The sequence below is a fragment of the Crotalus tigris genome, unplaced genomic scaffold, assembly GCF_016545835.1.
Source record: "Crotalus tigris isolate CLP2741 ecotype Arizona unplaced genomic scaffold, ASM1654583v1 scf7180000019100.1392032, whole genome shotgun sequence".
Taxonomy (NCBI): Eukaryota; Metazoa; Chordata; class Lepidosauria; order Squamata; family Viperidae; genus Crotalus; species Crotalus tigris.
In genome coordinates, this window is record NW_024097375.1 from 1,210,689 (window position 1) to 1,354,867 (window position 144,179).

The 144,179-nt window shown below is 39.2% G+C and overlaps 1 protein-coding gene across 5 annotated transcripts; it reads left to right on the forward strand.

Annotated features, from left to right (window-relative positions):
- Positions 1–23,035: 23,035 nt before the first annotated feature.
- Positions 23,036–82,016, forward strand: PCGF3 (polycomb group ring finger 3). Of its 5 annotated transcripts, none has more exons than XM_039359695.1 (10): positions 23,036–23,649; positions 62,489–62,531; positions 68,434–68,551; positions 73,028–73,124; positions 73,432–73,487; positions 74,784–74,894; positions 77,108–77,196; positions 77,936–78,073; positions 81,185–81,265; positions 81,716–82,016. In XM_039359695.1, the coding sequence occupies exons 3-10, from the start codon at positions 68,443–68,445 to the stop codon at positions 81,761–81,763; spliced, it is 729 nt and encodes a 242-aa protein (XP_039215629.1). In that variant the 5' UTR covers positions 23,036–23,649; positions 62,489–62,531; positions 68,434–68,442; the 3' UTR covers positions 81,764–82,016. The 5 variants fall into 5 exon arrangements, with proteins under 5 accessions (XP_039215629.1, XP_039215624.1, XP_039215627.1 ...); XM_039359690.1 differs by lacking the exon at positions 23,036–23,649 and adding an exon at positions 23,981–24,205; XM_039359693.1 differs by lacking the exon at positions 23,036–23,649 and adding an exon at positions 24,339–25,022.
- The last annotated feature ends 62,163 nt before the right edge of the window (positions 82,017–144,179 follow it).

Sequence of the window (144,179 nt, forward strand, 5' to 3'; positions counted from 1 at the left end):
CTGATTTTAAAACTTAATTCAGCAGTAACTTCAGAGAGCTCATAATTGTTAACTTTCCTGTTTTAAAGCAATGATTTATTGAAATATCTTACATGGTAAGCCTATTTAAATAACAGAAATCTGGGCAGTTTATTAAAAAATACCAAAAACACAAAAACCACACAAACCAGGATAAAAATGACAAATAGCAATAAAGAGCAATATGTGACCTAGCTCACATTCATATCCTCCTCTGATGGGAATTTGCTCATCCAAAGTTTGCAGAAATATAGGGGTTTAAAGATCACCAGGAGTGGTATGTGTTTGTCTGTGTGTGTATGTGTCCAGACCAGCTGTATCTAATAGGAGATAATTTCAAAAGGCAGCTACATCAACTGAATATGTCCCTGTCTGGAGTCAATCAGGTGCCCTTGTTTCAAACAAAGTACTCAAAGATTGCTCCTTTCTATTACATCATTATCTCATATTATCTCATATATTAGTTGAGAATGATAAAGTATTTTTCCAATTAATTTCTATACTCCTCTTCTTCTGAGAGGAGCCCACGGAGATACAAAAAAGTAGGGGGAGTCTAGAATGAAACCATGGCAATAGAAAATTGCTTAAAAGCAGTAAGTACAAATAGTGCAAACTAAAAAGAAACAATATAAAAATAGACAATCTTTAAAGTACCTAGTTCTAGAGCAGATGTTACCCTCCAAAATGCCTGGGTAAACAAGCATGTCTTCATTTGGTTGTAAATGAAGATGCTGAACATCTTGACAAAAACTCTTAAGTAGGTAGTGACACTGAGAAAACCTTATTCCTGGCCTCTGTACCATGAACCAAACCTATTGTACAGGTAGTCCTCAATTTATGAGCACAACCGAGCCCAAAATTTCTGTTGCTAAGTGAGACAGTTGTTAAATTTTGACCCATTTATGACCTGTCTTGTCACAATTAAGTGAATCACTGCAATTAAGTTACTAACATGGAATCTGGCTTCCCTATCAACTTTGCTTGTCAGAAGGTCAGAACAGGTGATCACATGACCCCAGGACACTGCAACCATCATAAATATGAACCAGTTGCCAAGCATCTGAATTCCGATCATGTGACCATGGGGATCCTGCATTGATCTTAAGTATGAAAAATGGTCATAAGTAACTTCTTTTCAATGCCGTTGTAACTTTGAATGGTCACTAAATGAGTGATGGTAAGTCAAGGACTACCTGCAGTGTGGGAATAGACTGAAGTTGCCATATCTAAAGATGAAGCAGGCGTAGAAGCAGGGTGGTCAAAACCCAGGAATCTTGTCAAAAAGATCTCTTTGGGAGATAGATAAGAAGGAACCAGGTTGTTAAGGAAACAAAGGGGGGGGGGAAATGTCATCTGAACCAGACAAAGGAAGTTGGGTCTGAGCCCATGAAAAACCTCTCTCCAAAAACCTATCAACAGCTACCAGAGTTTATAATCAACCAGGCAAGATATCTACCACTCTTATGAATCATTAAAGCAAGGACTTGAGGGATAAAAGGGGTTCTGAGTCCCACAAACTCTTTGATCCACCATTGGATCCAAACTTGGTGGCTTCCATCCCTTTGGTTAGTGCCTGCCAGCCTAGGTGAGAAGAGTGCAGGTAAGTGTTAATGAATGTGTGTATGTGTGGCTGAGCAATTGAATGAGAAAGAGCAAATTATATTGCAACCAGTAATGTTTTGCTGTTATTTTAATTTTGTTGGGTCTCCATGTATTCTGAAGACCTCCAAGGTCCCTTCCAGCCCTGTGACTCTATGATTTTAAAGCAGTGGTTCTCAACCTTTTTAATGCTGCGACCCCCAACTGGTTGTAAGTCGAGGACTACTCAACTGGTCGTAAGTGGAGGACTACTCAACTGGTGCAGCACCGTTTGCAGAATGGGACTTTTGGCAGGCTCAGCAGGGCAGAGACAGCCTGGACAATTCCTATTGGCTTTTGAAAGCCAATAGAATTAGACTCTATTCAAGAGAGTCTATTCTATTGGCTTTCAAAAGCCAATAGAAAAAAAGGGAGTAGAACAGCTAAGGAAAAGGGGGAAAAAAATGGCAGACTGCGTTGTTTGGCGACCCCCGTGAAATGATCGTTCGACCCCAAATGGGGTCCCGACCCACAGGTTGAGAACCACTGTTTTAAAGAATGAGTTATACCTTAGTGTTGGGTTGAAACTGATTTGAGTGTGGCTGTTTTTCAGGGCTGTGTGTATGTGTGAGCATAAGATGAACCTTGTAGCACATGTAACACTATAAGAACCCACAAAGCCTCCAGAACAGACATGTCAAACTTGCAACGTCATGTGACGTCGCACAACGTATTGGAACTTTTTCGCCGTTGCCAGCAATGGGGTGGACGCGGCTCTGGTATGATGAAACCGGCCTGCAGGCTGGCAGTTTGACATCCTTGCTCTAGAACTAACTCTAATGAAGGCAGTTAGGGGAGGTGAACCTTTTAAGTAACTGCTCCCTCAGCCATTTAGACCTTTTATTGACCTATGGCGACACCATCACTTGATAGCATTTAGACAAGTGCAACACTTTAAGGCAGGGGTCTTCAAACTTGGTCCTTTTATGACTTGTGGACTTCAGCTTCCAGAATTTAAGGGCTGTTTGCATAGCATTTAGCATTTTAGAACCAAGCAGCTATGTTCCGAATTAGTCTTTCTGAACCTATTTATTTACTGCTTATATGTCACCTCAATTCCAGGGAATTCTGGGCAACACACAGCGAGAAAGAGAAATATTAAATTGTAAGGCATCACCATTAAATACAGAAAATGAACACATTCATTCAAAACCAATGGCTCATTCAAATAATCCTGTCTTCGCTTATTTAGGAAGCATTAATATCTTGAATGATGGCCCCATGTGAAGTACATTAGAGAATCTAATTGAAATTTATTGGGGCATAGATCACTGAAACTAGGCTGAGTAGGGAACGTGGTAGCTATACAAAACCAGGCAAGAAAATAAAATTTGCAGTTGATTAGTAGTTTCTAGAATATCCTCTACATCTTTGGGAAACTTCTTCAAGGATGACTGGCTCTTAATGTTATAATATAAACTCAGCTAGATCTGAGTTGATTTGTTTCCACAAGATAGGTCAAGGCTGTACTGTAGAAGTCTCTCTTTGTGAAGCACACAACAACAATAAAAGCTTGGGGAGGCTGTAGAAAATCGAAGAGAACTGGAACTCATAGTAGTATTAAGGTAGGAAAACTTTGGTGCCTTAAAATAAATACTACTTATATTGTCAGACAGCTGATAAGCAATGAATGAAATGCTGAGAGCTTATGATCAGTTCACCTAAATCTCGATCAGACTTATCTGAGGTGATTAACTACTTTGAATAGAATGGAGCAGAAGATTTAATTAGGCAGCAGAGACATATAAGAGCACACTTGTTCTTCTGGTGAATGTAATTCTTCTGTCTGCAAGATTTAATAATGTTCTGGGGTAATGGTAGTGTTGGCTAAGGATAGAGTGGCTATTTTTTGTATAGACATTGAATTTTAGTGGATTTGGCTTGTGAAAATGACGATCCCTGCTGAAGATCTTGTTTCTACTTCTGATCATCTCAAAGGTAAGAGCTTTGAAACATTGTTTTCTGGAAGCAGGTTATCTCGATTTTCCTAGAAAGATAGTAATAGTAATAGTAGTAAAGTTGGAAGGGACCTTGGAGGTCATCTAGTCCAACCCCCTGCTCGGGCAGGAAACCCTACACCATTTCGGACAAATGGCTGTCCAGTCTCTTCTTAAAAACTTCCAGTGTTGGAGCATTTACTGCTTCTGGAGGCAAGCTGTTCCACTGATTAATTGTTCTCACTGTCAGGAAGTTTCTCCTTAGTTCTAGGTTGCTTCTCTCCTTGATTAGTTTCCACCCGTTGCTTCTTGTCCTGCCTTCAGGTGCTTTGGAAAATAGCTTAATTCCCTCTTCTTTAGAGAAAGCTGATATTCCTAGAATTGAATCTAGATCAGGAGGCCCCATAAATGCTGAGGAATTGGAAGGTCTTCCAGAATTCAGCTTGGAAACTCCCCCCCCCCACAGCTGGTGTTTACACTGTAACATTGTTATAACCAATCTTTAGCCATGTTTCTTGGAAATAATACTTCAGGAAGGGTACAGCAAATTGACATCCCTTGAGGTCTCAAAGAACAACAATTCTTGGGGAGTCTAGACAGATGAAATTACTATTAAACTCTTTAAAATCTCTTGGGGAATCTGTATTATTGACCGGCTTCAATTAAGTTTGCATTAAAATTAAACAGGGAAAGCTTTCTCTTGGATTCCTGGAGAATAGGTGGGATATGAATCTAATAAGAAAAGTAATTGAGGATTAATGGTATTGTACGGGTGAGAGTTTTTATTGGAATTATAATAGAAAAAGACTGTTGATCTGTTGTATCTCATGCATTCTTTTTCTAGTGAAAAATCATTGTTGGTTAATGATAACACACACTCTCACAAACTAGCCAAACGTGCTATAGTCTAATATTGTGGAACTTTTGCCCATATGGTTTATGATTCGGTGTTGTGCAAGATTAGACAACTTGCTGTAGTTTTTAACTCATGTGGATATTGGCAACCTTGGCTGGGAGTGATCTGCCATGGGAGAAATTTGAAAGTCTTCCTGGCTGGGGAAATTTGCATGAATTTTTGGCCTAAGACCAGGTTTTTTTTTCCTTCCTGACTATTTATGGTTTCCTTTCTATTTACACATTCCTTTTTCATATAAGTCAGTGCTTCTCAATCTTTTTAATGCCGCGACCCCCAACATCTCCTGGACTACTCAACCGGTCGTAAGTTGAGGACTACTCAACTGGTGCAGCACCGTTTGCAGAATGGGACTTTTGGTGGGCTCAGCAGGGCAGAGACAGCCTGGACAATTCCTATTGGCTTTTGAAAGGCAATAGAATTAGATTCTATTCAAGAGAGTCTATTCTATTGGCTTTCAAAAGCCAATAGAATAAAAGAGAGTAGCACAGCTAAGGAAAAGGGGGGGAAAATGGCGGATTGTGTTGTTTGGCGACCCCCGTGAAATGGTCGTTCGACCCCAAATGGGGTCCCGACCTACAGGTTGAGAACCACTGATATAAGTAGACCAGAGAGCTAATGAGTTTACTTTCAACCTACCAGGAGCATTTGGTTAAGGTTCCTCAGGAGTAGGATTCAGGTCTCCACTGAGTTTATAAGTAAACACTTGTCTCTCCTGAAACCTGGTGTGACATCTATCAATCCTGTGATCCATCGCCACCATCCTATATCCCTATTACTTTTTGGCTGGTGCCATAAGATGCAAAAGCTTTAGGCACACAATGTGAGCCAGACTGTGGCTTATAATCTTGCCTGCCTCTTACTTAGTCTTACAATAGGCTAGATCAGTGGTGGCGAACCTTTTAGAGACCGAGTGCCCAAACTGCAACCCAAAACCCACTTATGTCTCACTGGGTGTCGGGTGGGTGTGGCCACTGAGTGGGCGTGGCCACCAAGCTGTCGGCTCGCTCACTCGCTCGCTGTCCACTGCGATTCGTGCTCGCTCTCAAGCTGTCTGCAGCAAATGCTGCTTCCGCAGAAAGTTGCTCTTTTTATAGCCTCTCACCTATTCCCAGACTGCGCATGTGTGGAGAGGAAGAGGGAGCAGCTCAGCCCAGCAATGGCTCGCATACCACCAGAGATGGCTCCGTGTGCTGCCTGTGGCACGTGTACGGGGCTAGATGGTAAAAAAAAAACCCTACACAGACTATGGCTACTTTATTTGAGTTGCAAAGACATATAGATATATCTCTTCATTGCCATCTAGTGGGCTAGAGGAAGCTGATATTCCTTGATGGACCTGTACTGATCCTTATGCAAGTCATTGAAATTTTAGAATCGGGACCAATTTGATCATGGCGCAGAGTTGATCTAATCCGTCCCCAGTTCGATTCAGGGATTTTGAGGCATGAGTTCAAAAGGTCTGTAAGACCTACTCCACAAGATAACTGGCTCTCCAAGCAAAAGTTTACCTTTCTGGGTTGCTTTTACCATAATTATTTCTACTTTTCAACCCAAATCCTGACTTGCAGCATGAAATCTAGCCCAGTCCATAGAAAACAAGACCTATGCAAATGCCTTACAGATCTTTCAGCAGTATCATCATTTTATTCCTCTCAGTTTTGCCTATTCCTTCCATCTTCCCCAATAGGCTTATTTTCCATAGCACTAATCCTTTTTGATGGCTTTTCAGGTAAGGCATACAGAATCAGGCAGAATCCATATAAAGTTTATACATTAAAAACTATGAATCATGCTTGGGTATGGCAGTTTTATTAATATAGCCTAAAATCAGATTAGCCTTTCTCCTCCTTTTCCTTCCTGCTTTAAACTCCTGTTTTTTGTTCAGGTTTTGGACAACTCCAATATGCTTTTTTTTTTGTATTTTCCCAAGCCAGGAATCTCCCACTCTGCATTTGGGGATTTGATTTTTGTGTAACTTCATGTTGAATTTTTCATTTATATTGAATTTCATGCTACTTATTTCATCCCACTCTCCTATTTTATGCAAACAATCTCTTCTCCATAGATATATTAGGGGTTCAAGCTGGATCAAGAGCATCTTGCACATGATAGAGGAGAGGCCCGTTCCTAACCCCACCGTTCTCAGTTCCTTAAAAAGAGGCGGACTCATAATTGCCATCAGGCCATCTCAAAATGCAGTGAACAAGGAGCAAAATAAATAAATAAATAAATAAATAAATAAATAAATAAATAAATAAATAAATAAATAAATAAATAAAAACTTTCCACTTCAAGCTGCAGCAGAGAGCAACAAATAATCAAAAGGAAAATAAAATTAACTCCTTGCACATATCCTAACTGAAATTAAGCTCTTTGCTACCATGTGTATTTCTCTAGTTATAGGCACTTAACATAATTATTTAAATTTTTACATCACACTTAAGTGATTCTGGCTGGTTAACAACATAATAAAACCACTTAAAAGACATGGATAAAAGCATAGATTAAAATTCTCCAAAACTGAAAACAAGTTAAAACTTACAAGTAAAAATAAAAATCAAAGTTAAACATTCAAATGGCTAAAAGGTCGACAAGGCAGCGGGAATGTCCTCAGGCCACCAGCCATCCCCAGGGTGGCATCATACTTTTAGACCCTTGCCAATTAGCATTTGGAGTGTGTGTCTAAGACAGTGCTTCTCAACGTTTGTGTGACGGCGACCCCCATCACACAAACGTTCTGCGCATGCGCGGCGCCGCGCGCATGGGGGCGGGGCCCCCATGCATGGTGTGCATGCACGATGCCGCCCCCATGTGCGATGCACATGCACGACGCCCCCATGCATGACACGTGTGCACGCCACCGCCCCCATGTGCGACACGCGTGCACAGCGCCACCCCCATGCACAGCGCGCATATGCGCGTGCACGGCGCCACGAAAAATGGCGGATCGCCACCTTTGGCGACCCCCGAAAAATGGTCGATCGACCCCAAATGGGGTCGCGACCCATAGGTTGAGAACCGCTGGTCTAAGAGGACGATGCAGCCCTGGGGGATGGCTGATGGCTTGAAAACCAAAAGACTGGGGGCTCGCCTCATCTCTGGTGATTAGATATTCCAAGGGGGGGGCAGCCAGCTGAGAAGGCCCTCTTGTTAGATCCTGAAACTTCTTTAGGTTATGCAGTATTCCTTCCTTGCTTGACCAGTGGGATAGTTTGATGTACAGGTAGTCCTTGACTGACAACCACAATTAAGCCCAACATTTCTGTTGCTAAGAAATTTATTGACTTAAGTTTTGCCAAAGTTTATAACTTTTCTTGCCACAGTTGTTAAGTGAATCATTGCAGTGCTTAAGATAGTAACAAGGGTTATTAAGTGAATCTGGCTTCCCCATTTGCTTGTCAGATAGTTGCAGAAGACGATCCCAGAAGGCACTGCAACCATCTGGAGAAAATAGACTTTAAACCAGAATTATTTTTGTTAGGAATAATAGGAGCTAATTATGAGAAAGATTGCAGATATCTAATATTGCACATATTAACGGCAGCAAGAATTCTATTTGCCGAACATTGGAAAAATGAAAATTTACCAGCTAAAGAAGTACTAATCAAGAAAATTCTAGAGTGTGCAGAAATGGATAGATTGACTTTAAAGATAAAAGAGAAAGAAGACTCAGTGTATTTTAGAACATGGGATAATTTCTATCAATGGCTAGAAAAACGAGTCAGAGAGAAAGGAATGTGATATGTAATTTTGAATATATATTAGTAAGAAGAAGGCTATTGAGTGAGGAATTAACATATTGTTTATGATAATTAATTATATCTATTATTGTTAGTTAAATACATGTACCCAGACATTATGCTGTTTGCTAAATATTGAAAATGTTATTTGGAAAAATCCCAATCCTAATTCCGACCCCACCTTACCCCTAATCCTATTAAAACTAATAAAATCTATACAAAAAAAGAGAAGGCACTGCAACCATCATAAATAAGAGTCAGTTGATAAGAATTTTAATTTTGATCATGTGACCTTGGGGATGCTGCCATGGTCATAAGTCTGAAAAATGGTCAACTCATTTTTTTTCAGTGCTGTTGTAACTAAATGAACTGTTGTAAGTCGAGGACTACCTGTAAATAGGGATGAGATGATTCCTCAGGTATCTTGGCCCCCATGCAATGAAGGGTTTTAAAGGTAATGGACAACACTTTGAATTGGACCTGGAAGCAAACTGGCGAAGCTCATGTAGTAGAGATGTTACATGGGCCATCTTGGGAGCGCCCAAAACCTATACTCAAAGCAATATATTGATTCCTGCAAGGATGAGTCAGGAAGGTGTGCAGCCATCTTAACAGGGATAGAGTCCAAAAGCTAGAAGACGCAGGGAGGCAGGAGTTCCAGCAAATGGAGAAAGATGTGTCCCATGAACTCCAGAGACGTTTATGAGATTTCTTGCGGTTACAAATACAATAGGGTTCAGCCAGAAATTCTTGAATGCAGCCAACACTGGGGAATTGCAGAAACCTGGAGTTGCTTTGGACCTACCGTTATATCCTTGTGAGAAATTGCTCTTAATGTCTCTTGATCTGGACTCCTTGTTTGGAAAATACACTCCCCCATGAATATATTTGTGTGGGGGAAAAAAGCTATATTGTGCCAAGTATTTTATTTTAAATGTATGTCCTTTAAATGTCTTAGTGTTTCCCAAACATCAGCCTGGGGAATAACGTTGACCTCCATCCCCAGCATAGGGTAATCTATATGTGGATTGCACCATAGTTATTTACTGAAATGTAAGGGAAAAAACAAATAGAAACACAGCTGCCTACAGTATATTGGATCTAATATCAAGGACAGACATTCTGTTGAGTTTTGGGATTCTGAAGAAAGGGTAACATCTCAAAAGGGATGTCCCATTCACAAAATAGTGTTGGGAAACTAGGAAGAAATACATCCTTTAAATCAGTGGCTCTTAACCTTTTTGAACGAATCGCCCCCTTGAGCCAATGAGAAAGTTGTCATCACCCCCCTCCCCCAACATAACCTCTCAATCACAACATAGGAAATAATTCTTCAATTTATCCAAACACTTTTTTTGTTTTCTTTAAAATTGTCATCAGGACATATCGATGCAAATAATTTATTTCCAGTCTTTTTCCCATATCTCAACTGTGTGAAAAAATTTTGGTGCCACCCGTCACTTTATTCCCAAACTTCGTGATACATGTATTTCATTATTATCTTATTTATTCAAGACACTTAAATGTAGTGACCACTGAAAACAAAATTGAATTGCAAGAAAGTGAAATGCCCGAAAAGAAAAACGGTAATATTTAATGATTGAATTATAAGTGAAATTTAAGATACAAAAAGAAATATAAAAAGAGCATAAGAACAAACCACAATGCAGGAACTAAGAATTTCAAGACAAAAACTCTGAAACTAAATTAAGATTCGAGGAAAGTATACTGCTCAAAAAAATAAAGGGAACACAAACGTATAGGATCTTATATGTTTGTGTTCCCTTTATTTTTTTGAGCAGTATATATATATAGTCACGCACACTGTAAAAAGGATTAAAAAGACACAAAGAAAATATAATATCGAACTGGAGTCACACTAAAAAAGTACAATACAAAATGTTTTACAGAGCCACTCAGCATGCGATGTTTTGAAAGAAGTGCTCCCCCCTCCATCAGATATACAGCGATTCACTGTACAAAAAAGTCTCAAAAGTGTCCCCAAAACTTCTCGCTCCATCGCCCCCATATCGCCCCCTTTTCGGTCCTTTGCCCCCATGTTGCCTCTTTTTGTTCTATCGCCCCCCTGAAAAATGAAATCGCCCCCTGGGGGGCAATATCACCCAGGTTAAGAACCACTGCTTTAAATAATCAAATGAATTACTATTTCTTGTAGCAGCAATTTCTTCTCTTCTTCTCTCCAGCCCTCAAAGCAAATTAATTTCTAATCATCTCCTACAAATAAATTTATTTTCTCATCTGCATGTACTAAATCAGCCTACACAAATATTTATTTTCCAAAAAAGTCTGTTTATGAAAAGCCTTATCTGAACCTTTCTTCTTCTTTCGCCTATCCACATTCCCATCTCTTCAGTTTTCTAACCTACCATAGAATGCCTCGATATTTACTTTTTAATGCCCTTTTTCAGCTAATCTTCTCAGTGTAAGAAAGCAGCAGTTCTGCTATTCTTTTGTGGTTGTTGCTCTTCTTGTCATAGTTTTGCAGTATCCCGCATCGTAGTTTTCTCCATAAAAAGCACCCAATTTGGGGGAATTTACTTGAAACATGGAGGTCTTGGGTGGTTGTAATTCAGCGAAGGGATTCTTGCATCATGGAACGCAGAGTGTTCATACCCACAGGACATATTTAAACCACTAAGTTCAAGTTTCTGTGAGACTTTCTCCAAAATTCTTCTGGGAAAAAAAAACAATAAAAAGGAAAATGTTTGCTTCTGTGCATGGCACTCCTTAAAAATTTCAAAATGCTTTCCCACTGGATAGTTCTATGTATTCTGCTAACCACCTGAACAAATTTAATTGTAGGTTGTTAACAGAAACTTGTCGGCATCCACATCAGTCGACGATTCCTGGAATACCTTGGGGGAAACCATGACAATGAAACTAGCATATCATTAATATTGATATGTTGGGTTAATCTCCTTTTTTTGTTTAGCAGAGAAAAGGAGAAAAGCAAAGAAAAATAGAAATCGGTGACTTTGCCAAGGACTGTAGCAAGCAAACAGTACAGCTTAGTGGTTTCCATTATCATATGGGTAAGTGCAAACTTTCTCAGCAGTTTCTTATTTTAATAATACTAAAAAATACCTGGGTGCATAACAAACTACGTAAGAATGTTTAGGCTGGAGAGCTAGGAAATGAATGGTTGCGTTTTAACTTGGCAGCTCTTAATATTCCCCTCTTGTGCAAATGCATAGATTCACCGTAGCTGAGTAATGGCCCGGAAATGTGAAGGAAAGTCTCTTTCACAATACAGTTTTGCAGCAAGGCTGAATTAAGCCATCAGTCAAGCCATTTCTTTAATTATAGTGGAAGCACTTCTGACCCTATTAGATAGTTACGTGTTAAACGTATATCCTGCCTTTCCTACAGGAGTTCAAAGCTGCATATACGGGTAGTCCTCGACTTACAACTGAGCCCAACATTTCTGTTGCTGAGACTTTTGTTAAGTGAACTTTGCCCCATTTTATGACCTTTCTTGCCACAGTTGTTAAGTGAATTGCTGCAGCTGTTCAGTTAGTGACCTGGTTGTTAAATGCATCTGGCTTCCCCATTGACTTTGCTTGTCAGAAGGTCACAGAAGGTGATCACATGACCTCCCTGGGACACTGCAACCGTCATAAATATGAACCGATTGCCAACCATTCGAATTTTGATCACCATGACTGCAAAGGTTGTAAAAGTGAAAAATGGTGATAAGTCACTTTTTTAAAAAGTGCCATTGTAACTTCGAAGAGTCATTAAATGAACCGTTGTAAGCCACGGACTACCTGTACAGCTCTCCTTTCTCCATTTTTTCCCCCACCAGAACAACCGAGACACCACAACAGGCTCAAACTCACCCAGGGAGTTAGCTATTTTTATGGTCTGGATGTAAACTAAGGGAGCTATTTAATCCGGGAGACTTGGATTCAAATCCTTCCCTTAAGCTATGAAGGCATAGGTTGCTTTTCTTCCTAATTTACCTTACCAAATTGGGAAGGCAGCAATGGAATGATATGTCTTCTCTTCAACCTTGTTGCTGTGCTTCTTCAGGATGGGGAGAGAATAACACAACCAAGAACGTCTCAAAGGCGGTTTGGTAATAAAACCATCTGACATGCTTTATTAATTATTAAGTTCAGAATTGGCAAACTCTAGGACTCAGCATCCAATCACCACTGCTCCTTCATTATTACTGAGTATAAATACAAATACAGTATTGCTTCCATAAGCTCCCTCCATCAGGGTCGAAAACATGAAGTATAGCTGCCTTTAGGGAAGGCTGATCCATTGATCAGTGTCTAGTGTTCCATTATCTTGTTGAAAAATACTCCTCTTGCAACACAATCTCTCTTTATGTGAGTTTCACAGACTTCAAAGCAGCATTTGATTCCATGTTCTGAGCAGGAAAAACTGAAGGCCTTGGTTGACCGACTTCTTCATTTAATACAGTGGTTCTCAACCTTTCTAATGCCGCAACCCCATAATACAGTTCCCCGTGTTGTGGTGACCCCCAACCACTTATACATCACCGGGTGCCAGGGGCGTGGCCAAAGAAAAGGGGAAAAAAATGGCGGACAGCCTTGTTTGGTGACCCCTGTGAAATGGTCATTCGACCCCAAATGGGGTCCCGACCCACAGGTTGAGAACCACTGATTTAACACATACAGTGCATTCAGAAAGTATTCAGACCCCCTTCACGTTTGTCAATTTTGTTACGCTGCAGCCTGATTCCACAGTTGTTGAAATTCATTTGTTTTCTCATTAATCTACACTCAGTACCCTATAATGGCAAAGTAAAAACAGAATTTTAGAAATGTCTGTAAATTTATTAAAAAGAAAAAGCTGAAATATCACATTGGCATTCGTATTCAGACCTTTCACTCAGTCGTTTGTTGAAGCACCTTTGGCAGCAATTACAGCCTTGAGTCTTTTTGGGTATGATGCAACAAATTGCACACATGGACTGGGGGATTTTCTGCCATTCTTCCTTGCAAATCCTCTCAAACACAATCAGGTTGGATGGCGATTGGCAGTTGTCAAGCATTTTCAGGTCAATAGTCTTCAAATCAGGGCTCTGGATGAGCCATTCTAGGACATTCACAGAGTTAGTCTTAAGCTATTCCTATGTTGTGTTGGCTATGTGCTTAGGATCATTGTCATGTTGGAAAGTGAACCTTTGGCCCAGTTTGAAGTCCTGAGCAGTATAGAAGAGGTTTTTCATTGAGGTTATCCCTATACTTTGCTCCATTCAGCTTTCTCTCAACCCTATCCAGTCTCTCAGTCCCTGCTGCTGAAAAACACCCCCACAGCATGATGCTGGTACCACGTTTCAGTGTTGGGATGGTATTGGGCAGGTGATGAGGGTGCCTGGTTTCCTCCAGACATAACATTTAGAATTGAGGCCAAACAGTTCAATCTTGGTTACATCAGACCAGAGAATCTTGTTCCTCACTGTCTGAGAGTCCTTCAGGTGCTTTTTTGCAAACTCCAACCAGGCCTTTATGCACTGAGGAGAAACTCCCATCTAGCCACTCTGCCATAAAGCCCACATCGGTGGATGGCTGTCCCATCTCCACACAGGATCTCTGGAGCTTAGTCAGAGTGACCATCGGATTCTTGGTCATCTCTCTTACTAAGGCCCTTCTCTCTCGATTGCTCAGTTTGACCAGGTGAGCAGCTCTTGGAAGAGCCTGGTTATGTCGAACTTCTTCCATTTGAGAATTATGAAGGCCACTGTGCTCTTAAGAACGTTCAGTGCAGCAGAAATTTTATTGTAGCATTCCCCAGATCTGTGCCTTGTAACAATCCTGTTTGTGAGCTCTGCAGGCAGTTTCTTTGACCTCATGGCTTTTGCTCTGCCACAGTATGCATTGTCAGTTGTGAGGCCTTCTATAGAGAGGTGTATGCCTTTCCAAATCATGTCCAATCACTTTAATTTACCACAGGCGGACTCCAATCAAGGTGTAGAAACATGTCAGCAATGATCAAGAAAAATGGGAGGCACCAAAGCTAAATTTCACGTGTGGTGGCAAAGGGTCTGAATACTCATGCCAATGTGATGTTTCAACTTTTTTCTTTTTAATAAATTTACAGACATTTCTAAAATTCTGTTTTCACTTCATCATTATGCGATACGTTGTGTAGATTAATGAGAAAAAAAATGAATTTCAACAATTGTAGAATCAGGCTTCAGCATAACAAAATTGACAAAAGTGAAGGGGGTCTGAATAATTTCTGAATGCACTGTATATTACATGAGGAGACCTAGGTTAAAGTAAGGTGTAACCACCAGTGTCACTGTTGGTTGCACAAACGCCCAGGGCTCCCAGGACAATTTTATACCTCCCTGCTGCTTTCAGATATCAATCCTTGGCAACACAATGTTGCCAGGTTCTGCACAGCAGCCCTTAAAATTTGTTGGATGGTGACCTGTGCCATAAACTAGACTTATGGGCATCTACTTCGCCATACTAGAGAGTTCTATAATTTGACATAGTCTTCCGCATATGTTCCTCTACATTCATCTAATGAACCTATTCTTTCCTTTAAATCAGGGACATCCAACCTTGGCAACTTTAAGATGAGAAAGGCATCAAGCAAGGTTGCATATTGGCCTCACTCTTATTCAATCTCTATTTCAAATCCTTGGTGGGCCATCTCCATAATGCAAACTTCCATTCTCCAAAACATGCTGGAAGATACATCTATATTCTACTCTACGCAGATGATGCAGCAATACTTTTAAGAATACCTATTGGTCTTAAAAGAGCACTGAGAGCAGTGGCACAGTCAAGCGCTGGGGAAACCAGCAGTTCAAATGTGTGTAAAGACTTATTGCAAACTTAAACTCTCTACAAGAATCTGACCAACTGGTGGTCAAGGGAAGTGCGCAAAAGATAAGAGAGGCATTCAAGGTGGGCTGGACTTGGATCTCTTGCAGGCACATAGGGACTCGTGACTTATGACACATTTGACTCGTCCCTCAGGCTCAGCCTGGTCATCTCCTACAGAAGACCATCTAGAGCTCAATTACAAAAAAAAAAACTAAAATTGTAGATGTGGAGCACTGATGGCCATAAGCCCGAGCAGGCATCCCATTTCAAATACCTGGGACCAGCCCTACACTCTGCCAAGAAGTAGGAAACCCTATGGAGACTATGTTGCTGAAAATGCACATAGGAGCTCATCTACTATGCTTACATTTCTTAAGACAAATTTATTTCTTTATTAAAATTTATAGACCGCCCCACTCCCGCAGGACTCCGGGCGGCTAACAATAAAAACACAATATAACTTAACGAAACAAACAATACAATACCTGCAGCACTCAAATTACTCAAAGTCAAGTTGATTAGCACAACTTCTATATAATGCCCAGCTTGACCCCTTCTCCAGTTTTGCACCATTACAACTTTTACATTCAAATCTCCAAACTTGTCAATTTTAAGACTTGATGGCTGGGAAATTCTGCAAGTTGAAGTCCACAGACCTTAAAATTGCCAAAGTTGAACACTCCTGTTTTAGATTCTTTCAGACTCTTGTCTTTAATCTATATTTTCTGTTTCATATCTTTTAGCTTGTCCTAATTATTTTAGATCTTCTATGCTGTTTCACTGACTGCATCCCACCCTCTGACTATAATAAAAATTTGTTTAAGTCATGGCAAAAGTATAGAACTGTTTTATGGTACAATTTCAGACATATCTAAATACCCTTGAGATCCCTGCAATGCTCACCAATTGAGAACTATTGGCTGTTCTTTGCACACATGGAATGAGATGAAGGAGTGAACAGGAAGAAGAATTGTGACCTAAGAGGAAGACCAATATATATATATATTTCAATCATATGCCGCTGGGAAGCTTGTATGAACACAAAGCACCAGGTCATGTTCAGAATCTACCTAGGGATTATTAAACGGGCAAGTATTCTGTTTAGTGGTTAAGAACATTTCAATTTGTACTGCCAAGATAAAAGAGGTCATTAAGAGGTGGTTAAAATGACTCTGAGAGTTTGAGGGAGTGAAAATGAATTTTGCATCGGGACCTATATGGACTCAGAAAGCAATGCTTTTGTCAGTTCTGCTCAAATACTTTAAGCAGACTGAAAAAAAAATGGTTAAACTGGAGGAATAAATACTCAAAAAATCTTTATTAAATTTACACATAACTCTCATATAGAGCATAGAATAATAGAATTGGATTTTTAGTCCAACCTCCTGCTCAAGCAGGAGATCCTATATCATTTCAGACAAATGGTTGTCCAGTTTCTTTTTGAAAGCCTTCAGTGATGGAGCACCCACAACTCCTGAAAGCAAGCTGTTCCACTGGTTAATTGTTCTCACCATAAGAAAATTTCTCCTTAGTTCTAGATTTTTCTCTTCTTAGTTAGTTTCCAATCATTGTTTCTCACCTTGCCTCCTGGTGTTTTGGAAAATAGGTTGACCCCCCCCACCTTCTTTGTGACAACCCCTCAAATATTGGAACATGTCCCCCTCAGTCCTTTTTTTCAAAAGAACACACACACACACACACTGATATATGTAGATATAGTGATATCTGTTGATGCTGGTATTAATTTTGCTGATTTTTTTTTTAAAAATATATCATTGGGCATACTTGTTAAGTTGAACAATGTACTGGAATGAAAATGATGCTATTTATCATAGTGGCTTCCACTTGAAAATTATTATTTGTCTGCCTTCTGTTCCTGACAAATTCCTGGTTCCAGCTATAGCAGGAATTGGATCCTTTTTCACACGGTTGAATATGGTCACACATATTTAGGCAGGGGAAAAAAAGATCTTCGCTGACATGAACAACTGACATTTTGGAGTAATTCTTATCTTAGAATAGTTAGTAATATATTTATATATTCATTTGATTTATATTCTGCCTTTTGTTCAGAAGCTCAAGACAGAATATATAGTCCTCCTTTTCTTCTGATATTACCTATAAAACCCTGTAAGTTAAGTTAGATTGATGCTGAGCGGTTGACCCAAAATCAAAAAGGGTTTTTTTGGTAGGAAGGACAAGGAAACCTGGCTTGAAACTTGGATTATTAACCAGTTAACAAGTAATGACGCTTTAAAACTTTAGACAATTTAAAAATATATATAATTTACCTAATAAGGCAATATGGGAAAATATACGACTAAAACACTTGCTATTTTAATTATTTGGCCCCAATGTCCACCTAATCTCTAAAATTTGTAAGATATTGACTATATGGAAAAAGGTTTTCATCAAGCGTAAATGGGGGCAATTTATTATAAGCTTAAATTAAAATATTTCCCAAGATAAATTTGGACAATATACAAGACACTGGGAATGGAGTTTCGGGAATTACATTAATTGATAGTTTCAGACTTTAAGGAAACATAGATGCGTTTTATATAATTTAAAAGCTTGGTTAGCTTAGCTAAACATTATCTCGGGGAATTTATTGGATCCCACAAAGAATGTTTTCAAAAAGATTGGCAGTCATCCATTCTGTGCTGCAGACGTATTCCATCTGAAAAAGTCTTAATGTGTATATTATGGACATGTCCACTGATAATTCCTTGCTGTTTATTTCTTGGAAGGAAATTAAGATTCCAAAATATTAATGCATTGTTAAACAATATCCCAAAATCTGGAATCTATTTATTATGAATAATGTTATATCAGACCTGGAACGGGGAGACAAATGATTGATTATGCACCCAAGAATGCTTGGGTTCCTGAGTCAAAAAGTTGGCTTCAGGAAATTTTTCAACTCTCAATTTTGAATTAACTTTATTCTGAAGAAGGACCAGCCAATATCCATTGTTTAAAATATGAATGGTCACTATCTTGCCATTAAGATAAAATTAAAAACTTGAAAATGTTACTATAAGTTTGAAAATTGAATGATGGTATTCTTATTAATTTTCCCTCTTTCCATTTTATTTGTTATTTTTATAATTTGTTTTCCTCTATGTTTTCTAATTTTCTCAGCTTTTTAAATTTAGAATTCCTTGCTGGCTGGGGGATTCTGGGAATTGAAGTCCACAAGTCTTAAAGACGCCAAGGTTGGACACCTCTCGTCTACATCATGGATGTCCAATCTTTTGGCTTGCTTGGGCTACACTGAGTGAAGAGGAATTGTCTTGGGCTGCATATAAAATATATAACCAAATTAATGTATATGAATCACATAATAATGTTACAAGTTTACAATCTTGTGAGGCTGCATTACTAGCTACCCAAGGCTGCATGGACCATAGGTTGGACATGCCCGGTCTACATCTATGTTTGTTAAAAAGAAAAAGAAGAGGACAGCTAACAGGAAGATGGATGGATTCAATTACATCAACAATGGGTGCCCCAATGGAAGCACTGAAAGGCCAGGTTGAGGAAAGATCATCAGGGAGAGAATTTATGTGGTTGCTATGATTCGACTCCTTTTTGATGGCAAATAACCAATATTTGTTGTTAATTAATACACAATATCTTTTAAGAAAATAATGCTTTAAAATATATTTTTTAAATGTTCTAGGTGATATTCTCTAGTTCAGAAGTCCCCAACCCCCAGTTTGTGGACGCGGCATGCCACCAACTGGTCCGCACAAACAAGCAAAGCCCCATCCGCGAGATGCAGGCAGTGCACAAAACCACGCACCTCCGCTCCGTGGAAAAATCTCTCTCCACGGAACTGGTCCCTGGTGCCCAAAAGGTTGGGACCTCTGCTCTAGTTCATATCTGGAGCCATAAGCCATAGTGTTCCTTACTGGAGATGGCAAAAGGGCTCTCAACTTTTCGGGCCAGAGAACATGCTTAGAATTTTGAGAATATGATACGGAGAGAGTGTTATAAAATTGTTCTAGGATGTGTGTGGCCAGTCACAAAACAATAATTTAATAGAAAATATATGTGAGGCTGTTTCCAGCATTCCTTCCATGTTTCTTAGGTGTTCTCTAGTGCAATGGATTATCTTTGGGTTCTTTTTTTCCTCGAGGAAATCTTGGTGTTCTGTTTGATAAGAAGTTATGTTTCTACTCTTTTTTTTTTTAACTAAAAGAAATATATATATTTTTAAATTAGATGGCTTAGGAAACGTAGGAAGCATCATGTGAAGTACAAGTAGTCCTCAACCTATGTCCACAATTGATCCCAAAATTTTTGTTGCTAAGTGAAACATTTATTAAGTGAATTTTGCCCCATTTTGCTATGGCTATTAAGTGAATCTTGCAGTTGTTAAATTAGTAACATGGTTGTTAAGTGAATCTGGCTTTCCATTCATTTTGCTTGTAAGAAGATTGCAAAAGGAGATCACATGATCCGGGGACATTGCAACCTTCGTAAATATGAACCAGTTGCCAAGTGTCTGAATTTTGATCACATAACCATGGAAATGCTACAACAGTTGTAAGTGTGAAGAACAATCACAAGTCACTTTTTTCAGTGCTGTTGTAACTTTGAACGGTCTCTAAATGAACTGTTGTTTAAATAGAGGACTATCTTTATTCCTAGATGCGTTAATACCCTGGTTGTATTATGATTGTCCTATTGCTACCGATTAGTATAATTTCACCATAACATGTTACAGTCATGAACTTTATTTATGTGCTACATGAAAGGGGAGCCCAATTTTAACTTGAATCTTTAAATATTTAGCTTTGCTCGATAACAGGGCTAAACTAAAATGAAATAAGAAAAATTACTGTTTACATCCCACATTGATTGATGGATTATTTGCTATCAAATCCAATGTTGACTTGAAACGACCACATAGATAGATTTTCTCCATGACAACATCCCACATCTATTTTTCTATGCCTATATCTTGTTTCCTCTTAGAAAAAACATGGCACTTTTAAAAAAACGAAACCTCCTGGGAACCATTGAGATGGATTAGAAGGAAGAAGGTTGGAAAGAATCCCACTTCGTGATCAAATTTGGTAAAGGGAAACATTACATCATGTAAACTTTCATTAAACATTCAAGGCATTTTTCAACCAGGTATTGTAGCAACTCATAATTTTATCATTATAGGTTGTTTTTACTACTGACTACACAACTGATATCCTCTCCTGTGGTTAATAGGTTGCTAAAACTAATTGGAGCAACTTGCTGCCATTTTTCAGAAAAAGAACCATAGTGTCACTTCTGTGGTTCTCAACTTCTAAAATGAGTTTAATATAGCTTACAAAAAATAAAGGCCAAATCTTAGTCCAACCAATTAGATTATCATTTGGTAGCCTGTATGCCTTGGGTTCCTCCTGAATCTTAAATGTGGCCCTCAGCCTCTGAAAGCTTGCCCTACTTGATATAAAGTAGTAGCCTATAGTGTGCAACACATTGGTTTTATTTCTCATTGCTGTTTCCACCTATACAGTATAATCAAATAATTGATTCTGCCCTTTTGCCAATTAGGCCCATCAGATGGTAGCCCATATGTCTCATTATTCCTGTTCAAAATTCTCTGTATCACGATACTAACATGCCTCTTCCTTTTGAACCATGGAAGACCTGCTCTCTAACAGTCCAGACATAGAGAGTAGACACTGTCCTGGACACAACAGAATGCCCCACCTCAAGATCAGCTCAACAGGCTACTACAAAGAGAAGGAAAAGAGATTCCCATCAACTTTGTCTTGACCCATGTGGCAAAATCACATCATTTATTGATCAATATAATAGACCGTGAAGCTCCTAATACACACAAAGCTGTTATTTCAGTATTCCTTAGTCAAAAATTTGGGATGGGTCCTCAACGATGTCTGTAAGAGCATGAAAGAGAAAGTGAAGAAGTCACACAGAAGTGCTCATGTCTCAAAAACTTTTCCCTATATGGTGATATGTGTGCATGCCTCATGCCAGGAGATATAGTGCAAATATGGGTGTGGGTAACTTTTTGCTGTGTTCCAGGCTAATTCTGAAAGATAAAAACTATCATGAGCATTTGATGAGTAGGAAAGAGGAAGATGTACCAGCTGTACTTGCTAACAAAGTTCATGTTTTTGGATTGGGGGGGGGAATAGTATGTTCTGCCACATCCAGTTGAACATGAAGTTGAGAAGGCCTGCTTTGGGGTGTTTATTACAGCTGTTTAGGGTTTTACATGTCATGCCCAATAGATGGATCCAAATGAGCAGGACTGTAAACGTAGCACTTATCTACAATTCTCTAAAGCAGCTCTACTTTTTCCTAGGATCATGCAGCAGCTCGTTTTAAAAGAGTTGGAGGAAGGTATTATGTTTGTATCCATATTCTGAAGCATCTTTCTGGAATCAGTTCCAAGGCACTGCCCAGGTCTAGTGTTGATGTCTAACATTCCACAATAATGTTCTTATGGGGCATTTAAACATAGGGTTTTTCCATATGGCCACTGCTTTCACTCCCCAGAAATACCATGCCTATATTTGCCCTCGTGATAGCTGACCTGGAATTGTTGAGAATCCCCCATAAGCCAAAAGGTTGGTCCTTCCAAACTACCCAATTAGATAAAAAGAGCACCCAACTAGTGCCTGTCCTATTCTGCATTGTGATTAGTGTTTGGGAATTTCTAAAAATTAGAGTATTTGTTCTGTGGGAAGGTGAAAAATCAAAACAGACCCATCCTTCTGCTCAGTTCCAGAGACGGATGAGATGCAGGCATGAAGCTATGGGCATGGATCATAAGGTGTGAGAAAGGACCCAAGAGCTCTCAACTGGGGTAAAGCAGGCTGTCTCAATGCTTTAGTATTTTGAAGGAAAATCAGATTTGCAGTGGTTTTTTTTTTATATATCACGATGAGCTTGAAACAAATCAGTTCAGCCGACCAGAGGGAAGATGATCACAGGGACACAGCCACTCTAGCAATGCTGCCAATGTTTCAAGACAAGTATTCACAAAAGTTGGATCTAGTTCCTGGGAGTCTTCTGAAATAAACTATTTTCTGCAGTGTGCTTTTCTCTGCATCATGAATTTTCTTCCTAATTTAGCGTAACTGTTGCCCTTTGTTAAGTTCCAACACAAACCAGAGATATAGTCCCATGCTTTAGACCAGGGATCCCCAACCTTGGCAACTTTAAGACCTGTGGACTTCAACTCCCAGAATTCCCCAGCCAGCCAGCCATGCTGCTTTAGAATTTTAATAGTTGAGTTGTAACTTGTGCGATTTCCATACAGATGTTGGCATTCTGAGACCCAGTGATGGGTTACATTATATTACATAGTTCACCACCACTTTGGAACCATTGGACTTTTGAGGATATGTTGCAGATGCTCTCACCAAAGGTTATTGGGAAGTTACAAAGCATTTATTTATTAGGAAGCAAGCTGATGAGAGTACTCTCTGAATCTCTCCTCTCAGACATTTATTACTTCTTACTTGCCCACCTACAAATGCCTCTAGAGACAATCAAGGTAACACCGGAATTAGTGCTTTTGCTTTAAAGCTTGCCAATTTCCTTTTTTTCCCTTTAAAAAAAAGTAAAATTAAAAAAAAAGTTTTTAAAGAGTCAGACTTTTAAAGAGTCAGATGTTGCAGTGACCCCAGCAGGCAGGAAAGGAGATATGTTAGGATACTATTAGAAATTCAAGCTATCTTCTATGTTCTTCATAATGATAGGATGGTTATCTAAGCATCCAAGAATAATTTTAATTTCTCTTCCTTGTGAAATTGTGATAGGGAAATTTCTTGAACCAGAGCCCTGTTAAACCATTAACACGACCACGCTGCTCAATCCTAGACCATTTTAGCTGTTCTGTATCTTTATCTGTGGGGAAGTTTCTCTGGGCTATTCCAGAGGTTTTTTTTTTTTTTTTTTTTGCCAGCACACAAGATTTTATTTAGTGGTACAATTAACTTTGCATAGTTGCTGTGTGAAACATCTACATGAGTCTTCACCAGGATTCATTTCTTTGGGGAAATACCTAGACAGTGCTCCTACAACGTAACAAAAAACTGTATCAATGAACAGACTGCCACCTTATTTAACACTTGGAGGGGTAATAAAAAATTGCATTCACCCTACATGGCATGCAATACCATGTAAAAACCTACCAAAACTTCAAACTTGATTTATCCAATCTTTTAACAGAGATTACATAAAGTAGCTTGGTTATGCATTTCTTATTGATCCTCCCCCCCCGCCCCTTGATGCCCTAAGGGGCTCATTCAAGAAGGCGGTGCTGCAAGTCCGGATTCACCCTGCTGCAAGGTGATCTGTTTGCTTTTGGGTTGCTGCTGCTGTTTTAATCAGCGCAAGCCAAGTACCTCAGCATGAGTGGTCAAGGAGAGGAAATACTCGGGGCGCCCAGCACACCGAGCCACCTGTAGGATAGACCAGATCGCCATCCCGCACAACCGGTGAGCGGCAGGGAGCAAGCCACGACCTGGCCCAGAAGTAGCAACCCGTTGTCATGGGAACGGAAGGTGTACGCGCACGAGGTGAGGGGTAGGGGTTCTTGCTCCCCGTTTCTTTCGGCGGACGCGGCTGCGGGCTGCCTTTGCTTTTCCCGCTTCTGCAAGGCTCGCCCCCTGCCAGTCCTTCCACTCGAGCTCTGCTGTTCCACCTCCCGCCACCCCCCCCTCCAGTTCTGCTTTGGGGGCCGCCGCCGAGGTCTGAAGGACTTGGCCGCTGCTGAACAGACCCAGCAGCGTTGGTGGTGGTTTGGGGGGGTGGGGGGTGGCGGCGCGCTCGGATTGGCCCGAGCGCGCATGCTCTCGGCGCCCCCGCTCGGGCGCGTTCGGCTCGGTTCGGCTATTTCCGCCTCTTTGTTGTACTAACTCCCGACCGGAATAATTTTTTTCCCCCTACTAACCTTCTTCTGGTTCTCGTTTTCGTTTGGTTTTTTTAAAAATCCTCCCCAGTCTCTTCGAGAGTCTAAAGGGGATCGGGCTCCCTCCCTCGTCATCCACCCGCGTGGCCGGCGCCGTCCTCGTTGCTGCTGCTGCCGCTTATTCTTCCTCCTCCTCCTCCTCTTCCTCCTCCTCCCCCAGCCAGGTCAGTGTCTTTCTCCTTTGGGCTGCCTCCTTGTTTCCCCCCCCCCTCCCTGTCTTCCTCCTCCTCCTCCTCCTCCTCTCCCGTCGGTCCAGACCTACCACGGAGGCCCCACAGGGGCGGGTTCCCTCCCGCCGTTGGGCCAAAGGAGTTGGTGGGTGGTGGAGGTCCTTGCCAGAGGAGCCCCCCCCACCTCTTGGGTGGCGACAGTGGGCGCCAGCCTCCCCCTTGGTCGAGAGGAGGGATTGGTGGGGGAGAGGAGAGCCTTGGGCCAGACTCCCTTCCCTCTCCCTCCCTCTCTGCCTTTGAGCCTGGGGTGTGGGGGGAAAATCCTAATTTGGGGAGGTGGATTTCAAGGGCACCTCTCTTAACTTTCTGGGACTGCAGCAAATACTTCCAGGGGGCGGGGTGGTCATTTCTCTGATTCAGAGTTGGAGACTTTTTTTGCCTTTTCCTTTTGGGTCTTTCCGGATAACTACACTGCTCTCTCCCCAGTCAACCTTAGCTGTCCTAATGTATTTTTAAAATCCTGCCCCTCTCCCCCAGGACTCCTCTTCCTCTCTCTTCTTCCCCCTTTCAGCATTGAAGTATTTGGCTTCTTTCTTGCAGAAGCCATGGGTTCCCCCCTTCATGCTCCAAAAAAGAAACTCGCCCTGCTCTGAAAAAAAAAACTACACTTAATGTTGTCTTCTTCCTCACCCCACCTTTCCGCCCCCAAATTATGGTGAGAAATAGTCTTGCTTGCTTTCATAGTAGTGACTAAGGGCTTGTTCACCATCAGTGCCGTACTTAAGTAGCAGTGCCCATTACCGCTCAACTGGTAAGCTTGCCCTACAAGTTTAGCTGTGTAAAAAAAAAAGAAGTGTGATTGGTTGTGTTTTATCCGATAGGACAAAAGCTCTGCTGTGGCACAATTTAAGGTTGTGGCATGGTTGTAAGTCTTGAGTTAATTTGCAGAACTCTTGATTCAATAGCAGCAGTAACTATTTTGTAGTTCGCCTGTATCGTGCCAATGTGGACTTTAAAAATGTTCATGGCCTCAGATGTCTGTCAACGTGAGTGTACTTGGTTTTGCTTCTGGGGGATGGCTGTACTAAAAATGGTAGATATACAGTATATTGGGTAATTCCGTAACAATATGATTTTCTTTTAAATAATGTGTTCTGAGTTTTAGACTTATGTGCTTCTTGTCATAAGAAGAAAGACACTTTTGTGGCTTCAAACTGAGTTCCTCCTGATTATGTTAAAATCGGTTGGCATTTAAGTTTTGTGTTGCTATGGTAATGTAATGGTTGGAATGGGTTAGTAAATATATAATCTTCATAACCAATTATGAGTTGCTGTAAATCTCACTCTGGAAAAAAATGTCTTAAGACTGTCTATACTGTAATAATCTAGTTTCAAAATTTTTACTATGTTTAACAAATGTAATCCTGCACAGAAAAAATTAATGTGAAACTAGTAAGAATTGGGTTTTTTCATATATATCAGGTGTGCCTAATTTTATACAGCATTGCAACTTATTCTTGAAGTTATTTTATACAGTACACACACACACACACACACACAAACACACACACACAGCATCCTTCTCCCCCTTTTCCTAACTCACATAATCTGATTATAGCTGTAGTATTCATTAAAATGCTAACATTCTCAGACAGGTTTTCTACTATCCTTATTTAAAAACTTTGCTTTGCTCCAAACTGTGGTGTTCTGTTTGACTAAGGTGTTTGTAGTATTGAAGATCTTATTAATAAACAAGACATTTTTACAAGCCTGTTTGTATAGTGGTTAAGGCATCAGGCTAGAAACTGGGAGACCAGTGAGTTTTAGTCCTGACATAGATATATACAAAGTCAGCAGGGTGACCTTGGGACAGTCACTTTTTCTCAGCCTGAGGAAGAAGACTGTGGCAAATCACTTCTGTAAAACCTTGCCAAGAAAACTGCAGGGAGTTGTCCAGGCAGTCTACAAGAATTGGACACAATTGAACAGGAGGAAAGGGGGGAAAGGGCACATCTTACTGGTCAAAAAAAAAAAAAGAAGCCTAATTTAAATATCCCAACTGTGTTATTTAATTGGAGCTTTATATATTAGATTTAAAAATGCATCTTCTACCCCATAATGCATGGACCTGTTGCATGTGTGCGGTTTATACACTGCATATATATTTTAGAAACTTGGACCTATAAAGTTCTGAAGTATAGTTTTCTAGAATCTGTCAGGTATATTGTTTAAATGAAATTAATATTGTGATAGTGGAAATGACCAAATTTTAAACTTTTCCCCCCTTTTCTTTATCAACTTTACTGTTAAGAAAGTTCCAAGGATTCCTCGGCATGTTTTAGGATACACAGTCAGTTAATGGAGCACATAGGGCAAGGCTATTGATCCATACAGCCCTGTGCAAACATGCTTTTTCACGAGGCAACTGGACTGTCTTGTTTTTCTTTGAAGACATTTCGCTTCTCATCCAATAAGCTTCTTCAACTCTGACTGGATGGTGGAGAATGGAAGGATTTATACTCTTTGCAGATAGCTGGTCATTTGCATTCTTTTAGAGAGTTGTTGAGGCCACCAGGAGGTTTATCTGTGTCATCAGGGTCACCTGAGTAGTGCGGATGAGTGTGGAGCCGTCTTGGAACTGCTGAAAGGACTGTGTTGTTAATTGGAGATAGATGATTGTATCCCTCCCTCTCTGTTGAGAGAGGGCTGTTCAGTTTTGACATAGATGGCCTCTTTGACCCCTCTTTCAAACCAACTGTTCTTTCTGTCCAAAATGTGGGCTTTGCTGTCTTTGAAAGAGTGGCCTTTGTCTTTTAAATGCAGATGGAAGCTGTCTGCAAGGAGTATAAACTCTTCCATTCCCCACCATCCAGTCAGCTGAAGAAGCTTCTTGAATGAGAAGTGAAAAGTCTTCAAAGAAAAAAAGAAAGTCCAGTTGCCTTGTGAAAAAGCACCTTTGGGACCTGGATGACCGTGAATCTCCATAGACAATACTCCTTTGAATATTCACATAACAATTGTGCTTTCCAGTTGGAGGTAGGGAATAATATGATCCATTTGTACTGGTGCTCTGATTGAATAATTTCTAATAAGCATGAAGAGCTTGTATGGTCTAATCTGTGGTATATTATCCAGTTGTGTGTACTTTTTTTATATAAAAGTTTTCTATTTTCTGTTCAGATTAAAAATAGCCTAATTTATTATTTAAGTCTTCTAAGGAAATATGTCTAACCAACCGCATTCCTGTCTTTTGCAGTTCTAGGCTAACCCTTCCCCATTATCTTAGGCATTTTAAGTATTTCAGTATTCTCAAGACTTTTATGAGTTTTTTTTTTAAATTTCTTGGCATGTGGAATTAACTTTTGTACCCTGCTAGTGGCTTAGGTTTTGTCTTTGCATTTTAGGCAATGTTGGATTTTGTTATTTTGCTATCATCATTTCAGTTATTGATATTGTATGTTAAATGGCAGAGAGTGTAGAGCACAGGTCTCAAACTCGATTGTGCCACATGACACATCACAACGTTTTTTGCCTTTACAGAGCTGGTGTGTGTGTGGCCTGCGCATGATGCATTTGGCCCGCGGGCCACCAGTTTGACACCCCTGGTCTAGAGAATTCTGTATTATAGGGCATGGAATACATCTGATAGACAACTACATACAATGTGAAAAACCTTCAGTATAATAGTATCATAATAATACATGGGTTAACTTCATGTTCAGCTATGTGAAGGTAAGCAGGGTGAGCTTCTATGAAGCTTCATGTTCTTTGTATAAATTTTTTATCTTCAAGGAAATAAATTACAAGTTTTGAGGTGCCTTTATTAGTCATCTCCAGTGTTACGCCAATGTGAAACACTCTACATACTGTTTTGGCATCCAGAACTGAAACTGAGGCAGTCCTAGTGAAATTCACTCTAGGTGAGGAAAGAAGGGAAGATCAGTCTTGTCATATTTTATTTATTTATTTATTATTATTATTTATGAGATTTATATACCGCTTTAAGTGCGAGCACTCTCTAAGCGGTGTACACCAGTAAGCACTGTATATATATTTACATTGCCCCCAACAATCTGAGTCCTCATTTTACCTACCTCGGAAGGATGGAAGGCTGAGTCAACCTTGAGCCGGTGAGATTTGAACCGCTGACCTGCTGAATACAGTCAGCTAAAGTGGCCTGCAGTACTGCATTCTAACTGCTGCGCCACCTCGGCTCATATTTCTCAGTTGAACTCCTGGTACAGCCACTAATAGTCATATTTCAGAAAGCAGCATATATTCTGATCTCTTTGACTCTGTGGTAGTCAAAAGGAAGGCAGGTTGTATAATAAATTCTTACTTCCCATTTACTTTTGTCATAGTTCATTTCTGAAAGGCATGAGCATGAAACTGATGTATACAAGTAGCCCTCAACTTATGACTTCAATTGAGCCCAAAATTTCTGTTGCTAATTAAAGCAGTTAAGTGAATTTTAACCTCATTTTATGACATTTTTGCCACAGCTGTTTAGTGAATCACTGCAGTTGTTAAGTAAATCATGTCATTAATCTGGCTTCCCCCGTAGACTTTGCTTGTCAGAAGCTATTTGGAAAGGTTACAAGTGGTGATCACGTTATCCCAGGACAGTGCATCTGTTATAAATACATGTCAGTTGCCAAGTGCCCGAATTTTGATCACGTGACCAAGGGCATGCTGCAGTGTTGTAAGTGTGAAAACCAGTCATAAGTCACTTTTTGGGGTGCCATTGTAACATTAAATGGTCACTAAACGAATGGTTGTTAAGTGGAGGACTACCTGTTCTATCTTAAAGAAAAACGTATTAATGTAATCTTGACCATTTTGTCACATCTTCATTGGCTCAATAGCTTCCTCCATAACTTAGCCAGCAGATAATGCTGGTTCTCTGCGTGAACCAGCATTATCTGCTGGCTTAGTTAAGAAAATGTATGTCAATAAATAGTTGTTCTTCAATATGAAAATTCTATTCTTGTTGCCTGAAAAACTTTTGGTTAAAGAATGCCCTATCCTTTTTTTTTCTACTGTCAAGGGGAAAAAAGCCTTATTTATTCCCTGTTTAAGCCCTAAACTTTAAAATGAGGAGCACAGGTTCTCTAGTAGTTACGCAGTTAAGAAAAATGAGTCAATGTTTTCTCAGATGCGCCTAGTACAAACAGGTTTGTGTGTGTTTGTGTTTGTGTATGTTTGTGTGTGTGTGAGAGAGAGAAGCTTTAAAGCACAGGAATTGGAATTTAGGGCAAAACCTTTACTATCACCTTTTTCACAATGTTATTTTCCCTGCAAAAGTATATCCCTTGTATTCCATCTCATCCAAAAAATGATCATCCTGTTCTGATGAACAGTTTGTACAGTTGATTAAAAAAAAAAGTGGTTAAACTTTTACTATCTGATCTTGAGCTGTAAATAACAGTGCAGGCAACATGTGAATGCTCGCACATAAATAAGAGCCGGTCACACGTTTTACAGAAGAAAATTGTGGAATGAGACGGGAAACCTGTGAAATTTGAAATTTCAAACTGTAGTCAATGACTTTTATTTTTTTAAAATGTTCCAGCATGTTTTAAAGTGAATCTGTGTATCCCACATAAATTGCACACTGTAGGAACAGATTTACAGAGGGTGTTGCTCCTACTCTGTAAGGTTGGTCTTCTTTTTTAGGGAAAGGTTTCAGGGAAAGTAGGTTAAGAACAGCATTCACGTTTTTGATGCAGGATTCTTCTGTATGGGTCTATATGGGTGATGGCATTCAGACACGTCTTCCCAAATAGCCTTCTGAAGCAGAACAGATGGAAATTCTACAGAACTGCTTTTAAAGTGTATTAGTTATTCTAAAATTCTCTCTTTATAGAAAGCCAGTTGAAGAAGGAAACTCTGCTGAACATTTGATTCCTAATAGCTAATTTTCCCTGGGAGCGTTCAGACATATATTTGTGTCACCTCTAGCATCAGTCCAGAAAAAGCAAATAATTTATGATGCTATAGCTTTTAAAAATTCCTTCCTACTTTTTTGACCAGTTGGGAATAAATTGTTATACTTTCTCTTACCCTCATTCTTCAAATGAGCTTAGGTGGGGAAAAAAACCAGCATTATTTTCCCTTGCATTCAGAGCCATTCATTCCTCAGTCTGTTGCAACTTTTTTTGTTTGTTCTTAACCCTGTCACAATATTATTTTATCTGTCACCATTTTGACAAGGAATTATGCTGTTCTCACAAATATGCTGTGAAGAAATAACTTTTTATTATCTCCTTAAATTTGACCTTCTGAATAAAAGTTGCTTTTACTACTTAAGGTTAAGATCAACAGCAACTGAAAATTGAATGGATTGCCCTCCCTCTCAAAAAAAACCCTCCACTCTGACAATTTTCTTGGAATTTCTTTACTTTTAAAAAAACTTAGCGGTTAAGAAAATCTCTATGCAGTGTCAGTATACTGAATGTATATCAATACACCGCCCAGACTGTCTAGTTCAGGGATAGGCAACCTTGGCTCTTTTATGACTCCTGGACTTCAACTCCCAGAACTCCTGAGCCAGGCATGCTTGTACAATAGAGATTGAGTAACATTAGTATGCATGGAAGAGAGCTGAACTTTGATTATGTTTTTCGAATGCCAGCCCAAATGTGCTGGGGCTGACCAATACCATCCACACAATTAACAGAAACTGCAGCTTATGGCACAAATGTGGTTAAATCTGGTAGTCTATATTTCTTTATTAAAATAGTTCTTTAAAAAGCGTCAATTGGCCAAATGTATGAAAGGTGATGATGCAGCCTATCAAAGATAGTGATTCAGAGTATAAGAAGAGTAAAGAGTAAAGACTACAAATTAACAAATGAAATGAAATGAAATACCTTGTGGAGTAAACTTGATAACTTCCTGCAAGTAAATAAAAGTGTAGATTTAAATGTGAGCAAATGGGCTAAAGTGTATGTCAGAAAGTATCATTTAGATCAGGGGTGTTAAACTCAATTTCATTGAGGGCTGCATCAGCATTGCGGTTGCCCTCGGGAGTGTGTGTGTGTGGCCAGGGTGGGTGCAGTTTACTGGGTGGGTGTGGATGGAGTGGGTGTGGCCTATTGGGTGGGCATGGCCAGCTCTACATCGTTCGCATCAAAGGTGCCTGTGGGGGCCTGGGCAATAGTGGGATAGATCTGAAGGTCTCTGCAGAAGGGGGTGGGACCATGTCAAGTGCCAAGGCATGGTCCACTGGAGGAGCCTCACTGTTCCTCTCAGGCCATGTGGGGGGGGGGGCTGGATGGTGGTGCGGGCTGTCTGGAGCCCTGGGCAGCAGAGGTCAAATGCCCAGTCTGGCCCTCGAGCACCCAAAGCATCAAGCCCAGCCCCACTTCTCCAAGGGGGCACTCAGCTGCACTTACCTCCTCCTCAAGGCTGCTGCTGCTACTGTGCTTGCTCTCCTTAGCCAGGTGGCTCATGATGGGTACAAGGGCAAAGTCAGAGTGAGGCCCATTCCCTCTCCATGGGAGGAGACCTCGCTTTGTATCCAAAGCTTCCTTAGCAATAGGATGGGAGACCCCAGGACAGGCCAGGAGGAGGGGGCAAGGAGATGGTGAAAGGGCAGCAGGGCAGGACTAAGGCAGGACTTCTCTCAAACTATCCCTCTCCTTTCCTTCTTTCTTTCCTTCCTAAGTACAGAGTGGTGGGAAAATATCTGAGATGGAGGGAGGGAGAAAAACAGGCAAGAAATGCAGCTGGGGAGGTGTCACCCTTTGTGAGGAATGAAGAAATGCACCATCGCCTGGAAGTGGCCAGCAAATGGCCCTCACCTACTTCACATATCTGGCTTGATGGGCTCTGGGGGAGGGGATGCCATGAGCAGCGTGAGAGTCAACGTTACCTGTGCAATGCCGCCCAGCCCCCAGCCTGCACGGTTTCGGCAGGCAGTGTGGCACTCTCCTCACAATACCGAGAGGTTGAGCCGGCCGGTGCAAAGCTCACCAGCTTTGCATCTTGCTGCTTGCTCAGGCTGGGGGCTAGGCAACATTGCACTTCTCATCAGATTCATACCACCCGGCTCAGTTCTTGGTGCTGTGAAGAGAGCGCCCCATTGCCTGCCAAAACCCCTCCCCTGGAGCCCATCAAGCCGGATATGTGAAGTAGGCGAGGGCCATTTGGTGGCCACTTCCAGGCAATGGTGTATCTCTTCATTCCTCACAAAGGGTGACACCTCCCCAGCATGCACTCGGGGGGTGGGGGTGGGGTGGGCCGATGCAGCAGGGGCTGGTTCCTTGCTGTTTCCAGACGGCCTTGTGGAGCTAATATTGAATGCATTTCAGCATAGATGGCCACCACAAAATTGTACATTGGCTCCTGGCAGCGGGGGCTGTTCCCTCACTGTTTCCAGGATGGCTTCACGGGCCACATGAAACCACTTCGCGGGCTGCATCTAGCCCCCGGGCCTTGTGTTTGACATGTCTGATTTAGATTGTTACAGATACATATGAAAGTACAAATTCAGAAGTTGGAGATGTTATACTTCGGTGACTGTTGGTGATAGAACTAGAGATAAGTTGTAGGAAAAATTAGGAAACATTCTGAATGAGGTGTAGGGAGGGAGAAAAATCTGTTAGATGGCATGAATGGATATATGGAAACAAAATGTGAGAGTACAATAAAAGGTACATGGTTATTCAGAGGCCCAAGAATGAATGAGAACTGTGACTGATAAGTAATGACTTACATCTATTTGTTTCAAATATGTGGCTTAAGCAGGAATGAATATGCATATAAAAGCATAATTAATTGATTGTTTATGATGAAAGACCTATAAAATTGTTGAAGGATGCAAATATCATGAGGCTTTGAATGTGGTGGGTTAGATAGCGGTAGCACTAAGAATGTATCTTGGAAAACAATACATGACCAGAAAATAAAAGAAGGGAAAGAAAGAAGCGTGGAAGTGCACATTTTCAGGAAGATAAATGATTAGTCCTTTAGGAAAAACTACTAGAAGATTAATCTCTAAACAAAGTGGATGTAAGGAAAAAGGTGAAATCCTGGAGCAAAATAAAAAGAATCTGAGTCAAGTGAGTCGAAATCAGATGGAGAAGGCATTTGTACAAGTACTCCGGTACCGAGTCATGAAGTACTTTAAAAATAAAAAGCAGCACTTGGAATTACACTTGGAAGCTCATAGGGGGAAAGTGCAGGGTCTGAAACTGAAGAGTAATGAGCCATGGCATGTTGGATCAGTTGAAGATTCTTAATCATCTCCAAGGGCAACCCATGTGGTATACATGATAATAGCTCAGATAGGGCATGCATTAGGGTTGCAAGGCCCTTTGGTTCCAGCTTGGTCCACAAGTAGCACACTGGGCAGAGTTGGGCAAAGATCTCCCTGGCCATGGCTTTCACCTATCCACTTGCTGGCTGTGGAATTCTGGCAGTTGAAGTCCACATGCCTTAAAATTGTCAAGGTTGAGAAACGCTGCACTAGTAGTAATCATGAATTTAAGAGGACCTCCAAGTTACAGCCCTGTTCTTTCAGGAACAGTGCTACCCGGAGACACTTCTTGAAACATTTAGGAATCAAAGTGAACAAATAGCAGCTTTGGTTTGCTTGGCTTTAACTTCAACCTGTTTTGTCCCATCCAGATATTATATAAGCTATATAGAAAGAAAGATAGTAATCAAAGAGAGCAAGAAAGAGTTAGGAATAAAAGAGGCAGAAAAAATGCCGAACAATTTAGATGGAAGCTTAACGTTGTTTTGGAAATCAATAAAGAACAAGTACAGTAAGTATATTTGTGTAGAATGCCTGATTAAAAATGAAATTTTATAATATACAAATGCTGGGAGAAAGGTTATGGTAATTTAAAGTCTGTTGCAAGGAATGAGTGAATATAAAAACAAAAATGATGGTTCACAAGCGCACTTTTTCCGCTGTTATATTTTTTATTTATTAAATTTATATGCCTGCCCAATTCATGGTGACTCAAGGCGGCTTGCAACATTAAAATTTCACAACTTAAGAAACCATACCCCCCCCCCTCACCCTGGCAACAGCAGGTACACAGTTACACCAGCCACTTAATCAGCTCTATATCCACCCGCGGTCCCCAGGGTTGCCGACAGAATCATCTCATCAGGGCCTTCCAAATCAAGTATCAGTGTGGGGGCCAATCTTATCTCCAAGGGAATTGATTTTCAAATGGAGGGGGCCACCACAGAGAAGGCTCTTTTCCTTGGTCCCACTACTAGATGTACTTCCTTAATAGATGGGAACATATCTTATCTTCCAGTTTTAATGAGCTGGCTAGATGTAACTAGAAAGAGGCAGTTCTTCAAATAGCCAGCAAGCAAGGCTATCTATATAACTTTGCAATTATACGCAAGTGATAACCAGTATGGAAGAAATAGTATTAGTTTGGTCACATGGAGAGTGATTAAGGATTAAATTGCAGAACAAATATATGAAGAAACAGCGAATGATTTAAGAGGAAGGGGAAAAATTAAAAAGTCATCCTTAAATAATGTTGATGAGATCCTCAAAAAGACAGAAAAAAAAGATTAAAGAAAAAGAGGCAAAATATGAAGCAGTGTCTGTCCATGGTAGAAGTAAAAATGATATGGAAGAATAAAAAGATACAAAAGTTTTAGCTAGCTTCTTTTTCTTATTTCTTCTTATTTCTTTAGATTGTCTGTTCTTACTTTTTTAAGATAGCTGAATGATAGGCATGTGTGGTATATACATAGAAGGCTCTTCAGTTCTTATAAATTAAGGTTTGTTAAATGTTCTGTTTAAATTAAATTTTAAGTAGATGATATTTATAGATACAAATTCAGCAAAGTAAACCTGTTTTTGTGTCCTCAGTATATTCAGAAATTAAGAATCACTTTAGATGTGGATAGATTAGTTATGTGGGAAATATTTCCAAAGAAAATACAATTTGCAGCTATTGATAATTGCATTGCAGATCCCGAATTGAAGAGGGTGTTGGATCAACTGTTTTTCAAAGTCCCTTACAATTTTTTGAATTTAAATTTATGTTGGGAATGTGCAAAAATGGAAAATATGTTTAGTTCCTAATCTGAAAGAAACACATTGTGTTTGGGGATATTATACTGAACTGTTCTAGGTTGGCTGAAGTTTGGCAGAATTGGAACTGACTTCACTGTTTCAACTAGAAAAAAAATAGAGAACTTATGGGAGAAGCCTAATGCATATTGTCAGTCTCTCCCTTCCTTCACCCACGAGCCAGGTCTTCCCTAGCACCTTTCCTACCTTTCCTTAGTCAAGGCTTTTCACTGCCTACAATTAGCTTCCTAAAACACTTGTGCTCCCAGAAACTCACTGTTTAATGCCCAGAACACTTAGCATATCCTTAAAATTTTTTTGTAGAAGGTGCAATGGGATCTATAAGAAAAGATACTGCAAAGTTACTTAGATGTGCAAGATTGGGTGTCACCTAGTACCTTGTACCGGTTTGCATGCCTAGAGCCAAAAGTGAAGTGGAAACTGCTGCCAAGACTGTAAAATAAGCAGACATAATTTACATCATGTGATATCTTGTATTGTCCAAAGACAGAAAGGATTCATAAGAAGCTAGCCTAAAGGCTTAACTGCAAATCTATTTTGTAATATATTGTTGTAGAATGATTACTGAAATATAGTCTTCATAGTAGTTTTTCTGCCCCTCTTCCTAAAAACTGCAAAGCACTGTTACCTTGAAGTTAAAATTCTGTCCCCTGTTGTTGTTGTTTTTCTCCATGTCATTGCTTTTAAGAGAAGCAGTAGCAGAAAGTCTCTTGACAGGATCTTATTTGGCAATACTGTTAAATCCAATGTCTATTCGAAAATTCAGTACTAAAGAAAAATATTGTGTGTGTGTGTTTTAAGCTTGGCTTACAAATTACCACACCTGGATCAGGAACATTCTTTCTGAGTGAGTAAATTGCCAAATCTGCAGGTGCATGCCATCCTGTAAATTGGGAAAAACCAGGTAATTAATAACAGCTATATGTAAATCAGAACTAAATCAAATAGCTTTTCTTCCTTAGGAAGCTCACATGGTTAAATATGTAAGTTGCAAGATGTATATTTAAAGAGTACTGCTTAGTTTGTCCATTATTCAAGTATGAATGGTACTTCTTGAATAACTTACTGCTGATCGTTTTTGGAGGTTATCAGAACAGTCTAGAGTAGACCAGTGATGGCGAACCTTTTAGAGACTGAGTGCCCAAACTGCAACCCAAAACCCACATGTATCGCCGGGTGCCAGGTGGGCATGGCTGTGGTGGTCATGGCAGACTGGGTGGGTGTGGCCAAGATGGGCATGATTACTTCGATGTTGCTCGTGGGGAGGGATGCCTGTGGGGGCCGGGCAGGGTTGGGGGAAGATCCAGTGGGGTCTCTGGCAGGTGGGGCAGTGGGCAGGAGGCTCGTCCTGCAGGGTGAGGTGAGGCAGGGTGGGGGTACCAATTGCCGCATGGCAAGACGAGGCAGGGACCGGCCTTGACACTGCCTGACACCATTTGCCTCCGCACACAGAGGCCAGCTAGTGCATGGGGGCCGATGGTGCCCATCAACAGCCACAGCCTGCCAGCCCCTCAACCGGCACACTCTGGGGCTCTGCAGCCCTCCAACAGCAGTTCAGAGAAGCCACCTCTGAACTGGATGGCCAGCCGACAGCTGAGGAGGCGATGCAGTGGGTTGTGCCCAGGAAAAGGAGAGCATGCGAGGCCAGGAGAGATGGGATGGGGGGCGAGGGAAACCAGCCGTGCCAGGATGCATCCGGCTACATGGGACCTTGGTGAGTTAGTGGGCGGCTAGTTGAAGAGGGACAGTTGCCATCTCCGGGGCATGGTGCCCACAGAGAGGGCTGTGAGTGCTGCCTCTGGCACATGTGCCATAGGTTCGCCACCACTGGTCTAGACGTAGTATAATACAGTACCCACATGCATTATCATCTAGATCGGGGGTCTTCAAACTTGGCCCTTTTATGACTTGTGGACTTCCAACTCCCAGAATTCCTCAGCCAGTGTGCCTGGCTGAGGAATTCTGGGAGTTGAAGTCCACAAGTCATAAAAGGGCCAAGTTTGAAGACCCCCGATCTAGATGATAATCTTGGTGACTTGCTTATGTGCATACATTTTAATGCAGCTTTCAGTTGTCACGATTTTTCTGACCAAAAAAGGTGCTGTGTGTGCAAACAAAGTGCTATCTGTTGCTGTGATAAAGCAGGACACAGGTTAAATTATTACTTGGTGACAGTTCAACCTTAGTATCTCTTCCTACCATAGCAAGTAACTGGCTGAATCTGAACCCTCTAATTATTAGTATGAACGCTTATTGTTGTTTGAGGAGATGCCACCTGATGAGGTATGCTCCATATTTTTTTAGTTATACATGTTTTTTTAAAAATTTAATCCTAACGAATACACCAGTTGTTTTCTTGGTGAGAGCGTCTGGTTTTTTTTCTCAAGGATAACAGTAGCTAGAAATGAGGGGTTTTTATATATATAAAAGTAGTCCTTGACTTATGACCACAATTGACCCCAAAATTTCTGGTGCTAAGTGAGACAGTTATTAAGTGAGTTTTGCTTCATTTTATGACTTTTTTCCACAGTTATTAAATGAATCACTGCAGTTATTAAGTTAGTAACATGGTTGTGAAGTGAATCCTGGCTTCCCCATTGACTTTGCTTGTCAGAAGGTTGCAAAAGGGGATTACATGATCCTGGGATACAGCAACTGTACAGGTATACACACACACACACACACACACACATACATACATATATCTATATCTACTGGTATATCTATTTATCTATATCTATATATCTATATTATCTTTAATCACATTAAAAATACAAATTCCGGATACATTCATACTTGAGAAAAACAATTGAACACCAGGATAAATACAAACAAAACTGTTTAATAAACTTAGCTTTCGTTGGCTAACTGCCAATGTTGTCAGAGTAAAATTCTGGAGGTTTGGAAGCTTGCTTATGAGACCGACTGTTTTTGCGCTCTGCTCATTGAGAGAGTTACCGGTCTACCTGCCCCAATTGGCCGTATTACTTCTAGTTGTCTCGCATCCGTCTGTGTGTTCCTAGACTCGGGAATCATTGCCTCTCTCATTGTCACTCTCCTTGCCTGCCTTGTTCGTGTCTGAGTACCTATTGCTGTAGACTGGTCCCCTAATGCCTCTTGTCCTATGGCCACCCCCCCTGTTGCTGTGTGTGTGCCCAGGCTCCCATCTTTACTTCTTGCGCAGGACGCATTGGGGATTTTTCCCCTTCAACGGTCATAGTTCTTTGTTGTCGCATGGGCCAGTAGTTCCGATCCAGCATTTTACTCTGACGACATCAGCAGTTAGTCGACCAAAGCTAAGTTTATTAAACAGTTTCGTTTGTATTTATCCTGGTGTTCGATTGTTTTTCTCAAGTATATCTATATCTATATCTATCTCTATCTCAGTATCAATCTTGGTATTCATTGCCTGTAATAGAAATAGTATGATCAACCAGTCACTACAACTTTGTACACTTTACTACATTGAAGGTAGTCTTTAACTTAGAACAGTTTGTTTAGCAATTGAAGTTAACAACAGCACTGAAAAAAAATGACCTGTGATCATTTTTCACACTTAACGACTGTTACAGCATTCCCACGGTCATGTGATCACTCAGGTGCTTGACAAATGTCTCATATTTATAACGGTTGTCTTGAGGTCCTGTGATCACCTTTCACAAGCAAGTCAATGGGGAAGCCAGATTAACTTAACAAACCATATTACTAATTTAACAAGTGCAGTGATTCACTTAATAACCATGCAAGAAAGGCCATGAAATGGGGTAAAACTCACTTAACAAATATCCTGCCTAGCAACAGAAATTTGGGGCTTGGTTGTGGTCGTACATCCAGACTACCTGTACATGGTACTTGAGAGAAGAAATGATGCTGGTTATATTTGACTCTTCATATGTAAAACAGAATAGGTGTGGTATCCTTTACTGCATAAATTCTGTTTTGTGCCTATAGTATAGTATAGTATAGTATAGTATAGTATAGTATAGTATAGTATAGTATAGTATAGTATAGTATAGTATAGTATAGTATAGTATAGTATAGTATAGTGTCTGCTTAGGCCTAGTGTGAGTGATATAAATTCCTTGGCTCTTAAACATAGCAGTAGATTACCTTTTTCCCCTTTGCTTACTGAAATAGAAAGTTTAAAATAAGATTTTATTTGTCCCACAGAACTTCCTGATAGGTTGTGCCTTTCCAAGGGCTTTGTTAACCATTCACTGGAAGTCTATCTAAAAATCTCAGTTTTTGTGGGGTTAGAGGTTGATGAACTGTGCATTATATGTTTAGTAACACCCTTTCAATCTCCAAATCAGAAAAAAGTTTGTTTGAAAAGTTAAAAAATGCAAGAAGATTACACATATTGAAGATGGAGACAAAAACACACATACACAAGGCTAAGAAGAAGAAAAAAGAAAGGAATACAGTGCACATGTCTTTAATTCCAAAACCTTTAATCCAGAATGTGAGATATTTTGAATGTTGTTCCTACTGCAAATGTGCTCCTGAAGAGATTTTTTTTCTTGAATTCTCTCAGGATCGAGGCTTTAGAATAAAGTATTTGTGCACCATATTTTTTTTAACATGCAACCTAGGCATTACCCAGTTAAGTCAATTCAGAAAATAGTTCTTTCAGCTGTGTCTATCTGGAGTGTAATTCAGAACACAGATTATATGTTCCTCCTAAGTACATCCTATCTGTGCAATTTACAGTCGGGTGACTCTGACTGTTCTTTGGGCCATCACCATTTCAGAACCACTAGTGAAAGTTTCTATGTGGGTTTGTTTGTGCCCACATTTTATTTTGTATTATTTTTTTATTGAACCATTTTCATTCAATTTGATAGAAAAGAAAATGATTTTTTTTTCTTAAAGGAGGAAAGAAGTCTGATCAAAATTCTCACTGAATGGAATATTGAAATTTCTCATTCATTTGCCTCTTTATATAACTACCAGGTTTGTAAGCCACCTCAGTCAAAGCTGACTCTAAACAGCATGCCTTTCCCATTTTTATAAGTCAGATTAAAACAGTTATTATAAACAATGTAAGTAAAATTCTCCATTTCGTTGTACAGTCATCTTTGTAATGTCTGGAGTGGTCTAGCTTTTGTTTGTTTGTTTGTTTCAATTTTACCCTAAGGCAGTGGTTCTCAACCTGTGGGTCGGGACCCCATTTGGGGTCGAACAACCATTTCACGGGGATCGCCAAACAACGCACTCCGCCATTTTTTTCCCCTTTTCCTTAGCTGTGCCACTCCCTTTTATTCTATTGGCTTTTGAAAGCCAATAGAATAGACTCTCTTGAATAGAGTCTAATTCTATTGGCTTTCAAAAGCCAATAGGAATTGTCCAGGCTGTGTCTGCCCTGTGGAGTCCGCCAAAAGTCCCATTCTGCAAACGGTGCTGCACCAGTTGAGTAGTCCTCGACTTACAACCGGTTGAGTAGTCCTCGACTTACGACCGATTGGGGGTCGCGGCATTAAAAAGCTTGAGAACCACTGCCCTAAGGGAAGACACTGAGAAGAAAATCGTCCCATGGGGTTTTTCAGATGAGGAGGAAGAAAAAGGCAGAGAAGATGCAGAGTAATGGAGAGAAATATAACAGAATTGAAGAAATGAAAAAAAAAACAACAACCAACCGCCAGAAACCTTTTTGCAGGTGCAGTAAGCATTTAGGGAGTTCAGCAAGCGTTTCTGGTGCAGTATTAATTGAAATGTTCATGAACTCCTTAGCAGATTGGTATATTTTAAAATCAATTACCCATCATTAAATAACCAACTCAAGTGTACATCTTGCTCACCAACTAAGATTACTTTGAATGGAATTCATTCTTTTTGAGAGATTTAGCTTTTGGATAAACTTTTTATGTTTGCTTCACATTATTTTGGAGTGATTATTATCGAGGGGAAATGAGTTTTTAGAAATCAAGCTGCCTGGAGCAACTTCACTAAATGAGGGCATAGTTAAATTGGACTACTTTTTGTTTTATGAAAATATATTGCACTCTTGAGAATTCCAGATGTTCATTGATTTTCTCATAGTATTTTTCTAATAGCAAAACCAGCATGCCTTTTACTGGATGAAACCTAATTACCAAATGCTTTCAAGTTTTGTATTTCTTATTTGGAAGAATGCACCAGAGGGTCCTTCAGTAACGACTCTCTTACCTACCTATCTATTCTTTTCAACTGGGGCTGTACACCCCGTGGAGATCAGGCCCTAGAAGTATCTCAGACAACTGAAACATATTTTGGAAAGAAGTGATTGAAGATGAAGAAGTGTCAAGGGTTGGAAGATTTCTCTCAAACTGCATGTTGTTTTTCCCTATTGTGCAAACATTCACACTCTAGTTATAGAGCGTGAGACTGTTGTATCAGTGGTTCAAGGATTCTAATACTTGTGTGGCTTGGTTTTTTTATGGGAGAACTTTAGCTTTATTTATGAAGAAAAGTCATAAAGTTCTTTTCATTGAACTAAAATGCCATCTTAATTTTCATATATTTTCAGATTTTTATACATTTAGATTCATTAGTGGTGTCAGTTGGACAATATCTACTATTTTCAGGGTTCTTTTTCATTTAGAATTTTCTTGATCACTTTGAGTTATTTCATGGCCCATATTTCTAGAGAGAGATTTATAAACCTCTTGTTTTCCATTGTTTTTTATTCTCAGATTTCCAGAATTCCTTTGCACGTACTCCAAATTTTCATTTATGTTGGCTGTGTGGGAGTAGCTTAAACATTTGGCATACAATTTGTATCCTCTATTTCTTTTGATAAAGATGCAAAAGCATTCAGTTGTTAAATGGTTCTGGCAATCAAATTGAGCTATTTTGTACATTGTGATGTTTAACCAACATTTTGGAATCTGGGTAAATCAGAAATGTGATCAGCTAAGCTATACGTAACACACAGGGAGACATTTTTCTTCCCAGTGTCCTGATGGTGACTAAGTTTTCCAGGTTTTGTACTATTTCTGACAAGATTTCATTATTTAAATTGTACTGCTTGATGTATTTCAGCAGAATATTTCCATGATGGTGCAAATACTTATAAATATGCTGACCATGTTTATTCCTCTTCGAATTATTTGGGACTGAAGCAGAATATAAATTGAAGTAAATAAATAAGTTTGCAAGTGAGCAAACAAATCAATGACTTGGCAGTAATGTGGCATGCTAACAATCATTCTGAACAATAGCACTTTGACTCTCAGTGTTTTTATCACGTTGCTAATTAGGTGTGAAGTGATCAAAGGTTCTTGTAAGTAAGTGAATCACATTCTGCTTTTCTACTAACGTAGTTTATTTACCTTGATTGGTAGTCAGCTAACAGTACAGATTAATTTGGACTCATTAGGGATGAAAAAAGATTGGGAGTTTAAAAAAAGGACTACAAATTTAGGTTTGGTACTTTTTTTCTCATGCTATAGCAAAAATTAGCAAGCCCTCCTTCCCCATAGAAGAGAACACACACACACACAACACACACACACACACACACACACACTCAATATGTAATTGGTTTAGGACAAAAATGTCACAACAGAGATAGGATTGCTGAAAATAAAAAGGGTATGTCAAATTTCCTGCCCTGTCAATAACACATAGTTGCAGAAACACTACATTGGATAATTTTCTCTGTCATCCCATTATTATTGAGTGATTTCAGAGAAACAAACAGCATGGTGTTATGCAGGAAAATACAGTATGATTCTGCCACCAGGGTGTAGATTTTCCCATAAACATAATGGGAGAAATAACACACTTCTTCCTTTTTTGCATCTTATGTTAGAATTAGAGTGGACCTGTGTATGCTTGATCCTTATATAGTTAGTTTCAGATTCCAGTTTCGGTATCTGGTTTTCTTACTGAGCAGGAAGAAACCTGAACTCCCACTTTCTCATCTTGCTTACTTTTATTTATGCTAAGAAAGGGTAAAGAGCAAAACAGTTAGAGTCAGAATTTAAATCCTAAGGAGCAACACCAAAAGCTTTTTAGAGATATAGAAAGATTACATAGGGGTAAATTAATTCATGTTTAGTCAATTAACAATATGGATAACACCACAGTGCTTAGATTTTGATGGAATTTCATCCCCCAACTCATTAATTAAATTGTTAATTTACATATAATGGAGACATTTTAGTTAGTTGCCTAGAGGTGATCCCTAGTTGTCATGAGATGAAAAATGTAGGCTTTGTTGAATCATGTTTGACTCCAAATGTCTATACAGATAAATCCTTAGCAGTAATACATAAGATATTTTCAACTTCCTAGCCTGGTGTACAGCTATGAGATTTCCTGGTGGTCTCCTATCTAAGTCCTAACCAAGTCGGCCCCAGTTCAGCTCATTTTTCAATATAGTTAAGGTCAGCTAGGTGCTGCCAACCTATTGTCATATAGATGAGTCCCTGTAATTACTGGGACTCAATCTTGACTGAAGAGGCTTTACCTTGAGATGAAAAGTTGAGGGATTGTCAAAATCAAATGCTTCCTGTTAAGAATAATGTATTTTAACTTGTTTCTATTTTTTTTTAATTGCATTAATCTCTGTGGGAATATTTGAGCTGCCATAATTCAGTGCCATAGGGGATTGGAGGTTTTTATTTTTCACCTCCGGAGACTGGGGTGTGGAGAATGGTTAAAAAATAAGCGGGGAGTGCTAAAGATTTGGTAAATATACTAAAAAGGTGACCTAGAACAGTATCTTCCAATTCTACAATCCCAAATAAGTATGTCCCAAATTGTAGAGAGTGGTATTTATGGGAATTGTAGCACAGCATATCAGGATGGTGCTACAAGAAAAGGAAGTCAATTGACACTTGATGTATATCTCCTTACATCAAAATGTCAGTAGAGAAAATGGTCTTATGAATAGCCAGCTAGTATTCACCTAACTGTAGCCTCCTTGCTAGTGTAAATGTCAAACAGTGTCTGCTTTTAAATATAGTTTCTCCCTGGCATGGGACAGAAACATAATTAGGAGATGCCATCCACCTTTCCCTTTCTATATAGAGAAAAAACATTTGTTCTTTTAAAAGACACAGGTGGATCTCCAGGGACTCAAAGCAAACCCTGAGCTGGGAAAGCAAACAGATGTACCATCTCCTCAGCAGCTCTGATAAATGGAATTATTCCAAGAAGCCGGGAGAGAAAGAAACAGGACTTCTAATTCAAGCTTTAAGATATCTCTAAGCAATATGCAGAGAGCCAGTTTGGTGAGGTGGTTAAGGCACCAGGCTAGAAACCAATTGAATTCCAGTCCCATCTTAGGAACAAAGCTAGCTGGGTGACCTTCACAGACCTTGGAAAAAGTAAAGTGGCAAATCATTTCTGAAAAACTTTGCCAAGAAAACTGCAGCCACCAGGAGTCAAAAACTGACCGGAAAAAGAAAAGGAAAGAAAGAAAAACAAGTGAGAAAGAAAAAGAAAGAAAGAATAGGTAACTGCTTTAGTGAGATATTGTATTAAGTTTATTATTTCTTTCATCTCTGTATTCTCTCCTATTTCTTTGCACATTCTGCATAGTTTCAGACTGTATTCAAGATATTACTTTTCCCTTTATTCATTTGCTGGAAGCCGATATATAACTTGGAAGCCAGCTCTCTCAAGATTGCTAATTATAGTGGGCCAGCACTCTGTAGTATGCATATATCTTTATAAACTGGGCTGCGTATATATTTTTTGAGTTATTTTTAAAAAGTGTGATTTTTGCTTTGCAAGATTGATTTAATTTCTTGAACAAGGAGAAAGGCTGAAACTGCTAATAAAATGCTGTTAGGCTGTACGGCTAAGAGGCTAGTACAAGTTGTGGGAACCCTATCTGTCTAGGGGCAGGAGACCAGGTGAGGCATCCCCTTGAAAGATAGTGGTAGTAGTAATTATGAAGCAGTTACACTAGGACTGTAAGTGGAGATAGGGTATGTAGTTCCAGTTAGCTGGTGGGGGAGGGGGGGAAGGGTTGCTGCTAGACAAGGTTGTACAAGAGTTAAATATTTAATAATTTATTAAGAGTGGTTAAAATACTGAGTCTACTGAGTCTTGCCTGCTACAAATGTAAGCAAGGGTGCCATCAGGGATTGGTATCTGTTACAATGGCGCTGAATAAAGTGAGTTGTGACCGTTTTTCATACTGAACGACCATTGCAGCATCCCCATGGTCATATGATTAAAATCCAGACGGTTGGCAACTGACTCATATTTATGACAGTTGCAGTGTCCTGGGGTCATGTGATCACCTTTTGCAACCGTCTGACAAGCAGTCAATGGGGAAGCCAGATTCACTTAACAGCTGTGTTGCTAATTTAACAGCTGCAGTGATTGACTTAACAACTGTGGCAAGAAAGGTCGTAAAATGGGGCAAGACTCACTTAACAACTGTCTCACTTAGCAACATAAATTTTGGGCTCAATTGTAGTCGTAAGTCAAGGACTACCTGTAGTACATTCTCACTAAAATTCCTTCCATATCATTGGTGGCACTTCTGAATGAGAGCTGAATCATAGTAGTTATCACCTCTGCTCCATGTTTCTTACCTACTACACAAGTTCAACTTAAATATAATGTCTTGATATTGTTTGTGCTGTGTAGCCATCCTGCAACAGTCCATTCAGAAGACCTTTGCTCTTTGTTAATGTCAGGAATGAACAAATGAGTGACAGAAAGTGGCAGAGCTTAATGGGAGTAAGGGGAAAATATGGGCATTATTGAGAATCTAGTGGAGTTTGACATAGTTCCTGTTATGGAATCAAGCAATTTTACCCACAATATCCAGGATCTTAATATTTACTCTACATATTCCATTTGTAAATTTATCATCTGTAAAAATAGTTGTGTGGCCTGCCTGTATTCCACAACCAAGTTTCATGTGTCTTTGTTAGAATTTCAAATACAGTTTAGAATCTCTTCAATTAAATGCACAGGTAAAAATGTATTCCATATTCCTTTTTCAATACGAGTATGAAGCTGCTGGGGGATATTACCTGGAGTCTTGCCTTAACATGCTTGTACTGGTCATTTCAGCCTTCCTTCTCCATCTGGCCCAAGTCTGGCAGCCTTGGCTCTTTGAATGATGTGCTAACCAATGGTTTGCTTAGTCATGGCTGAGTTTACAAAACATGCTAAGATGTAAAGTATTATTTATATAACTCAGTAGCCAAGTTCATGTATCCCATAGTGTGCCAGAACCAAAGAAATCAGATTATGGCTTAAAAGGTTGTGTGGATTCAGTCAGCGTTGGCTATACATACAGCGATGACTAACATATTAATGTGAGTAATAAAATAATAAAAAATATTTTGTAGCTGTAGCTCTTTATCGTTTTTCCATCTCTTGTTTGGGACAAATACAACTGTTTAACTATGTTAATCATTAACCAACCCAGAAAAGTTTGGAGTTGTGAGTATTGCCTGGCTTTGTGATTTTGTGGGGTCAATGCTTTTGTCAAACTAAAAAAGTTTAGCCCTCCTTCACCCATTTTGAGTGTCTGGAATTCACTGCCTGGAATATACAGGCAGTCCTCTGGTTATGACTGCTTTGTTCAGTGATCTTTCAAAGTTTTATCGCACTGAATGAGGGGGACTTATGACCAGTCATCAGAGTTCCAGCTATTGCAGTGCCTCATGGTCAAGAAACCATGATGCAGGCTGTTGGTGCTTGGCTCATGTTTACAATAGTGTATGTAAGCTGTAGTTACGTGAAGGTGATTTCTGATCTTCCCTGCCAGTTTTTTACAAGCAAAATTAGTGGGAAACTGGCAAGAAGTCACTTCTACTTGCACTATTGTTGCCTCTCCATGCTCTGTAGTGTCTGCCTGTGGCACCCCCTGCCCTCCAGCACCCATACACCTGCCTGCACTCTAGAGCAGTGATGGCGAACCTTTTAGAGACCGAGTGCCCAAAACCTGCCCCCTGCCTCCCGCCCTGCCTGCTCCGCCCCCGCCCTGTCTGCTCCGCCCCTGCCCACCCCCTACCCCGCCTGCCCGCAGGGCCACGCACTGCCTCCATGGCCTACCGCAGCAGATCGCCATGGCAGCCCTGCAGTGCCATGGTAGCCATGCCTTCCGCCACACTCCGCAGCATCATTGGCACGCTATGAAGGATGAGGGCAGAGTCTTGTCCCTGCTTCCTGGCTATGTTCTTGGCTGCGCTGCCTGGGGGGGCGACTCTCCTCCAGGGGGTTGCTGGTGAGGAGGGGGCCGTGGGGGAAGGTGGGGCTGGGGTGACAGTGCATGTGCCCACAGAGGGCTCTGAGTGCCGCTTCTGGCACGCGTGCCATAGGTTCGCCACCACTACTCTAGAGTGTCTGTCCTGTCTCTCCTGTCACCTGGACACTCACTAATCTGCTTGCCTGGCACTCCCACCTCCCAATCAGCTGCCTGCAGGGTCCTGAAATTACAGCAGCAACCATCGCCTTTGATAAGCAATGTGGTCATATGACATTGTGCTTAGAATGCAGTATTGCAGGCTAATTCTGCCAACTGCCAGAAGTTCGATCCTGACCAGCTCAAGGTTGACTCAGCCTTCCATCCTTTCAAGGTCGGTAAAATGAGGACCCAGATTGTTGGGGGCAAATCGCTTAGAGAGGGCTGTAAAGCGCTATGAAGCAAGTAGATAAGTCTTAAGTCCTATTGCTATTGCTACAACCACAGAAATTCCAGTTCCAGTTGCTGTCATAACCTGAGGACTACCTGCATTTCTGTCTTATCCTTTAGAGTCTTTTGTCAGTGTGATTTGTGGCTTGGTAACGTCCCAATGGAGCTCCTATAGTGACACAAAACACAGCTTTGTGTGAAAGAAGTGAGTTGTTCATGTCTTCTTCTTATAGCTTCTCTTCATTGAAAATTTGAGTTTAAAAGAATTTACGTAGTTGCTTTTTAAAAGTTTTCATAAATGATTTTATGTGTATATATATATTTACTATAAGCCCGCCAGAGCCATTCTGGAGTAAGTAGAATATAAATTTGTGAAGTAAAGGAAATGACATTTTTCTTCTCCTTTTCTGAGATGAAAGTAGCCATTTCAGTAATTAGACCTTGATGCAGCTGGGGGGGGGGGGGCTATCATTTCTACATAGAAGAATTGATTTGAGAACCAGTTTGGTCTAGTGATGAAGCTGCTGGAGTAGGAAACATGACTTCTGTTTTTGCTTTAGGCAGGGAAACCAGCTTTGGATGGCTTTGGCCCAGTCATTCTCTCATAGCCCTAGGAAGAAGACAATAGTAAACCACTTCTGATAACCTTGTCTAGAAAAGCACATAGACTTGTCCATTTTGCACTAGGAGTAAAGTCTGACTCAAAGGCGAAAAAAAAGTTTGCTAATTATTAGTTGCTCAACTCTGTTTAGTTTTGTGGAGAAAGTACTCAAATGGTTGCTTTGTGGTATGAAAACCACTGGTAAATCTTCCTCACTTTTTTCAATATTCCAGTTAACTTCGCATGATTCATTATAAAATTTTCAGACATCTGCCTTTGTCCTTATGGGTTTCTTTGAGCCTTTTTTAATCTAAGGACTTTGCCCAGTGAAGTCAAAATCCTGTCTTAGTGGGATGGTTTCTATAGAAAATATCATAATGACACATATTCAGTATTGTATCTTGGTTTAAATTTGAAGAGGTAAAGGACAGGGGGAAAGGTTTTGAGCATTTACCATGATAATTAATTTTAAGTAAATTTTAAATAGATTAAATGTGATTTCTGATGTCCTAGAAACTCTTGGGTGAGTTTTAATGGTTCTTTTTTTTTAATGATCCAGTTAAATTTATTTAGGAAAAAAATGATTTTTTTTTAAAAAACCCACTCCTTTGCATAGAGGTGCCGAATGAAAGAATGCTTGAAAATTGCACTGAAAATTTTGTTTAAAACCCTCTTCATCTGTGATACTAATTGGCTTGGCTTTCACCAAAAAGTCATCAAAGAAGAAATACATTGCTGCCTGAACACATATTTAGATTACAAAGAACTGGCATAAATCTTTCCCTACCTCTTTTAAATCCAGAAATATGTTTGAGGAAGCAAAGACCTATTGGGAGACTGCTGCTTTTTCTGATAAACACTTCTTTGTCTCATTCTTCATTTCCTCTTTCTTATCCTGTTTTAATCTTTGACCAATTCATTTCTTTCTATAGTCTCTGAACTCTCAGTTCTTTTTCCCCCCTCTTCATTTTTTAAAAAGTTTTCTACTATTCTGTAAATATAAACTATGTCAGGTATTTTACTTCCTCGTGGTTCTAGATGACTTAGAATAAAACAGATCAAAATACATAATATAAAACAAAAATTAAAGCACATAGCAGCCAGTCATGATCTGACCTATCATCCATATATTTATATCTAACCCACATCCAGAGTCCCAGGCTTGAGCACATTGGCAAGTTTTCAGGTTCGCAGTGGTAGCGAACCTATGGCACACATGCCAGAGGCGGCACTCAGAGTTCTCTCTGTGGGCACGCATGCCACTGCCCCAGCAGAGTTCGCCAAAGTAGCGAGCACATGGAGTTTGGAAGTGACAGGGCAGGAAGTGAGCGAGCAAGTGCCGTTGGCCCCCCAGCGATGCTCTCGAGATGGCGAGAGAATGGCCCCGGCCACGCTCACCCAGTCTGTTGTAATCCCTGCAGCCACACCCACCCAGTGGGCCACCCCCCCTAAGGGCACCACAATGCTGATGCAGCCCTGGCACTTTGCGATAAATAAGTGGGTTTTGGGTTGCAGTTTGGGCACTCGGTCTCTAAAAGGTTCGCCATCACTGGTCTAACGAAAGACCAAAAGGGACAAAACCAATCTAATAGCAGAGGAAATGATACTCTAAAGGGGGACATTTTTAAAGCTTAAAACAAGCAAACAAAAGTGGATAATTTCTTTATACTAATTGTTGGGTGCAAGTAGGTTCAGGAGTTAATTTTCTAATAGCTGATGGGTTTATTGAGAAATACATAAAACAATATTAAAATGTTGCTCCTGCGAGAATTCCTATAATATTCAAGTCTCTTCCTCCACAAGGCTGCTAAATGTTTATCTGTTCCACATTATTTTTGTAATCCACATTTACAAGAGCAACTTTTTTAGACTTGATCATTTTTATTCAGTGATTATTCAGTGACAGCCATTTGTCAAAAATGGTATAGGGCAGGGGTGTCAAACTGCTGGCCTGCGAGCTGGTTTCATCATACCAGAGCCGTGCCCACCCCATTGCCGGCAATGGCAAAAAAGCTCCGATATGTTGCGCGACGTTACATGACGTCGCAAATTTGATATGTCTGGTATAGGGTTTCATGCCTGAGCAGGGGGTTGGACTAGATGACCTCCAAGGTCCCTTGCAATTACTACTACTACTACTACTACTACTACTACTACTACTACTTCTTCTTCTTCTTCTTCTTCTTCTTCTTCTTCTTCTTCTTCTTCTTCTTCTTCTTCTTCTTCTTCTTCTTCTTCTTCTTCTTCTTCTTCTTCTTCTTCTTCTTCTTCTTCTTCTTCTTCTTCTTCTTCTTCTTCTTTAGAGGAACAGTAATAAGAGTTGTTCTAAGCTTTTGCAGTTCTTTGAAAATATCTCTTAACTCTGCACTTTCAAGTATTGAATTGTATAAATGTTGTTGTGTTAATTATTTCCTAACTGTGGTTTGGAGCTTTTTGTGTGTTTAGGCAGCTTTGCAGTCCTTTCCTTTTCCTTCTTTATTGTTAATGATGGCAAATATACTTAGTCTCTTAGGGAATTAATATTTTATCACTGTGGAATGATATCTCTATATGGGAGCTGGCATCAACAATTTTTCTCTCTGTGTGTCATACATGCATGCATTCTTAAAATAAATGCAATCTGGAAATGTTGACTTGAAAAATTCTGATTCTATGGTCATTTCCAGCTTTTTTTGCCTGTAATTCTGGCCAGGGTTGTTTATTTTTTATGCAATACCCATAGATATATGTTTAAATGCACACACATAGTTTAATATATAAATGTCTATTGAAAGCTCTCATACCATGAATGTCTTAAATGTAATTTCTGAATTGTTTTATTTTAAAACCTGCTAATGCACCAAATTCTTTTAGTTTTACCCTTAAATGTTTCAATTTTTTTTAAAGTGTCTTAGTGCCAGAGGCAGTTTGGTCTAGGCCAGGGGTAGGCAACTTTGGCTCTTTTATGACTCGTGGACTTCAACTCCCAGAATTTCTGAGCCACGAGTCATAAAAGAGCCAAGGTTGCCTATCCCTCTGGGCTAGAAAGTGGGAGACCATGAATTCAAGTCCTGCCTTACCCATAAAAGCCAGCTGGGTTTCATGGGTAAGTCACTCTGTCTCAGCCCAAACCACCTCACAGGGTTGTTGTGTAGAAAATAAGAGGAGGAAGATGTTTTTGATATGTTTGTCTCCTTGGGTTATTTGTAAAAATAATAAAGATAGGGTTAAAATAAATAACTAAAAATCTCCCAAGATCAATACCAAGTCATCTGCAAAATAAACCTTAAAAAGTTTATTTTTTAATCTTTATCTCACAATTCTCTCATCTTGTCTTATCTCTCTATTCAATATTTCAAGAACCAAAATAAACAAGAGAGGAGACAGTGGGCATTCCTGCCTTGTTCCTTTTAGTATCTCACAAGCTTTGTTAGATCTCTATTAACAATTATTTGAGCTTTCTATGAAGTATAAGTCTTATCTTACCCATTTTATAAATTTCTCCCCCAAGTTGATACCTTCCTAAATTTTGAACTTTGAACTTTGTTCTATTTGTCAAAGGCTTTCTCTGCATCTCAGAAAATCAGTGTGGCTTGTTTTTCATTATGTTGCTTCAAATATTCCCAAATAGCCAACACATTTCTAACATTATTATTTTGGGTAAAAAATCACATTGATCCTCATGAATAAATTCTTGCAAAATTATTTTTAATCTATAAGCTAAAATGGTTGTAAATAGCTTATAGTTATTATTGAGTAGTGATATCAGTTTCTTGTTAAAGTCATATCTTGTCCCTCTTTAAATATTAGTGCTGTATCAGCCTCTTTCCAGCTGTCCGACACTTTTCCCCTTGATAAAATTCATAACATTCTGTAAAAGTTGTAAAAGTTCATCCTCAAAACATTTATAATAAGAACATGATGATCCATCTGGTCCAAGCATCTTTCCAGGCTTAATTTATTTTATAGCTTTAGACATTTTCCTTACATAGGTTTATTCATGATCTATTTCTGTTCCTCTGTAATCTTAGATAAATTTTGTTTTCTTTTCCTTTCATAATTTATGTGGAAACAAATTCTTAGCTATTTCTCTACAAAGGTGGTTTTTCAAAAGGTAACTGGATTTTCTTTGTTTTTTTCTTGAAGATGTTTTGCTTCTCATCCAATAAGCTTGTTCAGTTCGGAAGGAACTTCTTGGGTGAGAAGTGCAAAGTTTTCAAGAAAAAACAAAGTCCAGTTGTCTTTTGAAAAACCGCCTTTGGGACAACTATGACCTGGGTGACTGAGAATCTCCATACACATTTATTTCTATACAGTTTTGTTTGCTCCGGTAAAGAGAAAGTACTCAGTGCATTGTCCCATTACCGTTCTGGTTTGGGTCTCTCCCCCTCCTTCTGCTGATTTTTTCCTTTTTTATTTTTTTATTGGAAGAAGGAATGAGAATGTGTACCTTTGCATTTTTCTGAGTGTTTGTGTGTGTCCTAGGAAGTTTGTCGAATCAGTTTGTTTTCTAAAACTTTTTTTTTTTTTTTTGGTAAAGACTTCCTAAATTTGGAAGAACAAATATCATATGAAAAAAGCTGGATGCAACTGATTGTTTTGCTCTTCTGGACTTGTTTTTCCTTTCCTTTTTTCACTTGTCAGATGGTTTTTATATCGTTGCCTGCATTTGTAAAAATACACACATGAAAATAAAAATGGTCTCCATGTTTAGAAGACCAAAGAGCAAAACAAGCCAAACAGTGAAAAAAAAAGAGCCCACAGTTAAGAAGCTATGGATTGAAAGCTGACAGCAGTTATACCAACAGAAAGAAAAGTAAAAAAGAGATGAGGGTATCACGATTGAATATGAACAAATACAATTAGCTTGGTTGGTATATATCAAAATTTTGCTTATATATATGTACACAATCAATGTTAAATAGATATTTATTCAGATATATATATAATCACAAGCATCTCCTTGTAGCATGCAGTGTGAATGGGAAGAATGTCTAAGTAAGCAACATGTTTTTATTGGAATGTTAAAAGAATCTGTATATTATAAAATTCTTATATCTATAACTTTTAACTAGGTGAAGAGGTATATAAAAGGCAACAATTTTGAACAGAGGCACCTTAAATAATCTAACTTATAGAATGCCTCCCAAATCCCAAACCCTTGGCTCCTGTGGAGTTGAAATTTGGCAAATTTTATAAAACGTTTTATGACAGAAAAATGATCATAAAGCATTTTATGAAGTAAAACAAAATGTCATAAAACATTTCCTGTGGTTAACTACTGATGTTTGATTGCGCTATACAGTTCAGTATGGGCTATTTTCAAGGCAGATCTTTCTCTGAATATTTCCCTGAATTTTAAAGAACTTTTCCAGTGAATGCAACATTAAAGCTGTGACATTGTTGAAGTAAGGTGACCAACTGTCCTCCTTTAGGGAGGACAGTCCTCCTTTTGTAAGTTCTGTCCTCCCTTGAAAAGTGTCCTCCTACATGTCCTCCTTTTCGATATTTGAAGATTAATCTGCAGGGCTTTTTTTCCTCATAGAACCCTCAGAATGGCGTTCGGCACCTTTTTTTGATGTTTTTTTTTTTCAACTTTTGCATGAGCTGTGCTATTCCCCTTATTGGCTTTTGAAAGCCAATAGGAATTGCTGCTGAGCGCGCCAAAACACCCAGCTGGCAAACCTTGCACATGCAAGTTGTCTGTATTATTGTTGCAATGAATAAAATGTTTCTTTTATTTACGATATTTTTTTCTTCAATTTATTTGTGTCCTCCTTTTCATTGTAAAAAAGTTGGTCACCTTAGTTGAAGGCATTGAGGAATCTGGTAAGAAAATATCTTTAAAACATTGACACAAGGAGTCCACAATCTTGGATGGACGGACGCACTTCCGAAAAAGCGTTTTCTACTGCATTTTATCTGCTTCTTTTTTCTTACAGCATCTGATAATTAAACATGTTTTAAAATACATTTGTTAATGTTTTAAGGTTTCACAACATTCTTTATTTTGACTATAAATGCTAGTATGACCATCTATGAAGTGGAAAATATAATTGAAGTCAGGTGGAGCATAAGCCTGGTTGGGCATCAAATTGCCTGTATGTCTGCAAAATAGAACAACAATAGGCAATTTGTAATGGAGCCATTTGTTAAAAGATTATGTAATGTGGAAAAAAACTATTCAGATTAGTCCTTTTTTCAGGTAATTTGCAGAGCGGTTTGCAGACAGAATAGATAAGGCAGCATTTGTTTCCAAGTCATATCAACTGGCTTCTATGGTTTTATAGAAAAATGTCCTACACCTCATTTTTCAGGACGCTCACTTCTGCAGCGGTACTACCTAAGTGCAAAAAGATGTGTGATATCTGGAAGTGGGTCTGGAAATGTTTTCTAAGAAATTCATCATTGTGTGTGTGCTGAATAGGACAGTGGGGTGGGGGAGAAATATTGCACAGCGGAATTTCTATATTCTGATCTTGAGGTAGACTTGGAGCTGCAAAATGCTGGATGGGAGTTTGCATGCAGTTTTCTGACTATGTACAAGCATAACTATGTATATGTAAATACACTCCTTGTTGCCTGTATTGTTCTAAAATATTAAGAGTTCAAGTGTTGCTGCTTAGGGCAGGTATCTCCCGGAGGCAGTTGGCTAGAGAGTAGATCTCCCTAACCTGTGTTAATGATAACTAGTTCATAATTCGCTACTTAAAATATGACACAGAAGCAAAAATGGAAGCAGTGATTGTTAACTAATCTCCTCATTTCTTGATCGTCTGGAGCTGCCCAAGACTGAATAATGGAAGGAAAAAAGAATACGTTGCCTAAGCGCTATCAACAATTTTTACCTACCATGTTTCCCTGAAAATAGGATCCAGTTAAGATCATCTGCCAAATGGACGCATTAGTATCTTATTTCCCCAAATATAAGCCCTAACCAGAAAATAAGCTCTTTTGGAGCAAAAATTAATATAAGACCTGGTCTTATTTCCGGGGAAACATGGTATTACAGGTAGTGCTTGACTTATGACCACAATGGAGCCCAAAATTTCTGTTGCCAAGCAGGACAGTTGTTAAGTGTGCCCCATTTTGTGACAATTGTTAAATGAATCACTGCAGTTGTTAAGTGAATCATGTGGTCGTTAAGTGAATTCAGCTTCCCCCATTGACTCTGCTTGTTGGAAGCCAGCTGGGAAGGTTACAAATGGAGATCACATGACCCTGGGACAGTGCCAGTTGTCAGGCGCTCACATTTTGAACCCGTGATCATGGGGATGCTGCAGCAACAGTCATAAGTGGGAAAAATGATCATAAGTTATTTTTTTTCAGTGCTGTTTTAACTTCAAATGGTCACTAAACAAATGGTTGTAAGTTGAGGGTTACCTGTACAGGTAGTAAGAGTGTAATCAGGTTTTCAGGATAATTTGCAATAGGGCCAAAATTCCTTCGGAATAAAAGCTTGTTTTGTTGTCTTGCTCTAAAAAGACTTGTTTCCGTCTTAAAAATTTTTATCCAAAAAGGTCTTTAACTGCTGAACATAAATCATACAAAATTTTATTCTGACTCATGCCTCGATTTGTTTAATCTAATATAGTCAACTCTGGTTACTGCATATTGGTCTTTTAACCCTCAAGATCCTTTTTATTTAGAGTTTTAGTGTATTTTTATTTTTTAAAATACTTGGACTCACAGCAATTCTGGCTTTTTTTTTCATAAAGTCATTTCACAAACAGCTTCTCGCTATGGGAAGACAATTGACATTTGAACCCTTATACAAATTAACTTAAAAATAGTTGCAGCAGTTAGCGCCTAAAAGAAACTGGATTCCCAATGCATTGTATGTGTGTCAATATAGGTTCAGTTAATATTTATTCCAAGATAAGTATGCAATTGATTGCAACCGCAGAGCCTATAATCATTATATTGTAGGGTAAGCTTTCATGTATGAACTTTCATTGCTTAGTTTATTCGTTTGTAGCCAACCCTACCACAAGAATTTGGGAAAGTTTTTTGTATGCAATAAAACCAGTTTTATGGTATTTTTAGTTAACTGATAATTTTTTAAAGGAATTTTGAAACATCTTTTGTGCACCTTAAGTCATTCTGTTATGTCACAAGCCCTGCAACATAGCAAAAGTAAGACATAGCTATGAGCCAATGAGCTTTATACCTGAACCAGAATATTCTACCAAATTATCATTTAGTATTTCAGAACTCCAGAATTTCCATCCCAAGTTGGGAATGAATCATGCACTTACGAAGATGGCCCTTGAGGACTAGCAAGCTAGCAAATCTCATTACTTTAATAAAGACTTTTTGAAATGTAAAAGGTGATCAGATTATAAGAACAGGACCATGAATTTGCCCTCTGGCTTTAGAAATTTAATTCACTGCTTTTATCTCATAAAAATGAAATGTATTACATTTTGCACTTTCAGTTCTTGTGAATAAACATTTGATTCAAAGCAGGATAGGATGCTGGAGAGGATGAGTTCCAGAGTATTGTGTACCTGTTGCTTGCACTTCATAGCAGTTACCAATAAGGTTCAAATTCCTTTTAGTTTTTGCAATGGCTTTTAAAGCTTCAAATTTTTAGCTTCGTATATCATGGAAACTGCTTTTCTTTGCCTTGTATAAGTTCATTGCTAAGATCTTGGGGACTGATTTAATTCTGTTAATTTATTTCTCTTCCCATAACTATCATAGGTCCTCTGGAGCTTAGAAATATGTCAAGGCCATCTCTCACAGTGCTGTTTCCTCTTATTAAAATCCATTTGCATTTTCACTATAGTGTTTCCTTTTTTTTGTTGATGCTTGATGACCTAGTGCAGGCATTTCAAACTCGCAACGTCACAAGATGTTGCGACGTCACGCGACATGTTGTGACTTTTTCCCCATTGCCGGCAATGGGGTGGGTACAATTTTGGCGTGATGCATCCGGCCCGCAGGCTGGCAGTTTGACATGCCTGACCTAGTGTATTTCATATTTTGTAATTACTCTTTGGGGAAGTGTGGTGGAATTAATTTGTGTTTTTGGTATTTTTAGAAAACCAGATTCAGTTGAGATCTTTTTCTGATTCAATGCAAAATCAGTTTCTGGTTTATTTATTTATTTAATTATATTAGATTTATATCTCTCCTTTCTTCCATGAATTCAAGGCAGTATATCTAGCTTTCTTTTAGCCAAATAAGCAGAATAAATTAAGCTTTCTTTTCTACTTCTCCAGACTATGTGATACCCTCCATTTTTATTGCACTTCAGGTTTTGTAATACACAGTTAAAATGATCAATAATTACAGACTCTATGAAGGGTAATCTAACACACTTGGAGAGTGTAAAGTGGTTTGCTCCTGTTGTATTTCTTTGGTGTTGAGACCTCTTGAAGAACAGTAATACAAACTAAGTATCTGTGTAAAGGAAGTACAAGAAGCAAGCTACGTTGTATTCTGATTAAAGAGGCCCTATCCTAGTGTCAGCTCCCCCTGTTAAAGCAATTGAACAAGTAGTTGAACTAGCTTTTTAGGCCAAGAGCTATTCAATGCCTTACCAGGAGCTGCACTGCCAAGAAGAAATAGGGCCAGAGAAAAAGTTGTAGTGAGTGTAACCAGAATAAAATATTAAATTTAAATTTAATTAAACTTTAATCAAAACCATTTAATGTGATTATTTTCTCATTATGCTATGTTTTTAAAAATATCCAAAACTGTGGACTCTCTGTGTAATCCCAACATGTATGTGGCAGTGCTTGGTGAACTTTAGCTGATCTCAAAAAGTTAAACAGGTTCAAAGTTGGATAGTACTTGAATGGGAGATCACCAGGACATTGTATGCATTCCTGGTGTAAAAGAAAGCTAACTCTGCTCCTGAATTTGTGATAGAGTTTACTTTTCATCTTAACCTGTCACTTTTTTTATTTTTATTGCTGGCACAGAAAAGAATGCTCTCGTAAAAGAGCTTAAATTTTCCAGAGCCACTGCTGTCTTCATAAAGCTGCTTGTATTATTGAGTGAATTGAACAAGCTGCTGCTGAAAGAGTTCTCGTAGATTTGCAAAAAGCTTAAATGGATGGAGCAATGTCTCTGAAATACTCAGAAACTGCAATATTTTTAAGAGGAAGTTGATATTGGCACATGAAGCACTTTTTTTTAACATGCCACAGTTTCTTCTTTAAAAGATTTTATGAGCAGCGTTCACACCTTAGTAACATGTAGGAGAGATTGAAGTTGTGGTTGGAATGCAGGTGCCTGCTTGCCTGTTTGCCTGTTTGCCTGCCTGCCTGCCTCCCTCCCTCCCTCCCTCTCTCTTCCTATCTATCTATCTATCTATCTATCTATCTATCTATCTATCTATCTATCTATCTATCTATCTATCTATCTATCTATCTATCTATCTATCTCCCCATTACCAATATTTCATTGAAATTTGTTTCTAGTTTATGTTAGTTATATCATTAGAATCAGAATTCTAGTTGTATGTAGCACAGTAAACATCTTTGAGTTTAGCTTTGTACTCATTTGTCCCCCAAGTTAGTAGCCCTGTTTTTGAAGTATCAAAAGATTCCAGTGTTTTCGTAGAATCGTTTTCCAGTTAGTTTTTGGGATGACATGATGTGTTGAACTTTGCCCATCGTTTCCATTTTGGACATGAGCTTGTTTCTTTTTTCCATCCAAAAAGTAAGCACTGCTGGGTGTGGTCACCAGCTTACTTAGGTTGAGTGATAGATAATAGGACAAGGGGGGAGTTGATTTCAGTCTTCTCCCCTCCCACTGTGTTTATCCTCTTTGCAGGCAAATGAGGCTAGACTTCCTTAACCCACTTAATTAACCAGGCAGTTCTGATCCATTCCTTTGGCACCATCTGTTCACTAAAGGATGCTGAGAGGAAGGTGAAATGGTACATGATTATATAATAATGGATGTCTTTGAATAAATGATGCTTAATTGGTCATTTGGGATAGTTTAGTCAAAACTTTTGTTAACACGCACACACACACACACACTTCAGAGATGCTTACAAATTTGTCAATGTTTCTGTATAAATACGACCTAAAATGTGATTTGTTCTCTACACAAGTCTTAAAGCAAGATAAAGAGAATTAAAAAAATGAGCAAAACATTATATCTATCCATTTTTTTATTGAGAAAAATGTGTGGCAAAAGTACATGAACTTTTAACACTACTGTATATGTAGGTGAGTTTGTGTGTGTATCTCTCTCTCTGTGCATGTATGTAACACTCATCAACCATGTGAACTAAACCAAATATTTATCACAGAATCATCTTACTAATCGTATTACAATAACTAGGACTCATTTTTAATAGCTTTTACAAATAATATTATTAAGGATTCAGCCAAGTGTGGTAAAATGTAGTTGCCATACCGTTGAAAAGTGCATTGATATATACATACAGAGGTAGTCCTCGACTTACAACAGTTCATTTAGTGACCATTCAAAGTTACGGTGGCACTGAAAAAAGGGACTTATGACTGTTATCACAGTTACAATCTTTGCAGCATCCCCATGATCATGTGATCAAAATTCAGATGCTTGGCAACTGGTTCGTACTTATGACTGATGCTGTGTGTCAGGGTCATGGGATCCCCTTTTGCGACTTAGGTTACTAATTCATCAACTGCAGTGATTCACTTAACAATTGTGGCAAGAAAGGTCATAAAATGGGGCAAAACTCACTTAACAAATGTCTTATTTAACAACATAAATTTTGGGCTCAGTTGTGGTTGTAAGTCAAGGACTACCTGTATAAGGAACTGTAGCAGCCGATTTCTTCACAGTAAAATACCTTAAACCTTGATCATTTCAGCAGGGGGCCATAGCCAGTCCTATCTCTATTATTGTTTTATGATAGAGGATATTTGAAAATTATTGGTCCCATATTTTTAGGTGTATATACTGTATTTACATAATGTAAAATATAAGTCCATGAATGGTACCTTTTTGTTGGATAAATAGATATCCAACTAAAAATATTAATCGTGTTGTGTCCTTTTTGTATATATCCTGTATGTGTACGTTCTGTATATGTAAGTAAGATTGTAGTGGTCAGTCACTTAAATATGAGCCAGCAGTGTGCTGCAGCTGCCAAAAAGGCCAACACAGTGCTAGGCTGCATTAACAGAGGGATAGAATCAAGATCACGCGAAGTATTAATACCACTTTACAATGCCTTGGTAAGGCCACACTTGGAATACTGCATCCAGTTTTGGTCACCATGATGTAAAAAAGATGTCAAGACTCTAGAAAGGGTACAGAGAAGAGCAACAAAGATGATTAGGGGACTGGAGACTAAAACATATAAAGAACGGTTGCTGGAATTGGGTATGTCTAGTTTAATGAAGAGAAGGATGAGGGGTGACATGATAGCAGTGTTCCAATATTTCAGGAGTTGCCACAAAGAAGAGGGAATCAAGCTATTCTCCAAAGCATTTGAAGGTAAGACAAGAAGCAACGGATGGAAACTAACCAGAGAGAAGCAACCTAGAACTAAGGAGAAACTTCCTGACAGTTAGAACAATTAATCAGTGGAACAATCTGCCTCCAGAAGCTGTGAATGGTCCAACACTGGAAGTTTTTAAGAAGAGACTGGACAGCCATTTGTCTGAAATGGTATAGGGTTTCTTGCTTGAGCAGGGGGTTGGACTAGATGACTTCAAGGTCCCTTCCAACTTTATTATTATTATATTATATCCAGTGACTTTGCTGAAAGGTAGAACAGGAAGATCTTCTGTGAAATCGTGTAAACCTTGAAGATATATAATCTCTTTCATTTAAAAAAAATAATTCTGAAGGGTATTTGAGTGTAATTTGGGACCAATTGTGCTTAGTTGAAGTTCATTTTGAAGATTTGGGTTTTATTTTCAGAGAATTAAGGAAACATTGAAAAGTCCCCTCAAGATACTTCTTACATCCCTGGTCTTGGATCTTGTTTGTGAAATTTTGGTCAAAAGGCTACTTATGTGCACAGGAGCTAGAGAAGTGGTAAAATGCACACAATGTTTGGGAAAAAAAAACCTTGCCTTTCAAAACTGGGATTGACAAACTCGAGTTATAAGTTAAAGCTAGTTTGTAAGAAATAATCACGAAAATATTGGAATGTGCAGAGATGGACAGACTAACTATGAGGCTGAAAGACAAAGAAGATACAGACTACTATAAAATTTGGAATTTATTTTATGCTTGGTTAGAGAAAAGAATGAAGGATTAGGAATTGAACATGTATTAGTTTAGCAGATTCCAGACAAGTTGTTGATGGAAAAATTAACATATGTTGATAGAAAAAATAATAATAAAAAAGATAGTTAAAAAAAAATAAAGCTAGTTCCTAAACTTGTTCAGAAACAGCGCACCCAGGAAAGAAGTGAACAGCCCTTTCTAGGGGCCTCCCATTTATTACTGACTCTCATTATTAGTTAATAGTTTTATTAGCCCTTGAGTACCTCTTTTAAACCATTCTAAGCAATTACGGTCAAGTGCTATGCTGTTGTTTGCTTATCTTGGGTTTTAAGATTGTTTGTATGTGTTTTTTCCTTGGGAAAACAAATGGGAATATAAATGTGCCAATACATTTTGGCAGCATATCTAAATTATTTAACTTGATACAAGAAATATATTTAGACCTTTAAATATTGGGATGAATTAGCATCATATAGGTCTTGGGAGTTGTTTTGCTGAATGCTCTACGTTACATAACAAAGTAACTAGCTTGTGATACCAAAGTTAGGTCAAAGTCTACTTAATTTTAAGCTGACAAAAGTTTAATAGAAAAACATTAGTCTTCTCATTTCTGTCACCCTGTGGTGGTAGGAAGAATGGCATCAGTTTTACTTAGCATATTTAATTCAGACTAGATTATAGACACTGATTTCTAGCAGAAATTAATCATTTTCATGTTAAAAACAAATATTTGTTCATCTAATAATTTTCTATTAATAGATACCGTTGAATTTCTTCAATGTATTCTAAGTAGCTACAGTGTTCATTTTCAGACTTTTTTTTAAATCTTTTCAGGTCTCTGGATGGCAGACTCTGAAACGAAATGCTGTTTTAAGAGGTATGCTTAGAGAAAATAATATTTTTCTTCAGTATGTAAAGAGATTTTTTTTCCTGATTGAATTCTACAACCTGCTTTAAATAAATATAAAAGTATCTCAAAGATGTTCTGATTTTTTTTTTCTGAAAAAAACTCAAAAACGTTTTGAGATCTAGTTAGAACTTAAAAAGTGTTTCTCTTTGGGGAATGCTTATTTTTGATATGTATATGTGTATGTATGTATATATATATGAAACATTGCTGCAGTTTCACCAAATACAGCTGTAATATTTCTAACGTGAACATCCCATTCTTTCCAGGCCAGATATAAGCTGATTTTATATTGGCTTCAAGTGCTACAGCTTGATCGCTATGTTGAAACTAAAAAGAAATAATTTCACTGATTTAATCATAATATTTGATGTGTGAAAGTGTTTCAGTCAAACTCCTAAAACCTATTTAAATGTAAATCACAGAAGAATGTTTGAATTTTCCCATATCACTTTTCCTGCTAATAGGAATTAGGGAATTCCTGTTAGTGGCAAATGCTCTTTTATGCTAATGACTTGACACGTCGCACAAAGTTTAGCAAGCAAGCTTTTTAGCAGTTACACTAATAATCGGAGGAACAATATTCAAAATAATGTAATCATTAACAAGAAATACTTGATAAATCTAGGGGGAAATTGAAATACTTAACAAGTCTATGGGGAAATTGCTTCATTTCCCCATCCAGATCAAGTGAAAAGTGCAGCTGCCTTCAGCTGAATGCAGACAGACCTCTGATAGGAACCTTCTGCAGAAACTGAAAAGGAAGTTCATCAAGCTACCAGTCGTACAGAGTGACTCATAAAGCAGTGGGGTATACAACCAACTCTGTGGGTGGGCATTCAGCTTGCAGAACCTTTCAAAATAAATGTATGTTCTTTCTTGTGGCTATAATTTGGGAATTAGTGAACCAACATATGATCTATCAGCTTTTAAAAATAGTATTTTGATAACAGCATTTACCCAAATGTGCAAGCCACAGATTTGTAAAATAATTGCTGCTGTCTCATTTTCATACGAGCATCATGTAAAATTTCAATCTTTACACGATTGGCGAAAAATGGAAAAGTACAGCAGAGCAGAGGTCTCCAACCTTTCTGGGAAGGAGAACAGCTTCAAAATTGCTCGGGCTAGTGGCGCATGTGAAAACAAGCTGCAGACACCCGTCCCATGCTAGCATTCCCGTTTGCACCCATGCACATGCGCAAACAGCACCCTGGGCGCTAGCGCAAGTGGGGGGGGGGAAATGTGCGTCCATGCATGTATGCACTGGCCAGCAATTTCTGTGGCCTACTGACCAAGAGCCCATGGCCTGATCCCGAGCCGTGGACCATAGGTTGGGGACCCCTGCAGTAGAGTCTTCCCCATGATTTAGAAATAAAAGAGGGAAGTTACTAGAATTTTATCCAGAAGCATGCAAATCAATAAAATATTGTAGGCATATGTTGTTTTTTAAATAACTTGTTTGGCTCAGTTGAGAAATTAGGCCAAATGAAGGTTTTAAAAATATATACTGTGTAAAAGGCAAAACTAAGGAAATAGTGAAAATGGTTGTGTTGACCGACGGCTAACTTTCCCTGAAAGTGAGCAGTGCAATTTTATACTGTCTTGTTTTTGGAACAACAACAACAGCAACAATTCCTGATAAATAAGCTGAAAAATAACTAAAAACTTCCCATTGTAAGGAAGAAAGAGTATCTCAGGACCAAACCAGGTACAACTGTGGGAGAGCTAAAGTTCAGTTTTCTTCTCCCCCTCCCCCCCCCGCTTCCATGCATGGTCTTGAATCCTGTATCTACAGTTTGATCAGGATAGGGTGTGACTGCTATTTGAAATGGGTATATAGCACCTATAATAGCAAGACAGTAGGTCTCTCAATTTAAGTCATGGGAACATGCATGGTGTTGTGATCACGTTCTGCTGCTCTGTTTCCTGTTGGCATTTGATTGACAGAATTCTGTTTCAATAGCTCTTTGGTATGAGCCAACTTAGTCTGCTTTGTGCACTTGTGTCATTACCGTTAATAACTTCATATAAAATATAAGTCCATACACTTGCATGCTTGTTTACAGTTTCAGATATAATGAACTTTCAAATGCAGTATTTTCTTGGTGCCATTTTTCATGAAGAATCACTTCCCACCTGCTCAACAGAAGACACCATTTTTCAAAGAAACAGTATTGGAGAGGGTTTAGTTTTTAAGATACCAAACAATTCGGCAACAGACTAGCGTGGAGATTGGAAATTATAAATTCTCTGACAGTTGAATTATTAAATATTATAGTCCTGGTTGCAGCTTGATTCCATTACGGTTTCTAGTCCAAACTTAATTCATGCCTTGCTTCTCCTAAAACAACTGAATTTTCTGTTTTCATAGATTAGCTGGGATTAAGTTATATTCTTTGAGGATTAGGTTAACTTGTTCAGTTTTTATCTCTGGGCTTTGGATATCCCATATCTATGGTACACTGTTTACTTATTGCAGATTTTTGAAAATATTTTTCATTGTACTTTGGATTAAGTAGATGGCTTGCATTTTTGTTTACTCCCTTACACAATGGATAATTAATTTGTAACATTAGCTGGTGAGGAAATGATAATGGTTAAATCTTGTTATTTGGCTGATCCTGGAGAAAAGAAGATAGAAATAGAAGACGCTTTTTTGTTAGCTATTATATTTATATTTTATCAGATATATTAAAGATCCTATGATTATCACATCACAATTTTGGGCCCTGAGTTATGCAGAATTCCTTGAGAATTTTAACATAAAAATGTTTTGCTTGAGGAGTGCACAATTTTATTTAAAATAAATTAGCATTTTGAAGAAGAGAAGAAGGGGGAATGAAAAAGGAAAGTAAAGCACTTGAAAATTTTGCATTTTTCTACTCAAACTTGGTTCTTGATACTGTTAGCTAAATCTTTAAATATGCATTTGATAAAAAAGAAGGGATGATGTAAATATATGTAGCACTTCCCCCAAAGGGGTGCTAACAATCGGGCCCTTCTATCCTTTTCCCCACGTGACCAGCCCAGCTGGCCCAGGCACACCAACCCACGTGGGAAAGAGTTATGGGCTTTAATTAAAATAATCAAATTCAAAAGCAATTACAGGTAACAATAAGCACCAGTGCAATACACATCAGTGTTAACACAACAAGCCTGTTAAAATAGTGGCCCTTAAAATAAAATCAAATTAAGCAACAACTACAGATAATAGCAACAAGCATCAGTGCAGTAGATACACAACAATGACACAACAAACACATTAAAATGGTGGGCCTTAAGATAAAATCAGATTAAACAGCACAATAGTTTAAAATGTTAAACCTTACGGTGAGCAATGTTGCTCAAACTAAAAATGTCTCAGCGCCTCTCAGGTGGCTCAGCAACGGTCAGCATAATGGTCCGAGCCTCAGTTCAGTTAAAACACCCAAATAGGTCTCAAAGACTGGCCAAATGGCTCCTCGTCAATTCTATTGCCTCTGTAGTCCAGTGAGAGACCTATGGAGTCCACCCCTCCAGCCAGGGGCAATGGCCTAGGCCAGGGGTAGGCAACCTTGGCTCTTTTATGACTCGTGGACTTCAACTCCCAGAATTCTTGAGCCAGGAATTCTGGGAGTTGAAGTCCACGAGTCATAAAAGAGCCAAAGTTGCCTACCCCTGGCCTAGGAGCAACACCAAACCAAGGATGCGACTTATTTATTTATTTATTTATGAGACTTATATATCGCTTTAAGTGCAAGCACTCTCTAAGCGGTGTACACCAGTAAGCAATGTATATATATATTTACATTGCCCCCAACAATCTGGGTCCTCATTTTACCTACCTCGGAAGGATGGAAGGCTGAGTCAACCTTGAGCCGGTGAGATTTGAACCGCTGACCTGCTGAACACAGTCAGCTAAAGTGGCCTGCAGTACTGCACTCTAACTGCTGCGCCACCTCTTCTTATCTAGAATCCTACCTTGGGATAAGATTGTCACCCCTTTCATGGCAGCTAGGATACACTCTCCAGGCTGAGATATAGCAGTCGCTCTTCCTTGGGGTGACAATTTCTCTCTCATTCCAAAGGAGTCCAGCCTCCTTCTCCGTAGTAGTATTCCTCTTTTTGATCCCTCGGTCCTTTTAAAACTTTTTTTTTCTCTAATCGCCTTTTGTGATGCTACCCCTCCCTTTCTCTCTCTGAGCTGCTGGAATCTGTGGCTTCCTCTCTCTCCCGCATTCTGATTTAACTCCCTCTGTTGGGGAATAAATTTCCCAAAAATCTCCTCCAGGATCCCTCCCTGTCCCAATTCTTGGGGTGAGGCTCCAACCAGCCAGTCAATTAGAAAGATAAGGATGGGGAGAACAGCTGCAAGTCTTTGTAGTGACTTATAAAATGAAAGAAGGGGGAAAAAAAATCTGCTAATTGAGCCGGCTACATATAATATGAAAAACATATAATAAACATATTGACTGTCTTAATTTCAATCAAATTATAAGGCTAAGTTACAACAATTGACAACTTTTCAGCCAAAATGTCTCAGCAATTTTTATTGAAAGCATCTTAGTTTGGTGACACCTGCCGTGCATAAATTCATTGCAGCAGATGGTGAAAATGCTTCCCTCCTGTCTTTATTATTTAGTACTCTATTTCGTTTCCTCTGGTGCGGTTTTTCCCAGTGAGAAAATAAAAGCAGATGTTTTTATGTTATATCTGATCGATGTGAAGGTTTTTCAAAAACATTTATATAGGAATTTCTAAATTACCTTTTCATGCAGAAGGGGTCCCAAGGTAACTAGCAACTTCAAATTTTAAAGCTATTTATAGATTTTAAAACAACAGGGAAATCGCAAGTCGGAAAGGAGATAGTTAAAATCATACGGAACAGTCTACTTAAAACTAAAGACGCAAAAAGTTCTGTAGTTAGTGTGCAGCCATCTGTCATTTATTTTTTAATTGACTATCAGTGAAGACTTTCCCAAATAATGTGGGAAAACTGAAAAAAACAAATACAAAAGTTTTTCCATGGCTTTCCTTGAAATTTTATACGCTACATATAGACAGTGCTTTTTTTCTAAAAAAAAAAAAAAGGTGTTGGAACTCACACACATCATACAACCCGCCTTGCCTACCCTACGAGGTTCCATCCCCAAAAGGTACCGGAACTCCGTTCTGGGCGTTCTGTGAGAAAAAAAGCCCTGCATATAGACATACAGTAATTTCTTTTTCAGAAACCAAGTTCTATTGAAATATTTTCTAAAAGCGAAGGAGCTATGCTTTATAACGTTCAAATATAATTCAGTGCTTATTTTGCACTTGTTTTCCAATTTGTGAAAACTACTTTATGATGCATATTTATCTATAGTTTAAAAGTGGGTAGGGGACTCCTAAATATATTTAAGCAGGCAACACTACTTTATTTTTCTAAAATGCTGTACATTTATCTTATATGTATATTCTTTTAAAAATTAATTATCTGAAAAGATATGTTGGCTAGACTTTGCTTTTTCTTATAATTACTAATATGTTTTAGAAAACTATAGTTTTTTTTAAGAGCTAAGCATTTTCCGGAATATAGATTACAGATAAAACAGATATATTCCCCTTACTTACTGTTCCTGAAAAGTAGGCTGATTAAAGTTTATACTATGAAATGCCATAAATTTTGCAATGCAAAGCCCAGAACAACAGTTTCTGCAGTCGTTAGCTTTATGATTATGCACTATTCTTAAACCAGGCTTATTTTTTTTTAAAAAATAAGGTTGTTTGGAGAAGAAAGCTGTTAGATTGTTTTCATCCCCCCCCCCCCCCGCATTCAAGGCTCATTATGAGGGTCAGATATTTTAAAAGCAGTAGACATACCTCAAATACCTGCCTCATTTTCTTACAGACACCAAAGATGCTGACAAGAAAAATTAAACTTTGGGACATCAATGCCCATATAACTTGCCGCCTTTGCAATGGTTATCTTATTGATGCTACCACTGTAACGGAATGCTTGCATACCTGTGAGTATGATAATTACTGTGTATTGTGAATTTAGATTTACTTCGATGTAAACATAATTATTTAGCTTTGATTTTTATTTGAATGGCTAATGTTTGTTAAGTTACCTCTTAATTTCAAATTGTTTATTCAGAAGTGAATCTTTTTTTTTAATTGCATTCCTGTGCTATTATTAAGAAATTCAGAGAGCTCTGAATTACACTAGTTGGCAGGATTAGATTTCCTTCCTTCCTTCCTTCCTTCCTTCCTTCCTTCCTTCCTTCCTTCCTTCCTTCCTTCCTTCCTTCCTTCCTTCCTTCCTTCCTTCCTTCCTTCCTTCCTTCCGAATAGCTTCCTCTCTCAAGTAAATTGTTTGTGCTTTTTCATGGAGTAAGAGCCTGCCTACTTCCGTATGAAATCTTCATTATTTTAAAAATTCCCACCCTTGCTTTGCCTAAAAAAGTGTCCACTCTCAGCCCTGTTCTGGTTTACCCTACTATAAATTTAGTGAACCAACCAGGTTGAAGAGGTTGTATTCTACCATATTATGGGGCAACCAATGTGAGCCAATTGTGCAGTTCTGTGAATACCTGAAAAGGTCTTCTCTGAATTAATTCCATAATATTGGGATGTTGTATAATTCCCTGAGAGGCAAGTGAATGAAAGCTGATTATGTAAGAAATGGGGACGAATAGTTCTGCTCTTGCAAAAGAAACTTAGGCACCGTATTATCTTTCTAGAGATAAGAACGTATCAGTAAAAATCCTCTGCTCTGAACTGTTAAGACCTCTTACTTATTCATCTAGGAGAGGATGTAAATATGGGGCATCATATATTTTCTGAACTTTTTTTACTTAATGTTCTGAACTTTTTTTTACTTAAAACAGTAGGTAATGAATCTTTCGGGTACATACCTACGAATGCTGAAATGGGAGCTTTTATTAAAGAGTGTGATGTAAAAATTGTGATGCTGTTTTATTGCAGGTCATATTACGTTTCTAACTGCTGCTGAGAAGGCATCATGTGTTTCCTTTCTCCCCTTTGAACTGAATGTGCAGATCTGTAGCTAATACAATGAAGAGAATTTTGCTGATAGTGCATGAAAAGAGATTAGAAATAACAGATAAATTGATTTAGTTAAAACAATGTTTGCCAGATTATATAAGTATTGGTATACTTATATAATTGGTAGACCCAGTTATGGCTTTGTTTAACAAGATGACAGATCTAATTTGGGTGCTAGGGTGTCTTACAAGACTGACAGGTCACAGGGTAGCTAATGAGAATTATGTAATGTGTAATTATGGTCAAAAAGCTGAGAGGCTTACAGTAAACTTCTTTAGCTCAGGTGGCTGCACTGCATTTAATCACCTACTATTCCTAAGTTCAAACCTTTCTTTACTTTTTCTAGTTTTTACTTTCCGTACTGGGGGCTTTATGAATATGGTGGCATATTAAAGACCCTCCTTTTCTATAAACCAAAAGAATGGATCAAATAAAATGAATCTCATCTTCCTAGACTTTATTGCAATTATTCAATGCTTCTAAAACCAAAAACTTTCTTCCAATGGCTTCTCTTCTGCCTCCTCGAGTGCACAACTAATTATTTAGAAAATTTATACGGCAGCCCAACTCGTTCATGGTGACTTCCAGATGACATACAGAAATAAAATCCCAATTAAAAAAACCCCAATGAATCCCTCCCCCCCTCCCCGGCAACAACTATCAACCCAACCACTTAATGGGCTCCATATCACCCTGGGGTTCCCCATGTGTGCTGGCAAAACCATGTCTTCAGGGCCTTTTGAAGGAGTGTTAAGGTGGGAGCCAGTCTTACTTCTGCAGGGATGATATTCCACAGGAGAAGCAACTGCAATGGAGAAGGGCCTCCTAGATGGGCCTTCTGAGGAGAGGGGAGCCAGAACATATCCTGCCTCCCGTCTCTGGTGGATTGGGTAGGTGTAACTGGGAAAAGATGGTCTTTCAAATAACCTGGCCCCCTATTGGGCTTTAAAGATGATAATCAGCATCTTGAATTGGACCTGGAAGCAAATCATCAGCCAATCTAGCTCCTGCAGGAGAGATGACACGTGTGCAAATCTAGAATAAATAATGTGGGTCAATACATTTTGAACCAGTTGAATTCAACATGTAACAGACAATAGCAAATGTTGCCTTTCTCGTGAAAAGGATGAAACAATTGACCATTTGATCAGTATCTGTAGCAAAATGTCACAAACTGTTTACAAGCAAGTTCATGATCAAGTTGCCAAAATTATACATTGGAAATTTTACCAGAGGTTTGGATTTGAATGTAGTAAAAACTACTGGAATCATCCAGTTAGGAAAATGAGCAGGTTAAGATCTTACGGGATGCTAAGATCCAAACAGGCAGGTATTTTGTTCATAACATGCGTTATATGATAGTTATTGAATAGAAGACAATCTGGTTCATTGATACCAGGTAATGCTAGGATTGAGGAAAAACAACTGGAAAAAATTACAAAATACCGAGACTTGCAGATTTAAGTTGAATGTTTATGGAAAAAGAAATCATTTCTTATATCAATTGAGATTGGAGCTCTCAAAGCAATACCTGGACAACTTCCTTGATATCTGAAAATATTGAATTTATTGAACTTGAACACCATATTTTAACAAAAAAAGCCTCTGCTTGGAACTGCATACATTCTTAGATGCTGTCTTAATAATTCTTAGGTCCTTGGTTAGGATTTGAATTCTTAACTTTCTCCCGATCTTAGACTAAACTAAACTAAATGTAGATTACCCGCATATAATAATGATAATAATGCTTTATATATTTGTTTGATTCCGGGTGATGTATAACATACATCACCCGGAATCAAACAAATATATAAAGCATTATATATTCAATAACTATCATATAAGGCATGTTATGAACAAAATATATACGTACATCAATATGGAAGCTATAATTAGAACGCAGCCAAATCAATTAGGACCTATGAAAAGAACTAGGAGCGTATGCAAAGGACGGCTCACCTATAAAGATACTCTCCAATAGAGCAGCATTAACCCTGACGATGTCAGAAGTCTCTGATGAAAGCTTGGTGATTGGTGATGGTATTAAACTTTTTCAGTTTATTATATTTCTGGTGCTCACGTTTTTATTGGTTATGAATTCACCCAAGAATCACACTTTTATTTTCACTACTATTATTGATACATGCATGCATACATACTCTCTGAGCTTGCTTTTTTTTTTTTCTTGCTAACATTTCATTACCCAAACTAGGTAACATCATCAGTGCTAACACTAGCACTGATGATGTTACCTAGTTTGGATAATGAAACATCTGCAAGAAAAAAAGCAAGCTCAGACAGCACCAAGGAGCCCTCATTTCAACCCTGAACTACAGATATTCTCCTTTATTGGTAATACATACATACATATGAATGAGCACCACACTATGCTTTGGATGCTTCTGGATTGAAAGGATTGGCCAGCTATAAACTGTTGTTCAGGGGATGACCAAATGTGTTAACAGCACACATTTTTCGGGGAAGCTCCAAAGGAGTAGGACTATGAAGTAGGAATAGGAAAAGGCTCCCTCACATGGCTGTGGCCCCAGGCTTGGACACAAAATCAGATCTTCAAGGTCTTCTGGAAGGCTAGTATATAAATGTGTAGATTTACCCACTTTTTTTTCCAAGTTTTCCTCTAAAGGGAATGTTTTTTTCCTCTGTTCTGTAAACACTACCACAAGTTTGCTCATTTATATCCTACAGTGTGTATCTTCATATATGAAAAGTAGATGGCACTGTTTAACTGCAGCTTTTAGTCTTTGGTATTGTCGCTTTTCAAGAGGTTACAGCGAAATGTTAATTGAATTATTACTGAGGAAGTTTCACTTTGCAACAGCCATCTCTAGCTTCAGAATAAGCTTGGTTGCAAGTATACTGATAGTTAACAACCACTTATGCCATGCTGTTGCATATATTTCAGGGTTTATTTTTAAGTAAGACTAAAGATCTTTCACTATAAATACTAAATAATACTGCTTTTTCTTAACAAAAAGTCTGCTTCAGAGTACAGTAACTATTTATTCTGTGTTGAAATGACCCTGCAATGTTTAAATTGATTACAATCTTACGTATCTCCAATAACAAGAACAAAGACATAGATTTTATATCCGAAACCTTTATATTGCATTTTTCAGATGCAAATTTGGGGTACACTAAATTTATACAGAAAGGAAAAATACTCCCTATAAAATGTTCATTAGACTACAAGCACTTTTTTTAAAGCAGGTTCTGTGTTCGTTAAAACTGGGCTGTGAATGCAACTGCTTTTTCTGCATTCACAACTATGAAATAGTGACATTGTTTAACTTTGCTTCCTGAAGTTATACAAGTTGAATTACGTCTGGAGTTTAAAATGTTATTCGCAGATAAACAAAAATGTTTTCTTGTAATCATTTTAACTGATACATTTTTTTTTTTTTTGGGTAAAACAGTTTGCAGGAGTTGCTTGGTAAAATATTTGGAAGAAAATAATACCTGTCCCACATGCAGGATAGTAATACACCAGAGTCACCCTCTCCAGTATATTGGGTACGTATGGGGTTAAAAAAAAATACATGCAGAAATCTGTTGGATGTACCTTTTTTGAACCATGAATTGGGAAAAGGGTGTGCTGTGCCCATGAGTGGATTTTGTCCATTGTGTTTCAGCAGAATGGAAATGGAAATGGTATAGGAACTCCCCCCCCACCTTTTTTTTCTTTCTTTCTTTAGTTTCCCTTTCATTTGTGCCCAAAGGAAGAGGATATTTTTCAGTTATCCTAGTGGTGTAAATATATAAAGGTTTCTTATAGGTATTTGTAGTAGCCATTTTAATTTCTAATTTTTTGTCTTGTCAGTCATGACAGAACAATGCAAGATATTGTTTACAAGCTTGTTCCAGGTCTTCAAGAAGGTAAGTCAACAGTAAACTGTTCGAAAGACATTTATATATATGAATAAATCCCCTCCGTAAGATGTTTGGGAGACACGGTTCAAACTGTCAAATGGTTACAGGAAGTGGTGCCATTTACCGTTGCTTTGCTTTTCCTCGCTTGCTTTGGCAAAGCAAGGATGGCCACATATTACAAGGGAGCCCACAGCAAAAGTTTTATTTTTTAAATGTGATGGCAGAATCCTCAAGATTGAAAAAAAAAATAATCACAGAAGCCTTTTCCAACCTGGATATCCACTAGGTATATTCCCACAGAATTCCCCAACCAGTATAGCTGGTATTGTTCTAAATTTCTTCATTCCTTGTCCCCATAGAGTCATAGTATCATATCATGGTTTACAAGAAATGAAGAGGAATAAAAAGGCAGCTATGCTCAACATTAATCAGTAAAAGGTTAAAGTATCTTCAGTAAATGGTTGTATCCCCACTTTAGTCATATAACTCAAAAAGATCCTTTTTGAGTCATATAATTCAAATAACATTTTAGTCATATGACTTAAAAAGGTCCTTTTCTAAAAAGTAGTAGAAGCAATTGCCAGAAACAGGTTTTAAAATTTTAACATTCCTGCCACTTCCCAGGGCATTTTTTAACTCTGAAGGAATATTGGCATCTCCCAAAGTTCTTCATACTTATAAACATAAAATGAATACAGAGGTAATTTGATAGTATAGAAGCAATTACGGTGTCCAGTTTTACATTTACTTATTATATTTTGTATCTATGATAGATGGACTATAAATACCATAACTAGGTTTTTTTTTTACTGAAAATTATAAAATAACAGTTGGGGATCATATTGTTGATAATTCCAATGTTACTTTGAGAGAAGACTAATGTAAGAAGTTAACTCCCAGTTGCTAGACTCTCTTCCCCAAAGTGTGGTTGGAGAATACACTTCTCTGATGTATGTAAATAGGAGGGGAAAATTCAAAAAGATGAATGCATAAGTCAATGTTATAAAACAAAAATTAGCTTGTTTTCTGGATTCTAATTTTTGCCAAATGTTACTGTACAAGTAGACAAGTGAGAGAACAGTATTGGGTAACACTTGAAAAGTAGTATTGCATTGTATGGGATGTTCTTAAAATCCTGAGATTTGTCCAGCTGTGTTATGAGTTGGCCACAAAAAAAGCATTTGAACGTTAGAGGGGGCTCTTGTTACATGTTCTAAACAAGGGAGAGGAATACATTGTTTGTTACATAGTTGATGAAGTCCATGTTTTTAGCTAAAGACACTATTTTAAAATGTTAAATAGCGGAAATGAAGAAGCAGAGGGAATTCTACCACAAATTGGGCATGGAAGTACCAGGTGACATCAAAGGGGAGACGTGCTCAGCCAAGCAGCATTTAGATTCTCACCGTAATGGTAAATAGAAATGCATGTGCTTGTTCTTTTCAGGATAATTACTGTGTTTGCCAAAGGAAATGGTTTGCTCTTTTGTTTAACTAGATTAGTTTCATATAGTACATTTATCACAACCTTGCTAAAGAAATATAAACTGTCAATTTCTTGCATAAATTAGTGCTTTGCTGTGAGTACTTGACTGAAAAGCTGAAAATTCACTAATTTTCTGATCGATGTATTTGCAACAAGATCTTCACAGCTGGATTTCTCTCCAAGATTTGGAATGGACCATTTAGTCCCAGAATTGTTGAACTGGCCCCATTATTTGTGCATATATAGCCTCTCTGTTTAGACTTATGGGTACCCATAAATGGTGGCTATCCTGTATCAGTTTGACCAAAGCATAGCACTCTTCCAAAATTCCATTTACTCCCACTAGAACGAAAAAGTTGAGAACTTCTGTTGTAGGACAGGGTTTAGCAACCATTTTTCATTTGCAGAAACCATTTCGCGATTTCACTCATCGTTATGAGCACTAAGAAATAGATAAACAATTGTATAAATGTAAACATTAAATTCCAAAATCTCATGCAGGAAGACGGCTCTTGCAAGATTTGCTAGTCTGCAAAGTTCTCTGTGTGGGACAAAGTAGTTTCGTTAAGAAATCACTCATGTAGATATTTATTTATTTTATTTATTTTATGAGACTTATATACCGCTTTAAGTGCAAGCACTCTCTAAGCGGTGTACACCAGTAAGCAATGTATATATATATTTACATTGCCCCCAACCATCTGGGGCCTCATTTTACCTACCTCGGAAGGATGGAAGGCTGAGTCAACCTTGAGCCGGTGAGATTTGAACAGCTGACCTGCTGAACACAGTCAGCTAAAGTAGCCTGCAGTACTGCACTCTAACTGCTACGCCACCTCGGCCGCCTTGTTTTTTTTTTTTTTTTGTAGCTTTGTGCAAGGTTAAAGGAGTAAAATGCTTCTTAAATTGCTAGAATAAATAATAAAATAAAAGTAAAAAATAACAACAAAATAAAGAAGGTCTTAAATTTTCCATCCCATTTACTCTGGGATTGAGGAAAGGGCTAGAAATGGAGTGTTGAGACTTTTGGCCAGTAGGTTGCCCTCTGCTGATCTAGGACATTAATCCTACTTTAAAGTCTTCACAGTCCTCTGCAAACTGGTTGTTATTGTCAATTAAACAGTTCCAAAGTAAGAAACTTGATGATCAAATAATCAACTCCTGTGAGCTTGCTGCATTTAATAACATTCCAAAAATGCTTGCCTTTTTATGTGCTAAGGCAGTTAGGTAAGTCTTATGGCAGCAGCTTCTTTTGAGGGCAGTTCCTAGGAAAGATCATGCTGCTAATTCTGTGGCAGATACAATAGTAAATGCTAGACTTGGCTGTGCTGGGAGACTGTTTATTGCCGCACCAGTGACAGAATTGTATTCATAACAGAGCATCGCATCACTACGGAAGATTCTGCCACTCTACAAGGATAAGGCACCCAGATTTGTTGGATGTGAGATATAAAAAATATATGAGATATATAAAAGTGGCAGAGGGCCACTTTGTCTCAAATACTATGTGGTCATTTTGTCTCTACAAGCATTATTTTAGGAAAGTGTGAGGTACAGATGGCTTGCTGGCTGTAGAACTCTTTATTTTTACTTTGTTATAAATTGATTGAGCTTCTTCAGCTACAATTGAGTGACAGGGTCGGACTTCAAAACAGTTGTGTTGGATTTTTTGTGTTTTAACGTTGAGCAGCACAAAGTTATATATGTGAGATAGTAAGCTATATAAATTGAATGGATAGACAGACAGGCAGACAGACTAACTAACTGACAGTAGTTTTCTCAATGCTAAAATAGATCTGTTGGTCCCGCAGAAGTCAAATCTCTTCAAATCTCAAATTTCTGTAGTACTGGCATTGTATTTTGATAAGTTGTGCTGCAATAGTATTTAGCAAATTCTATCCTAAAATAGATTGTAAATATATTTTAGGATAGAATTTACTAAGTGCTATTGCAGCACAACTTATCAAAATACAATGCCAGTACTACAGAAATTTGAGATTTGAAGAGATTTGACTTCTGCGGGACCAACAGACTTCATTCTGAAAAAAGTTGTTGAACTTGATGTAATTTTGTTTCATGTAAATGTTTGTATCTTTGGAGTCTTCCAGTTCATAACAGATCCTCTATGCTTTTGTCATAAGGGGAAACTAAAGCAGATGAGAGCACAAACAAAGAAACATCAGAAGAGAAGCAGGAAGAAGATAATGATTATCACAGAAGTGATGAACAGGTATTGTTGAAATATAATTCTTTGAACTCAGCAGAACTAGCAGCTGTTCCTGTTTTTGGTGATTTAAGACAGCATTTCTCAGTGAGGGAATTTCCAGATGTGTAGTGTTAACTCCTAGAATTCTCAATATGCTGTCTGGATAATTCTGAGAGCTGAACTCCACACCTTTGGCAGGATAAGTGAGGTGGGGGGAGAAGAGCAGGAGGAACCTGACAACTACCCCCTGGGTGCTCGCACACACACCAGGGGAATAACAATGACTGGGGGCAGGGGAGCAACCTTGGAAGCTACGGATGCATTGACAAGCACGGGCCATTTAAGAACAGCACGGCCGGTACTAATGAGTGGACCAATGACCTGTTCAAGGGTTAGAGCGCAGAGGCGGTCAGTTATATAAACTAACTCCCGGATCCGGCGTTTTTTACACTCTGACGATGTCAGTAGTTTGGCTGACGAAAGCTTAGTACTTTTTGTAGATTAAACAGCTTAGTACACTATTCTCTATTGTGTCCTGAAGCTTTTCCAGATTGGAGGACTTTCCCACCATAGAAAACCAATTCTTCATAGCAACCAATGCTAGATAGGCTTCCTTCTGAATTTAAGCGGATCAACCACTGACCTGTGGTTTCTGCTTGTTAAGTAATATGAGCATTGCATGGTTTAGAGTCCTCATTTCTCTGCTTCTGCTGCTATGAAATGAGAACTTAAAGTGTAACCAGTATTGGATCTTTCTTTAAAGGTAAGCATCTGCTTGGAATGCAACAGTAGCAAATTGCGTGGATTGAAGAGGAAGTGGATTCGTTGCTCAGCACAAGCTACAGTCTTGCATCTAAAGAAGTTCATTGCCAAAAAACTTAATCTTTCTTCATTTAATGAGGTAATCAATGCTGATAGAGTAAAACAAAAAAAAGAACGAAAAAAGTGTGGCTGATTTTTTTAAAAGAAATAATTGTGTAACTTTTTTTTTCTTAAAAAGTCATATTAAATCCTTAAGAGTTGGTTGCTTTTTCCTGAAACAGAATTGTTGTTTTAGTCACTTAATTGATGTATAGTAAATGAAGCAGTGCCTTAAAAGATATTAAGCTTTTAAAATACGATTCTGAAGCTTCCCGGTATTCCTTAGTTTGCACTTGAAGCATTAATGTAAATATATCTAGTGAGAAAATTTTGTGGGGAGACCTTTAGCGGAGAAGTGTTTAAAATTGACAGTGTACTCTGTTTCTGCAGAACAAGCAAGTGCCTTCAGCCCTTGATATGAATTCTGAAGGTCACATAATTTCCTTAAAAATAAAAAAAAGTTGCCAGTTTAAACTTTAGGATTTCAAATTACATATGTATTGTGGATGGATTATGAAAGAAATGATGTAAAATTTCAGTGCAAATAATTGAAGAATAATCTGTTACAACTAATGTCTGCTAAAATGCCATGCATTTATTTAAATAATATCTTGGAAAGCCAGCTGCCTAATAAAAGAACTAATAAAAGAGAATATTTGTAGCTCAGGGTTAATATGTGTGGTCTCTAAGACCATACCCAGCAACGCTGACAGGCAAACCACTAGAATATAAACTGATAGCAAACTGTCCTCTTTAGTAGCACTGATGATATTACCTAGTTTGGTAATGAAATGTCTGCTAGAAAACAAGCACACTCAAGAGTACCAAGGATCCCTCATGTCTAGGTTATTTCCTATATTTATTGCAAGGAAATTGAGTTTCACCCATTTTTCATTAGCATATAAGCACATTGGCTTTACATTTGGGGAAATGTCTTGTCTGATTCTTACTTGGCAATATACTAGGGCAGTGTTTCCCAAACTTGACAATTTTAAGGCATGAGGACTTCAACTCCCAGAATTCCACAGCCAGCAATTCCACAGTCCACATGCCTTACTCAAAAGCCCTGTGTACTAGGGCTTTTGAGTAAGATGCAGCCTGTTTGGTGTAGTGGTTTAAAGTGGTTAAAGAACCAGGCTAGAAATTGAGAGGCCATGAGTTCTAGTCCGTTGTTAGGCACAAAGCCAGCTGGGTGACCTTGGGCCAGTCACTCCTTTTAAGCCCTAAAAAGAAGGCAATGACAAGGTTTGCCAAGAAAATTCCAGGGACCTGTCCAGCCAGTTGCCAGGAGTCAACGCTGCCTTGAAAGCCCCAAAATGTTCTAAGACACGTTAATGAAGATCTGTTAATTAACATGCAGAGATTCTTCGTTTCTTTGGAAAATCAACTTGAAGTCAAGAAAATAGCTCTCAGTACAATGATTTTGAAAAAAATCGGATTCTATGAAAGGCAGAAAGATTTTGGCTGCTTCATAGCACAATTCAACCTGCATTTGATTTGCAAGAAACACACACACACACACACACACAGAGTTTAATATGACCTGTTGATAGATGTAAGGTTTCTTCCTCTTCCTGCTTTTTTCCATTGAAAATGTTCACTCAGGCATATCTCAAAGTTTTCTTTTTTTTTTCCCACTTAGACTATGGTGGAACATGCTCACTTTGATCTATATCAGTATATTTTGGTCTTGGCAATTTTGAGATGTGTGGACTTGAACTCCCGGAATTAACCAACTAGTAATGGCAAGTTGAAGTCTACACAACTTAGCATTGCCAAAGTTGAGAAAGACTCATCTAAATGCTTGCATGTCTTGAAACAATTCCAGTTCATTAGAAATTTCACCTTTGGTTTCTCTAGTCTATTTCTGATAATTTGTTAATGTGTGGTGAGCATGTTCACAAATACGAGAAGGATTTGGGGTTGTATCCTTACTTAGAGAAGCAGTTCTACTTTAATAATTTGGAACAAATGGGCAGTAAAAATGGTTCAAAAGGATTTCTAGAATTTAATATCTAAATTATTCTCTTACTGCTCATTAATCTGATTCAGGGACAGTGTTTATTTCAGATAAAATAACTGCCTATTCATCCTGGACCACAGGGGTTTTTTTTTGTTTTTTTTTTTACTTTGTGAATTTAACAGACTTGAGAGAGTCAAGGCTGGTTTGGTAGCTCTTTGGAAGTGGGAATGAAGTTCTAGTCCCTGTTGGAAGAATCCTGAAAGAAAAGATTTTCCAATTATTGGGCAATATATGCTTTTTTTGGTGGTATCTGTCAAATGTTGATCAGAACCTTTGGAGTGTGAGGATTTTAAGTGTAAAATGTAGTATCAGCAACTGATGGAACAGAAGGAGAAAATAAATGTAAAACCATTTATGTGTCAAGTAGGACATCTGCTATGTTTTGAGAGCATACATAGGTTATAGCTGAAATAGTTATGTGAGGTTTTTGATTTTCATGAGATCAGACTCTGGCTTAAAAATTAAAAGCAGGCAAGAAATTTCACATCTGAAGGGACACTTATTTCTACCATTTTCTCTTTGTTATTGCTTGTAACTTGCCTATTTGGAAATAATCATTCCCTGGATAGCTAATTAAATTAGCCTCCATGTATCCTATATAGAATCCTATCAGGAACTCATTTTTCTTAACTACCAGTTTTAGAATTCATTTTCTCAGGCCTTCGTGTCCAGGTTTTTCAAACAATGATACTCAGAACTTGCACATGCTCACTTTGTTAATTTTCTCAGTCTGGATTTAGTTAATTTCTATAAGGCCAGAATATCTGGTCTTTTTTAGATTATGGAGCAGATGGTGATCCAGCAGAGTGAAGAGTGAAGTTTATGCCCTGAAATAACTCTGCATCTCCTGTAAGCTGAAATTTTATCTCCCACCCACCAGGCAAATTAAATGATAGAATATACATATTATTCAGCTTGCAGCTTGTTGGTTAGCTGAGTTTACAGTATTGGAAAAATCCAGAAACCTGAAGAGATTCTGGGAGGCCATATTTGAATTGTAGTATCCTACCATTTCATGCCATTAAAAACAAAAACCAAAAAAAACACCTCGTTTTAATTGCATCATTATTTGGATCCCCTAAATCGATCTCTTTAGTAAAAATATAAATCTTTTGTTTCTTTTATCAGCTGGATATATTATGCAATGAAGAAATTCTGGGCAAGGACCATACTCTCAAATTTGTAGTTGTTACAAGATGGAGATTTAAGGTATGGAGCACCGATAATTGAGTGATGCACTTAATATTTTCCATTTGAAACTCTAAACTTTTACTTTATCATTCATAAAGATATAACTGATGTCCTGATTCCTTGTGGCCCTTCTCTTTTCATGATCGCAGGTCAGAAATTATCTTACTGTTTTATTGTAGCTTGGGCAGGAAAATAAAGGGAGATGCTAGGCTTTGGGACATCTTTGTTTTGGGCCAGGATAGAGATAGTGTCTGCCAAAATCTTCAGACCAGAAATGTCCAGTTTCCCCACCAAGGGTTAGCCCCGCAGAACCTGCTGAGATATTGAGCCTGAGGGTTACTCTGTCTTCTGGGCCATCAGTTGTGGGCATTTAGTGTCCTAAATGAAGGTTAAGCTTAAAAACATGTTGGTTTGTTTATTAATGGTCTGCATCGGAGAGTTCCTCAAGCAATTATATTTATTTTTCAGAAAGCACCTCTACTGCTACATTACAGACCGAAAATGGACTTGCTGTAAGAACTGTTTTGTCCTTGTGGACGGTTTTTTGCAGAGACTATCATCAGGCACCTTCTTAGTGCATCATTACTCAATTCACTCGTGACATAGACCAGCAAAATCCATCCCTGAAAACAGTAGTACTTTCTCACTCCGCCATTCTGAATATTTCTCTAAGAGATGCATTAAACTCAACTTTCAGGACAGTAAAAAAAAAATATTTATACTATTTTCTACAAAAAAAAAAAAAAAAGGAAAGTGCAGTTTGAACGGACACTACCAGCATGATGTTTACAGACATTGAAAGCACTTCACAGTTCCCTCTGTGTAGCTCAGTTCTTGGTCATCATCTTGAAAGATGCAAAATAGGTTAAAATGTAGGGAAGGAGATAATTTTCAATTTGTTGTCACCAAGCAGCTCTTGGATTCTTTTGCAACTTAGCTTAAACATAGCCCTTCCTTCCTTCCTTCCTTCCTTCCTTCCTTCCTTCCTTCCTTCCTTCCTTCCTTCCTTCCTTCCTTCCTTCCTTCCTTCCTTCCTTCCTTCCCTCCCTCCCTCCCTCCCTCCCTCCCTCCCTCCCCTCACCAGGTATTCTGTCTCTTAAACCTCATGGGCATCTTATTGATCAGTAAGCCCTTCATAGTATTTAACATTGAAAAAAAAAAGATGCAATGCTTGGCAGTGACTTGCTATCATGATACAGTTCTGGATTCTGCTCCTTTGTTCCTCTGCTGATTCATTTGAGGGAGGTATTGGAATGAGTGATTTCCATTTTATTTCAGTTTTATCAGATCACACAAAAGGTTGAGCATTTCGGGGGAGGAAAAGATCCTTTTTCTGTAATGTGTGTGACTTACGTAGCTGGGGCGGAAACGGGGGGGGGGGATTTCCTGTTCTGAAAATGAAATAAGCCTTTAGCAGCCTTAACTACTTGAACTCCAGTATTGTTCTTTTGAACAACACACAATACCAATGCTGGAGCATGCATTCTATGACAAGCATGAGTTCACTCACCTTTCCTGCTGGATTCTAGCTTCTGTAAGAAGACCATTGTGTTTGCCTAATTCTTTACTTGAACTATCTTTATGTGTTCGGATTTAGTTGGCACTATGGTACGTTTGGGCCTTAACCTATAAATCTATTTATTTTTAAATCCAGCCCCCAAGGGATTGATTTCTCCCTCTAGACTATGTAAGTGCACTTTCTCTAAGTAGAGGTGGGAACGATGTGTGAAGATCAATGTTGCTTTCCCTTTAATATCTTAAGGTTGCTTTTTGTTTTTTTGTTTTTAAAAAAGGTTGCATTCAGTGGTGGTGTTGCAAGTATGGACCATGCAAAATATATGTTGTTCTTCATCTGGACAGGATATGTAAGACTCTTTCATCTGGGAGAACCACGTCGTTGATTTTAAATACTCCAGTGTGTTCAAAAATGCATGCGCATACTCCTTGTTGCATGTATATAGGCATGTTTTCTGTGTCTCTCTTCCATATGCACATACATATGAAGAGGCACAAGTATTCTTTGCATGAACACAAGTCTGCTTTTCCTCCGTTGGACACCAGTTTGGATGGGATATGACCAGAACAGGGTAGAAGTTGCTGCTGAGAAGGATTGCTGAGAGGGTATTTTTTTTTTTAAATTTCTCAAGCCTTTTCTCTTTGATGGAGAAGGTTGCCTTTACGCTGTCTTACTAGCTCTGTTCCTGCTGATTGAACAGGTCCTTGGACAGAAGCAGAGGATAGCCCAACGAGAGTGGGTTATAATGGCTGAGTTTCAGAGAGAGATCACTAGGAAGACGGAAACTTTCTCTATTCTTTGTGAAAGTCACTTCCATTTGGAGGTTTGTGTTCTGATGGTGATTATTCAGGATTGGTAGCAATTTGCTAGTGTTTGTTTCTTGTTCTTTGGAATATCCTTGCTCTGCAGGTGTGCCTCACAGGGAATCTTTCCTATAGGGAGCAAGCCTCAGCAGAGTATAAAAAAGATACATGACAGGGGTGTGAGTGAGTGGACAAACCTGAATAAGTACAGGGATGGGGCAGGAAACAATTGCAAATGAGTAAATGCAAATGTGAGGTAAGAAGGGTTCTTTTCATACCGTTCAGTGATTTTTAGACATCAATAATACATATTCAGTTAAGCTATTAGATCTCATTTTTCTAGAATGAATTGTCCTCACACCGTGGAAACCCCTTATAATTTCTGTTAGAAGGAGAAAAAAAACGCATTCCTTTCATAATGCTGATTATTTCCTGTATATCAGCTGAAGTTAAAAGGGTCACGTTTTTGTAAAATACCAACTAGCTTCTCCTGTGGGCGGCACATGGGTATGTTAGGAGCCCATCTCTCCCTGAGCTATTTTCCTTCTCTAATTTCATAATGATAAATTAGAGGGAAATCAAAAGAAAGGAACAAAGGAGTAGCAGGAGAAGTTGGAGAAAAATACGAGGGGTCAGCTTGCACATTAGCAGTGGATGTGGGAATGGAGGGCAAAGGGAAAACTTTGGGCAACCTTTTGATAGAGAGCGTTCTGCGCATGTCTTGTGGTGGTGAGCTAGAGTTGTGAAAAAAGAAAGAAAGTACCGTATTTTCCAGCGTATAAGACGACTGGGCGTATAAGACGACCCCCGACTTTTGAGAAGATTTTCATGGTTTAGAAAGTCGTCTTATACGCCGGAAAATACGGTACATCACACACCTTAAAAGCAATTTTCCACTCTCTGTATGAGATGAATATGAGTGTACTGGCACCTCTTGTAACATTTGCACTCATTTAAGTGGGGCGTGTTGCAGGAAATTTTTCTACTAGTAAGTGCGCTTAAAAGGTAATAGTTCTTAATTATATAGAATTTGTACAATAAGTAAGTGCTTACTAATGATAGATGATTGCTCGCCATTATTCTGGAAAATATCAGATGAGATACAAATAAAATGGTTAGGGAATGGAAGAAGACACCTTTATTGAATTGGGGAGGGGGCTGTATGAAAATGTGCCAGGCTGCCGTAAATAGGACAGCCTTTAAAATTTCCCCATCTTCTCCTTTTGCAGGTCACCAGGTGCTATCTGAACACATCCTGGCTAACAGTGCTTAGTGAGCCTTAAATTTAGCCAGCCTGTTGAACACCCATTTGATTCAGGCTTTCCCAAACTTCTGCTCTCTAGACAAAGCCAGCGGGCTTGATCAGGGTTTTATTTCAACACATTTATTTCAAGAACACCAGGTTAGGGAGAAGTGCGTTAAACCTTTAGACGCAGGGGTTCTCAACCTTGGCAACTTTAAGACTTGTGGACTTCAATTCCCAGAATTCTGGGAGTTGAAGTCCACAAGTCTTAAAGTTGCCAAGGTTGAGAACCCCTGCTTTAGAGGGTATAATGACCTTGTGCAACTATTAACTCTACCTCAGAATAGATACACAGCTGAATTGTTCCACCAATGCCATCTTAAAATGCAGAATACAACACCCTCCTCCCCCGTTGCATAATTTAAACTGAGGGATTAAGTAGTATTAAGGTGCAAACTGTAACTCCACAACTCTTGGCTGCAGCGGTTTACGGAACCCGCGCTGCTACATTTCTTAGCAAGTTTTTAAATCACTTGAATTTGATATGGTGCTATATTACTACATTATATAATCAGGTGCATGAAACAAAAAGCCAGCTGTTGACACCTAAGCTGGTTTTATCACTCATAGATGATTATTTTCTAACAGCCTGACGACGGTGGCAGAAAATACTTTTTTTTAAAAAAAGAATTTTTGTTTTCCTTCTAAACGGTTTCTCAGAATATTTCTTCTCCTATGGAAACGGCATCCTTTGGGGATTATTAGTTTCAAAGGCCTGTCTTGTTTTATCAGAAAAACGATGGTTAATACCAGTAGAACAGATTCTTGTTATATCAGCTGTCTCTCTTCTGTGAAGCTTTTAAGGGGCAGGTTGCACAATGATTTGGGTGGGAAAACATTATGTTGATTTTTCTGGCTTTAGGTCTTCACTTCTACCATAAGTGACTTGGAGTTACTCCAGCCACATTAAGTTTGTCTAGATTGATTAAGTGATAAATAATTAACTGTGAAGTAATTTCTGTTCTTTGTTTTAATTAACTGCTTACCACTGGTAAACGAAAGCAGTCAAATGGTCTTGTTGCATTATCTTTAGCAACAAAAAGACAGGACGAGGCAGGCTGATGGTCTCGCTTGGTATAATTTTCTTTTTAAAATAGAGAAATCAGAATATATAATATTGAATTTTAAATAAGATGGGGGGGGTTGAGAAGTTAACTTTATAAAATTATTTATTCTATTTTAAGCTTTTTCTCTCTTACTTTTTACCATCTTAAGTATTTTTTTTATTATTATTTTTACTTTTTTTTGGTTTCGATGGTCCAGCTTTATTTATGGGCATATAAAATGAAATTGTGAGATGTTTTTTACAAGCTTCTTCCTTCCTTTTGTGAGGGGCCAAATCAGATTTTGCACTAAATGAGGGTCTTCTACCAAAAACTGATACCTGTCTGCCTGTTTTCCACCTGTTCTAAGGTCTGATGTAAAGAGCGTGGGTTATCTTTACAATTCTGTATTTCTTTCCCATCACTGCAAGGGAGGAAAGCTCAGAGAACTTTGTAACTTAAATCCTGGGTAAGTTTAATGAGATGTTGTAAAGCAGCAAACAAACATAGAACAGTGATTGGCTACCATATTTGCCACATTTAGTGTAATTTTAGTTTGGCCCCATTTATTCTTTTTTTTTAAAAAAAATGGTATGTTTTTGTATGGATAAGGAGAGCATTACTTTATGCTTTTTGTGCAATAGGTTGGAAACATGCTTCTGTTAGGCATACTTTTAAAATGGTAAATGTAGCATTGACTAACTGCAGTTTGGAGAAAAATGATGTAGGTAGTTTTAAGTTTACATTCAAATGGGATCTCCTTCCTTCTCCCTTTTCTTGGGATTTTTAAATGACAAATGGGGAGTTGTTCCTGTGTGCAAGAACTACCTGTCAGCAATATTTTAACAGTGATCTGGCAAGACCTCTTCAATGTGAACCGTGGAAACTTGCAGCCTATCAGAAATGTTTCTTGTGTGCCATTGGTATGTCTGGTATTTCTCATAATGATACCATTGAACTTGGAAATATTTATTTCTTTGCGGTTGTGCAATTCTCTAGACACAATCTCTTATGTTCTGGGAGTAATACAATAATTTTAAATATCAGATTACAAACTGTGATGGTGCTATTTTTTTTTCTTCAATTGGATTTGAGCTTTTGGAAAGTTTATCTGGCTCCTGTTGTTTTCATAATGATTTAATTAATCTTTGGGAAATTTACTGTCTTACTTCTTTTCCAGTGGATGGCAGACTTACTAGCATTAAGTTAATGTTAACCTATTTGCAATTATTTGAAACTGAGCTGTAAATGCAATAGGAGAAAGCCAACCAGTTTGTACATCTACACTATAACTCTTTGATAACTTTATATTTTAATCAGTACATAAGAAATGCATTTACTGCAGACCAAACTGTATTTTACAGAAAAATCCTGTTTCTGTATTTCCTCAGGTAATTGCTCTGGTGTTAAACACTTCATGTGATACCTTAACTTAGCATATATTTGTGTGTGTGTGCTTTGGGATTTAAAATATAAAATGACAAGCACACAGGCAGACCATTGCATGTCAAAATTGCAAGTGGACATCTTCACCTTGTAGTCAAAATGTGCACAGAAAACACAGCATTTTTCTTCAGAGGTGTACTGTGGGCTTGGAAGCACGCTTTCCTTTCTAAGTGGAACTTATATGAAATAAACTTGCTCCAAGAATTTGTATCTAACCCTAAATTCTCCAAGAACTTAGATAGCTAACCCTAAAGGGTGATGTACGTAGAGGAGGAGGAGTGTGTGTGTTTTACAGTTTTCCCTATCCACCACTTGTCTTGCAACCCAGCAATCCACCCGACATTTTTATCCATGGCTGAAGAGACAAGAAAATTTAATAAGGAAAAGCAGTAGAGGAAGCATCATGTGCTTCCCCTCTTGGCTGCCAGCCATCTGTTTATTACAAAACACACACTCAAAACATACTGCACTGCAGTTCTTTGGTAAATATCTGGAATCCCATATCTAGATCTGTTGCTGAATGAATAGCTTTTGCCAAGGGCAGGTGTCTAAATTTGTACTTAGGTCCATAAAAATTAAAACATATGGGTAAGTCACCCTGTCCCCTATACTTTTTGTGATCAGGCACATGTTCTTGCATGAGGAGTCGACTAAGATGTGCTGTGCATCCCCGTTGTATAACACGGCCCTCCAAAATACCCTATTTTTTTAAAAAACCGTGATCAGTATAGCAAACAAGCAATTTAGGGTTATAGGACAATAAGCCAGTGCAACCATTTAATCCTTTATCCTTACTATGTGGCATAATAAAGTGACTGAAAATTCTTGCCGTATTGGGAAAAAAAATCATAGTTTTGGCTTGGTTTCAATTGGACGTTTACATTTATTTTATGCTTTGTGTTGCTGTGTAACTTTTGTACTATTGGTGGCTAGTTTTTGTCTGAATAAGCCTTTCTGGGAATTATTGCTTGTTTTGATTTTATGATAGTGAAGCTTGTATTCAGTGTTCTGCCAATTAATATTATATGCTTGTAATAAAAGCAAAAAAAAAAAGTTGTCTAATCTCTATTTTTCAAGTGTGTGAAAGTAACAGACAAATCTCTCTTTGTGTTTGTGAATAACTTTGGAATCCAGTACAATGAACATGCCCTAATGGAAGACCTGAAAGATCAGTTTGGGAATAGATTGTCACGGAGACAATCTCTGTGGTTGCCATGAGTTGACACTGACTTGATGGCACATGATCAATCACAATGAAAAAGCTGCCTGCTAGGCTAGCGGCCTGTAATCCATCCCATGGCAGATAGCAAATTTATGTCTCAGGGATCTATATGGGCTTTCTGGTGTCTGAAACCTGGTATAATGTTATCTACATGCATTTGGTTGACTAATGCATTTGGTTTATGAAGATTCAAAATTTAGCCCAGCCATAAGGCTTGCAAATTAGAACCAGCCTGTCAGCAGACTTCATGGCTGCAATGACAGCAATGCTGGGTTGAGATCCATCCATCCATCTATCTAACCAACCAGCCAGCCAGCCAGCCAGCCAGCCAATCAACCAATCAACTGACCGACGGACAGGCTGACCGACCAATCTATTGCTTCTGTACTGTAGTATTCACCTGTTGACAAGTTCTGGAGAATTCACACACACACACATTTATGTCTTTTGATTCTAATCAAACAGTTGTCCATCTATGGATCTTGAATCTTTAGATCCTGGATTAACTGACTTAACTTGGATATGGATGAAAAACTGTTTTGGCATATGTATACCTTGATTTTGTGATTTTTTTAAAACATGAAATACCCCCTCCCCAATCAAACTAAAGGTTGCATTGACTTCAGGAGACGGCATTGTAAAATTCAAGCCACTGGTGGTTTTTGATAACACAGCAATGCATACACAATACATTTTAAAGATATTCCAGTAATGATTTTAGCACTGTAAAAAAATAATATATGTTTCCTGATCTGTGCCTCAATTCTTCACCTTTACACAAGAGGTTTATAGGTAACTATTTTTTTTAAAAAATTACTACAAATTATTGGCTATGTACCTGTGGCAGTCCTTTTGTTGAGCTTCTTGCGACACTGTTTAAAAGCTTAGAGAATCCCACCATAAGAGATAGCATGCTTGATTTCTCCTACATGGTGGCTTAATATTTCTTGCTGAATATACCCAGAGCAAAAAAAAAAAAAGATTAAAATTTTGCATTAATTTTACAAAATGCAACCTTGTGATCTGCATAAGTTATATAGTCTTCACATAAACATTTTGATACAAAAATCGATTGTTCATAATTGTTAAGAGCCTCCAGTGCCTATCAATATCATTGATGTTGACAGATGGAGCTGCTGCATTATAGTTTTATATACAACTTCACCTATTTGTTTTTACTATTCATCTGCCAGTTGGAATTGGTTGGAGAAAATAAGGCTTTTGGCGTTTAAAAAAAAAATACCTGAGTCCAGGTCTGCACAGTTCTGCTCATAGGCTTATACAACCCTTGCAGAATTTGTAAGATGTGGACCATTTAGTAAACAAACATGAGGGATCAGGCAAAACACTTTTTTTTCTAACTGTAATGTGAATCAAATTAAGCTATTGGATGTCACAGAACAGCACAATCATTGAACAAACCATACAATAAAATAATAAAATGTTCCTCTACAAAAATTTGCATACCCTTGAATGTTTGGGCTGCTTATACACAGCATGCACTCAAGTTGACGCACGAAAGTTAAGATGGCAACAAAGGATAAGTATTGATATTTGCACCTTGTTTGATTGTAATCACAGTGTAGTGTATAGGGAGAATTTTATACATCAGCATTCCATTTACAAAATGATCCACATCTTACAAATTCTACAAGGGGGATGTAAAATGTAGCCGCACAGCCGTACGTTGTGTAACAAAATGAAACACAGCTCCTGGTCTTGCATGCAAATCCATCCCTGATGATCTTGCTTTAGCTTTTCTCATTCCAACCAGCTGTTTCAAGCAAGAGTTTTGATCCTATAAAATCTGAGCAACAGAATTCAGCCAGAGATCCATCAGGAAATGCCGATTATTGGCCTGTGCAACTCCTATGTAATTCCTATAAAACAGCCTCAGCATCTCTGGAGGTATCTTCCTTCCTTCCTTCCTTCCTTCCTTCCTTCCTTCCTTCCTTCCTTCCTTCCTTCCTTCCTTCCTTCCTTCCTCCCTTCCTCCCTTCCTTCCCTCCCTCCCTCCCTCCCTCCCTCCTTGATAGCTTCCCCTCTCAAGTGAATTGTTTGTGCTTTTGCATGGAGTCACAGCCTTCCCCCATTCTTCCCACTCATGAATACAAAACTCTCAGTTTAACTTTCTAAAGTATTTTTCAATTCTTTTAATTATATGTACATATACACACATACACATATATAGTTCATAGAGGGCTTCCAGTCTTTTATAAAAATAATTATTGCCCCCCCCCCATCAGATAAACCAATGGAGCAATTTCTATTAGCTCTACCATCCTCACAATCCTTTCCTCCATATAGTCTTTCACTCTTGGTACATTTTTGAGTCCTGTCACACAGCACGTACTTTGGAAACTAAATTTATTTCAGTAGCAAGCAAAATGCTGAAGCCAGCATTCTCAACCTCAAGGCTGAAACCTTCCTGTTTACTCTAGTTGTCTAGTGATACCCACTTTTTCCCAGTGATGGCACTAAAGGTTTATATTGAAATTCCCACATACGTTGCTGCTTTTGTGGCATTTGGACACGTGGATTAAACTTGCTTTGAAAAGGCAGATGTATAACGCATATTATATTTGACACATTTTCTTTATTCTTTTTTTTTAAATTAGATTTTTAAAAAGTACAGGAATATTAGATTTTAGACAGGGAGGGTGAAGGACATGCTTTCTTGTTCCATGTGTACTTTCATCTACAAATCAAGCTTTTCCCATGAATCTGAATCACAAATTACTTGAATAATACAGGGATATAATTTAATAACATTTTGATGTTGCTTTAGTCTTAACAATTCTGTGTATTTCCTAAATTGCTTACCTGCTGGTAATTGGCATGGGGGAAAAAAATCCATCACACTCACAGTTTCTGTTGTTTATTATAATGCTGCGGTTCTAAATGAAATTAGTACTTAATGGAGAATTTCAGATTAAGAGGAGGGGCAGGTGAGCATTGTTGACTGACAAAAAGGATTCAAACCTTCAAATCCTGGAGAAATACCATAATTGGACAAACTTTAAATAAATGCAGCATTTTCTCCTTAATAGATCAGGGCAGGCGTATTTTTGTGCTCCAGGACTTAGAATACACAATAACAGAGTTGGAAGGGATTTTAGAGGTCTTCTACTCCAACTCACTGCTCGGACAGGGAATTCTATACCGTTCCAGACAAATGCCTTCTTCTTAAAAAACTTCTAATGATGGAGCGCCCACAACTTCTGGAGGCAAGCCATCCCACTGATTAATTGTTCTCACTGTCAGGAAATTTCTCCTTAAATATAGGTTGGATTTCTCTTTGATAATCTTCCACCTGTTACTTCTTGTCCTGCTTCGGAGAAGTTGAGAGAATCTCTGATCTAACTCACCCAATTTCATATGGCTTCTCCCCCATTTTACCTGGAGATTTCAAGAGCTGAACCTGAGAACTTCTACATGCAAAACAGCTGCTTTAACCACTAAATTATTAATCCACTTTGTCCAAGAACTCACAGGATGCAGTATCTTCAATAAAAGAATAAAAGGCCCAAAGAAGACCTTCACCCAAAGCTTTGAAGAGGTGTCCTCAGAAACGAGTATCAATTTTAGTGGACCAATTACTTGTATAAGGATGCGTTCATTTCTCAGGTCTTCAATTCCAGACGGTTAATCTTTCAACTTCAAAAAGGTAGGAGAGCCATTGGACAAATATATTTAGTCTTGCCGACCTTTCTCTAAAGCAAGTGTGCACTGTGTTTTCCTAGTTGTCTTTCTTATTAATTAAAATGTTTGATTCTCTCTTTTTATTTTGTTACTGCTAATCTTCCTGGAATTGCAAGGAACATGGAGCCTTGACATCACATAGCCAACCTGAGGACCTGTCACTCGGCTGTCTCATCTTTAATCTGTTGATAGTCATTCTAATGCAGACCTGGATTTTTTACAGTCACATCTGGCCCTTGAGCTGTCCCTGACCTACCCACGTGGATTGCTTCTATTTTGAAGGTGACTGCTATTTTTTTTTTTCTTCCAATGTATGCCTACGCACCTTCACAGCCCTATTGGTTCATCCCTCCATAGCAGTCCTAGGTTCTCATTGACTCCTTGGGAAAACTATTTACCCAGCCCTATTATGGTGGGTGGAAAATCATCTCTTTCTCTCCATTTTGAGCAAGATTTATTGCACCTGTTTTATATTCAGTGTGTTTAACTAGCCATTCAAAAGGGGTATGGAGTGAAGGATGAGACTGGTTCTAAAATGTGCCCTCACGGCTTCTTTGAAATATGCCTTAAGCTCTCAGATGCTTTAGAGCAGTGATGGTGAACGTTCAGAAATGCCTAATTTGACTCTGCTGGCATGTCCCCATCCCAACAAAAGAGAAACAATTATTTACATATTTATTGATTTTTTTTTTTAAAAATCCAATCCAATCACCTGTGGTGCTATATATTATATAAAAACAAGTCAAACAATTACAAAAAATGAAAGATGAATAAAACACACTCATTTTTGGAGTCATGCTTTTGAGAATAGTTGTTGGGTGTTGGTGAAGGCTGGCACATCCCCCAAAATGTCATGGTGTGTCATCTTTGACACACATGTCATTTAGAGCTTTCTAAATATTTGTTGCACTTTATTTCCACTCTATGAGAAAACAGTGGAATTTACAAATCTGTCCATGAAATTATTTTTTTTTAAAATCGGAACAGTACACAGACAGCAAGAAAGGTGGGGATAAACCACAGAGACAATGTGTGTGCAATTGATACCATGAGTTGAATGCCTTGATACTTGAATTTGCTAAACCTGAATTCATTATTTTTCCTAACCTGATAATTTTTTTTTCTCAAGAAAATTCCCTTGGGAGAGAAAGCACATGTTTTGTATGAAGAAGTTTTTGATTTTAATCTGAAATCCAGTGGGACTGGACAGTATTTTGTTAAACACCTCAGATAACTGCTTGGCTAGAGAATAACATAATAACAGAATTGGAAGGGGCCTTGGAGGTCATCTAGTCCAAACCCTTGCTCAAGCAGGAAACTCTATACCATTTCAAACAAATGGTTGTCCAATCTCTTCTTAAAAACCTACAATTTCTGAAGGCAAGCTGTTCCACTGATTAATTGTTCTAATTGTCAGAAAATTTCTCCTTATTTCTAGATTGGTTCTCTCTTTGATTAGTTTCCATCCATTGCTTCTTGTACTGCCCTCAGATGCTTTGGAGAATATGTTGACCCCCCCCTCTTCTTTGAGGCAGCCCCTTAGCTATTGGAACATTGCTATCATGTCACCCCTAGTTCTTTTCTTCATTAAACTAGACATACCCAATTCCTGCCACTGTTCTTCATATGTTTTAGCCTCCCGTCCCCTAATCATCTTTGTTGCTCTTCTCTGCACTCTTTCTAGAGCCTCAACATCTTTTTTACATCGCGGCGACCAAATCCAGATGCAGTATTCCAAGTGTGGTCTTTCCAGGGCATTATAAAGTGGTACTAACACGTCACATGATCTTGATTGTATCCTTCTGTTATGCAGCCTAGGACCGCATTGGCTTTTTTGGTCGTTGCAGCACATTGCTGGCTCTGTATAGACTAGTGGCTACCAAGCTGGAGACCCCAGGTGTCCCGGGTTTCCAGGAATAACGGGGAGTTTTAAACCAAATGCATCTGGGGATCCAAGACTAAAAATATTGGCCCAATCTCCCATAAGATCAGCAGAACCATACAAAAGGAACACCTCCTTTGGTTTTGGTCCTTCCCATTTCATAGGTCTTCATCAGATGATCCTTGAGTGAATGCAGCCCTCAAAATAAAATTATTTGCCCATTCCTGCCATAAAATGCTAAGTTAGATGCAGCCAGTTTGATACCCAAATCCAGCAGCAAAGTGAATATTTTCAGCATTGAAGTTTCTCATCCCACCCCCCCACCAAATTAAAGGTGAAACAAAGAATGTGGGGCAAACTGCTCATATATCTACTCTTAAACTACCGTATATTCCGGCGTATAAGACGACTTTTGAGAGCGATGAAACAGCCTCCGAACTCGGGGGTCGTCTTATATGCCGAGTCGTCTTATACGCCGGAAATAACGTAGTTTCCGGCGTATAAGACGATGCCAAGTCGCATGCCTAGAAAGTCGTTTTATATGCGACTCGGCATCGATCATCTTGCGACTTGGCGTGATCGTCTTGCGACCCGGCGTCGAACTCGGGGGTCGTCTTATACGCCGGGTCGCCCTATACGCCGGAATATACGGTATTCCCCTACCCCCGCTTTAAGCATTGATAAATCAAAATCCTGCCTATTTCTCCAGGCATATGGGCCAGATGGGTAGATGAGCTCTGCTGGTTAATGTTATCATTACGAATTGGCATTGTTTGTTTGTTACTACAGGCATTGTGCCTGGTTTGGTACATTGTAGTTTTCAATCCATGTACACACCCAAAGCAACATTTGTGAGATGGGTGGCTATATACATGGTTTAAATAAATAAGTAATAAAGCACGTGATGGATACATTTTATCCCCACAAATTGTCCAGCTCTTTCTAATTGAAGGATGGATTCTCAAGGACATGGATATTGCCTGGGAATGGAAATACTGTAGGTATGTTTAATTAGGCTCTGCTGCTTTGTTGAGAGAAAGGCTCTTTATTGGTAGAAAGGATCTTGTGGATTCCAGCAAAAGATTCTTAACCTCCACCCTCTTCTTCTGAGGCAGACCAACCTTCAGGATTCTATGCTGCCTTCTGAAAGATGAAACGACGACAACAACATATTATATGCTGCCTGACTCCAACAACCCTGGGAGACGCACAACAATCTGACATTAGAGTAGAATTAATAAAAAAAATAAAGGCATAAGTTGGCAAGGGCAATGAAGTGAGGTGTCTCACTCACCCTCACCAAAGGCCTGCCTGAAAAGACAGATTGCCATGACTCTTTTGAATAACAGCAGAAGGGGAGGGCATCATTCGCAAGGGTAGGCATTTGTACAGAAAAGTTGGTGCTTCCTGTAATGACATGTGGGAATGGTCTTGGGAGACAGGAAGGAGAGCCACAGATTGGATAACAGGCATGTAAAAGCTATTTCAGCCCATGGAAGGAGGGAAGGTGTGGGAATAACAGTAGCAGTAGCATTTAGACTTATATACAGCCCCATAGCACTTTACAGCACTCTCTAGTCTAGTATTGCCCCCAACACTCTGGGTCCTTGTTTTATCGACCTCAGAAGGATAAAAGGCTCAGTCAACCTTGAGCCCTGTCGAGGTTGGGAAACATTTCAGTAGGAATCCTCCCTTGTTGTCAGACCTGCTCCAGTTTGATCTCTTAGGAAAGAAAAGCCTTCGACTCCATTTGGTTGAAGTGAAAGGTACTTTTACCAAGAGATGCTGGTTGCAGTAAAGTCAGATGGAATCTAAGTTTCCCGTGCAGCAACACAAAACTATTTCCTTCAGTCCCCGTCGCTCTCCCCATGACCAGTCCACATGCTGGTAACTTTCCACACTCGGAGTAAACGACCTTGAAGATGCCTGGCGCAAACTGGTTCCATGTAGATCTGCTCTTCCTCAGCTGTCACATCCCCTTCCAAATTGTCACAATAGATGCATACAGGTTTATTACCCATTTGTTCCCCATCCCTCCCTCCTAGCTCTTTGATGGGAGGATGCCAGCACGTGGCCAAGCTGAAGATGATGGAACTGACACTTCTTCTCTGAAGAGTAAAAAGAAAGGATCTTGATAGATGATGTTGTTTAACTGAAGGAATGTGTCAAACATCAGGGAAATCAGGAAATCCAGGCAGCTCAAATGGGTATAAAGATTTATTGCAAGGTTAAGCCCTCTACAAGAATCTGAACTACTAATGGCCAAAGGAAATTGGGGTAGAAAAGAATAGAAGGAATTCAAGGTGGGGTGGACATAAAACTCTTGTGGGTGTGAAGGGACTCATGACTGTTGAGATGTTTGATCCCTCCCTCGGATTCAGCCTCGTCATCTGCAGAACTGAGTGCAAACCAACCATGCAAGACTGAAGTGGTCAGATAGATAGTATGGGATACCCCATAGTAGACAAGAGTTGGAAATACTGGTTCCTTCTGTCTTGGAAAGGTCTGGTCCATTCATTCCCAACTGGGTGCTCTCCAGATGTATGAGTTGGGGTATAATGTGCCTCGTACCCAGACAGGATAAATTGTGGTCATCCTTATTGCGGATAAAGAAAATTGTTTGCTAACGCAGGTTAGGCTGGCAGAAGATGAAACACAATGGTTGGTTTGAGCTGCCATTGTGATGCATCAGAAAAATTATTTCGGTAGAGGAGATATAAAAACAAAGGAGCAAAACAGATTAAATCTCTAACTAAGGTTTATAGACTACGGCAAACCAAATCAATAGGGAGATGAGTCAGAGTTGTGAAAGGCTTCTATTCATGGCTATTACCTTTTTCAACAATTGCAATTTTTTCTTTGGAGCCGATGTAATGAATGCGACCTGATGCACATCAGTGTTAGGGATGAGAGAGAGAGAGCAGTGATTTTGTCTCAGGTCCTATTCATTTTGCTCTGAGGCCTCAGTCCTTTTGTCCCGAATTTAAGACTGTTTTTGGGAAAAGCCCTGCCCATTTCAGAACGTGGGGACAGAACAAATCTGATTCTCCTGGACCCTCTGGGAAGGGGCAACAAGGAATCAAGGCTTAACCTGGGGGCACTGGAAGGAAGGAAGGAAGGAAGGAAGGAAGGAAGGAAGGAAGGAAGGAAGGAAGGAAGGAAGGAAGAGGGCTGGATCTGGCAGGTTGGCATAAGAGTCTCTCTTCTGGGCCCGGAATGGGGAAGATGGCAGACATGAAAAGGAGAGAGTTAAAGTCAAGAGAAAAGCAAATGAGAAGACCAAAGGAAAGGAAGTGTTGACTGTTCAGTCAGGAGAGAAAAGAAAAAGACAGTTCAGACAGCTCTTAATTGGATGGGATTCCCTAGTTATATCATACCTAGATAGAAACTTAGAAAGTGCACAGTTTAATGACGAATAAGTGGCCAAAGTGAAATGGCTGGGTTTGGGGGAGGGGCTCTGTTTTGCGGCAATCAATTATTTAGTAGATATATACTTAATGGTATGTATGGTATGAATCTTGGACCTTCTGCTCTTCTCCATTTTTGGCTCACCAGTGGTTTTTGTAGAAAGCTAGTTTGGTTACGACACTAGGCTAGTAACTGAGGGACTCTGAGTTCTAATCCCACTTAGGGCACAAGTCCAGCTGGGTGACTTTGAGCCAGTCCCCCTCTCTCAGCTCTAGGAAAGAGGCAATGGCAAAAAAACTCACCAAGAAATCTGCAGGGACTAGTCCTAACAGTTGCCAGGAGCTAAAAAACAGACTCAAAGGCATCCACAGGCTTTTGTATCAATGGATGACACGGCTCCAGAGTTGCAACCCTTGGGATGAAAAGCCGGTCTTGTGAGTTGTTGGTGTCAATTTGAGGTTGAAGATTCTGAGACTAGAACAGGGGTAGGCAACCTTGGCTCTTTTATGACTTGTGGACTTCAAGTCCCAGAATTCCTGAGCCAGCATAGCTGGGAATTGAAGTCCACGAGTCATAAAAGAGGCAAGGTTGCCTACCCCTGGACTAGAACATAGGATTCCAGACATCTGGTTCTGCAGCATCTAAAACCTCACGTTTTATAGCTTCTGTTTCCGTTGTTCTTTCTAATATCCATCATGGGGCTATGGAAATGACATGGACATTTTCTAATACTTATCTTTTAATGTGTATTTTTATATTTTTATATCTGTTGGGTTTTTTTATTGTTGTATGCCACCCACAGTTGCTTTTTGTGAGATGGATGGCTATACAAATTTGACCAATAAACGATAAACGTCATCCCAACCACACTGAGAGGTCCTCACTGGCCAAAGGCAGTGAGTGAATGGTGATGAGTAGCCAAGAGTGGATGGAGAATCCTTTGGTTCACAAGTTACTCAGTTGATTCTTCTCTGATTTTGCCCTTTGAAGGATCTCAGATCCTCTGTGCTTCTAGTTAGTTAGTTATATGTACATTCCATTCAGACTTCTCATCTTCCGCCTCTCTGATACTGTGTGTGATGAATAGAAAGGAATGAGATTTTAATTTATTATTCTGTGAGAAAAGAAAGAAGAATGAAGAGAAACCCCTGAGCCTCTGTCCAAGGCAAAAACATTTCACAAAATAAGTTTTGATGTTGAGCAGCATAAAGAAGCTTCTCTTGTTCCGGCTGTATCTGTAGCATATACTGATCAAAGGCCTGTGCCTGGAGCTTTTTTTTTATTTTTTATTTCCATCTTGCTCTAGGCTGGCAGTTGATGGGCTTCCAGACAAGCTGAAGGTACAGTGAATTATGCTTTAACCCACATCTTCCTGCTCTAGTCTCTTTTTCCCTCTCTTATGTCTTTGACTGCATTGTGCATGTATAAAGAGGAATTGGCCCCAAATGAGATGAACGCCTCATTGTATTTGCCCTCTGCTTTTTTTTTTTATTATTATTATTATCATGGAATGAAGGCTGAGTCATTTCTTCAGAAACACTTCTAAATCAATCCACACCAGGTTTCCTTTGCTCTTTTGCCATTTTTCGAAATCAAGAAACTCAGTAGCTGCAGTTCCAAAGGTCACCCGGCCACATGCTTTTCTATTCCATAATATATAAACATTATAAATTTTATACCAGGACAGTTTGGCAACTTGACGCCTTCCTGATGCTGGATATTGCAGTCTCAATACATCAGAGGTACCAAATGGATCTCTTGGTGATGGAACTGCTATGAAATGATGGAGCAGAGTCATCACCCAAGAGCAGGAAAGCAGACAGCTTATTCTGCTGGACAAAATTTAGGGAGATGGAGATCACACAGTCCCTTTTTTTTGTGGTATGTCAAAACCACAAGGGATGAGCAATGACATCCAAACTGCTAGTGGTAGGTCATACTGATAGACAGGGCTGGAGTTTTTCACTCCCCTCCAGTTTGGCATTTTTGAATATTACAGTTCTTGGTGGCACAGCTGAAGGTTAGGAAAATACATAGTTCTGGGCCACAGGTTGCCCATTCTCCCCAGGATATTTATTATAAATTTGTCTCACTTTGTAATTTGTAATTTGTTTTGTATACAACATTTGCATGGCTGAATTGCAAGGAACAGGAAGTTGATGTTGTTGTGTAGTGGGAACAGTGAGGCATTGAAGACACCGAGTTGAAATAACAGCACTTTATTAGGTTCTCACAGAAGCAAGCTCTAGCACAGTGTTTCTCAACCTTGACAATTTTAAGGCATGTGGACTTCAACTCCCAGAATTCCACAGCCAGCATTGCTGGCTGTGGAGTTCTGGGAGTTGAAGTCCACATGCCTTAAAATTGTCAAGGTTGAGAAACACTGCGGTAGCAGCTACTTGACTTATATTTATACGGACTGCAACTAGGCGGCGGCCAATCACTTTAAAGTACTCATTCCCACTTAAAACACAAGGTTTAAAATTATACAGACAGACAGTCTAAGATTCAAATAAAGCAATCAGTTAACCGTTCTTATAACAGACCCTTTGAATTGCTTTACACGTAACATGTCTTTTTCGGGAATGTACAGTGTTTTGGCTGTTTTTCCCTGCCTCCATTTCTTAAGGTGCCATTTCTAAGTTGGTTGTCAGTGTTGATTCTTTATTGCTCGGGACTTAAGTTGCCTATAGAAGGATAACTGACATGTCCAGCATCTTGATGAACTGGAGGAAAAAGAATAGACATCACACATCTTAAGAACAGACATCACATATAATTTGTTGTGTTTTTTTTGGATACTGTAATTCTGTATGTCCTGTCAATAATTTTACTTCTACTGTCTTGAGAAGGCCAATCCTGTGGCCCTTTACCATGGCCATCCAATGTTTGGGGGGGGGCTTCATGGTGGTTGACATGGGCAGGTGGAAGTTGGTCCATATTTCCCTCATAATTCTATTGTATAGAGGGGAACATGGCTCATAAGCCAGGTGGCATCTCCAGCATTTATATCCCTAGAACAGGGGTAGGCAACTTTGGCTCTTTTATGACTCGTGGACTTCAACTCCTAGATATCTCCTTCCTGGAATGAGTACACCAAGATTTGAAGCTGTTTTCTTTTTATTAGGCTTAAGGTGTCTGAGCAGGAACCTGAGTATAACCCTTAAGCTTGCATCACAAGCTGATGACTTTGTACTTCCTACAACCACCAGGAGCTCTTAACCACAAGGAGTTGCCAACTCTTGTTTGATCATGAAGATTTTGTGTGAGTAGCTTGCAGCCAAGAAATGCTTTGTATCCTTCAATTTCAAATTGCCAGAGGCAATGTTCCAGTTACTCATTTTTTTTAAAAAGAAAGGAGCATATTCTTTTGAGTTAGGTTCTAGATTCTGTGGAAAGTTGGAAACTCTTATTTCTCTCCATTTATTTCCACATATGGCTGTTCTTCAACTGTGCTCTTTTCCATTCTGAGTAGAAATTGCCTTTGGACTGATGATATGAATGAAAAAAAAGCTTATTAATTGAAAAACCAATGCTAAGTAACTGGAAACTAAGGGGCCATATTTGAGAAATTAATTAACAGCTTTATGCAAGATTATACATAAATGCAGGAAGGCTGTAAATATAGATAATATGAATTAGAAATTAAGCCTAACTAAAGGGCAATGAGTGTGAACTATTTAAAAAATGTTTAATGTCATATTTTTGGGGAGAGAAGGGTCAGTAATTTATTTCTTTAAACAGTGATTCACCTGTGCTCTTCAGCTAAATTATACATGGCATTAAAAGATCTCTGGTTACTCCGAAGCATTCTGACCAAACAACTACAATATCTACAATGGTTTTCTTGTAATCATATGCAGTTATATAAAGCTAGATATGAATTGGGATTATTAGAACAGTTTAAGGAATGAAAGACAGTCTTGGGAATTCATGACCTCCTTGGTCATGTTTTGTTTTACCAAGGTTAGTTAAACAAGCCATATTGGTCTGGCTTATGTGTAATGCCAGGCTATAAACCATGATTTATAAAGCCAAACAGCTGAACTCAAACATCGTAGTATTTTAATTATTTGTTTGCTTGATTTATATTGCTGCCCACTCAGCAAATGAAACAGGGTAGCTTATTTCACTAATAAAAAATAATGACTCAATTAAAAAAAAAACCACACACACAGTAAAACAAAGCATAATGAATAAAATCCAAAATAGGAACACAGAAACACATGAACTGCTGGGAAAAACTCATCCAAATAGGTCAAATCTAATGCCGGAGGGAAAAAATAAGTGGTGAATGTCTTCTGGAAGGAAGGAGGAGCAGGGCCAGCTGAATCTCATGGGGGGTGTTTTTCCAAAGGTTGGAGTAGCAAAAGAGAAGACACCTGTCCTTGGTCCCACCAGAAGATGTTGACTCAACAGCAGGACTCAGAGCACTTTGAGCCTGCCAGATCTTATCGAATGGGCAGAAATAATGACTTGTTGATGGTCCTTCAAGTAGCATGGCCCTGTGGCATGAAGAGCTTTATAGATAAAAAGAATCAAATCCTTGCTCTGCACCCAGAAGTTCACTGGTAGCCAGTGCAAATTGGGAAGTAGAGATACTACATGAATGTAGTGAGGTATGTGCAGCTGAAACCAGAGAATTTTCTTTCTGGACTAATAGGCAGACAACAAGAAAAAAAATCATGGAGCTTTATTTTTATATATAGCAACAGCGACGTATATTAAAAAATGGAAAGGTTCGACATTACCCACAATGGAGGAAAGGCTGGTGAAGATGATGGAACTTGGAGAGATGGCTAAATAAACCTCTTTGATTAGATCAATAAGAATATTATGGCTGAGTGGAAACCTCTTACAGATTTTTTGTTATGAATCAGAAAAAAAAATGAACTAATGATTTGTGAGTTTTGATGATTAGGAAAAATCGAATAATAGAAAAAAGTGATCTGTTTTGTAATCATAGACTTAGAACCAATATTGTAAATGAATTTGCTGCAGAAGAAATTGAAACCTTCTCTTTTCTACATCTTTCTCTTCTCTTCTCTTCTCTTCTTTCCTCCCTTTCTTTCTTTGATTTTTTTTGTCCTTTTTGATAATTTTTATGTTCTTTGTAAAACTTTTAATAAAATTTATTTTTCAAAAAAGAAAGAGCACTGTGTCCAAAAACAGCCAATGAATAAACTGTTGGAAGAGGCAAATGGGGTGAATTTGGAGATGCTTGCTGCAGTCCAAGTCAAAATGGCTCAGAGACCACAGAAAAGAAAAAAGACATGCAGGTTATATGTTAGACAGATCGTGAGTATGTCAACAATTGACATTTGTAATATATGAAACCTCAGTTGTGTTTATTGAAATCTTTAGAGATTATCTGAAGCTTTAATGTAGATGAGTTTAGCAGTTCCTCTACCACATTCTGGTTAAGTTCTATATGAGTTTAGTCATTCTATGTCTATGATAAAGTGAGCTATAGCTCATGAAAGTTTACTTCTTTTAATAAAAAATGTGCATGCAAGCCGCATCTCCATAACCGTACTGTCATTCCCAATTGGGTCTCAGTAGTAATGTGCAATAATTAATCATTAAAGCAAATAGGTTTTTATTTAGAATAAATTTAGATAAATTAGCATTGATAGATGAATATTCAAAGGAAGATTCCTACATCTTAGTAACTGTACCTCAGCCTGAGTGTGACGTTCGTGCTATAATACCTTTTTCACAACAAATGCATCCATCATCATATGTCAATGAAAACCCATAACCTCACAGCCCCCAAACTTCCATAGGAAAATGCCTTGTTATCCATTCTGTAAGGACATATTTGCATGACGTAACCTTCCTCTCATCTCGACTCATAGTCAAGGATAGCTAACTATTTTTTTCTGATATTAGATAGGTGTTTTCTTTCTTTTCCAATTACTAGTCTTATTCATAGGCAAGATTTGTGTCATTCTATTTCGTCATCATCATCAAATTGGAAGGGACCTTGGAGGTCATTTAGTCCAACCATCTAGTCCATGGTGATGAAATGGTAAGGACTGGAATCCACCCAACCTCTATTGTCTGCTTTGAGCTGCTGTGGGCAGGTCTCTCCTTTTCTCTGTTTGCAACCAGCTCCCTCCCTGGGTAGGGTTTGTTCTACTGATGTGACACTTAGTAGAGAAATGCCATCAAGATTGGTAGAGAAAGTATTGATTGGTGTCCTTCTAAGTCAATGGTTCTCAACCTTTTTATTGCCGCGACCCCCAACCGGTCGTAAGTCGAGGACTACTCAACTGGTGCAGCACCGTTTGCAGAATGGGACTTTTGGCGGGCTCAGCAGGACAGAGACAGCCTGGACAATTCCTGTTGGCTTTTGAAAGCCAATAGAATTAGACTCTATTCAAGAGAGTCTATTCTATTGGCTTTCAAAAGCCAATAGAATAAAAGGGAGTAACACAGCTAAGGAAAAGGGGGAAAAATGGCAGACTGCGTTGTTTGGCGACCCCCGTGAAATGGTTGTTCGACCCCAAATGGGGTCCCGACCCACAGGTTGAGAACCACTGTTCTAAGTGATCAGTCTGTCAGCTCCATTTAATAATAAATGCCTCATCAGGCAGATCGATTTAGAAAGATCCCAGTCTACTATTTAGGTTCTATTTTGTCTGCTATGGCTAAAATAATGCCGTGATCCCTTATGAGGTGATCAGGACTTTTCTAAAGCATCTTGCCTGTCAGCTGGGCTACATTTTTCTTATATGGGTCTGACAGCTAGATTGAACAAAGATCGCTAGAACAGAGTTAGGGGTTTTAACAGATGACTGAACACACTGCAGTAACAATCTGCCAGAACTCACCACCTCTCCCAACCACAGTCTCTGCCCATTTTAGGAGGAGTGGTTGGACAATATATTTTTTCAACCTGCAGAAAAAAAATCCCCAGCATTTATTGCAACTTAATTTGTCTTAAACTAAAACAGTACCATTTGCGGGCCAAAACAAAGTTAAGATTGTAGCTAGAGCAAATTTTTGTAAGATATTTTCCTGTGGTTTTTTTTGCCTGCCATATTTTCTACAGCATTAATGAAATTATTGATCACCTAGTCCATAGATGGGAAATACATGATTATCCAGATTATCTAGTTTTATTGCTCAACTATCTTCCAGCATATCTCTTGAATGGCCTTACCAATGGTAAGAATGAAAACCATAAGCCACCCTAAGTGCTTTTACAAATAGAAAAGTGAGCTAAAGATTTAATAGCTAGCTAACTAGATGACTGAATACCATTTGGTGAGCTACATATTGCTCATCTCCAATCTGGCGCAATCTGATTTAGATAAGCATTATAGTGACATTGTAACACTGAATACCATCATTTATGACTGTGGGAAAACAGAAATTGACAGTCTCTTAAGATTTTTGATAAAATGATCTTGAATGGATTCATAGCTGTTAGTGTGAATGGGGATTAAATTCCTGCTATAAAGATAGATGCAAAAAAATTAAAACTGGTTGGTATTTCCTAGCTATATGATCAGGATACTCCATAAGTTTGAATCAGAATGCATACCTTTATTCATTGGAGAAACCCTAGGTGGATAAGCTGCACCCACTGAAGAATACAACAACTTGTCCTCCCTTACCTTGATTAGAAACTGTTCTGTCCTAGCCTACTTGAGTCCTTGTTATGCTCACAAGGAGAAACCCCTCTTCCAAGAAACAGGAACTGCAAGAAAAAACCAACCCCTTTTATTCTCACATACCTGAGTCAATGTCCAAGGCAAACAAACACAGTCCACAGAAACTCGATCCTTAACATGAATGGCTGTCTTTGGCAACCAGCACCTCCCACACTTTTCCTTTTATAATTCAGCCAAGGCGTGGCTTCCTAATGCCTTCTCCTTTGCCTTTGGAGCCACCCCATTGCATTCCTCTGTCCTACTCTTGCCTGCGCTTTCATGCATCCTGGATTTGTCCCAACTGTTCTTCATCACTGTCCAACCCAGGTTCTCAGCACAGCTGTGTCTCACCCTGAGTGTGAGTAGAGGGGCCAGGATCCTCATCTGGCTGTAAGTCTTGGAGCTCCTCAGAGCCTTCCTCTGACTCTAATGTCACTCCAGGCCCCTCCTCCTCCTCTGATTCCTCAGACTCAGCTGCCAGATCTACTGGCTGGCGAGAAATCACAACAGAAACAACAGAAAATTTGTCCTTGACACAGAAAGCATGAAGCAATGCCAAGACCTCAGTTGCAATCGAGTTCATTCAGCACTTGCAATTTTTAACAATGAACAGTTGTTGTTTTTTCTGTAAATTATGGTATCTTTCAAAATAATTAGTGTGGGAAACCACTAATTGCTAGTTTTGTCCTTTCCCAAGTTTTAGATGTGTATTGGGCTTTTCAGTAATTGTAACTTTCTCTTCCAATTTTGTATTATGAAATTAAACAAAACATGTACCTTATCTGAAGATAGCAGGTGCTTCTAGAGATTAACCCTCCCTTTCTTCATAATTCAAACTGTGTAAACTCTGCTTTTTCCAAGTAGGTCAAAGTTAATGAAAATACAATTCTTTCTGCCCTCACTTTATTATTTATGCCTATGTCTATGCCTATGCCTATGCTTATGTCCATGTTCTCTCCTCCTCCTCCTCCTCCTCCCCCCTCCTCCTCTTCCTCCTCCATTTCTATCTATACACACACACACACACACACACACACACACACACACACGACTTATTCTTCCAGAATGAAGACCTAGAAGAATTCTAAGCAAAAAACAAATAGGGACGTAACACGGGCAAAAATATTCCCAATACTGGGATTATTCTGTTTCCACTAAATGTGGATCTGAAGGTAAAGCAGAAGAACAGATCTATCATTCCCTTGTACCAAGTAAGCAAATTGCTGTAACATTTGAATTCTGTTTTTTTGACACTCTCATTAGTACATGGATACAGTCATTATTTACATCCTTTCTAACTTTTCATCTTTCTCCACCTCTGCAAGTGTCTTCCAGAAATCTGGCTTCATAATCTCCAGACTTATTAGGGTTTTTTTTTTAAGAGATGTATTTGCTAGGGATCCAAAAGAATGTGAGGTTGGGGTTTGGCTGATAGTTACTCCAAGATCAGCCATATAGAGAAGGCATTCAAGGGCACAGCTTCTGGAATGATTTACCTTTGCATTTTCTTCCATATGAGGCTGGATGCGTACAGTATGTGTTGTCTTTATGTGTGATTCTACTCTCCCCTCCTTGCATTGCTGTGTGTATGTGTGTTCTGAGAAGCACAGGGTGGGTTGCATAAACGCCACTTTGGGAAAGAAGAGAGAGGAATCTTAAGAAAGGAGAAGATAGCAGCATTCCAAGCCTGTGTCCAACTTCCTTCCTCATAGAAAGGATTTTGGAAGAGAACAAAGATATTTTGAAGCCCCCATTTTTGAATTTGTCTTTCTTTTTCTGGCTTCTCCTCTACATCAAATTTGAATCTAATCTGGTCTGCTTGCAGAGGGAGATCCTTCTGATGAAGAGACCAACCGAGAGAATCCCTTTAATTTTTTCTCCCTAGATTTTGTACCTCAGTACTTACACAGAACAAATGGCTGGTTCTTCAAGGAGGCTTTTAATACTTGGACTTTCAGCATCCATGTGGTCATTTTGTTGCTTAATCAATAAACTAGGGGGCCCCAACCTCCAGTCTGTGGACTGGTACTTGGCTGCGGTATGCTAGAAACCGGTCCGCGGCAACAAGCAAAGCCCCATCCACAGAATGCAGGCAGCACATGAAACCACAGAAAAATCTCTCTCATGGAACTGGTCCCTGATGCTTAAAAGGTTGGGGGCCACTGCCATAAACAACTGTTGGAATAAAATGAGTCATCACCTAATCTGATATCTGTGTTTGTAATTCTGTTTCTTATTGTGCAATTGCATGCCTTTTATCTGGATTGGCTGATAAACCTTCTGAGACTAAATCTCTTGAAATGATGATTCCCTTTGTCTTAATTCACTGAATGGCATTTTATGTAAAATTTATGTAATCAAACTGGCTTTGGCAAGATTAACTTTAATATGCTTCATCTTTGATTTGAGCGTCTTTTATTTCTAATCAAATGTTACTATGCTTTTTTTTAAAAAAAATGTAGGGTACAGTCCCCTCTGGCAAAGAATGCTTGAAATATAGGTTTAAAATATAGACCTGTCAAATGTTTTCATTATTTTAATATAAAACATTATCAATAGTTCATTTTTTTCCTTGTAAAAAAGGCAACACAGAGTGGTATGTTTAATAAAGTTGCTGAAACTAAAAAAAAAATGGCTTTTATGTTAGATTGGAAAAGGTCATTCTGGAATTCTAAGGATTATGGGTAATGTATGCCTACCTTAGTTGAAGCCCAGAACCAGAACTGGCCGTGATAGTGTTAATATCTGGTGTGGAGTTCAGGATTCTCCAGGCCGTGGGTGTCAAACCAGATCGCATCGCAGGCCGTATTGTGACGTATCGTGATTTGTTTTGCCCTTGCAAGGCTGGGGTGGGTGTAGCTTGCGTGGGCCTCATGTGGGCTGCGGGCCATGTGTTTGACATGCCTACTCTAGACTGATGAGGCAACATTGGGACATTAGGAAATGGAAGAGTTTTTATTGAGGTGATTGTAAAAGTAGTATTCACGGTGACAGCTCCAACTTGCATTTTAAAAATGTGACACCAATTCCCAAAATATCCAAACGTCTAAACTTGGCACAAAATTCAAGGGTTGAATTACAAACATTATTTGCTCTTTTTCTGTCCCAGCTGAAAAAGAAGGAATGGACAATTTAGGCTTCTCCATATCAATCTGTCATTTCCTTTATGTCAGCTATTCTACTCAGTGTCTCAACGCTTCTCTCCAAGATGATTTGTCTAGATTCATTTGAAAGGGGGAAAAAAGAGATAAAACTCCCTCCTTTACAGAATGACAGGCAGCATTTGTTAATTTAGCATTGTCTCTGTGGTGTTTTTTTTTTTAAAGTGTAGTCTCATTTGTGGCTTGCTTTTGTGAGTATCAGCAGTTTCGTGTGCCCATAAATCATATCAAATGTCCAATTATTTTCCCCTCCGACCTACTTTTATGATAGCTGTGTATATTTAGGAATATACACTGCTGTAAACACTGTTCGATTCTTCCCAGGATAATGCATTTCATTTTTAAAATGGAAATGTATTAGTACAATCTTTCTGCCAGATGAACATTATTTAAACATTCACTTATCACCAAAGATTCAGACTTATCAGCTGTAAATACAATCTGTGCCCCTTGCTGTCTTAGAAATGTGTCCACCATCCCACCCATCCTCAACTCTTGCTCAGTTATAGCATGTTGAGTGCATTCTGACCTCAGGAGCCCATCCTGTGGCACTCTGTCTTCAATCAGCTTATAACCATACGGTTTTCTTGCCAAGAATACAGGAGTGATTTAACTTTGCCTTTTTCTTGTGTAGTATGAATTCATGCTTCTGCCTTCGTCACTCAAGCGATCATCTGCCTTCAGCATCTTTCGATATCACTGCTGTTCAACATACTGTCTGCTTGCTTTAGTTGGGCAGCTAGGATGAGCTTCACACCTTGGGTGACCCTATCAATCAATCAATCAATCAATCAATCAATCAATCAATTTATTATTACAGTCGAAGGCCAACACATAAATTAAACATTCAAATAAAACAAAACTAAACAGAACCAACACAAGAAGATATAGCAATATATTACCATTAATGATGTAATCAATGGGTGACCAAGGTCTGTCTAGTTTTAGACAGTATAAAAAAAAAACTAGCTAGCTTCAGAAAAACTGAATCATACTAACCTGACAATAAAAATACATTGGCTGGGGGAGGGATGACCCTATTTCATATTCCTGGCACAGGTTACTAATGTTATTCCCTCATTCTTTGCAAGAATATCTGCCCCCCCCATTGCCCCATGTCAATGGAGATTCTCAGTCATCCAGATCATGGTTGTCCCAAAGGTACTTTTTCAAAAGGCAAGTGGACTTTCTTTGTCCAGTTGCCATTTGAAAAAGCACCTTTGGGACTTCAGAGGAACCTCATTTACTTTTACCACTATATCTTAAGCGTGTGTGAAAGACCGACACCTTAATAATCTTGAAGTATAGTTATCAGTCCTTGACTAACCTGAAGCATTTCCATCTAACACCTCAGCATGAAATATTTATTATAGGTAAACAGGTTGGAAGAGTAAAAATACCCAAAGCCCAAAGAAGTGTAAAATGCTCTTTTTTTCTCTCTCTTTGCTTGTCTCAGCTAAACTGGTGTGCAGCTGCTTTAGAGAGAAGCACTGACACATTTGTGTATTGGTGTAAAAACACTTTAATGACTTATTCATGTGTGCTATCAATCTAATCCTTTGATGCTGATTCTAATATGATGCAATTGATTCTTTAATAGACTTGGTTTTCATAAAAAGAAAGGCACTCTTTGCCACGGGGTATGATTTACAGAGAGCTTACTATGCCTCTAAGATTCCAGGAGCCATACATGGCAAGATTTGATGATAGATTTCAAAATGCTCAAGATTTCCATACAGTAATCAGTCAGCTCAAGGTTTAACTAAAAAAATAAATAACACAAAGAAACATTTTGAACATGGAGCAATAGTTCAGAAAAGTGAAATAAATTAAATTAAAATAGTAATAGGCAGTGGTGGGATTCATCCAGCTCGCACCAGTTCGGCAGAACCGGTAGCTATTTTTTTTGTTGCCCAGGCCCAGAATGGACTTCCGGAAGTGGCATCCACACAGAGAACCAGTTGTTCACATATTTGAATCCCACCACTGGTAATAGGGCAATAAGAAGAGTTCCTACTGATCTCTGAAGGACAGTCACTTATTGCTCTGCTGCTATGGTGTAGTAAGCATTATTCAGATCTCAATCTGGGTTGGTCACCACAACCAGAGGTTTAGTTTTTTGAGCTTTCAGATTTGTGCTGGAGTACATCCTCTCTCACCAGAATGTATGCTTTGGGCTATTCTATGCATAATACTTATGTGGTGCTGGATTGTGTGTGGCTTTTTAGTTGTTGATTGGGTGTTGATGGCCTGTTATTAACGTCGTTGGCTGTTTCCTTGTTCTGCCAAATCCTCGGCTCCAAAGAACCTGATAAGCTGGTGGTAAATCAGCACTCCTGTTGATTGACAAGGGGCCCGTTTCCTAGGCTTCAATAATTTCCCTGGCTATTTTTATACCTTTTGACTGCCCCTTGTCAGTCAACAGGACATATTCTGGTAGAGAGAAGTTCCCTGAGGATGGGCTCCAGCACAAATCTGAAAGCTGGGAAGACTAAACCTCTGGTCCCATTGACTTGACCTTGATTGATTGGATCCTGTGAAATAATAATAATAATAATAATAATAATAATAATAATAATAATAATGCTGTTGCAAGAAGATTGCACAAACTGACTACAAGCAGCGGCATGACAAAGTAGCAACAATGGTGCATTGGAAGATCTGCAGAAAATATCATTTGCCTGTAAGCAAAAACTGGTGGGATCATAAAATAGAGAAAGTCATAGAAAATGATAAAATTAAACTGCTCTGGGACTTCAGAATTCAAACAGACAAGCATCTGCAACATAACACCCCAGACTTAACAATTGTCGATAAGAAAGACAAAAAAGTCTGGATAGTGGACGTGGCAGTGCCTGGAGACAGCAGAATAGAAGAGAAAGAACTGGAGAAGATAACAAAATACAAAGACCTACAAATAGAAATAGAAAGACTGTGGCAAAAGCAAGCAAGGGTAGTACCAATAGTCATAGGCTGCCTTGGGTGCAATCCCAAAACAACTGGAGCACCACTTGAACACCATTGGCATTGACAAATTTGCCATTAGTCAATTGCAAAAGACGGCCTTACTAGGAACTGCTTTCATCCTGCGACGATACCTGTAATACCATCAAACATCCACATCTGCCTATCCCAGCTCCTAGGTAAGGACTCGATAGGTAGACAAAATGCCAAATCCAGTCTGAACATCTGGCTGACTGTGCAATGATCCATAATAATAATAATGATGATGTTGGAAGGGACCTCGGAGGTCATCTAGTCCACCCCCCTGCTCAGGCAGGAAACCCTATACCATTTCGGACAAATGGCTGTCCAGTGTTGGAGCATTCACTGCTTCTGGAGGCAGGTTGTTCCACTGGTTAATTGTTAACAGGAGTGCTGATTTACTACCAGCTTATTGGGTACTTAAGAGCAGGAGACTTGATAGCACAAGGAAACAAGAGCCAATAACTTAATAAACAGCCATCAACACTCCAATTAATAAATAAAAAGCCATACACAATCTGGCACCTCATAAATACTATGCAGAGAATAGCCCAAAGCCCACATTCTGGTGAGAGAGAAGTTCCCTGAGGATGGGGCTCCAGCACAAGTCCAAAAGCTCGCCAGACTAAACCTCTGGTTCTGGTAACTGACCCAGATTGGATCCTGCAACATTATTCTGGGATATGTATATTCGCCTTCATTTGTAAGCATTCTTCAATTCTAACTGTTAATTGAGGAGACCCATTTGAAGTGATAGTATTAGGGTACAAATATTTTCTAAAGCACACACACAGTTTGGCTCTTGTTGTTTCCTGTATTTGGTTCAGTGCCCTTGGTCAATCCAGAGAATTATTCTTTCTCTTGCATTGATGGATTCTGGTGTGTTTTTTTTTTTGTGTGTGTGTGTTAAGGATTACCTCAAAGCTGCCTTGCTACAATCATAGCTGCTTTTGTTTCCTAGAGAAATCAAACTGTAGCTTATTTTCTAGACTATTGGTTAATAACACAGAGCTTCTGTCTGTAGTACCTCTTTACTGAAGCACTGTGAACTAATAAGATTCTATATTCCTTGTGTTTTTGTCCTTCATTAGCAATATGCTGCTTTCACGGGAAATCGTTTTGGCTTAATTTACTGCAAAAGTCCTTGATCACTGACACAGATGCACATTTACATGCCTTCTAGTTGCTAGTTGCCTACTACGGCTGTATTCTAGTGACTAGCGATAAATGTCTCTGCTCTGTTCTAGATATAGATAAGGGGGGCTTATGAAGTAAGCAGATGGTAATGCAGAAATCAGCAATAAGGGTCCCATGTTTTTAGAACAACCACAATACACTAAATGGTACCTACAGTTCCCGGAGTTAGATACAGATGACAATATTATGATGAAAACTCAGTGTTTTTATGTAAGATCATGAGAATTGAGATTACTGAAATTCTGCAACATGTGATAGTCATGTCAAATGTTGGTGGAGTTTTTTTTATTTTAAAGAAGTATCTGGTGCTCAAGACATCTGAGATATTGATAGAGGCAATGAGCAAGAACAGGAGGAGAACTGCTGCTTGATCATGATGCCATGGCATCAACCCTCTTCTCCTATGTTTGCTATTTGGCTAAGCCCCCTATCAACCACACAGTCAATTTGGGATGGAGAAATATCTGAAAATAGACAATGTAGCATACTAATATTTCAAGGAGAGAAACACCCTAAATGTATAGGGTAAACTCCAAACAAGGCTGATCAGTTTTTAAAAATTAACAGAAAAAAATACTGCCATTTTCCTTTCCTTTCCTTTCCTTTCCTTTCCTTTCCTTTCCTTTCCTTTCCTTTCCCTTCCCTTCCCTCCACTCCCCTCCCCCTCCCCTCCCCTCCCCTCTCCTCTCCTCTCCTTCCTAGAATTGTAATCCTAGTTCCATTTATGTGCATAACTTGATCTTGTTCATTTTGCATCATAGATTCCCCTTTAGAAACAGGTTTTCAGCCCATAAAAGTTTTTTCACCCTTCATTTTAGGATGTTTTTTCTGAAACATCTAGAATGTTATATAAACCATTAAGACATTTGTATTTTAATATTTGCATGTTATTTAATCAGGAAAGAGAATAAAAGCATCTTTTAAATGGACAGCTTATACAATATGTTTTTTTCCTGTACAAATTCAAAAAGAACATCAGGGTAGTGTACTTATCATTACCCTTAAACTAGATTTATGGGCTAGATGTTTTAATAAATTGAAAATTCTCCGGATTCATCCAGTGGACTTCATAACTTGAGTAAGGATTGAAACTGAGGTACAATATCCCAAGCTATGTCTGATATTTTACAGTTTCCTTTCTTGTGGCAACTTCAGTGGAATTAAGTGATGTGGATTATCTCTAAAATTCATGCTACTCTGTCTGATGTTCCACCTCCTACGTCTTGATAACTTACATAGTCAGCCAGTCAGTTTTCCAAGTATAATCCCAGCCACACTTATCTGGAGGGCCTGAAGTCAAAGAAAGTTGGTAGAACATTAGTAGGAATTTGACTTGAACAAAAGCTGACTTGAAGTTAATTGGAACAAATCAGGATAATAGGTCTGAGCAACCTGTTTCTGTTCTAGAAATTTGCTTCATCTATTATTTCCTGCTAAACCAGACTTCCCCAAATTAGTGTTTTCCCCAATGTGTTGGAGTTCAATTTCTGTAATTCTAGATCAGCCAAAAATACTGGGATGGAAGAAACTGAATGAATGTATCCCCTATATGGATGTCCTTGTGACTGTGTAGGACAGATAGGGAGGAAGCTAACCACCAGATTGCAAGAACACAAGTGAGTGGTCAGATAAGAAGGCCCAAACTCATTGGTAGTCTCACACTGCAATGAACAAGGACATACACTCAATTTTGCAGCTACTAAGATTGTTAGACGAGCAGGCACTAAAACAGCCAGTGATTGAAGCTGGGAAATGGGCCGTTTCAGTCTACAGGAGTGCTGTTTTATCACCAGCTTATCAAATATTTAGGAGGCAAGGGCTTGGCAGCGCAAGCAAACAAAGCCAAGGTCTTAATAGCCAGCCATCAACATCCCAATCAACATCGAAAGGCCTCATACAACAGATATCATACAAATATCACACATAGGACAGCCCAAAGCACACACTCTGCTAGAGAGAAGTTTCCTGAAGATGGGCTCCAGCACGAATCTGAAAGTTTGGAAGACAGAACTTCTGTTCCCAGTGACTGGCTCAGATTAGATCCTGCAGACTGAACTAAACTCATTATTTACTTAAGCTGCAAATGAGGACAGAGAAAACATGTCACAAAATAACAATATGCAAGTAAAGATTACATCTCAGATTACACCTCATGTATTTCTGCTTTTTTGATGCCCAGTGGTGCCAGAAAATTGAAGTTGTTTCCTCACTCTATAGTTTATCAAGTTTTGTGGATCTGAAAACACGAGCTCCATTTTAATTTTAACTTTGATCAGAAAGCAGTCAGATCCAGTTCTTCTATTAAAAGAACTGAAACTTACATTTCAGGAGCTACCATTTTAATCCACAGTATTCAGCAGGGTTTTTTTTTGGGGGGGGGGCAGGCTAAAAAAGAAAAGACAGAATGGTAGCCAGGCCAGCAAAGTTGAAATTCTACCACTTTTGGACATGTGTTGACTTTGCGCAGATATACAAATGGATGGGGATTTAATTGTGCTGCTGCAATGACTTTCTTAATTGTCTTGATCTCCCTAGACACAGTACAGGTAGTCCTTGACGTACGACTACAATTGAGCCCAAAATTTATGTTGCCATGTGAAACAGATGCTAAGTGAATCCCTGCAGTTGTTAAGTTATAGTAACACAGTTGTAAAATGAATTTGGCCTCCCCATTGACGTTGCTTGTCAGAAGGTCACAAAATGTGATCACATGATCCTGGGACACTGCAACCATCATAAATATGAACCAAAATTTTGATCACATGACCATGGGGATATGACAACAGTTGCAAGTGTGAAAAACAGTCATAAATCACTTTTTTCAGTCCTGTTGTAACTTCAAATGGCATTAAATGAACAATTGTTAAGTCAAGGACTACCTGTATTGTAGCATCTTCAACATAATATTCTTCTGAAGGCATAATAGGAAATAAAATTTTTCATGATGCCTCAAATCTATGCAACATTGCAGACATTGTAAGAATCGAAAAAGATGGAAAAATCAGATCTGCTAGTCAAATCCTAACAACTAATTACCTTGTTGATATTAAGCCAAATGTAAAGCTGGCCTTCTTACTAACTCAGTATTTTATTCTGGTTCTATAGTATTCAGCATTTAAGCATTCAAGGGATGAAATTGATAGTAGCCTTCTTTTCTATGAGTATAAATCTGAAGAAAAGAATATGAGTAGGATTAGCCTATACATCTGATTTCAACATCCAAAACATATTTGCAGTTCATCTGTGTGGGTTGAAGGATTCATGTAAAACACAATAATATCCCAAAGGCTGTTTAGTCTAAACCAGAGAGTTTTGTCAGTTGTAGCATCTTGAAGCAAGCATACAACACACAAGAAAACTAAAAAAAATGTAACATTCATTTATTCATTTTCATATAGGAGCCCACTGCCCTGTAGTTGCCAATACTCTGGTCTGAAGTTACTTTGAATGATAAAAAACAAGTCTCTCTGGCAGTTTCAGAACATTTGAGTAGACTGTGAAACAGCCGCTGCAGTTTCTTCGGTAGCATTTATTTTCAAATGACTTATAAATAATCCTCTATATTTATCACCAATGCCTGAAAGGTCCCTGTTTTTTGCCAAAGAAAGAGAGAAAATGAGAGAAAAAGCACAATGTAGATGTGCAAGCTCTCTGTCTTTCAGGCTGAAGCTCTCTGTTCAGCTAATTTCCAAAGAAACGGATTCCTAAACCGCAGCAATAATTGTGAGGTTCACATCTTGACAAGGGCCAAATGAAATGCTACAAAGAAGAGAAAGGGCTTTCAAATTGCTTTTAAGCTCTTACTCCCTCCAGACCTTATTAAACAAATCCTTAACTCTGGCTCTTCCCCCAGGCCTTGGATTAGAGTGCAAAGCATACCCCTTGTGTATTTCTGAGGCCAGGTTTGTTTCTCCAGAAGGTTTTCATTTTTAGATCAGGTACATCCTGATATTTATAGTCTTATTTGGTAAGCTGGGGCAGCCTATTCATTTCAATGCATTCAGAAAGGATGGGAAGTGATAGTCAGGAAATTAGTGGACAACAGGATTTGCCCCATATCCATACAGTTCCCCACACTTGATGGTATGCCTGACTTCAAAATTTGGTGAGTCGATTCTGTGGTCAGCTTTTTTCTGCTGGGTGGGGTCTAAGAAGTGCTAAAACCATTGGCTCAAATGGTGACCGGCTAATAGATGGCTTTTTAATGGGTGAACATTGGGAGTTCATTCGCTTCATGGTGGCTCCGAAGATAACTGAGGCTGTGATTCTAGGGCTAGCTTGGATGGACAAATGGAGACCATTTCTTTGGTGGGAAAATGGGATGAGGACTGTGAGGCTACCTATAGGGCCCAACCCCTCCCTTAATTCGGCCGACATTACTGGAGAGTTTAGGCCATCCACTGAGCTAGCAAAGATAGCAACTCTGCCACAACTAGGTGAGCCACTCATTCCCAGTGAATACCGGGATCTAGCGGAGGTGTTTAGTGAGAAAGGATGCAATATCTTGCCACCCCACTGACCCAATGATTGCTCTATTGAACTGTTACCAGGAGCTAAACTCCCACGACCAAGAATGTATGCCATGACCCTCCTTGAAATGGAGGAAATGCAGCAGTATGTGAACAAGAACCTAGCAAGGGGATTTATTGAATGGGCCAAGTCTCAGGTGGGAGCTCTGATGTTATTTAAAGAGAAAAAACATGGCTCACTTCATCTCTGCATAGACTATAAAGGGTTAAATGCTGTGAGCGTAGAAAACAAATACCCCCTCCCCTCCTGAAGGACATACTAACCTAACCCACCTGGTGAAGGGGAGTGTCTTCACTAAATTGGACCTGAGAGAGGCATATTACCAAATAAAAATAAAAGGAGATGAATGGAAAACTGCTTTTAACTGTCCCATGGGGAGCTACCAATTTAAAGGCATGCCGTTTGGACTACAGGGGGCTCCGGCTGTCTTCATGCAGCTGATCAATCAGGTACTACATGACCATTTGCACAAAGGAGTTTTGGTGTATCTTGATGATATCCTATATACAGCACGAATATTGCTGACCACGTAAAACTAGTTAGAGAGGTGCTAAAGAAACTGTTGAAGGCCAAACTTTATGTTAAACTATCAAAGTGTGAGTTTCACCAGACCTGACTAGATTATCTTGGCTACAGAATTTCCAGTGAGGGCATTGAAATGGACCTGGCTAAGGTGAAAGCCATAACTGAATGGCAACCCCCAAAGACTCGCAAACAGCTTTAGAGCTTTCCAGGATTCGCCAACTTTTACCGACAGTTCATCCCCTCCTTTGCTGAAATTGATTTACCCCTTACAGACTTACTGAAAACAGGCAAAGGGGGGGGGGGAGCCGTGACCGGGCTAGCTGCTTGCATGAACTATGAACTGTCAAACTGCTTTTGAGAATTTGAAAAGACTATTTGTGGCTGAACCATTCCTAAAGCATCCTTGTCCAGGGAAACCCTTTGTAATTCAAGCTGACACCAGCGAGGTGGATGTCAGAGCTGTATTATTGCAAAAGAACCATGATGGAGTACTATTACAACCAGTAGTGGACCCTTCCCAACCATGGGAAGAAATTGCTATGGATTTTATATTAGAATTACCTAAAAGTAGGGGAAATACGGTGATTTGGACTGTGATAGACCTATTTTCAAAAGAAGCTCACTTCATTGTCTGTAAAGGACTCCTGTCAGTCCAAAGATTAACCAAGATGTTTTTAAAGCACATCTACAGACTGCATGGTGCGCCAAAGTGAATAATCTCAGACCGAGGGGTGCAGTTTACGGCTAAGTTCTGGAGAGGTTTACTCAAGCTAATTGGCTCATCACAAGGTCTATCATTGGCTTTTCACCCATCTACAAATGGGGCAGCTGAATCAGTGAACTCAATGGTGGAGCAGTATCTCAGATGCTATGTGGACTATCAGCAAATGAACTGGACTGACCTCCTCCCTTTTGCAGAGGTAGCTTACAATAACTCTGTTCACAGCAGCACTGGTTTTATGCCTTTTAAAGTTGCCACAGGAAAAGAGTTCAACCCAATACTCGAATATCCTCAGGGCCGCCCTACTTCCCAAACACTTGCCAGTGGGTGAGGGGGTGGAAGGAGGTATGGAAAAAAATGAAAATCACTCTGAAAAAGGCTTCTGAGACATATAAAAAGCAAGCCAATAAAATAAGGGCTCCCCAGAGATCATTCCAAGTTGGGGAAAAAGTCTATTATCCACAAAATATTTACAACTTAAGTTGCCTTCTAAGACAGTGGTGGCAAACCTTTTTGAGACCGAGTGCCCAAACTGCAACCCGAAACCCACTTATGCATCGTCGAGTGTCGGGGGCATGGCCAGAGTGGGAGTGGCCACATAGTGGGCATGGCTACATAGTGGGTATGGCTATGGTGGTCATGGTAGCATGGGTGGGTGTGGCCTGGGTGGGCGTGGCTACCTCAATGTTACTCATGGGGACGGACACCTGTGGGGGCTGGACAGGATTGGGGGAGATCCAGGAGGTCTCTGGCAGGTGGGACGGTGGGCAGGAGGCTCGTCCTGCAGAGTGAGGCGAAGCAAGACAAGGTGAGGCAGGGGGCAGGGCAGTAGAGGTGGTAAAGCACGCCCACGCCCAGCAAGCCAAAGGCTACTACAAGTGGGGAAAGCCGGATCTCCATTGGCGCCATGGACGCCCAGTCCCAGCTAGGCTTGTGTACCTCTCTCCATCTCTGCTGGGCCTGGGTGGATCTGGCTTTCCCTGCTTGGGGTGGTCTTTTGCCTGCTGGCCCTGGGTGTGCTCTACCACCTCTAAGCCTAAGTGGGGCTTCCTAGCTGACTGCTTCATCTCCTTTGTGCTGGGTGGGCATGCAGCTCTGGGCGGTGGCCTAATGACCTGCTCGAGTAGCTGGCAGCCGTGGTAGGTACTGAGGTGTGTGGGGAGGGGGGGGGAAGCGGAGAAAAAAACCCTGATCCCACATAAGGTGGATTATTTTCTCTGCCATACTTTTAAAACTCTTTTTAAAGTTTACTTACTGCAGAATAATGATCTTTCCCATTCTGCTGCATCAAGCAAAACAGTCTGGCAGCTGAAACATCCCTCCACATCCCACGTAAGGAGGCTTCTGTCCTCTCTCCTTGGCTTTTTGCTCCCAGACGGTCTGGCAGGGAACAGCCAAAGGGAGTGGAGAAAAAAAACCTGATCCCATACTTTTAAAACTCTCTTTAAAGTTTACCTACTGCACGGAGCATTCTGCTCCCCCCACACGGAGTGTTTTGCTCCCACAGCCCCAACCCTCGCACGGAGTGTCCTGCTCCTGCTGCCCCAATCCCCGCATGGAGTGTTCTCCTGCAGCCCCAACCCCTACACAGAGCATCCTCCCACTGCCTCAACCCCCGCACAGAGCGTTCTCCCACCCCCCAACCCCCGCATGGAGCGATCTCCTGCCATTCCAACCCTCGCACGGAGCATTCTCCCGCCACCCCAACCCTTGCACGGAGCATTCTCCCACTGCCCCAACCCCCACATGAGCGTCCTGCTCCTGCTGTTCTCACGCTGACCCAACCTTCGCAGAGCGCCCTTTCACGCTCTGTTTGCAAGGCCCTGTCCACTGTCTCTTTCGATTTCCCTTCTTGCCGCCAGATATTTTCCATCCATTCCTATGAGTCAGAGCTTCCATACATTCCTATGAGTCAGATCGGCCGCCTGTGTCCACCAGGCCTGCCCACCTGACCCGCCACCCCACACTGACCATGACAGCTGGCCAGCACTGCCTCTCCTACAACTTCCCCCGCAGTTGGGACACAGCCAAGTTTGTCGCCGCCGGCACCTACAGGTTGTCCACCAAGCGCAGCTTGTCCCATGGAGGGATGAGCTCCTACTTCTCTTCTGCGAGGCTCTGCCGTGCCTGCCCATATGCGAGGCATGTCTGCACTGCTGCATGGGGAAGGCGGCACCTCCCCAACAGCGGCTCCAGGCTGGCTGGTTTTGGCGAACTTTTAGAGACCACATGTGCTGGGGCTATGGCGCGTGCCCACAGAGAGGACTCTGCGTGCCACCTCTGGCATGTATGCCATAGGTTCACCACCATTGTTCTAAGAAGTTAGGACCAAAGTACCTGGGTCCTTTCCCCATAGTGAGAATCATTAACCCAGTTACGGTCGAATTAATACTTCTCAGACTCCTAGGGAAAGTCCACCCTGTGTTCCATTGTAGCCTATTGAAACCTTTTCGGGGTTCCACCTTACGACCTCCCCCTAAGAAAGCACCTGGACCTCTTGTGGTAGCTGGACAGACTCATTATGAAGTGAAGCGTATTCTTGATTCTAGAATTTTTAAGGGAAAGTTACAGTATTTAGTGCAGTGGAAAGGATATCCATTGTCTGAAGCCACCTGGGTAAAATCTAGTGAGGTAAAAGCCAATAGACTCATTAATAGATTCTAGGAGAAACACCCTAATAAACCAAGGGGTAACCCCTAACTTATAATTTTGTTTGAATTACAGGATTTGTCCTTCTTGTAAGGGAGGGGACGGATGTCAACACTGCTAACATTGGATGTTCCCACTTTGACAATTGATGAAAATGCAGCCATTTTCTCTATTCCTTTAACATGCATTTTTTTACTCTAGAAATTAGGTGCAGCAGAGAGAGGGGGGGATTGGAATGTAAGCTCAGCTAGCCATAACATAATGCTGTGATGGGAACCCAAGGACAAGCTGATAACATTTTGGTGGGCTGTGGAGCTAAGGGGAAAGCCCATGCTTTAAGCTAATTGGGAAATGTGATTTATGACAGATTATTGGGGGTGGAAATTGCACTTTGTTACTTTGTATCAGGGGGAAGGGAATTTAGTTTTTGGGTTCAACGATGTAGTGCTGATACTTTGTTTCCTGAAATAAACAATTCTTTAAGGTAAACAATGCCTCGAAATTCTTTTGAAGGGTTTCATCTAACGGAACCATGACATTAACTTTGCTAGTACTGCAACAAGCTAAGAGAGCTTAAGAAATTTCCCAACCTCTCTGATGCTTGTTGCTTTTGATAATTGTGGTGTGGCACCTTTTCGCAGAGAACGTAAGATAGAATGACAGGATTGGAAGAGACCTTGGAGGTCTTCTAGTGATTCATTTAACAACTGTGGCGAGAAAGATGTGGCAAAACGCACTTAACAACCGTTCTGCTTAGCAACAGAAATTTGGGACTCAACTGTGGCCGTAAATTGAGGAGTCCTTATACTGAATCCATCTTCCATCCTGAAAGGTATCATGATCTTAGAAGGATAGAGGGCATTTCAAAGAACATATAAGTAGTCCTGCCACACCCATGTGTCATAGCATTTTGTTCCTTGATATTTTGCTCCTTGATTTTAGGATGCCTCCGAGACAAAGGGTAATTTGGCTGCCAGATGCTGTCCTCTTAGCTGAATTGAATTTACCAGTTCCTATGGTTGCTGTGTATCCCAATATACTGCTAAGGGCTGTGACAGCAAAATGACCAATCTTGCCGCCTCATGAGTAAAAATGTACGTGCTTGATGTGATTTCCCTCCCCCCTTGGATGTACTGTATAACTTTTAGTACTGAATACAAGCAAGAGAACTTAGGATAAATGTGTACAAGAACACAGTACCAAAATCTCAAATCCAAAAATGCTTGGCCTTATGGACAATATATATATATATATATTCCAGTGCCTTTATTGGTTGGTTGGAATTCTGCATCTGCAATCATATCAAGCTGCTGAAACCTTAATTTTTTTGCTTTGCTGGAATGCAAAGTTTGCCTCAGTGGCTTATAAACCTCTGGGAAAAGAGCACAAAGAAAGAAAAGTGAAAGCAGTAAGTATCTTTCCAGGACTGAAGGTAAGTTTGCCTTTAAATGGTTCATGGCTATTTTATTTATGAATGTCAATGCACCAGCTTTTTCATCTGGCTGGTCATAAGGAGACTGTGCCCAGCTAAGCCATTTTCAGTTGTTTCCAGGCAGAGAGCTATGGTTTATTCCAGTGGTGGGATTCAAATATGTGAACAACCAGTTCTCTGTGTAGATGCCACTTCCGGAAGTCCATTCTGGGCCTGGGCAACAAAAAATTAGCTACAGGTTCTGCTGAACTGGTGCAAACTGGCTGAATCCCACCACTGGTTTACTCTATTATTTCTTCTCAGAGGAGGAAAGAGGAAGATCATTATTTTCAGAGAGCCAAGCTCTTGAGCATAAGGCTTCCTTCCAGTGTAAGAGCCATATTTAGAAATCATGTCAGCAGAAAAATTGTGCCAGCAAGCAGAAAAACTGGTGGCTGTCAGCCATTGAACAGCAAGGATTACCACTTATGGAAAGCAAGGATGGTGCTGACTTGATTGTGCCCTCCTTAGAAACTGGATCCCTTAAACTGGGAAGGCTTAGGGCTGCTTCCTATGTGAGGCTCGTTTAAGGTCACCTTCATGAATGGGCAGAAACTGCAGGCAATTGCTCCATGTGCCAAGATGGATGACAAATGCAGTTCTTGGACAAGAATCAGAAGCCAAGTTGGAGACTTTTATCTGTAGGATTGAATCAGGGCCAGAGAGAATGGCTTAGTGCTCTCTATCCAAATGGCTGCTTCTCAATTTTAGCCCCAGCAATTCCCAGATGAGGTTTAAGAGCAATTTTCTAGCTACAGTGATCCTCACAGTCAGATCCAAGTCTGCTTTAAAGATAAAGAACCCCCACAAGGCCTCAGCCTTTCAACAATGATGGAATGAGTTTCTGTTTCATCAATAGTTGTTGTTTTCTAGATGCATCTTTACAAGTAGTCCTTGACTTACAAACAGAATTGAGACCAACATTTCTTTTGCTAAGCAAGACAGTTGTTAAGTAAGCTTTGCCTCATCTTTCTTGCCACAGTTGTTAAGCCAATCCCTGCAGTTGTGAAGTTAGTAACACAGTTGTTAAGGGGAACCTGGCTTCCCCATTGACTTTGCTTGACAGAAGGTCGCAAAAGGTGATCACATGACCCTGGGACACTGCAGCCATCATAAATATGTGCCAGTTGCCAAGTGATGATGCCAAGTTGCTTTTTTCAGTGCCATTGTAACTTCAAACACTCACTAAATGATCTCTTGTAAGTTAATGACTACCTATACTTGTAATTTATAGGCATAAATCCATACATCCACTGAAAAACAAGTTCAAATCACATGTTTATTGGTTTGTTCATTTTATAAGATTTGTATCCTGGATCTAAAACATTATGTAGTACACAAGATGGAAATAACAACAAGCAATAGCACACTTTTAATATAAACTCTGAAAAAAAAACCCTTTCCATTGCACTTTTTATTTTATCTTTGTATCTTTTAGTTTGTATTAGTTTTTACTACTGCCATTATAATCTAAGAGCCGTGGTGGTGCAGTGATTAGAATGTAATATTGCAGGCTACTTCTGCTGACTGCCAGCTGCCAGCAGTTCGGTAGTTCGATTCTCACCAGCTCAGCTGTAAAGCCCTGTGAAGCGGTATATAAGTCTAAGTGCTATTGCTTTAATAAAATTAGTTTTAAAAAGTATGCAGGTACATAACCTAAAATTAATGCTCATGGACAAATAGGTACATTATATATTTTCATTTCGCAGAGATCAGATTAAGTAGCATCAGTAGTCAGGGTATATGTATGGTGTAATCTTGGGCTGGATACAATACGGCTCTAACTTCCATTGCTTGTGCAGCTTCTTGAGGAAATGATGCTACAGTACAAGCACTGACAGCAGTTGGTACTTAGATAAATTGTATGTCCAACTGGCATCAAAAGTGTTGCAAAGAACCAGAATTACAGGCCAATGAGCATTTCGAAACTTTGTCGCTCTTGAATCAATATTTGTAGTTTATTGTCCCCTTGCAGCAGTATGGCTGGATTTCATTAGCAGAAGGACTGGTCTAGAATGTACCACCGGAGATCTCATTCATATATAAGATGAAGCATTTCAGACAAAATGCTCAGTGGGAATAATTAAAAGAACAAAACGTTATTATGTTCTTATGTTGTGGGCTTTCTTGGACTCGACAGAGTGAATTGGAAAGTACTAGAAGTATTTCACAGCTATGTCACTGAGTTTAGTTTCTAAACACACCACTATGTATGCGTATCTTACTGTAGCTGTCAATTTATGATGCATAGACTATTGTGATCAAAAAATGGCAAAGTCTGTATCATTATTAGCACTGCAAAATGATCTGGCTTGATTTGTGTCTTACTGGCCACAATATTACTATCTTGCCTGAAATTTTATTTTTCTTGCTCTGCGTCCTTTTGATTAAGAGGTAGAGAAATATCATACCAAGCCAATGATTCTGGCCAAGTCATTTGAAACATATTCTGTTTTTAACTGCTTGATTCCATTAATCTAAGCTATGCAATAGTTTATTTGGGATTAGATTATCCATTCAGGATGAGGATTGGTAGGAAAAGGATTAATGGAGATAGATTGTTTCTTAAAACTATTTCTTAACAGCCAAACATTAGCGAGACAAAAAAATCAGTTTTTCTTTCCTTACACTCTGTTTTTTTCTCAACTAGAGGCATTTTGTGTCTCGACACAGGAAACAACAATTGGAGAACAAAATAGTTTTCTTATCTTAGTGGTGAACCTCTTCATGCTATATAGATAGTCATTCTAGAATTTGTTCTGCTCCAAAATTATTTCCAGCCAGAAGATTTGGGCTGTAGACCTCTAGATGAACAGGAGAAGATATCAACAATTTAAATATTTGCTGTCATCTAATGATCATTTGGATTTCTACAACACAGGTTAGTATCCCTAGTTGTGCGATAAATTCACATGCAGTTTTATTTCATATCCCTTTAACTAGGGATAAGAAATGGTTTTGCCAGAAACAACTTTTGCTTATTTGTTTAGTAAATCAAAACACTACTGGATATTGTGCAAGAATGGCCTGTAGAAAATGAGAATGAAAAAAAAAAAATAAACAAACCATGAAATCCCCTAATTTGCCTAAATCAGGATTATGCTTCTTCCTGGTAGCCAAAATTCATTCATTGATTGAGTGATTCATTCAGATGATACCACAATAAACAAGCTAATCCAAAGAGGAAGTAGTGGAACATAAACACATAACATTCAGAAGACAGAATTTCTGCTGTTTGTTGAAAAAGGAGATTGGAACATTTAAATAAAGGTCATAATAAAAAGAATTGAAATATGTGTCAGTGCATTTCTCCAATAACTTTTCTGTTCATAACAATGTAACAACCTACTGGAAAAGAGAGGGTTGGAGGTTTGGCAGGCAAAACTGCTGGGCAATTTTTTTCTTCTTTACTAATTCACAAGTCACATGCAGTATCTCTCTTACTCTCAAAATCCAGGAATTACTATTCAGTTCATTTTTCAAAAAAGGCAGTAGATAAGATAAACTTCCTTTAAACAGAGTTGAAATATTCCAAATATTGTTGTTGTTGTTGTTGTTAATTGCGAAGTCGTGTCCGACCCATCGCGACCCCATGGACAATGTTCCTCCAGGTCTTCCTGTCTTCTACCATCTTCTGGAGTCCATTTAAGTTCTCACCAACTGCTTCAGTGAGTCCATCCAGCCATCTCATTCTCTGTCGTCCCCTTCTTCTATTGCCCTCAATCTTTCCCAGCATTAGGCCCTTTTCCAGTGAGTCCTTCCTTCTCATTAGGTGGCCAAAGTATTTGAGTTTCAACTTCAGGATCTGGCCTTCTAAAGAGTAGTCAGGGTTGATCTCTTCTAGGACTGACCGGTTTGAACGCCTTGCAGTCCAAGGGACTCGCAGGAGTCTTCTCCAGCACCATAGTTCAAAGGCCTCAATTCTTTGGCGCTCAGCCTTTCTTATGGTCCAACTTTCACAGCCATACATTGCAACTGGGAAAACCATGGCCTGGACTATACGCACTTTTGTTGGCAGGGTGATGTCTCTGCTTTTTAGTATGCTGTCTAGATTTGCCATAGCTTTCCTCCACAGGAGCAAGCGTCTTTTAATTTCTTGGCTGCAATCCCCATCTGAGGTGATCTTTGAGCCCAGAAAAATAAAATCTGTCACTACCTCCATTTCTTCCCCATCCATGATATCTGAATTTAATGTTCTTTAGTTAGCCCTCTTCCAATCCATCTCTGCTTCCAGGCAACTATTAAGAAATTTCACAATTCCTTGCCCCTGGTTCATGTGGAAAAGAGGACCCCTATTCAAATGCTCAGATGATTCCCCCAAGGTATGGGGCTTCATATAGATGCAGATGTTGAACAGCAGGGGAGAAAGAATGGAACCCTGTGGGATCTCAAAAGCGCCATGGAGCCAGATAGTAAATTTCCACTGATATTCTCCTGATGTAGGAACAGAACACTGCACCACCAATTCCCAACCCAACAAGTTCATATATAAATATTGCATAGTTAGTAAGTTGATATATCTAGAACAGCGGTTCCCAACCTTTACTATACCCCACACGTCTAGAACGCTTCTGATATATTCTCGCACCCCTTACAAAAGTTCGAAATAACAGCAACGAATTATGCATATACACTATAATTTTAAAACTTCTAAACCCAGGTTTTCACACCCCCTGGAATATTGTCTCACACCCCCAGAGGGTGCGAGCACCCCAGTTGGGAACCCTTGATCTAGAAGAATCAACATAGAAGCTCTCTGCCATCATTATGCCTATGGAGAGTAACCACAGCTATTTCTAAGGGATATCCAAATCTGAAGCCAGAAGAAATCCATCTAGATTTTCTTCCAAGCACTGCAGTTACATGGCTATTGTATTTTTTTTATTTTTGTCCAAGAAAGCATTTGCAACTGGGCCACAATTATCCCAAGCTCAAATGGAATTAGAAGTCAAAATAAAGTGACAAAAATGACCAAAATCATACTTAAAATTGTACACCTCTCAGAATTATCAAAAAACATAAAATAGTAATATTTATTCCTCCCCCTCCATGGAGCCCAAGAACGCTTTTTGGAATGGGGAGAAGAAAAATTCAGTTTCCACAAATCTCCTTGCCCAGTTAAGCTTTCAAGCAATTGGTGTCTGCCTTAAGAGTCCATTTACCTATTGCAGCAGATGTGAAATGCACAGTTCGTTTTTAAAGAAAATAAACTGAACCTTTTAAAAACTCCTATAATGCTGATATGGAAAAGAGGCCATCCATAAATAGAAGGATTGACTGTTTAACCCGAAAATGTACTATCTTTCACTTTCAAATACTATCTTCCACTTGGTTGGTTGAAGGAAGGATTTTCTGACATACACTGAATGCAAAAAGGAATTTAAAGGGGACCATGTGTGAGGTCCCTAAAAATACCACAGTCAGAAGTCATACAATATGTCTAGGCCAGTCTGGGGCAGTAACAAACATATCATTGGACCTTCCCAGGGAGAAAAGAGCATGCAAAGGTCTGAAGAAATGACAAAGATGCAGGGCAAGACAAGGCAAGGCATTTATTTATTTATTTATTTATGAGACTTATATACCGCTTTAAGTGTAAGCACTTTTTAAGCGGTGTATACCAGTAAGCAATGTATATATATATATATTTACATTGCCCCCAACAATCTGGGTCCTCATTTTACCTACCCCGGAAGGATGGAAGGCTGAGTCAACCATGGCTGGCTGGGGAATTCTGGGAGTTGAAGTCCACAGGTCTTAAAGTTGCCACGGTTGGGGACCCCTGGTGTAGACCAAGCCTTGGAATATCTGATTCCACACTGCCCCCCCTCAAATATATAACTACATTAGAAATTGAAAACATTTGCCCTCGTTGATAAATGTTTCCATAAGAGATTAATAGGGTTTGAGTTTCTCATTTGAGAGCATAATGAGAATACTTTGAAATGAGGGGAAAAGCAAGAAAGGATTGTAATTTGTATTATAGTTTTATCTAGGAGTGATAAATTTAATTGTTCTCTGCCTGTCAAAGTCTCATTTGATTTTTTTCCACAAGTGAATTACAATTTCTCAACATTAATTGTTCCAGCTTTTTAGCTAATAACATTCCAAGATATTTAAAAGAGAAAAAGAAATGAATTGCAATCCTGAAAGCCTATGTATTTTCTGTTGTAAGCTTGCTGGTAGGAATTATAAGCAGGAAAAAAAAATCCATCTTGTTCCTATTTATCATCAGGACGGATACTTTATGAAATAAAAAAGCCTATACAACTTCAGGAGTAGTTTTTACTGGGTTTGAATTGAAAATCAAAGCATATGTGTACAGAGTGATATTATGTTGAGTAAGATTAATATAAATGCTAATATAGTATTGGTTCTTGTATTGTGAATCTCTCCACTAGAGGTTCAATGACAACTGCAGAAGAGAAAAAGGGACATTCATACCTATATGGTTGTCCTCTTTTGGCCACCAGCCCATATTTTAATGTTCATTTTTCCTCTTAACAGTGACTGGAGGTCTTGTAACAAAAGGTCAGATCTCTCCAGAGGTGAATTTTCTATTCTTTTTGCTCAGTGAAACTTTTTGAGCTTTGAAGTTTCTGTTGTTTATCCTCCCTCCTTCTCTTTTCCAGTTATTTTCTAGAACATCTGGATAACAACAACAATAACAATGTTGGAAGGGACCTTGGTCATCTAGTCCAACCCCCTATACCATTTCAAGACAAATGGCTGTCCAGTATCTTCTTAAAAACTTCCGGTGTTGGAGCATTCACCGCTTCTGGAGGCAGGTTGTTCCACTGGTTAATCATTCTAACCGTCAGGAAGTTTCTCCTTAGTTCTAGGTTGCTTCTCTCTTCGGTTAGCTTCCATCCATTACTTCTTGTCCTGCCTTCAGGTGCTTTGGAGAATAGCTTGACTCCCTCTTCTTTGTGGCAGCCCCTGAGATATTGAAACTCTGCTATCATGTCACCCCTCGTCCTTATCTTCATTAAACTTATACGTTTTAGCATCCGGTCCCCTAACAACTGTACATAAGTTGTACACTGGAATGCTAGATTTTTTTTTAAAAAAAGAGAAAACTATATTGATGTCTTCACTTTTAGAATCAAAAGTTTACTTTCCTTCATATGTTCAGAATGATCAATTTCAATGGTGGGATTCAGCCGGTTTGCACCAGTTCGGCAGAACCGGAAGCTAATTTTTTGTTGCCCAGGCCCAGAATGAACTTCCGGAAGCAGCATCTACCCAGAGAACCGGTTGTTCACATATATGAATCCCACCACTGATCGATTTGTAAATTAGTATCCTGTATTTTTTTTAAGAGAAAGTTTCCTATACCTTTGTATGAAAACACTGATTCTAAAATGGGTACATGGGTGCATAAAGCTATTGCCAACCTTTAAGCAAATAATACACATTAAACAGCTCTGTTGAATTGAGTAAGCCTGTTATTAAAGATTGCTTTGCAAATAATATAATTTTTCATTGTTAGAAAATAAAAAAGCTACAGGAAAGGCGAGGTGGCTTAGAGATAACTGGTGGTTGTGAAATTCCAGTTAGAAAGCACAGTGCTTGTGGATAATGTGTGAACCATTTGCGTACACACTCAGAATTTCTGCTGTGTGGTATGGAGGCGTTAACTAGGCGTGGGAAGAAAAGTTGAAGCCGGTGACTCAAATCTACAGACGCTGAAGTACATGCTGCCAAGATGTGAAATATGTCAGATTTCATGGCAATAAATCACTTGACAGAAATGTGGCTTCTGCAGCATATTGCAGTTCCACAAACTACTACAAGGAAAAGAAAGGAAAGAAATAGAAAAACAACTACAAAACCTGAAAGAAGGCTCATGGATAAACATAGCCAGATTTTTTCTCTCCTGTTTATCTTCTTTACTCATTTCATAAACAATTCAGAGTTGTGTGGGAGTACCCTGTTTCCCCGAAAATAAGACCAAACAGGAAAATAAGCCCTAGCATGATTTTTCAGGACGCTTGTAATATAAACCCCACCCCCAAAATAAGCCCCACTTAAGATCATCAACCAAGCAGACACATTTAGTACCGTATTTCCTGAATATAAGCCCTAATGGGAAAATAAGCCCTAATGTGTCTTTTGGAGCAAAAATTAATATAAGACCTGGTCTTACTTTTGGAGAAGCATGGTAGTTAGCAGCATCTTGCTGTCCTTGGCTGATTGCAAAAACATCTGAATAGGTTTGGGCTTTTCACGGGAGGCCACCAGAAAATCCAAACTATAGACTAGATTGCAGAGTTGAGAAAATGTCTTGGAAGAAAGCAATTTCCCACCACTTCCATACAGTTCCAAAATAGAGTGATAGGTCTGCATAGTTACCAGCAATAGAGTTCAACTTAAGGGAGTATTTTACCTTCAGAACTGCACAGAATTCACAAATTCTTCTTAACAATGCAAAGTTGCCATGCCCTGAGAAGAGTTACAAAGAGGGGAACATGTCAGAAAAAAATTGAACACTCAAGCTAGAGGGTCTCAGACTCATTCTGACCATCAGATCCAAACACTATACAAATCACAAGTTCAAGAGATTCAGCAGATGCCCAACTCCAGAGTCTGGGCCAAGTTTGCAAGGACTTCTGGAATACCATTATGATAGGGGCCAGACAGATTTCTGGACAGTTATTATTCCCAAAGGTGGGTGCCATGACAGAGAAAATATGCTTCCTCGGTTCCAATAGATGGCATTGCTTAATAGACGGGACCCTCAGTGCATCAACTTTTACTGGATAGAAACAGAACCTGAGAGATAAGGGAACCTTCAAATAGCCAGGTTCTATGTCATGAATAGTTTTATAGGTAATAAGCATTATCTTGAATAGGAGCTGAAAGTTTATTGGTTCCTACTGCAGCTTGCAGAAAAGGAAGCATGGGCATACCGAGGCATGCCCATCCTTGCCTGTACCACTGCATTTGGAGTAAGTTCTAGCTTCTCAATGGTTTCAAGAGTAGCTCCACGTAGAACCCATTGCAACAATCCAACTTTGTGCTGGCAAGGATGTAAATGACCATCTGAAGGGCTTCCTTGATCCAGGAACAAGAGCATAACTATATTACATATTCCGCTTTCGTGTTTCTAACATCAATGTAACTTAAGGGACGCACCACAAAAATGAATTATGCTCCTCACCTGTGGCCTAGATGGGAGTTTGATTTGTATGGATTTTGTTGGTGGTGTTTTTAAAGTTCACCAAGCAATTTTCCTCCATAGTTTGGTAACATAACAGATGGGATGCAGAAGTTAGAGAAGGTCATAAACCACCCGATGGAATGAGACAGGATGCAAATGTAATCCACCTAGATGAAAACTAGACTCACTTTATGGAAATCTATAAATGAATCTCACAGGACCAATTTATGAGACCTTCAGTGCAGAAGCATTTAAGCTGGGAAATTGCCAAATACAGGCTTCATCTTGAGCTGAGAGCAAATACTCAGGAGAGCAGTACAAAAGTGGTGTCCCATTTCCCTTTAAAGGCAATTGCCATAAACAATTCTATTTGCTTACATTATTTGTCACTATCTGACTATTTCATTTACAGCCATTCATGGGACTGAAAAGCATGATGTAGAATTGCTTGTGTCTGGAACATCAACCAAGGCTGTGTCTGTAAATTAAGCATAGTTTTTGAGTCTTCATTTTAACAGGTCTTCTGTCAGTCTTCACAACCTCACAGTGAAGCTGGATGAGATGTTCAAAAGGAAATCAATGCCATCCAGCCAAGCATTTAAAAAAAAAAAAAAGGGGGGGGGAACACATCTAGAAACAATTCAGAACAACACATAAGTGTATTTTCTCAGCATGTATCCACATGTCTTAAAGCATTTCAGTGCTTAATATCACACACCATACTAAATTTAGACATATACACTGAATGGGAACAAAGCTTCAGAACTGGAATTTAACAGAAGAGCATTATATTAAAATTTAATGCAATAAGAATCATCAATTAGATGGGGGGCAGGATGAAAGAAAAAAGAGAGAGACTGAGAGACTGAGATAGAGACAGGCAGACAGACAGTAGGATTATTTAAAGCAGAGTGGTAAAATTTTTCTCAAAATGGAGCCTGCAACTATACAACTGAAGTGTGCATTGCACTCAGGGCACATGTAAAATAGATGGAGCTTCAGTTGCATGGACGCGTCCAACATTTTCATTTGTTTAAATGCTCCTTTCCACTTATGCAGGGTTTCCCAACCTTGGCAACTTTAAGACATGTGGACCTCAGCTCCCAGAATTCCCTAGCCAGCCATGCTGTCTTTTACAGAACATGCTCTGTGCTGGCTGGAGAATTCTGCATCTTAATGCTGCCAAGGTTGGGAAACCCTGCACCCCAGTTCAATAGTCCTGTAGGCAGTATGATTGATTGATTGATTGATTGATCTCCCACCTTCAGTGGACTTTGGGTGATATACAAAACCAGGAAAAATACACAAACAGCTAAAAACATTGACTCAAACAGAAAGCCCAGTCTTAAATAATCCAATACTGTAGGGCAGTGTTTCCCAAACTTGACAATTTTAAGGCATGAGGACTTCAACTCCCAGAATTCCACAGCCAGCAACGCTGGCTATGGAATTCTGGGAGTTGAAGTTCACATGCCTTAAAATTGTCAAGTTTGGGAAACACTGCTGTAGGGAAAAACCAACACACCAATATTTATCCAGTTTTGATGGCAGCCAACTCTGGGCGGCTCACAGAATACAGAAAGATATAAAAAGAGTAAATAGAAATATCATAAAGAATAAGCCGGACAAAGAAGATGAGACAGTTAAAAGATGGCAATCTAGTCAACATCTGAAACATCCTAGCTCAAGTTCTGGGAGAATAGCCCAGTTTTCAGAGCCTTCCAGAATGTCATCAAGGTGGGATCTAGCCAGGTCTCAGAGGGGACCTCATTTGAGAGGGAGGCACCACAATAGAGAAGACGTGATTCTTGGTCCCAATATAGGACATTGTTTAATTGAGGGAATCCAGAGTATGCCCTTGTTAGGCCTTACTGGAAAGACAGAAACCATGAGTGATAAATGGTTCCTCAAATAACTGGCCCCATGTAGAGCTTTGTAGGTGATAATCATCACCTTAAATTGCCCCATCTTAAACCATTTTAATACACAGGCTACATTTGACATTGGGGCACCTCCGATTCTTTTAGCACATATTTATGTATCCCAGTGGAAAAAGTACGAGTGCATTTTGTATATGATGTTTTATCTCTTACAGATTTATTGTATTTTGTCCTGTTTCAAGGAAGCTGCAAGCAGGAAAAAGCAGGTCAGAGAGCTAAAAACATTTGGTCCTGAAAATTCCTATGTTGTTTTGAAAGGCACAAAATAGTCTTTTATAATAGCAGGACTTCTCTGAAAACTTTTGCTGTTTATCAAGATGTCTTCCCCTGCCCCATGTAACCTCGCAAGCTGAAGAACTAGGGAGAAAAAAGGGTACAGTATATTAACGCATTGTACCTTTCCAAGATCAAAACAAAACAATATTTTAAAAAAATATTTCAAATGCTCCAAATCTAATGAGTTTCTAACGTTCTTGCAAGAGATTTCAAATGAGAATACATGATCCAGATTAAAAAGAAAAAAAAATAGCAATAATTGGATTGGGAAGATCTGCATCATTGGGCAAAATCAGAAACTTTCCATGGATAGTTAGTTTGTGGTAGGCAATATGTAGTTCCACCCACTTTAATATTATTCATCCATTTGTTAGATACAAGTAGACCTTGACTTACAACCATTCATTTATTGATGTTCAAAGTTATGACAAAACTGAAAAAAACTGACTTATGACTGGACTTCACGCTTACAACAGTTGCAGCACCTACCTGGTTACCTGCTTGTGATTCAGGAGCTTGGCAACTATTTACAACGGGTGCAGCATCCCAGGTTGCCATTTGATTGTCATTTGAGACCTTCCCAACTGGCTCCTGGCAAGCAGAATCAAATGGGGAAGCTGGCAGGGAAGGTTGAAAATAGTTATCATATGGTATGTCACTTGACGATCATGGCAAAAAGAAGGTGTAAAATCAGGTACGTTCATGTGATGCTTCCCTTAACAACCACACCACTTATTGACAACTTTTCTAGTCTCAGTTGTGGTTGTAAGCCAAGGACTACTCGTATTCACTTTTCCTTTCAGAGCCCAAGGGGGAACACACTCTTACCTTCAGTGTTTGATCACAACAACCTGGTAAGCTAGTTTAAGTTGCAAGAGAAAACTGACCCAAATCCAGTGAGCTTCCATGCCTGAAGGTGAACGTTAACCTGGATTTTTCCAGTTCCTTCACCACTACACCACACTAGTTGCCATCTGATGGTGGATGCTGCCTATCAAATATTGTCTGGCATTTGCTCTCTGACAAAACTACTGAAAATGCAATTTCAGCTGTTAAACATCATGTCTAGTGATTTATTAATTTATCCAATAACACATGTTGAGACTGTTACATATCGAACATGATTAAATCCTGACAAAGTTGTTACATTCTATATTGTCAAATGTATTTTTCCCCTATTGTAAAAATTTGGGATGTGAATGTCAATGTTAATTATTGCCTATCCACAAAATATCTATATGTCTAACCACTACCTACTGTATGTAATATTCACTATCAAAATTGAAGATCTTTAAGGGAAAAAAATGAAGATGAATTAATTTCAGCTTTCATACTGACAAAGCATTTAGCATTTGACAGTGGGAGATTTTGTATTTGACATGTAGCTAGCTATTCAGGCTTTCCAGTAACATACTGTAACTGAGATAAACTTACAGTTCAAATTCATAAGGTGGAGGAAAATTAGAAATACTGATTTTTATCTTGCTCTCAAAAATGTTTACCCTTCAAGTAAATATAGGTAATAAGTAAGACACTAAACTAGTTTCCCCTTCCTTATTTTAAACCTACAGTAAACATTCCATTATTCAGTCAAATAATGTTATTCAGACAAGGCAATATAATTTAGCAATGAGGATATGCTTGAATGCAGCAGTGGTTTTACTTGTAATGATATTATCTTTCCATCATAGTTCTGTTCAAGGATATGGACACTGCAGAATAATACAAGTTACTGCATTATGGAAACAGGCTAATCCAACACCTGGACAAAAAACATTCATTCTGTGGTTTGCACTTGGTTGCTGAAATCAGAAACAGCAAAGCAGAAACATCACTGAGATGTCATAAGTGTGGGAAGACAGGCCTTTATGACTGATTTATTTTTAGCACAAATGGATAGATTAGCACAGTGGAAAGCATACAAGCTATAAATATCAAGTCTGTTACAATACCAGCTACCAATGAGTGATGAGTACTTTAGGAAATTTTGCTGCCTTGGTGATTATGTTAATTAATGCACGTTTCTTCAGCACTGGGAATTAGCAAAGAATATAAAAAACTTTAGAAACTGACATTTTAAACTTTCAGCCTAGAATATTGATAGAAATTGTTGGATGGTGTTTTTCAAAATAGGGAATGTTTCCCCTCCCTACCCACCAATATGATGCCATTGCTTTAGAACAAATGTTTATGTTATTCATGTTTAGGGATGAAGAAATCTAGGAGGCTATTTTGCTTTTAGTATCCTCAGAGGGTTCTGGAATTTTTTTTGTGTGTGACTTCATTTTCTTTGGAGCTTGAAGGTTATAAGATGCTCTATCTTGATTTAAAAATTTCTAACTGAGGTCATTTGTATTGACAAAAAAATCTTATAAACAAATCATTAAAAAATCAAGGGCAACTTACTGAAATTTGAAAAGGCTATATTTAGGGCAATAATGTTATAATGCCTACTAGAGGCCACCAGATAATCTACAGGCATTCTTGTCTTCTTGATCAGGCAAGATGGTAAACAAAACAAAACAAAACAACAAAACAAAGCAAAGCAAAACAAAAGGAGTGGAACAAGAAAACAAAGTCCAATGCTCTAGCCATGAATTTGCCTTTGGTTAGACTTCGAAAGAATGTGAGAACAAGCTATAGACACCGGGAAATACCAAGTGCTGGGATGGTGTCAGGATGTAGGCAGCATTGCTAGAATGAAAGTATAGAAAACACTGGTTGAATCCTAATGACTTGAGCAGTCCTCATCTTGGGCAAGTATCAACAGAACTGTAGCCTGTGAATTACCGTTAATATTAATCATGATCCATGTAAGATCCGTTGTGTAATTTTACATAGACACCTATTTCTGATTACAGATGCATAGGATTGAGTGATTAGTTTGGCTCCAGTAATAATAATCAGTAATTATTATTGTATTTATTTATTAGTGTCCTGCTTTTTATTTGTTTTACAAATAATTCAGAGTAACGAACATATCCAATATATCTTCCTCCTGCTATTTTCCCCACAACAACAACCTGTGAAGTAAGTTCGGCTGAGAGAGAGTGACTGGCCCACCCAGTTTTCAAGGCTAAGGCAGGACTAGAACTCATGGTCTCCTGGTTTCTAGCAGAGTGCCTAAACCACTAGGCCAGGCATGTCAAACTCGCGACATCATGTGATGCTGCGCGATGTATCACGACTTTTTGCCCATTGCCGGCAATGGGGTGGGCGCGGTTTCAGCATAACACATCTGGCCTGTGGGCCAGCAGTTTGACATGCCTGCACTAGACCAAATCAGCCCTCCCCTATTTAGATCATAGTGACTCTGTCTCAAAAAGCTAAGCAGGGTCAGACCTGACTGATACTTGGATGGAAGGTCAGAGGGCACCCCATGGCTTTAAGGTAAGCCTGGAAGCTGAAAAAGTATCCTAAGAGAAGCCACTAGCAGACCCTTCCCATCTTGTTGCCAAGACAACAATCTGGGCATGTCTATGAGTCACCAGCTGAACATGAAAAAAAAAACCAAACCCCTGGAAGGGGAAGAGTCCATATCATTCTATACCTTAATTAGATTTTTGGCTGTAATAATCATTATTTACTTAATGTCTGCTAAAAGGGAGAGAGGCATCTACCCATGCACTTCCACCTTTTTCTAAGATTTATTATACCGTCTTTGAGATCTTCATCTACTCCAATGTCCAATGCAGAAATCCATTTCTGTAAGAGTATAATTTCTCTATAACTGTTCTATTACACATATACCCCATTCCCATTTTTCTTTTTACATTTAACACTTCGAAGGACATGGGAAGAAAGTCCTTGGTACACAGCTTTGAAAAGCTCCTTTTAAATGTTTTTCAGACTCATCTGTGTGCCGGAAGACAGCAATATTTACATATTTATCAGTACATAAGAATAGTCACATATTCCTTCCTTTTCTTTTTTCTTTTTAGCAAGGCCCGGATTTTGAAAAGATCAACAGCCCTCTTTCCAAATGGATTAAGATCTTTTCCTGATTGGCCTATTCTTCATGTCCTGGAGTAAAACGATTCAGCATCTTTTGGGAAAAGGATGACAGCTTTTTTTTTTTTTAAGAGTCAAAAGCCAAACATGGGGCTTCATCTCAACAGAGGCTTTTTAATTTGTTTGCAGGGTAGCAGGAATTTGGATCAGTTTCTGCTCAGACAGAGGGAAAGTGTGTGCATGCATGCGTGAGAGAAGGATACCTCTTACTGTGCTTGTGCTGTAACAAGGTAGGCGAACAAACACTTAAATTTATAATGAAGTGTGCGCTGTCAATACAAATCATCATTAGCAGGACTCCTTTGTTTTTCCAAGTTTGAAACTTCTGCCTGATAGGCATTGCGCATTTTAGCAGGTTGCCTCTTGTAACAAACTGTGGTTTCAACAGAAGCAGCCGGTGATAGCTGTTCATTAACCATTTATTTGCACAGGAGACCTAGTGTTAGCATAATGGGTCTGTATGCGGGTGTCTCTAGGAGGGCTACCATAATGTTTCCTTTTTCCAATTAAAACAAGATTTGGAGCTTCTGCAAAAATCTCAATAGGAATATCCACACATTTATTTTTTGAGGTTCTCACTGCCTAATTAAGCAATAAATCACCCCTTAACTCCTAAAAAAAACAACACAAATTTAGAACAGTTGGGCAGGCTAAAAACTCTTCCAGAGAATCCAGCCTGTCAAGGTGAGTCAAGAGCAATGGCCACAGGTCTTACTGGCATCAGCCTCTGCCTTAATGTTTTTTTTTCCATAGGGCTAACCTAACCACATAGATCTCAGTTCAGTTGCTACATTGCCAGAGTAATTAGCTACTGTGTGTCCCAGCAGGCATGCTCTCTGGGTCTTCTATGCATCTTAACAGTTCGGAACAAAGATGATTAAGGAAAGGATTGCTTTCTACACCTGCTCCCCCCCCCCCAATCTTCTCCCTTCCCTGACTGAGATTTCATCTCTGCTCAGAACTGAACACATTCTACTAAAGACCGCACAAATTTACATTTTTTGGCCTTCTCTGTATCTAGCTAGTGATAGAGAGCTTCTACACAGATAAGTTGGGCATAAGTTGATTTTGGAATATTATACCCAAATGGGATTTTTTTTTTAATGCTCTCTGAGCTTGATTGTTTTCTTGCAGATATTTCATTACCCAGCTAGGTAACATCATCAGTGCCCGATGCGTATTAATGTCCTATGCCAGTGATGGCGAACCTTTTAGAGACCGAGTGCCCAAGCTGCAACCCAAAACCCATTTATGCATCGTTGGGTGCTGGGTGGGTGTGGCCATTGGCTGGGTGTGGCCAATTGGGTGGTGTGGCCCATTGGCTGGGCATGGCTTGGGTGGTAATGGCAGACTGGGTGGGACTAAAAAGTTCAATCAATCAATTCCAACTTTGCAAGATCTTTTTTTTTCCGCAAAAAGTTGAAATTGACTGATTGATTGAACCTTTTTTTTTTTTTTGCACATGGTAGTGAAGGCCTAAAGCGAAAAAGTTTTATAAAACCCAGCTGAAGGCCTAGGACTGGGGCAACGGCGTGCGTGCCCACATAGAGGGCTCTGAGTGCTGCCTCTGGCACCCATGCCATAGGTTCGCCACCACTGTCCTATGCAGTACACCATGCACAAGGTGGAACAACATAAAACACCAACATGAAAAAGAAAAATATGCTGGTTGGAATTTAAGGGGTGGGGATGAGCAGCCCAACAAATCTGATCTGAAAGGCACTGGTCACAACCAGCATCTTGGCCAGACAGTCACTAGGGCAAAGGAGCAATTGTTGGGCTTTCTTTAGCTATGTTTTTTTTGAATGAGCTGTAGTAAATTGATTCATATATAAAGCTGGTGTGATGTAGGAGCTAGTCTATTGGAATAGGATAGTGAAACTCAAGATTCAAATCCATTCGCTGAAGGACTTTGGGTCAGTCACCAGCTTTCAGCCTAGTCTTCTTTACAAGGTTGCCATTATGGAGCAAATCAGGAAGAGGACATATTGTTATGGAAAATACTGATAAGCAGACCAGAGCTAAAAAAAGAAAAAAGGAAGGTAGGTACTATAAACCATGTTTATAAACCACAATGACTATATCATATTAAGAAACATAGAAAACTGAGGGCAGAAAAAGATCTAGTGCTCCACCGAGTCAGCACTTTGTGTTTTTCATTGTTTATTTTATTTATTTTATTTTATTTTTAAAATTTATAAGCCGCCCCACTCCCGAAGGACTCTGGGTGGCTAACAATAAAAAACACATAAAACATAACAAAACAACAATACAAAAACAATCATCCAGGGGTAAGGTTTTATAAACCCCAGGCCTGCCGGAAAAGCCAGGTCTTAAGTAGCTTACAGAAGACCAACAGGGTGGGAGCGGTCCTAATCTCCGGGAGGAGCTGATTCCAAAGCATGGGCGCCATCACAGAGAAGGCCCTTCTCCGCGGCCCCACCAAATGGCACTGCTTGGCCGACGGGGCCTGAAGGAGGCCCAGCCTGTGGGATCTAACTGGACGTAGGGAACTATGAAATAGTAGGCGGTCTCGCAAATAGCCTGGCCCTGAGCCATATAGGGCTTTGTTGTTCTCTTTTTTAATTAATTAATTTCTAATTATTATTTTTATTTTTTATTTTTTTTATAAGCCTAAGACTGAAAATCAGGCTTGTCAGATGCTGAAGAGACTAGAAGTATTTGAAATGTGGATTTACAGGCAGCTGTTACATATAAGCTGGGTTGACAAGATCAGAAATGAGGAGGTGATAAGCAGCCTGGGAAAGCCAAGGGAAATCATCAAAACAATTAAAAAATGAAAATTAGAATATTTCGGACATGTGATGCGACACCTAGAAAAATACGGCATACTCCATTTAATCCTCCAGGGAAAGATTGAAGACAAACGAGGTCCAGGCAGAAGAAGAACATCGTGGCTTCAAAATCTAAGGGACTGGTTTGGACAAAACTTAGCAGCACTTTTTTGTGCGGCTGCTAATAAAAACAGGATCGCCAACATGATCACCAACGTCCGATAATGGATATGGCACAAGAAGATTTTATTTTTTAAAATTTTTGTCATATGATGGACACGTGTTTATCTCAGGCATGTTTAAACTTGTTTACTGACAACTGACTCACTACCTCCACTGGAAGTTGGTTCCAAGCCTATGCTACTCTTTCTGTAAAATAATTCTTCCTAAGTGACTTTTCAACTTTATTACATCTTGGCCTAGCATGATGTTATGAATCTGAACACAGCACTACCATCTTGGCATTCGTTGAAGAACCTTGCATATTAATTTTGCATTGCATTGTAATCTGCCCAGAGTCTCTCTGACTAGCAAGATGGGGTCATATAAACAAAAACAAACAAACAAACAAGCATTACAAGTATATTAAAAACAGGGTTTAAGAAATACACTGAGCATAAGACCTGTACTAGTGACCCTGGAATAGTTATTCAGCTTGCATTTCTTGTACATTTCATGTTTTAATTTCATGTCCATTCCCAATTTAGGAATAACTAAATATTCCCATTATTGAATTACAAACTAAATTACAGAAAGATTGAGAGGTCAGGTGGATTATAGCCAGCATGTGTACAAAAGTTTCTTTTGAATTAAACTTGACTCCTGTGACTTCATGGAAACAATGTAGACATGGTTTGCTATTCCATTATCCTGGATATTTTCCCCCAACCTCCCAATCTAACCTATAGCTTTAATATTACTTGGAGGTTTCTTAGCTGAATATCAATCAGATCTTTAATGCCTTAGTTTTCCAAGCTCATCCAAGTTTGTTAGTGCTGTGTTCAGATTCATAACATCATGCTAGGCCAAGATGTAATAAAGTTGAAAAGTCACTTAGGAAGAATTATTTATTATTCTCTTACAATTAAGAACATTAAGCATAGAATATAATAACCATTGATGCAATAACACAATATCAAGAATTATAACATCCCACTGCCATCTTCTGAGAAAATAATCAAGTAGGTGGCACCAATAACTTAAAGTTTTATTTTAAAGGCAGGGGTGGGCAGTCTTCAACCCATGGATCCAATTTGTAATCCCAGATAATACTCAAAGCATTTGACCAGCATTTGTGTGGCCTTAAATATGCAGGCTATACCAAAATTCAGATCCCGTGGGCCATTCATAATACGTTTAATTTTTTTTCCAGAGAAAATGTTACTGTATATAGGAATGTTCAAAGGTCATGCATGAAATGAGTAAAGAAGTGTTTAGAAGAAAATGGCAACCAATTTGCACATTTAATGTAATTTACATAATAAATTGTCTATGCAAGCTGATTTATGATACACCCTGTACTCTCTATCAGCAATTGTTACACAAGAATGGTTAAGGTGTAAGGTTAGTTTTTTCAAAGTTCAGTTCCAGAAACGTTGCAAACCTTAGTTCTAAATGAGTACATAACAAAGTCAAACTTGTTGAAGCCTATGCTTGAAGCTCTGTATTTGCACATTTTGAAGTTGCATATTCATTTTTGTAATGCTCATAATTGTTTTTATTTTACTTTAATTTTGCTCGCCAGCCAGAGTCACCTATTGAGATGGGCAGCTACATAAACTGGACAAATAAATAAATATGTACTATTTAGTAAACTAATACACTTCTTCTGCAAAATAAAGCCCCACATAATCCCAGTATCGTGTTGTAATTTAGCAGCAATGCAATTAATAGTATTGTAGTTTGCAAATTTGAAATGTTTTTCAAATGTTTTAAGGCCTCCTACTCCTCTCCTGACTTTAAAAATTCCCTCCTTAAGGCATAAGGGCTGAAAAAGTTCAGCCACACTCTTTTTTGGTGATATTAATGGATGACTTCATATCATCCTCTAAAAGATTTAGAACATGAAAATGTTGTTGTTGTTGTTGCTGTTGTTGTTGTTGTTGTTGTTGTTGTTGTTGTTCTTCTTCTTCTTCTTCTTCTTCTTCTTCTTCTTCTTCTTCTTCTTCTTCTTCTTCTTATTATTATTATTATTATTATTATTATTATGGATCATCGCACAGTCAGCCAGATGTTCAGACTGGATTTGGCATTTTGTCTACCTATTGAGTCCTTACCCAGGACCTGGGATAGGCAAATGTGTATGTTTGATGGTATTACAGATATCGTCGCAGGATGGAAGCAGTTCCTAGTAAGGCCGCCTTTTGCAATTGACTAATAGCGAATTTGTCAATGCCAATGGTGTTCAAGTGGTGCTCCAGTTGTTTTGGGATTGCACCCAAGGAGCCTATTACTATTGGTACTACCCTTGCTTGCTTTTGCCACAGTCTTTCTATTTCTATTTGTAGGTCTTTGTATTTTGTTATCTTCTCCAGTTCTTTCTCTTCTATTCTGCTATCTCCAGGCACTGCCACGTCCACTATCCAGACTTTTTTGTCTTTCTTATCGACAATTGTTAAGTCTGGGGTGTTATGTTGCAGGTGCTTGTCTGTTTGAATTCTGAAGTCCCAGAGCAGTTTAATTTTATCATTTTCTATGACTTTCTCTATTTTATGATCCCACCAGTTTTTGCTTACAGGCAAATGATATTATATTATTATTATCGAACATCGCACAGTCAGCCAGATGTTCAGACTGGATTTGGCATTTTGTCTACCTATCGAGTCCTTACCCAGGACCTGGGATAGGCAGATGTGGATGTTTGATGGTATTACAGATATCGTCGCAGGATGGAAGCAGTTCCTAATAAGGCCGCCTTTTGCAATTGACTAATAGCGAATTTGTCAATGCCAATGGTGTTCAAGTGGTGCTCCAGTTGTTTTGGGATTGCACCCAAGGAGCCTATGACTATTGGTACTACCCTTGCTTGCTTTTGCCACAGTCTTTCTATTTCTATTTGTAGGTCTTTGTATTTTGTTATCTTCTCCAGTTCTTTCTCTTCTATTCTGCTATCTCCAGGCACTGCCACGTCCACTATCCAGACTTTTTTGTCTTTCTTATCGACAATTGTTAAGTCTGGGGTGTTATGTTGCAGGTGCTTGTCTGTTTGAATTCTGAAGTCCCAGAGCAGTTTAATTTTATCATTTTCTATGACTTTCTCTATTTTATGATCCCACCAGTTTTTGCTTACAGGCAAATGATATTTTTTGCAGATCTTCCAATGCACCATTGTTGCTACTTTGTCATGCCGCTGCTTGTAATCAGTCTGTGCAATCTTCTTGCAACAGCTTACCAAGTGGTCCACTGTTTCTTCAGCTTCTTTGCATAGGCGGCACTTACTGTCTGTTGCTGTCTTCTCAATTTTGACTTTGTATGCATTTGTCCTTAAGGCTTGGTCTTGTGCAGCCAGAATTAGTCCCTCGG

Excerpts from the sequence above, each read along its gene's own strand:
- PCGF3 (XM_039359695.1), top strand. The coding sequence starts at position 68,443 with ATGCTGACAAGAAAAATTAAACTTTGGGACATCAATGCCCATATAACT. Across the intron at positions 73,488-74,783 it reads TGTTCCAGGTCTTCAAGAAG|CGGAAATGAAGAAGCAGAGG; the intron begins GTAAGTCAACAG and ends AATGTTAAATAG. Across the intron at positions 77,197-77,935 it reads ATCACAGAAGTGATGAACAG|GTAAGCATCTGCTTGGAATG; the intron begins GTATTGTTGAAA and ends CTTTCTTTAAAG.